This window comes from Staurois parvus, unplaced genomic scaffold (assembly GCF_062004578.1).
Source record: "Staurois parvus isolate SC_StPar_1 unplaced genomic scaffold, SC_StPar_1.0 ptg000209l, whole genome shotgun sequence".
Lineage (NCBI taxonomy): Eukaryota > Metazoa > Chordata > Amphibia > Anura > Ranidae > Staurois > Staurois parvus.
In genome coordinates, this window is record NW_028318005.1 from 6,736,378 (window position 1) to 6,880,556 (window position 144,179).

The 144,179-nt window shown below is 41.7% G+C and overlaps 3 protein-coding genes and 1 long non-coding RNA gene across 4 annotated transcripts; 3 read left to right on the forward strand and 1 right to left on the reverse strand.

Moving 5' to 3' along the window:
• Window positions 1–25,232: 25,232 nt before the first annotated feature.
• On the forward strand, window positions 25,233–31,031 carry LOC149461125 (uncharacterized). Its single transcript, XM_089678810.1, has 2 exons — window positions 25,233–26,011; window positions 30,678–31,031. Exons 1-2 carry the CDS (start codon window positions 25,256–25,258, stop codon window positions 30,975–30,977), a joined length of 1,056 nt encoding a protein of 351 aa, XP_089534936.1. The 5' UTR covers window positions 25,233–25,255; the 3' UTR covers window positions 30,978–31,031.
• A 13,547-nt stretch (window positions 31,032–44,578) lies between these two features.
• ISY1 (ISY1 spliceosome associated protein) lies at window positions 44,579–81,113 on the forward strand. The gene is made up of 11 exons (XM_089678723.1): window positions 44,579–44,689; window positions 49,597–49,619; window positions 50,807–50,858; window positions 53,008–53,073; window positions 53,978–54,020; window positions 59,561–59,673; window positions 60,112–60,229; window positions 62,907–63,029; window positions 64,328–64,440; window positions 70,323–70,409; window positions 80,902–81,113. Exons 1-11 carry the CDS (start codon window positions 44,579–44,581, stop codon window positions 81,007–81,009), a joined length of 957 nt encoding a protein of 318 aa, XP_089534849.1. The 3' UTR covers window positions 81,010–81,113.
• Window positions 81,114–100,525: 19,412 nt separating this feature from the next.
• Window positions 100,526–104,408, reverse strand: LOC149461127 (uncharacterized). Its single transcript, XR_016312939.1, has 2 exons — window positions 104,356–104,408; window positions 100,526–102,566 (listed from the first exon to the last, which is right to left on the reverse strand). It is a non-coding gene; the product is annotated as an uncharacterized LOC149461127 (long non-coding RNA).
• Window positions 104,409–104,426: 18 nt separating this feature from the next.
• Window positions 104,427–143,219, forward strand: LOC149461128 (haloacid dehalogenase-like hydrolase domain-containing 5). The gene is made up of 8 exons (XM_089678724.1): window positions 104,427–104,666; window positions 129,727–129,924; window positions 131,285–131,397; window positions 134,805–134,898; window positions 136,123–136,156; window positions 137,796–137,970; window positions 138,295–138,483; window positions 140,179–143,219. Exons 1-8 carry the CDS (start codon window positions 104,559–104,561, stop codon window positions 140,582–140,584), a joined length of 1,317 nt encoding a protein of 438 aa, XP_089534850.1. The 5' UTR covers window positions 104,427–104,558; the 3' UTR covers window positions 140,585–143,219.
• The last annotated feature ends 960 nt before the right edge of the window (window positions 143,220–144,179 follow it).

A 144,179-nucleotide genomic window follows, 5' to 3' on the forward strand; every position in this document is an offset into this window, starting at 1 on the left:
TTACAGAACCTATTAAATATTTACCTTCTTTCAGAGATTATGCAGATAGAAATTTTGAGATGCTGATATAAACTGTTTACTTTCACAGCCCCAGCCCTTCAACAAGCTTTTGCTGCCATTTCAGCATGTCAAACCGCAGCTTACCTGGACTGGGACAATGAACAATCAACATGACCCTATATTTCATGAATGTGCTGTTACAGATTAGCTACAGAAATTGCCTTCTACCTTTTTTTTTCGTGTGTGTGGATACCCTAGAATATGTCATGAGACAAATTTTGAGAATAGCTCTATTCATGTGAGCACGATTTTATGGCTTCACGCTTGGGACAGTTGGAGCTTCCTGTAAATGGTGTCTCACACATATGCCCTTTCAAGGACCATGTCTGTTTGGTGAGGCACTGGACCAGTTTATCTAAGAGGTGACCTGGAGGAAGATTTTACTTCCCCAACGGAAGACTCCAAAAGCTTTCTCAGTAAGCCCCTAGCTCCTCAAATAGAGCACCTGTTCGCCCTACCCATGTTTCTACTTCAAAGCCTAAGTTCAGCCAAAGGTCTGACCTGGAAAGCCCTCTTCACAATAAAGGTTTGTCCTCACTCCAATTTCCTTCAACTCATCCAAAGACTGCCCACAGACAGATTTGCAAAAGGCCCTGAACCACCATTCGCTCCAGGGGGGTTGTTGAGCCAGTACTTCAACAAGACATGTTCAAAGGTTTCTACTAAAACTTGTTCAAAGTGCCAAAGCCCAATGGGGAGAGTTGCCCTATTGTGAACCTAAAATCCCTCAACAGATTCCTTCAAATTTCAAATGGAATTTACAAGGTCAGTAATTGCCTCTTTAAGACAAGGTCTGCTGTGTGTATGACTAATAGAAGTGAAAGTTGGTTCTGATGAACCTTCCGTAAAGGAAGCACTTGCTGATGGTAAAATTCCTGGAAGTGTACAGAGGAGTACCTGATACAAAAGTTCATCTTGCTAGAAAGACTTTTTGAAACGTTTAATGGTTAAGAGCATATAGCCAACGTGTTATGGGGGGAAAAAGCCTTCTTTATGGCTTGCAGTTGCTGTTGATAAAATCACACCTGTATTAAAGTTTGATGAACACTAACCTCTGCTGACGGGGGTACTAAAGGCACGAGGGGAATACTTGGCATCAGTGAATATTCAAGATGTCTATCAGCATGTTCCTGTTTACCCCAACCCCTCTGTGCTTTGCTGTGGCAGCAAATCACTTTGTCGCTTTCCCATTTTGCCTATTATCTGCTCCCAGATTGTTCATATAGGTCTTAGCACCTCTGCTGGCCCCTACCCAGGGCATTCATGTCATGAACTATCTAGACTACATTCTTCTGGAGGACCTATATCCTAGTCAGATTTCAGAAAATCTTCACAAGACAATTTAACTGCACCAGGTCTTTCTTCTAGAATAGAAAATTCTTTGAAGAACTCATGTACAAGATCTGAAATCCCACAGTGAGATTCCTAATGAGAAGGGTGGCTTCCTTTGAGGCAGTGCCTTTTGCCCACTTTCATTCAAAAGCTCTTCAAGAAAACATTTTATCAATCAGTATGGCAAAAGCAGGCTCTTTTCCTTGCTCCTATCCAGCCAAGCAAGAATTTCCTTATCGTTGTGAATCGCCTCCCCATACCTAATAGTGGGGAAGTCCTTCCTCCCCAAAATAATGCAATATATCATTCAGTGCAGTTACATAAATTATACCTCCTAACAATGTGAGCGCTTGCCAGCTGCACACTATAAGCCGATATCACAACACCTTTAAGTAATTATGTGAACAAGAATTAGTGCAGTGCAATCAAATAAATGCAAATAAGAATCCATAAATCTATACACTGGTAAAAATCTCCGAAAAAAAGTCCCATACAGAAAAGAGAAAAGGCCATTGCCATAAAGCAGTGTAAAGTGTGCAAATTGAATCTTCAATCCATAAACTGATAAGTCCTCTGTGATCCCACCAACAGAGTGTACAAGCCGCTCACCTCACCACCATGGCCTCAGAACAAACAGGTCATAGTGCACCTTCCCCTTCATAGGTTAATCTTCTGGTGACCATCAGCCGATTCACAAAGATAACTTCAATCAAGGGGCAGATGTGTATACATGAAACAAAGAGCCACTAGTGTTCTCTGTATAGCAACTTTTACTGATGATAAAAAAATAGGATAAAACTTACAGTCTGGGACACTATATTACTGCTGGGATACAAGCTCAACATATATTGGCATCAGTCGCTAACAAAGATGGCTGCGGGATAACGTCACAAATGTGGTTCCTCCCTTGTACGTGTTACGTCCAGCATTAGAAGTTTATGCCACACATCATTCACTCTTCTAACCACCTGAAGACCAAGCCTTTTCTAATCACTTTTTGTTCACATGAAAAAAATCTGTGTTTTTTGCTAGGAAATTAATTTAAACCCCAAACATATATATATTTTTAAAGCAAACACCCTAGTGAATAAAATGGTGGGTACTGCAATTTTGTATGGCACATAGTACTCGCACAGCGATTTGTCAAACGCAATTTAAAAAAAAAAATACATTTTTTAACTTTTAATGCACAAAAGCACAACATATTGGCCAATTATTTGGTAAAATATAAAACATGATGGTATGCCGAGTAAATAGATATCAAACATGACATGCTTTAAAAGTGCTCATGCCCCATGCAATGGCGACAAACTGCATACAGTTTTAATATCCATAGGCAACGTTTTAAAAGCCTTTACAAGCTACCATTTTAGATTCACAGAGGAGGTCTAGTGTTAGAATTACTGCCCTTGATCTGACGTTCATGGCGATAACTCACATGCATGGTGCAACTGCTGCTTCCATACTGGCACAGGGTCAACGCTCATGAACACAGGTGCGCGCGTGCGTGGGGGGGAGGGGCGAGGGTTCTTTTTTTTTTTAGTTATTTTGATTTTTTAAATTATTTTTACACTGTCCCTTTAATGTTTTTTTGATCACTTTTAATGCTGTCACAGGGAATGCAAATATCCCCTATAACTTCAATGGGCATTGTCATATATTCTTTTTTGAGAAATCTGGGGTCTATCAGATTCTGGATATCTCCTCTGCCCTTACATTATCTAATTTCACCAAGATCAGTGTGATCAGATGCTTTCCCAATTTACAAATGGCACTGTTTATATCCTGCAAAACTGAAGTGATGAAATGCTCGTAGCTTCTGATTTATTAGGCTACAGAAATGATTGGCACCATTCTGGTCTCCAATCAGCTCTATGGTCAGCTGGCAGAAACAACGGGTGCATTCTCAGGTTCCCCCGATGGCACGGGACTGCCCGAAACGGCCGTGGAAGGCAGTGGGGGAGAGGGGGCATTGTCTCCCGCTGTTTGTAAAAGCAATCCTGCAGCTAATTAGCCACTAGGATTGCTTTTACATGAAAGCCGATCGCCAGCTGAAAAAAATGATACCAGGATGATGCCTGCAGCTGTAGGCATCATCCTGGTATCACCATTCAAAGTCCAGTGATGTATCAGTACGTCACTGGTCCTCTGGCATATATGCTATGTTCTATTTTTTTTTGTATGCAGCCTGTGGACTGAATGAAAAAGAGAGAAGAAATCTCTGCCAAAAAAAAAATGTGTGGTATGCCCACCATTAGAATATACCGCCCTGCAACCACCCACTTCTAATGGTGGGCACACATTAGGTCACACTTTGCCACATGCACCAGTTCCAAGATTGTACAAATGTCTAAATAGTGGCACGCTTGAATAAAAATTGTCCACGTATAAGTGGTGCCCCATATGGAAAAAGGATGACACCAAGTCCCAAACTGTTTTGCCACTGCTCCCCATGTAGTCTGGGCATCCGGGGGGCTCCACTTGACTATTCCCTCATAAATCTGAAACTTATAAGTATAGCCTGTTGTCCTCTCACAGGTCTTCTACGTCTTGACCCCATATCTGGCACGCATGCTGGGGAGAAATTGTTTGAATGCAAGGCGGCAAGAAAAATTAATGAGGGACTCATCAACGTAGATGTTTTGCTGGGGAGTATAGACACCTGCAAATTTTTGGTTAAGGTGATTTGTGAGGGGCTGAATTTTGTGTAGCCAATCAAATTCAGGGTCACCTCGAGGATGACAGAGTGTATTGTCGTTGAAATGCATAAAACACATTATACTCTCATATCTATGCCTGGCCATGGCAGCAGAGAACACGAGCATATGATGAATCGGGTCTGCGGACCAATACAACCGCAATTCATTTCTTTTAGTAATGCCCATGTTGAGGGTTAGGCCCAAAAAAAATGTAAATTCGGAAACCTTAATGAGTTTCCATGCAACTGGTCTGGCAAGGTTTGAATTTGGGTTGGCGGCAATACATTGTTGTGCATATAAATCGCTTTGATCCACAATCAATGCATACAGATCTTCTGTGAAAAACAGCTCCAAAAAATCAAGGGGAGGAGTTAAATTTGCTATTTCCACCTGAATTCCAGGTTGGGCAGTGAATGGGAGAAGTACCGGTTCTGCAGAATTTGTGGGATGCCAATCGGGATTTGCAAGCACTTCCAGAAGGATACTATGGGCTCTACGGGCCTGCGTGTGAATTCTTGGTGGTTGCAGGACAATACCTGTGCTCGCCAAGGCACCAGCTTGTACTGCACTTATGGGACTCGCCACGTCACCAAGTCATACCGCAGTGCTGGTATTATTATTATAATACAGGATTTATATAGCTCCAACAGTTTGCTACGCTCTTTACAATATAACGGCAGACAATACAGCAACAATACAGTTCAATACAAGAAGGTTAGGAGGGCCTGATCCTGGGAGCTTGGGCACGAGGAGAATACTAGACTTGGGTCTAGTACATCCTGAAACACCAGGATGTACTAGACCGTTGGTGCTCGCCAGTTCACCAAAAGGTAGCGCGGCACTAGTACTGGAACTCTGCTGCATATGAGAGTCATCAAAATTTACCGGCAAGCGCTAACAGAGATCAGGCCTGATTCACTGCGGTTTTATGTGCAATGTATCAAGTGACAGTGACCTATTGACACTGCACTTGCTGGAAGAGAAGGAGGGGGTAAGCGTAGGGGCTAAACATAGGTCCCAGGGCTAATCCCGCTAATGCTGTGTTTTTGGGGACGCTATACTAATGTGAACACTGGTCTAGTGCTGATCTGATTAAAGATATTGATCCGTTCAGACACTATACTAGCAATGGAGGTTTATTGTGTATGAGCGTCTTTCTGGCAATCGAGGGGTTAAATGTGATGACTGGTGCACTGACGGGCGATCTGACGCTATCTGGGAGGGGCATGAAAACCACGGAAGCGTGAATTACATATATATATGTGATTTTGCGCACCCGTGCCACCCTGTAGCAGTATTTCTGCTATAGGGCGGTCAGGAAGCAGTTACAGAAGCGGTTTGTGTTACAGCGCTGCGTTACTTTAACTGACAATTGCGCGGTCATGCAACACTGCACCCAAATTAAATTTACATCTTTTTTTCCCCACGAATTGGGCTTTCTTTTGGTGGTATTTGATCGCCTGTGCATTTTTTATTTTTTGCGCTATAGAAAAAAGACGATATTTTGGACTTTTTGCTATAAAACATGTCCAGTTAAAAAAATGTAAAAATCAAATTTCGTCATAAATTTATGCCAAAATGTATTCTGCTCCATGTCTTTGCTAAAAAAAAACAAAATACGTGTAAACTAATTGGTTTTTGTGAAAGTTATAGCGTTTACAAATAGCGGTATAGATACTGGAATTTGTTTTTTTTATACTAATAATAGCGGCGATCAGCGACTTATAGCAGCATTCAGCAACTTATGGTGGTGATCAGCGACTTATGGCGGGACTGCGGCGGACATTCTGACACTGGGGGGGGAACTGACTTGGGGTCACTGACATCCCCAGTGACACCATAACAGTGATCGGTGCAGCGGGTAGGGCGGTCATGCTCCTCGCGCGCCCCCTACCTCGGAATGCAGGATCACGTTTATATACGTGATCCTGCGCACAGGGGCCGCCTTGTAGCAGTATATTTACTGCGGGTGGTCCCCTAGTGGTTAAATGTAATAAAAAATTAAAATAAATATGTTTGTAAATAAGTGAATGCATCTCTCAACCATCTTTTACAAACAAAATAAACAATAAAAAACATACATAAAAACAAATCAATAACATTTTTAAAATGTAAAACTTCAAGAAAAAAGGGGGAAAATAAACAAAGGGTGCACTCTTTAATGATCACAGCAATAATTTGCATATGTTTACATTGTTTTCATGGTTGCAGCATTGCTATTTATTCAGCTTCACACTTCTAGCAGAAAAACCCTTCCCAACAGGCTAGACCTGCTATCTCAAGGTCCTCGATTAGATCCTGCTTCTCAGTCCTTGACTTTAATGGCATGACTGTTCAAACCCAGGTGTTAAAGGATAGAGGGATTTCTGAGTCTGATCTGTACCTTGCTGAAAGCAAGAAAAGCCAATTTTCAGAAAGATCTGTTATTGTACCTGGAAATATTATTTTGCTTGGTATGAATGCACTCAATTCGAGAGTCCCCTGTGCCTCAGATTAGATCCTGTAAACAGGTCTTTCTCAGAACTTGGCTCTAAGCACCCTTAAAAGGACAGGTATTGGCCTTGTTCATCTGTTTTCAAAGGCCTCTGGCTTCACATTCCAATGTTTAAAAATAGAAGGAGACTAATCTGGTTCCCTCTGCCTTGCAGAAACCGCCCTTTGTACCCATTAGGGTTATTCCCCTGGAGGTTCTTGCTGGCAGTGCCTTTTTGGTAGCTATCTCATGTCGGATGTGTTTCTGAATTGGTGGCTCTTTCCTGTAACGAGCCTTTCCTCATACTTCACAACGACAAGGTTGTCTTACGCCCTAGACCATCCTTTTTTCCTAAAGGCAGTTTCAGTAGTGTACCTCAATGAGGACATTATACTACAATTCTTGTGCTCCTAAGCATCCAAAGAACTTGTCTGTACTTTCCAAAGTGGGTGTGGTGTCTTTTAGCCTTGCATACATTTGGACTCTCAGTCGTCAGTTTCTGGATTTGGGAAATAGGCTTGAGAAGTGTTTCAAACACTTTGGGGAGGACCAGACATAAATCTTCTGGTGTCTGCTTTCAAATATGAACTGGACAATTTTCTCTTTAGAGACCAGAGACTCTCAGGCCTTCATAGTGGATGCTCTATTGACTCCATGGGATAAGTTTAACTTGATCCACACTTTTGCACCCCTCCAGCTTCTCCTTTGTCTGCTCCTCAGGATCCAGATGGAAGGAATTCTTCTGATTCTCATGGCACTTAACCAGCCCAGGGAGATGTGGTATTTGGATATACCCAGACTCCTGGCAGACTCTCTGGGCCCTTCCTGATTGTCTACACTTTCTGTCAAAAGGACTGGCTCACCATCCTGCTCCTCAGTCTTTGGCTTTAACGGCTTGGCTATTGAAGCCAAGATCCTGAGTGACAAGGAGCTTATCGTATTCAGTCATCCTTATCCTATTGAAGGCTAGGAAGTTCCCTACTCTGAAAGATTATTATCACACCTAGAATATCTATTTTGTGTGGTGTGAGGCAAGAAAGTTTAATCCTAGGTAGTACTCCCAGGGACTTATCTTCTCATTTCTGTAGTTTGGTCTAGACCAGCGTCTGGCGTTAGCTATTCAGTTTCAGAGGCCTTGGCTTTTCATTCCTTAGTTTATGTTTTTGTACAGGACACTACTCACCCCTCCTGTATCTTCTCTGGTTACTCCGTGGGACTTTAGCCTGGTTCTGCTAGCCTTTCAGAAACTGACCTTTAAACATCTTAGGCATAGTGCCTTATCTGACCTTACTCGCAAGGATTCCCTCCTCGTTGCTATCACCTCTGCATGGAAGGACTCTGAGTCAGTGGACTTGTCCCTTTCTAGTGTTACACAAAGGCAAAGTAGTCCTAAGTCTGAGAACCTCTTTCCTTCCTAAGGTGGCTTCCACCTCAACCAGGACATTTTTCCTTCTTTCCTTATGTCCTGATGTACATGCTTTGAGAGTCTACCTCCTCATTTACATCCTCTTTAAAGTAATTCCCTCTTTATGCTACCAGAGCGCTCCCTGCTTTTCGCTCCACCATTGCTGGGTGGATTATACATCAGGAGAAACTTTAAATTTTTTATCCCAGACTCATGTTTTCCAGTCCAGAATTTGTCCATTTCTCCTCTTTTCCAAGAGAGTCCTGAGTCTGATGGTAACCTCTTTTGAGGCAGTCTGATTTGCCCAGTTTCACTCCAGACACCTGCAATGCAATATTCTATTACATGGGACAAGTCAGTGCAGCCCCTGGCCAGATTAAGTCATTTGCCACATGGACCAGGTTGCTCCTAATATTGGGGCTTCAGAATCCAGCTCTAGAATCAGGGAAATCCTTCATTACTGTATTTCGAAAGATCCTCATTACAGATGCCAGCTTTGTGGGCTACAGAGGAGTCTTAGACACCATGTTGGTGCAGGAGACTTGTTCATTGTTTGACTATCATCTCCTGGTCAACATTCTGAAACGTCTGGCAATTTCGCTGTATCTGCAGCAACAGACCATCCTAGACGTCAAACAACACCATGATAGTGGCATGCGTCAATCATTAGGGAGGAAAAAGCAGTCTTACTGCAGCAAGAGAGGTAGAGCAGATCCTGTCCTGGGACAAAGGCTGCCATATTTCAGCCTTTGTCAGATGATTACATGCCAGGCATGGAAACTGGCAAGCAGACATGCTTAGCTGGCAGCATATGGACCCAGGAGAATGGTCCCTACATCTAGAGTTGTTCTAGGACCTTTGTCACAGGTGGGAGATGCTGGATATAAACCTCCAGGTTCAACAACAAACTGGACATAATTGCTTCAGGTACTATCCTCTAGTGAATACAGTAGATGATCTGGTGACTCTGGGATTAGCACACCCTGTTATATGCCTCCCCTGAAAATTCTCACTCATCTGCTTTACAGAATCAAAATGTAGGACATTTCTGTGATCCTCGCTCCAGATAGGCCAAGGTGAATGTGGTACTCCAACCTGGTAAGACTCCTGGACGTTGTTCTTTTGACTCTTCCAGATTGGTCTCAATTTTATCATTTTGCTTTAATGGTTGCTGGTTTTAATGGCATGGTTGTTTAAGCCCATGTTCTGAGAGACAGGGTCATCTTTGAATTCCTATGATGTTGAAGGTCAGCTTCCCACGTGGAAAGCATACTTCTCCGTGTCAGAGTATCGAGGCTTCCAACATAGGAGATTCTCTGTGGAATTAATCTTTGTACAGCTGGATCTGGACCAGTTTTTGGCTCTCAGCATCCAGGGTCAAGTTTCTGCAGTAGGTATCTTTGTTCAGAGACCACTGACCTCGCGTTTCTTAAGTAACACCTTTTTACAGGGTGTCTCCTATGTATCTTTCCTTGTTTGTTCCCCTGTGACTCCATCTGATCTGAATTTGGTTCTCTCTGCACTTGAGAATCCAATATTTGAACCCACTATGGACATGGACAAGGTGGTGTTGAGGACTAGGACTACTTTCTACCTAAGGCAGTTTCTGCCTTTCATCTTAACCAGGACACCATTCTTCAGTTCTTCCTGTCAGACTTCAGTTCACTCTAAGGGACGTTCTCTTCCTTGCCTTGCTATGGCTGTGGTGAGCGTCTCTCAGGAACTCCTTTATTAAAAAGACATTCTCTTTTTGCCATCTTAGATTTTCCCCATAATGGTGCACTGGCTTTTCCTATCACCAACTTTAGATGGCCCACTCAGACCATTATTCAAGCTTAAGGTATGTCTTGATTCACTACTAATTCTGTGAGCACCTCTTTGCATCAGTCTACTGTTTCCCAGATTTACAAGGCAGCCACCTGATCTTCTATTAACACAAGTTATACCAGATGGATATTCTGGCATGTTCATCTGATACTTGCTTATGGAGTAAAATTTGTCAGGCAGATGTTTGAGCTGAGTTTGCTTTGTTGCACACCTCTCATTTGGTCTGCTTTCGGATTTCCCAAATGCTTTCCTGTGTCCCTCAATGGATGAGAAAGAAAATAGGAGTTTTGTACATACCTTAACATATGTCCATTGAAGGACATAGGTACTGTTTTGCTTGACCTTGCTTATAGTGGGGAGGTTGTCTTTTTTTGTTTGCCAGTGTCTGATCCTTCTGCAGGCAGCAGTAAATGGCTTCCTGTGTTCTTTTACTGACGAAAAGGAAAGGATTTCATGGCAAGTACAATATTCTTATTTTTGTCCTAGGATGCCAATACTCATTTTCCCTTCTGTATCAGACAGCAGAAACAGGATAATACCATAGGAATCCTCTTCTATAGTCCTTATTATAGAGGGGCATGGTCCTTACAAATATTTGGGAACAATCTCATAAGAATGCAGCATAGCAAGCTGTCATCTGAAAAGTGGAAAGTTCAACAGGAATTCTTGTTTTAACTTATCATATATATATATATATATATATATATATATATATATATATATATATATATATATATATGCTTTGAATGGTATATTTAACAGTGCAAATAGTAAAAAAATAAAAGAAGTTAATTGTTAGGGTTTACATACACTTTAAAGTTAAACACATCTTTAGAAAAGTGGAGTTGTTGCCCAAAGGCATTTGTCAGTCTTCAAGTATTTGTCAATTGTCAAGTATTCCTTCGGAAAATTAAACAATACATCCTTCTTGTCCAAGTATAGAGTATGCTTAAGCTCCAAAACCAATAACAGCAAAATATTCATTATAATGCTTTAACTGATTTAAAAACTGAAGCAAAGGAATATTATGTAGTTTCTTTGGTCAATCAATCAAGAAATTCTTAAAGGCAAACCTAATGTATAATGATTTTAGGTCAATTTAATTTTGTTTTTAAACTTGTGTTCCTTTTTTCCCATAATGTATATACAATCATTATTTTACAAATAATTATTTAGTGCAAGTCGCAGGAAAATAAAAAAAAATGTCCCTGCAAAAGAAAATTGTTTATAGTTTCTCCGCATTCAATACTTTCAGGTAATTTGTATGCCTGCATTGTCAACTTTGTGCTGCAATTCCTTTATGAGCTAGCAGTCGGCAGAAGATCATGTGTCTGACATGCCCAGAAGTGTGTTGGATAAGGCAGTGTTAGGCAACCATAGATTTTCATCAAAGTGACAATTTGAGGCTGCATCTGCTTGTAGAAGGATTTATAAACATTCTTTTGCAGGGACTCTTTTATTTGAAAAAAAATCCTGGTGACAAAATCACTTTCACACAAGAAAAAGGATTCTCAGTCATTAGATCAGTGCTTAAAATCTCCCTCCTCAAGAAATCCTGGGAAGCCATGACATACTATGACACACTATATTGCCAAAAGTATTGGGACAACCCTCCAAATCATTAGATTCAGGTGTTCCAATCACCTCCATTGGCCACAGGTGTATAAAATCAAGCACCTAGGCATGCACACTGCTTCTACAAACATTTGTGAAAGAATGGGTCGCTCTAAGGAGGTCAGTGAATTCAAGTGTGGTACTGTGATAGGTTGTCACCTGTATAAGTCCATCCGTGAAATTTCCTTGCTACTAAATACTCCACGGTCAACCGTTATTGGTATTATAACAAAGTGGAAGCAACTGGGAACAACAGCAACTCAGCCACGAAGTGGTAAGACACGTAAAATGACAGAGCTGGGTCAGCGCACGCTGAAGCGCACAGTGCGCAGAAGTCGCTAACTGCAGAGTCAATAGCTACAGACCTCCAAACTTTGTGTGGCCTTCAGATTAGCACAATAACAGTGCATAGAGAGCTTCATGGAATGGGTTTCCATGGCCGAGCAGCTGCATCCAAGCCTTACATCACCAAGTGCAATGCAAAACGTCAGATGCAGAGGTGTAAAGTACGCTGCCACTGGACTGTAGAGCAGTGGTGACGTGTTCTATGGAGTTATGAATCACAGTTCTCTGGCAATATGGTGGACGTGTCTTGGTTTAGCAGTTGCCAGGAGAATGGTACTTGCCTGACTGCATTGTGCCAAGTGTAAAGTTTGGAGGATGAGGGATTATGCTGTGGGGTTGTCTTTCAGGGTTGGGCTTGGCCCCCTAGTTCCAGTGAAGGGAACTCTTAAGGCGTCAGAATACCAGGATATTTTGGACAATTTTCATGCTCCCAACTGTGTGGAAACAGTTTGGTGATGGCACATTCCTGTTCCAAAATGACTGCACACCAGTGCACAAATCAAGGTCCATAAAGACATGGATGAGCAAGTTTGGGATGGAGGAACTTGACTGGCCTTCACCTCAACCCAATAGAACACCTTTGGGATGAATTCGAGTGAAAACATCAATGCCTGACCTCACAAATGTGCTTCTGGAAGAATAGTCAAACATTCCCATAGACACCCTTCTAAACCTTGTGGACAGCCTTCCCAGAAGAGTTGAAGCTGTTATAGCTGCAAAGGGTGGGTTGATTCAATAGCCTAAAGTCGGCCATACATGGGTCGAATTCTTAAAGAATTTTCTTTAGAAAATCTTTTTTTCTAAGAACTTTTGTTTGAATTTTGCACCATTACTGGGTCACAGAAACAGAAGATTTTCGTGTGATCATCGAATTTGAGTGATCTGGCATGTTGGAAATATTTTTGAAAAACGAACGAATTTCGAATCAGTGATGGGAAAATCGTTCATGAAATATAAACAAAAAAGAAATGAGCTTGAGCTGTGACCTGGAAAGAAAATTATAGGCCATGAAAATTCTTTTCTGTAGCAACATGAGGTAAAATTGAAGGCTTGGTTGGTTGAATTTCAAAATCAATAGTGGCACCATCGGATTACAAAATGCGCAAAATTTCCGATTTTCTAAGGAAAATTCATTCAGAATTTGACCCATGTATGGCCTGCATAAGACTGGAATGACATTAAAGTTCATGTGCGTGTAAAGGCAGGTGTCCCAAATCTTTGGCAATATAGTGTATATCCAGGCCCAACCTAATTAGGCGCAAGTGTTGGCTCATTTCCTTTCTGGGAACCAGACAAACGCAAAAGCACAGTGACAACCAACACTATGTTTTGCAGAACCAGAGAATTACAGGTATCATGATAAAGAAGATGATGATAGGCACTCTGAATGAAACTCAAACAACCTTCCCCAAGATCTGGTCCCCTTGAATCAATTTCTTGGAGCGCTTTCCTCATATCTAATCTGTTATTTTGTGGCATCCCCCCAGATGGGTTTCCTCTTTCTACAACCTTTACTTCCACTCCAACCCTTCCCACTATGTCATTGTATTCTAACAGAGGGAGAGTCTACCCTGCCTCCCCACTGTCAGAATACACAGATCGGCCAATAGGCTGCAGCACTGATCGAACTGTAATTTTCAAGCAGTCCTGTTCATGGGAAGTCAATCGATTGATTGTTTTCTCATGAAGAGGAACACCCATATATGGATCGAAATTCTGCCAGTTCCTGCTGAATCAGCCAAATTTAGATCCACATAGGGCCAGCTTACCTCATTATTATTATTATTATACAGGATGTATATAGCGCCAACAGTTTGCTTAGCGCTTTACAATATAACCGGAGACAATACAGTAACAATACAGTTCAATACAAGAGGGATTTGAGGGCCCTGCTCCTCTGAGCTTACAATCTAGGATGGAGGGGCTAGTGGTACAAAAGGTAGTAACTGTGGGGGATGGACTGGTAGAAGGAGTAGAAGATTCCATTATTAACTGAGGGCAGGATAGGCTTCCCTGAAGAGAGAGGTTTTCAGAGGTTGCCTAAAAGTGAGCAGAGTAGGCGATAGTCTGATAAATTGGGGTAGAGAGTTCCAGAGGATGGGTGAAGCTCTGGAGAAGTCCTGGAGACGAGCATAGGAGGAGGAGACAAGGGATCTAGAGAGCAGGAGGTCATGCGAGGAGCGGAGAGTACGGTTTGGGTGATATTTGGAGACAAGATCGGTGATGTAATTTGGGGCAGAGTTATAAATGGCTTTATATGTTATTGTTAATGTTTTGAATTTTATCTGTTGGGCAATGGAAAGCCAGTGGAGGGATTGGCAGAGAGGGGTGGCAGATACAGAACGGTTAGTAAGGTGGATGAGTCTCATTACCAATCACAGAGTTTTTGATCTTTTCCTTTAATTTGTAAACCGTTATACTTTTGCTTTTACTGTGTACACCTACCTGGAAACCCATTTAATCAGCTTGTATTGTTGCAGTTCTTTAAAACGCTTTAGCTATTGTAAAAGAAAAAGGATTCTCAATGTATTATGCAGGCCATAGACGGGTCAAAAAATCGTCCGATATTCACTCCGTTAGTGGGGCCAGCCCGTCGGCCATTTTTCACGGATCTTCTCGTTTATTTTTATCAGTCATGCTGGAAAATCCACAAAAAATGGCCGTTTTTCGTGGACATTGGTGGCAGCATCGGCAAAGGCACCGACCGATTTTTCATTTATCGGCTGACAATTCGGCCGACAAACGGCCCATCTATGGCCTGCAGTAGGGAATGAGCACAGCAGAAGTAGACTGCCTAGAGCCACTGCTTTGACTGAAGTCTGAAGCTGATCCATTGAATCATCCACTTATGAATCATCCACTTATCTAATGTAAATTTCACCACTAGCTACAAAGTTCTATAAACAGTCTTTTTTTTTTTTCTAAGCACATGAACACCTCGCAAAATGTGACAATGAGCCTACAGCTTCACCTACTGTTTCAAAAAGAGTGCAAAATATCAGCATACAATACTTTATTACTTTATATTTATCTGACAAAAGCAATTTTTTTATACGTTCATACATTCTGTACAAAACCACGATACACTGCTGACATTTTCATTTGCTCCAGTATACTTCTGTCAGCCCTTCACTATCTGAGATACACAATACATCTTTAATATAAAAGCAGAATTTTACCAGATTTCTTTATTTAACCTAATTGTAACATCCAAAAGTGCTGGAAAGTGACAGTCCAACAAAACAACAGATGCTAGTGCCAACATCAAGCTTGTTGGTTCCAGCACCCTGACTGAATATGTCACATTCAGCATTTAACAACAAATGAGGATTACGGCTGAATAGAATCGACTCAGTGGTAAATGTAGTGTTAAAAAGGTTTGTGTTCACCTTCCAGTGCAGCAAAATTCACATCTAGTTTCTAAACAATTCTGTTTTAAAGGGACCCTGTGACTATAGATGTGGGTTTTGTTTACTGACTTTATTTTAAAATCTGAATTCTAGCTCAACAGCTAAAAACAAGTTCATATGCAATTGTAGGAACTGCTTTATCTGCCAAAGGATTTGTATTATGAGCCAGACAGTACTGCCAGGTGTGGGATGCCAGTGCCCAGGCACTAGTCAAGTCTACTAACTGGCAGTGAAAGAGAAGCAGCACACTGGTGAGTCATCACTCTGCTCTTCCCTCCTGTCAGTATGCTCACCGCCAGGGGCGGACTGACCAATCGAAACCTCGGGCACTGCCCGAGGGCCCAGGGTCAGTAAGGGGCCCCATGAAATGCCCCTGGTACCTTTTTATAGGCTTTTTTGGATGTGCTTTGAGTGTGAGCAGGGACACGGGGGCTACATGATCCCCTATTGCCCGGGGGCCCCATGAGTTGTCAGTCCCCCCTGCTCACTGCTGAAGACTCTGGCTCTCAGTGAGGGCTCTCTAAGTGTGAATTTGCTTTAAAATAACTTACGAGTCTTCAGGGCTTTCTGAGATTTCTGAAAAGGTGTCTGTTTAGGAAACCTGTAAGTCACCTCATCCGATTTTAAAGTGTCGAGCCAAAACCTTCTTTTCTAATTTTTGGTAGAGTGGTAGAGTGGGGAAGAATTAGAACTCCTATCGAGTTGGTACTGCCAATTGGGACTCCGTTAGATTTAATCTCACTTTCTGTCCTGCTGACAACAGTTTCCCTAGATAGGAAGCAGGGGGAAATCTGCAACAGGCACACAGACAGAAATAAAAATCTGGCAAAAGTTATAGCCTTCCTCCATTTGTACTATAGTAAAGCATTTTTATTCATGTCTGCATTGCTGTTGGAGAGTTATCATCATTTCCTGTCTGGTAAAACGTCCGCAGGACAAGAAGTGGGGGTAATGTTTTTTAAGGAAGCGCCAGATAAGAATAAAAACACAGCAGGCATTCTAACCCTTCTCCACGCTATCCAATATTTAAAAAATGTTTGCCTTGACATTTCACTTAACCACTTCCCATCCGGCACATGTACATAAACAGCCGGACGAGAGCAATGCAGGAGCGGGTGGCCGTTTATAAACGTCCTCCCACATTCCCTGCCTGTGCGCACTCCCTGGGAGAACACCGATCGCTGTACAGGACCTCTGTGTGAGCTCCCGATCATGTGATCACTGATTGGCCAATCAGTGATCACATGAATAGTAGTAAGCAAGTTGTCACTTGCTGACATCATTGCTTACTACTAGTGAAGTCTGTGAATGATCACAGAGGTCACATGCTACAAGGCTATTCACAACATCCTTTTACCATGTGACAAGCTGTGACCAATCACAGCTCTCACAGTATTTCGCAATTGCTGCAAGTATGCAGCCAGAGAGAAGGAGAAATGATTGCTTTTACAGCCTTTATGGGTGTAAAAGCAATCAGTGTAAAAAAAAAATCTTCATCACCCTCCACAAGTAGTACAGTGTCACTATGGTGACACTGTACTGCTAGGGTGGCAGTATGTTAAAAAAACAAAAAATAACAAATAATAGTATAAAAACAATTTAAATGTTTAATAAATTTTGAAAAATTTTCATTTTTGGTTATAAACTGATTTGGGTTTTTGTTTTTTTTTAATAAAAAGATAGCTGAATACATTTTGGCCAAGATATATGAAGAAAGATTATTTATTTGCAAAATTGTATAAGAAAAACACTTTTTTTTTGCAAAATGTTTGGATTTTTCATTTATATAGCAAAAAAATAAAAATCCCAGTAGTGAATAAATACCACCAAAATAAAGTTTTATCTGCCTCAAAAAAATGCTAAACAATTAATATTTGTACAGTGTTGCATGACCGCGCAATTGTCATTCATATAGGCATGTTTGGAAAAAAAACAAACATGCCTATACTTACCTACTGTGTGCAGTGGTTTGCACAGAGCAGCCTGGATCCTCTTCTTCTCAGGTCCCCCGCAGGCCCTCCTGGCCTCTCCCTCCTATCGGGTGCCCCCACAGCAAGCAGTTTCCTATGGGGGCACCCGCTGCTCCGTGTGTCCATTCACACATGGAGTTGCTGCTTGGCTCTGCCCCCTCTCTCTTCATTGGCTGACTGACTGTGATTGACAGCAACTTGAGCCAATGGCTCCCGCTTGCTGTCTCTGTCAATGAGGAGGCAGAGACCCAGGACAGCTAAGGCTGCCGTGCAAAGCACTGCATTGCGAGTATTGAAAAGGCTGGGGGCACTGCTGCGCATAGAATGCATGAAGGTAAAAAACCTTGAGCCTTTACAACCACTTGAAACTTACTATCACTTGCCATTTGCATGGAGCAAGCATGCTGCCATTGAAGTTAGAACTTTGACTTACACAGTCTCAACTCTCTTCCTGCACAGAATTTCCAGTTTGTGGGACAATAATCTACATACTGAGAATGTCTGTCACTGGGTCAGGCCAAATGAGCAGTTAACCTTTACATACATGGTAGCCACCACGTGTTTTAACAAAACATGCACCGTTCACAGCATTCGCTGTCTGCAAAATGTCTGCATTTAGCTGGCCATAAATGGATCTAAATGAAGCTGTTTCAGCAGGAACAGAAGGAATTTCAATCCATGTAAGGGCAGGATGGTTGCACACAAGCAGGGGCGGACTGACCATTCGTGCACTCGGGCACTGCTCGAGGGCCCGGGGTCAGTAGGGGGCCCCATGAGATGCCCCTAGCACCTTTCACAGGCTTTTTTGGGTGTGGTTTGGGTGTGGGTGAGGACACAGGGGCCCCATGATCCCTTATTGCCCGGGGGCCCCATGAGTTGTCAGTCCGCCCCTGCATAGAAGTTGATCTACTGATCGACTTCTGTCAAACCGCCATGTTGGGGTTTGCTGTTCAGTCAGTGCCACCAGCTATAATCGGCAGTGCTGATCAATGTATACTGACACAGGGGTAGTCTCCCCCTACTGTCAGAATACAGTAGCTCAGCGGGAAGGATTCCCCCCGTCCAGCTTGAATGCTTCAACCCACTGAGAGACAGAGTTCCTCAATTTCTTAAACAGTCAGAGAATCAGTTTAACGATTTTCAAATATTTTTTAGTGAAAAGAAAAATGGTGCAAGGAATATTTACAAAAAAGGTATAACAAAACGGACAGAAATAACAGTTGAAATAAAAGGTTTTAAATGTGAAAAAAATATTTAAAGTAAAATATTTAAAGAAAAAAAAAAAAAAGTCCCCTGCAAGGTAATGTCATAATGTGCTAGTGTGCATTGCATACCGTTCCTTCAGAGCGCATGCACCAGCTTAAAAAAAGAGAGAATATCTCCTAAATGTGCTCCTACAGGTAAGATTTATTATAAGCGTACCTGTAGGCAAAATTAAAAAAAAACTAGTTTACTACCACTTTCAGCAGTTTCCATCTGGTCTGTATAGTGCAGAGTTCAATCACTTGAAGAATAAATCCAGTCTGACTTTGCCAGAGTCACTGGCCCTCATAAATTACAAACACAAGGGTACATGGCGAGATTAGGTCATGTGACCATATTAGGTCAATGATGTCACGAGTATCCTTGATCCTTTCCATACATGTAGCTGTTAGGCGGGGCATCTCCCACCCACAGCTCATTGGCCCAGCAATGACAGCTAATGTGCAGGTTTGGCTTAGTTCTGATAGTATCATGAGAGCTGCAACCTGCTTGTGCAGTTATCTTTTCTTGTCCCCTGGCCAGGGTAGTGCAGAACTACTCAACCCACACAAAAGGGCTGAGGGGTGTCTTAGGCCCCTTTCAGACAGGGGGCAGACCCTCCAGTGGGTCCATTTGCTCATTGGGGGAGCTCTCCGCTGATCCCCACCGAGCAAGCGGATGACAGGTCTGTGTCCGCTCCGCTGCTGTACCTTCCTTCTGTTACAGGGCTAATGGGAGTAGTGAGACTGACAGTGATTTTAACCATTAGCCGCCCAGCCTATAGCCGTTTGACGGCCGCAAAAATGTATTAGCTTTCCGGGGTGTACTCCATTTGGCGTCCTCCCGCACATGCGCAGTTTGCGCAGTTGCAGAGTCGTGCAGCGGCGTGATTTGTCACCGGCCGTGTACCTCGGACACTGCCGATGACAGATCTGAGTATCGGCCCCCGTTGCCGGTACCATGTGACCTGCTGTGACCAATCACAGCAGGTCACATGACAGTTGTATACAATGGATGGCTTCATTCATGCCATCCATTGTATACTAGTGCCTAGCTGTGAATGAGCACAGCAGGTCACATGCACATGTCATGTGATTAGCTGTGGCCAAATCACAGCTAAGCACAAAAAAAAAAAAAAAAACCTGAATGAATCGATGTCATTCAGGTAAATGCTTGCTTATAGCAAAGTAATTCTTTGCTATAAGCAAATTGTGTAAAAAAAAAAATACTGATCACTTCCCCAAAGTAGTACAATGTTACTATGGTCATAGTAAAATATGAAAAAAAATCTTAAAAAAATAAAACAAATGTAATAAAAAACTAAAAATAATAAAAAAAAATATATATTTTTTTTCATACTGTCACCAGTCAGTGTCCCTGTTCACCGCCATGCCAGTTATATGATGACGCTGTACTGCACTGGTGACAGTATGTAAAAAAAAAATAGTGAAAATAATTTTTTTAATTTTTTCATTTTCAGAAAAATTATGACAAAAAAAATACAACTTCAAAAAACTCACCATTCCTCTTATGAAGTACGTCGGACTGTCTACTCTGCAAAAAGGGGTCATTTGGGGATATCTGTACTATTCTGACATTCTTGGACCTCAAGAAATTAGATTGGCTGTCAGTACTTCAGGATTGATCAATTTTCAGATCTATACCATAGTTTGTGAACTCTATAACTTTCCTACAAACTAAATAATACATCCTAATTTGGGTTATTTTTACCAAAGACATGTAGCAGAATACATCTTGGCCTAAATTTATGAAGAACAATTATTTATTTGTAAACTTTTATAACAGAAACAAAGAAAAACGTGTTTTTTTTTCAAAATCTTTGGTCTTTTTTTGTTAATTTAGCAAAAAATGAAAACCCCAGCGATGATTAAATACCACCAAAAGAAAGCTCTAGTTGTGTGAAGAAAATGATAAAATTTTAGTTTGGGTACAATGTTGTATGACCGCGCAATTGTCATTCAAAGTGTGAGAGCGCTGAAACGTGAAAAATGGCCTGGGCAGGAAGGTGTAAAATTGCCCGGTATTGAAATGGTTAACAAGCGAATGATTGCTGGGCGTAGGATCCTCTAAGCTTGCATACCATTAGTGGGGGGGAAGGGGCAGTTTGGAATCTTTGCCCTAGGCCAGGGGTAGGCAACCTGTGGCTCTCTAGCTGTTGGGGAACTACATTTCCCATGAGGCATTGCAAAGATTACAAAACTGACAGTTACAGCTATGACTTGCAGAGGCATGATGGAACTTGTAGTTCTGCAACAGCTGGAGAGCTGCAGGTTGCCTACCCCTGCCCTAGGCGCTTGATTACCTTGTCCCGGCACTAACTAAAAGACTAAAGATGTACATACATGGATCGAAATTTGACTGGTTCAGCAGGATTCAGACCTGCTGACATTATCAACATAGGTTTCCTTTTCATAAGAGAAATCTCAACTACTGGGGATTTCCACACAGTGGCTATAGCTATAATTGCTGCCACAAACATGTAGAAGAGTGATTATTGCGTATGTTTGGGGATACCATCCACCAATTTATTTAGAAAAGCTCTGAGCTCTCTCAGGGATATTAACCATAGTCACAGAAAATATCAAGGCATGTACCCAAATCAAACTTTTCTTAAAATGCAGAAGTGTAAAACCAGAAAATAACATAGATTGATCATTTCTACACTTTATTGATAGACCCCAAAAATGCCATAAAGCTAGGGAACTTTTTAGGCACAGGAAGCCACAAACCTTAACGCTTAATTCCAGGTATGGTTATAATATTGGTCCAAGCTGCTCCAATGTACTGTAACTGTGCAAAAACAGCAATACCTAAACCTCACCACTTACCCTACTGTTCCTTGACAATTAACCGCTTCCCCGCCACCCTATAGCAGAAGTACTGCTACAGGGCAGCACAGCTGCGCAAAATCACGTATCTATACGTGATTTGCATTTTTGGGCAGGGGGCACATACGTGCTGCCTTACCCACGCCTCCATTGGTGGCTACAGATGTCAATCACTGGGTCCCGGCCGGAGATTCCCCACTGGCACCCGGTGATCTCCCGAGTAACACTGACATGGGAGAGACCTGTGTGTAAACAACATAGGTCTCTCTCCTGCCAGCAAGAACATGCTGCTGTGTATTTCTCTGCACAGCAGAGAAATACACAGCAGCATGTTTCAATAGTAAAACACACACAGCACATTAAGTAAAACAGCACACAGTTAACCCTTTGATCGCCTAAGATGTTAACCCCCTTCCTGCCCAGTGTCATTAGTACAGTGTCAGTGCTTTTTATTAGCACTGATCACTGTATTAGTGTCATTGGGATGTCAGTGGCAGTTAGTCGGTTCCCCCCCAGTGTCAGAATGCCCACCGTAGGCCCGCAGTCCCACAGTTCCGCTATAAGTCGCCGCCATTACTAGAGCACATGGGGGGCAGCAGAAAAATGCTGAATAGGATGAGCGGAAGGGGCGCATGCATACAGAGAAACCAATCTCTCCATGTTCCTCCTGCAGCCGCTGAATGCACACTTCTCCTCCTCTCCACCCTGCAGGCATTCAGCAACTGCAGGAGGAACATGGAGATCGAATCCTCTATATGCAGTCCTCCTTCTATCCAGGTGCACAGAGCAGTTGCACAGGCAAACCTGTAGGTACACCCCTGAATATTAATTTCTCTGTGCACATGCGTTGGAGTTACATCATTGGCCAATCAAGATGTCTGAAGACCATGCACCCAGAAAAAGCCAGTGAGTAAAATGGTTTAAAGTGTAACTGAATACAAAAACGATTTTTTTAGTTTAAGATAAAGTTGGAGAAGCATTAGAACACCTGGCAGGGTATTATTTCTGTCTGTGCCCCATTGGGGAGATTCAGATTTTTCTGTTTGTCCTGTTTACCATTATTACTGAGAGTGAAGGAAAATCCAAAATATTTGGTTGTTACCAGAACAGGAATAGAGGGATTGGCTCTGAGGAAGAGGCACAGCCTCGAAACACATCAGTAAAACAGCCACCTAGAGGTCTACAGTCCCCCACCAGACATCCTTCAGGGTGATTGGACCACGCTGCATTTCTTGTGACATGCCCTTCATTTGATTTTATTCTTTTGAGTATTTTACTTTTTATCAAAAAATCTCATTTTAAAAGGTAATGCACTAGGCTCGTTCGCCCTCTTTTTGTTTCTTCATATAGAGGGATTCCCTCACTTTGAAGGGATTTCCTCTCACTTCAGCCCCTTTCACACAGACACTCCGACTGGGTCTGCCTGCCCATTCTTCAGGCGGACCCAATTGAAACCTCTATTTTCCTCTATGGAGTGGCAGGTGTAAATGGACATGTGTCCATTTACACCTGCCTACATCCGATCTTCCAAAAAGAGACCGTTGGGGATACGTTCCCCTTCTGTCCATCGGATCGGATGGCAGTCAAATGAAAATGGAATGGGAACAAAATGGAAATGGATGGTACTCTCTCCTGGCCCCCCCTTCCGTCCCGCGTCCCCGCTAACAGGTCCGCACCCTGTGAAAGGAAGTGAAGGAAAATTTCCCCAGTAGGAGACAGATGGCAAAAACCCTCCATCATTCTATCCAAAATGATAAAAATTGCCTATAATTCTACTTTAGCGTGACTTACTTCCAACATATTGAATTACTCTGCATCATACCATGATTGTGACATAAATGCATTTATTTTTTTCTCATTGTTATTGATTGTGTTTAGAGGTGAAAGAGTTAATGTTTTCTGGGTCGCTTCATGTGATGTCTCTGTTTTCAGAATGTAGAAAGTGTAAGGTGATCGGTGTTATGTGAGAGGCTCCCTCACATCACCATTGTGGAGCTACAAGAGAACAGATGGCCAGGAGGCCCTGACAGCACCTTCACTGCAGACATTGTACAGGACATTTCAAGTAAGTCTCTTTTTATTGTTAAATGATTGTGATATAGATACAAGTGAAAACTCACCGCCTTAATATGAACCATAATTTACATAGCTCAATGGATGCCATTGATATAGAGCTCAACCAAGTTTCTGATATACCTGCTGTCTCCCAATTACCGACATTCACTCACAAATAATTTTGGTAAAGGTCCAGTCCAGGAAAAGCTGCTGATGTTTCTATGTTTTCCTGCATAATTTAGTACAGAGTGAAGGGAGAGAGTTTTAGGCCACAATTACACTTGTGTGATCTAAAGCATTTTGGCCATTGCACAATAATGCACAACAGGAGGAATCCCATTATTTCCTATGATTCCATTCACACTTATGCTGGTGTGACCATGAGCTGTTTTTGCAAGTTTTGGTGAATCACAGTTAGGGCAGTCTACTAATTTCAATAGGCTGCCCTGCATGTAATAATAGCAAAAAAGTACAAAGACTTTTATTATTAAATGACACCACCCAAAAAAAAACATGTGCTTTGGTGTACACATTCTTACATGTGTTAGCAAGGTGCATTGGTGTGCCATTGTTAATGGTGCCTTTGGTGTATCTTTGGCTCCATAGACTTCAATGGGAATGCACAAAAAAAAAACTCTGAAAAAATAAGCATTTTTTTTGTTTCTGGCCTCCATCCCCTAATAACCGATACTTTATTTTGCTTCTGCTGGCCAAAACAAAACTGAATAATGCATACAAATACACTTGTAAAAACATTTCAATACAGGGAAAACACAAAAAAGTGCAAAAAATGCAGGTGTGAACAGAGGCTCACTTCTGCTGCAATCTTCACATACAATATATAAATTAATTAATGAATTTATTATTAAGAATGACAACCCATATTGCAATGCCCACAGTAGAGGCGGCACAGTGGCTTAGTGGTTAGCACTTCCGCCTGGCAGTACTAGGGTCGTTGGTTTGAATCCCAACCACAGCACTACCTGCCTGGAGTTTGCATGTTCTCCCCGTGCCTGTGTGGGTACTTCGGTTTCCTCCAACACTCCAAAGACATGCTGATAGGTTAATTGGATCCTGTGTAAATTGTCCCTAGTATGTGTATGTATGAATGTGAGTTAGAGACTTTAGATTGTACACCCCTTCAGGGTTAGGGACTGATGTGAATGTACAACATATATGTAAAGCGCTGCCTAAATTGACAGCGCTATATAAGTACCTGAAACAAATAAAATAATAGAGAACAGCTGGTAGAGCTGTAAAAAGTTCAAGTTACATAACTTACCACTAATGAAGTGCATCCATGTATGTGCTGCTAATAAATATGAGCAGAACTACCAGGTGCATCTCAATAAATTAGAATATCATTAAAAAGTTTATTTATTTCAGTAATTCAAGTCAAAAAGTGAAACTCATATATTATATAGATTCATTACACACACAGTTATATATTTCAAGCATTTCACTCTTTTAATTTTGATGACTATGGCTTACAGCTAGTGAAAACCCAAAATTCAGTATCTCACAAAATTAGAATATTGTGAAAAAGTTCAATATTGTAGACTCATGGTGTGTTGTGCTGGTCTGCTTGGGATTTGGAGGCTTCCTGATGTTACCTTCATTGTACACCCTGGTTGAATCCCTAGAAAATAATCTCTGATCTCTTGAACTTTCTTACTATCCCTTTATTTATTGGGGATTGGGGTGTAGCTGTACACATTCTTCTGTGGATATGGAGTTTATTTACAATTGATTTTTTATTTTTTCACTATTGCTTATTTTATACAATATTAACTTTATGTACTTTTTTGTCAAAGACACATATGGGATTCCGTTTTATGTAAAACAATTTGCCATTTGTGGTATATTTCATGTAGTAAGGATGTTTCACTAATTTAGTAGCGTTGCACTGTTTGGTTTTTCATACATTTTTATTCAGTTTTTTGTTTTCCAGGTTAGCAAATAAACTTTATCCAGATGGAAAGCTCTCTTGTGCCGTGGGATGGGAGCTCAGAGTGTCACGAGAATGAGGATGTGTTAATACATGGAAACAGCCCCCCACAACTCGTCATAGAAGATGATGAAGTAGTTACTGACCAGGAAGTTGAAAGTCAAGGTTTTCAGACTGAAGAAAGTCAAATTTTGGAAAGTTCACTTGAATTGAAGATGAGGGAGATGATGAATCTTGATACTACAGGGGAAGACTTTGTAATTTCTGAAAATATCTGTGTGAACACAGGAAGGATAGATGAGGAACAAAACAAACATTCCATTGAAGAACCCAAAATGTGTAATGAAAAGACTGCCACTTATTGGACTGGTGGTGGAGGAGAGCTTCAGTGTGAGGAAGAGCTTTCATCACATTTAAATGACACACAGTTAGATGTTGATCATACAATTTCACATCTCCCAGAAGAGATGAAACCATCACATAGTAATACCCGAATTTATCTCCCACTTAAGAAGACTCTGAAGAATCTCAGACTACTTGATCTGAAGCTGAAATACAACAGTCACCAACTTGCTCTGGATAAACCAGGATTGGAATGCAATAATGACTCGTCTTCTAGCTCTGATGAAAGTGATTCCAAGTTCCCAGAGTCTACAGTGGAAGAAACCAACAATGATGAAGAAGCCCATCATTTATTTCTGATTGACCTTCTTACTCAATGTCACCACAAGCTGGAGCAAATGGAAGCGCTGCGAGTTGGCTCCATTAAATTGAGTCACAGAGTAAGTGTTAGGAGTTTCTAAATCATCCCATACTCCACATCAGTCATGCAAGATTCATCAGCTAGCATCAGTTAAGGTAAAAGGAAAGGAACTTATTCAGTAGGGCAATATATGCTATATAGAGTTCTTTAATCCATTGCAGTCACTCAGAAATCTTTTACTACAGTGAACCGAAACCTGACTGATTGTTATGGATTGCAACATTTTCCATGTTATGTTTACTTTTTGTGCTGTTCTGTGAGTGTAGCACCGTCTGAGCATATAGCTGAATGGGTCCTACTGATCAAAATCCTCCTATTGAGAGTTCCCCAGCTTTTGAACTACAACCCAGATTGACTAAGCCAACCAGGGTGGGTAGTTAACCTCCATGTAAATGTTAATGGATATGTTTTATGCTTCCAATCCACATGACTAGAAGATGAAATGATGAATATATATATATATATATATATATATATATATATATAGCCAAAAGTATTGGGACACCCCTCGAAACCTCGAAATCATTGGATTCAGGTGTTCCAATCACCTCTATGGCCACGGGTGTATAAAATCAAGCACCTAGGCATGCAAACTGCTTCTACAATCATTTGTGAAAGAATGGATTGCTCTGAGGAGCTCATTGAATTTAAGCATGGTACCGTGATAGGTTGCCACCTGTGCAATAAGTCCATCTGTGAAATTTCTTTGCTACTAAATATTCCACGGTCAGCTGTTAGTGGATTTATAACAAAGTGGAAGCAACTGGGAACAACAGTTGTGGCCTTCAGATTAGCACAACAGTGCGTAGAGGGCATCATGGAATGGGTTTCTCGTCCGACATCAGTGCCTGACCTCACAAATGTGCTTCTGGAAGAATGGTCAAACATTTTCATAGACACACTCCTAAATCTTGTGGACAGCTTTCCTAGAAGAGTTGAAGCTGTTATAGCTTCAAAGGGTGGGTCAACTCAGTATTGAACCCTACGGACTAAGACTGGAATACTATTAAGACCCTGGACATACAGGGTACGACTTGGCATGCGATTTGCCATGCCATGTCATATGACTTGCAAATCGCATGGCAAGTTGCACCCTATCATCCACAATTACAGCAGTCATATCGGTGCGATTTTGAATTGGTTGGAACCGAACTGATTTCTAAAGTAGTGCATGCACAACTTTAGATGCGACATACATAGACCTCTGTGTCTTGATAGCCGCAGATGTTTTGCAAGTCGCACGATTTCATAGTTGGATCGGTATGTAAACATGTGCGTGTAAAGGCAGGTGTCCCAATACTTTTGGCAATATAATATATATATATATACATATACATACACACACACACACACACACACACACACACACATACTGCTCAAAATGATTAAAGGAACACTTTGAAAACACATCAGATCTCAGTGGGGAAAAAAACATGCTGGATATCTATACTGATATGAACTGGGTAGTGTGTTAGGAACGTAAGGATGCCCCATCATTTCATGGAAATAAAAATTATCAACCTACAGAGGACTGAATTCAAAGACACCCCAAAAATCAAAGTGAAAACATGATGCAGCAGGCTAGTCCATTTTTCTGAAATTTCATTGCAGCAACTCAAAATGGTTTGTATGGCTCTCATGTGCTTGTATGCATGCCTATCAATGTCGAGGCATGCTCCTAATGAGACAACAGGTGGTATCTGGATCAGGGCATCATTGAGCTTCTTTCAACGGTATAAATTCCTTCATTCTCCAGGAACTGCCTGCATACTCTCGGCACATGAGGCTGGGCATTGCCATGCCCCAGGAGGAACCCAGGACCCACTGCACCAGCATAGGGTCTGACAATGGGTCCAAGGATTTTATCCCCATACCTAATGGCAGTCAGGGTGCCATTGTCTAGCCTGTAGAGGTCTGTGTGTCCTTCCATGGATATGCCTCCCCAGACCATCACTGACCCCCCACCAAAATGGTCATGCTGAACAATGTTATAGGTAGCATAATGTTCTCCACGGCTTCTCTAGACCCTTTCACATCTGTCACATGTGCTCAGGGTGAACCTGCTCTCATTTGTGAAAAGCACAGGGCGCTCACGGCAGACCTGCCAATTCTGGCGTTCAATGGCAAATGCCAATCTAGCTCTATTGTGCCGGCAGTGAGCACAAGGCCCACTAGAGGACGTTGGGCCCTCAGGCCACCCTCATGAAGTCAGTTTCTGATTGTTTGGTCAGAGACATTCACACCAGTGGCCTACTGGAGGTCATTTTGTAGGGCTCTGGCAGTGCTCATCCTGTTCCTCCTTGCACAAAGAAGTAGATACCGGTTCTGCTGATGAGTTAAGAACCTTCTTTAGTCCTGTCCAGCTCTCCTAGAATAACTGCCAGTCTCCTGGTATCTCCTCCATGCTCTTGAGATTGTGCTGTGAGACACAGCAAACCTTCTGGCAATGGCACGTATTGATGTGCCATCCTGGAGGAGTTGGATTGCCTGTGCAACCTCTGTATAGTCCAGGTATCGCCTCATGTTACCAGTAGTGACACTGATCCTAGCCAAATGCAAAACTAGTGAAAAACAGTCAGAAAAGATGAGTAGAGAAAAAAATTACAGTGGCCTCCACCTTTAATCCATTCCTGTTTTGAGGATCATTTCACTGTTGCCCATCTAGTGCACCTGTTGTTAATTTCATTAACACCAAAGCAGCTGAAACTAATTAACAACCCCCTCTGCTACTTAACTAACCTAATTAATATACCAGGAGTTTAATTGACTTGATACTATACTCTGATTAAAAAGTGTTCCTTTAATTCTTTTTGAGGTGTGTATATATATATATATATATATATACACATACACACAGTCAGGTCCATAAATATTGGGACATCGACACAATTCTAACATTTTTGGCTCTATACACCACCACAATGGATTTGAAATGAAACGAACAAGATGTGCTTTAACTGCAGACTGTCAGCTTTAATTTGAGGGTATTTACATCCAAATCAGGTGAACGGTGTAGGAATTACAACAGTTTGCATATGTGCCTCCCACTTGTTAAGGGACCAAAAGTAATGGGACAGAATAATCATCATAAATCAAACTTTCACTTTTTAATACTTGGTTGCAAATCCTTTGCAGTCAATTACAGCCTGAAGTCTGGAACGCATAGACATCACCAGACGCTGGGTTTCATCCCTGGTGATGCTCTGCCAGGCCTCTACTGCAACGGTCTTCAGTTCCTGCTTGTTCTTGGGGCATTTTCCCTTCAGTTTTGTCTTCAGCAAATGAAATGCATGCTCAATCGGATTCAGGTCAGGGGATTGACTTGACCATTGCATAACATTCCACTTCTTTCCCTTAAAAAACTCTTTGGCTGCTTTTGCAGTATGCTATGGGTCATTGTCCATCTGCACTGTGAAGCGGCGTCCAATGGGTTCTGAAGCATTTGGCTGAATATGAGCAGATAATATTGCCCAAAACACTTCAGAATTCATCCTGCTGCTTTTGCCAGCAGTCACATCATCAACAAATACAAAGGAACCAGTTCCATTGGCAGCCATACATGCCCACGCCATGACACTACCACCACCATGCTTCACTGATGAGGTGGTATGCTTAGGATCATGAGCAGTTCCTTTCCTTCTCCATACTCTTCTCTTCCCATCACTCTGGTACAAGTTGATCTTGGTCTCATCTGTCCATAGAATGTTGTTCTAGAACTGTGAAGGCTTTTTTAGATGTCGGTTGGCAAACTCTAATCTGGCCTTCCTGTTTTTGAGGCTCACCAATAGTTTACATCTTGTGGTGAACCCTCTGTATTCACTCTGGTGAAGTCTTCTCTTGATTGTTGACTTTGACACACATACACCTACCAACTGGAGAGTGTTCTTGATCTGGCCAACTGTTGTGAAGGGTGTTTTCTTCACCAGGGAAAGGTTTCTTCGGTCATCCACCACAGTTGTTTTCTGTGGTCTTCCAGGTCTTTTGGTGTTGCTGAGCTCACCGGTGCGTTCCTTCTTTTAAAGAATGTTCCAAACAGTTGTTTTGGCTACGTCTAATGTTTTTGCTATCTCTCTGATGGGTTTGTTTTGTTTTTTCAGCCTAATGATGGTTTGCTTCACTGATAGTGACAGCTCTTTGGATCTCATCTTGAGAGTTGACAGCAACAGATTCCAAATGCAAATAGCACACTTGAAATGAACTCTGGACCTTTTATATGCTCATTGTAATTGGGATAATGAGGGAATAACACACACCTGGCCATGGAACAGCTGAGAAGCCAATTGTCCCATTACTTTTGGTCCCTTAACAAGTGGGAGGCACATATGCAAACTGTTGTAATTCCTACACCGTTCACCTGATTTGGATGTAAATATCCCCAAATTAAAGCTGACAGTCATTGCCGTTATAAGGTCAAAGACTTTTAAATATTACTAACTACCCATTATTCACCAGCTGTTTGCACGTGTTCCACATTTTGTCTTGCCCTCCCTTCTTTTTTCCTGCTGTTTGCTGGAAGGTCTGTTAGGGGTTTTTGTAGTAAAAATAATGTAAGCTCTTTTCAGGCTTTGCACACAGGGATTGGGGTCTTTAGCCTTTCCTCTGAATTCATATAGAACAGAGTAAACTAAAGGCAAGCACTATTGCATCCTAACAACTTATCACGTAATGTTATGTTTACCATTCAGCTTTGGGAAGCCGAGACAACTATTGAATACTTAAAGGAGGAAATAGCAACACTTCACAGGGAAAATGTGAAAAAAGAGGAGGACATATTTTTCCTAACAGAGGAACTCATTAAATCCAGAAGTATTTTACAGCAGAAGATGGAGAGAACAATAGATGAGAGAACGAACATATCCCATCCCAGAAGCCTGACTTTGAATAACCCACAGCATGAATTAAAGCCCATCTGCATAGAGAATGAATACCCAGAAGAAAATAGCCATGCAGACCCAAACACATCCAAGATCTGTGTCATCTTGTAAGAGTTTTATGAGTCTAAGGTATATATTATATTCTAACATTTTTTAAATAACCAATACTAGAGGTCAATAAAACAGTGTTTAAAATAAATGCAGGAGTTTAATAGTTTCTTTATGTAATAGCAATTGGCTGATATACCCACTGGCTTAATTTGCTTGTTAAGGGTATTTATTTCAAGCTCTTGCTACTTTCTTTTCTGTTCTCTAAGGGCTCGTTCACACTAGGCTGTTTTGCCAACGCTTGCCAAACGCCCCTATAGCGTTTGGCAAGCGTTGGTCCGGTGTTTGCGGAGCGTTATTAACGCTCGGCAAACGCTCCGCAAACGCCGCATGCGCGGTTTAGCGGCCGTTGCTAGGCGTTTGCCGAGTGTTAATAACGCCCCACAAACGCCTATAATGCAGTTTGAGTGGTGTTACCGCTCCGCAAACGCCCCGCAACCGCGTCGCAACCGCACCGCAAACGCCGGCCGGGCGTTTGCGGAGCGGCACCATAGACGAGAATAGGAGGCTTCAAAGCCTCCTGACTCGTCCAGAGGCGTCTGTTTTGCCGCGACGCAACGCGACGCGACGCAAACGCTCCCGTTAGAACAGCACCATGTGCTGTAATGTGCAGAATTGGCAGAGGCGTTTGGGAAGCGGTAAAAACGCTTCCCAAACGCCTCTCTGCCGCCTGCACACAAGGCTAGTGTGAACGTAGCCTAACACATGGTCTTTCCCAACCTCCTACAGTCCTTCTGGTATGAAGACCGATGGAGGAATTAGACTTCTTTGAAATAGTTAGAACTAGAAACAAAAGTGAAAATATCTTACTATTGCAATGTTTGAAGACTAGTAATGGAAGATTTAACTCCCATGGACCCAAGACCAAAAAAAAAAAATCAATTTTGATTCGACTGACCCTTTCAGTGCACTAGGTTTTATAGCTGACACCAGGTACCAGTTAAATATTAATAAGAATGTTTAAAGTATTTTTTCAGGACCATCAGAACAGGATGACCACCAAGAGACTTGTAGTTAATTGAGTTTGGGTTATGAAACTTAAACTGCTATTAAATACAAAAACAAAAATATAATACATTGCAACTTACAAATCTTTAAATAGGGTGGCTGCTTAGTTTTCTTTTTTAGTCTTTTTTAATTTATTTTCAGCTGTTGATCCTGCCAGTAACACACTTTCTGTCTTAAGGTGGCGTCACTCTTGATGGAGGAGCAACAGAGAACCCCTTGTCAATCTGGGGAAAGGGAAGTGTTAGAGGCAACAGTTAGATGGACTTGACTAACAAATTAAAGAAAAACTCCATCTGACCTTTTTTTAGCAGTTACAGCAATATTTTTTTTTCTTTTGGGATAACGGTAACTGAATAACAGCTGACTATTATCAGTGTTAAATACGTTGTAATTTATCTCCTCTAAGGACCACTTTTGCTAGACAGCTTGGTTTGTTAAAGGAAATTGAAAAATAGTAGACTTATTGGGCGGATCAACAGGTAAAATATTAAACTAATGCAGCCACCACATCCAAGAACTGATAAGCTGCAATATATTATATTTTTGTTTTTGGATGTAATACCTCTTTTAAAGGTGAACTTATATTGGGGAAAGCTAGCATTGCAGGGTTTATTTTAAGGAAAATTAACATCATCCTGTCATTTATCAGGGCTTAAAATTTCAAGTCCTGAGCTACTAGCCAGGCCAGTTACTCGCCACCAACAAACACACACAGAGACACCTGTACACACACACAGACATGTACATACACACACAGAAACATGTACACACACGCACATACAGACACATGTATACACACACAGGCACATACAGACACGCATTCACACAGATACATGTATATACACAGAAATACACACACACACAGACACATGTACATACACACAGACACATGTACATACATACACAGACACATGTACACAGAGACACATATACGCACATACACACAAACACACACACACGTACATGCAGACACACACAGACACATGTGCACACACACAGACACATGTACACACACACATACATGTACATACACGCAGACACATGTACAGATACACACATGTGCATACACACAGACACATGTACAATTGTACATGCATACACAGACACACACAAACACATGTACACACACCACCCCCCCGATAAAAAGTTGCAGTACTTCGTTGTTCACGTACAGATCCGGGTACTGCACTCTAGGGGGAGGCAGAGAGCACAGCACACACTCCTTGCTTTGCTTTCACTGCGCTCAGCTATTGAGCAGTCTGACGGCTCCCAGTGCCAATGACAGATCCGGCCTGAGCTCCGAGCCTGATCAGCAAGACGGCCCTGGGGGACACACTCGCCCCCAACATAATTTCCACTCGCCATTGGCGAGCGGAAATTTCAAGCCCTGATTTAGATGATAGATAAATGTACGAGCTTTTGGTGAGGAGCTTGCGGATGGCGTCACGACGCAACGAGAAGTCGGCGTTTATCATAATAGTGGTATCCATCACTCCAGGACTCTGCAGATCGTGGGGCACTCTGGTGACAATTTTAGGGCCCTTGGTTGTTATTGTGTCACGAGTTTTTTCTCATGACTTGGCATTATGCTGGAGCATATACCGCTGTCGTTGATTGTAGCTGACTTGGAAAGCACAGATTCCTTAGGATTGTGGAGATATTGATTGGATGCTTTTCATACTTGGTGTGGTCTGGCACCTGTCATATGTGAGTGCATATGTGGAAGTTTTTGTGATAAATAAAGCTTTTTAAATGGGTAAACACTATGTTCATTTTTTTGTTCATGAGGATTATTGTCGATGAAGGGTGTTCTTTGGAGTGAGCCAGTGGGATCCATTATTCATCAAGTTGATCTTTAGAGTACACTTTGGGACCAAAAGTGTGGTTAGAGCAAGCATAATATATGTGCGGTCGCACTGCTGGAGGTGAGCAGACATCTGGTGGAGGAATTGTGCACTCTTTCTGCGTTCGGAGCACCAGGTGTTAATAAGAGGAAGAATATTTTATTCAGAAGCAATTTCATTGGGACTTTAATATTATTATTATAACTTATAGTATTCATTATTTTATTTATGTTTTGATGTGTAGTGCCGCACAGTATTATTTTTTATTTATTAATCATTTTGGTAAATGACCTAATGAACGTGAGTTTTATAAAATGTTACCCAGTTCATATTTGCAAAGTAGATTGTTACCTTTGACTGCCACAGGGAAGAACATATACTGACCCATATTGGAATGGACCTCTGCAGTGCTGGTCCATAATCAATGCCAATATTTTTAAGAGATGTCACAGATCTCATTTCCTCCATCTAAAATCCAAATTGTATAGCTATAAAAGATGCAATCTAGCTGAACAGGTTTATTGTACTAAAGTAATAGGACCAACTAGTTTGATTCTTGTCTTGGGTCATTTATGCCATTTAGTGGCCCTACACACAACAGCAGAATGTGAATCCCTATACTGCAAGACTGCAAGAAAATCTGTTAAGAAACTATTAACATGTTCACAAAATTCTGTCTGGAAACCACAAGGAAGCATGGGAAGCATAGGGTTGACTCAGGGGCGGACTGACCATTTGGAAACTCGGGCACTGCCCGAGGGCCCGCGGTCAGTAGGGGGCCCCATGAGATGCCCTTGGTACCTTTTTCATAGGCTTTTTTGAGTTTGGGCAAGGACACAGGGGCCCCATGATCCCATATTGCCCGGGGGCCCCATGAGTTGTCAGTCCGCCCCTGGTTTGACTTTGATGTTTATATTCCATTTCTGCCATGAAGATAGGTGAAGATAGCTTTCAGAACGTGTTAGTTCAGTTTGACAAATTCGTTCTGAGTTTCTATTCAATCTGCAATGTTTATGCTACCATTCAGCAAGACAGAACTGGGCAGCCAACACTGTCAAGCATTTTAGTGCAGCAGGGGTAGCATTGTCAGCTCTTTATAGAAAGTTAGGAGCTCACTGGATTTCTAGCTGATCAACAGGTATTTTTCTATATTTACAGTTTTCTATACTTACAGTGCTATAACAAGACAAAACATGGGGAAATGTGCATGTGTTGCAGGGATGAACTGAGTTTAAAGTGGTCCTAAAGGCAAAACATTTTTCCGTTAATGTATTTCCTGCATTCCCAGTGAAAGTATGGTCCCTTACTTTCCTCTTTCCCTTATACTTAACGGAGTTCTATCTCAGTCCAGCACATTGCCTGTTTGCAGCAGAGCTGGTTTGTCTCTCTCTCCTCACAGTACAGAGAGGCAGCAGCAGACACCATTTGCTCCATGATGCTGTTAATCAAACCCTGTGAGCAGAACGTGGAGGGTGGCGCCAAGCTGTGCAGTGTGTGTCTATAGATCCACTCAGCCTGGCTTGGGAGCAAGCACACAAGTGTACCAGTATAGGCGGCGAGCCCGCAGGTAGTGCACTAGGAAGAGGAGGAACATGGAGCACCAGTGGGGGACCTCAGAAGAGGAGGTTTGGGGCCTATCTATGCAATATCATTGCATGGAGCAGATAAGTAGAACATGTTTAATTTAGAAAATAAAAGTAAAAAAAAAGCTTTGCAGAGTCACTAATTGCCACTGCTATTCCAACCATGTCTGACTTTGGTCAAGGTGTCAGTTTGCCTATGTTGTTATACATTTCATTATTGTGTGCTGACATTATTGTCTACTCTGTATTACTAGAAAATATTAATAAAGATTGATTACAAAAAAAAAAAGGCTTTGCACTTTATTTCAACATCATGTTTTTCACTGCATACCAATTAATTTTGATTTTTGGCCCGGCTGGGAAAGGTTTTGATAACCAAGGCAAACGTTTTTATAATAATACTTCATACCTCTCAACTTTAGTACCTGAGAATGAGGGACACTTCAGAGAGACAGAGACCTGTGGTGCGCACAGCTCACTGCAGCAAAAATTGGGTGAGGTTAAATTATTATGGCTGGGAGGGGACAATTTTCCTAAGTGGTACTACTTGAATTGCAAAAAACTGAGGTTCTTTGGACACCCCAGGGAGTGTAGTAATGCGGCATGTGCACCCCTGGGCATTGAACAGTGGGGGTGGTCAAACGTTTAACAGTAGGAGTGGCTTAAGAGACATGGTTAAACAAAACCTGGGCTTCCTTGTACCCATAAAGGTATGACATTTACAATATTGTGTATATAGTGCAAGAGCCTGTAAGGCAGGGGGCAAGGGTGTGTTTAAAGAAGCACAATACAACAATACTTAATACAAAAATGAGTTGCATGGTCAAGTTGCCAGAAAGAAGCCTTTACTGCACCAATTCCACAAAAAAAGCCTGGTTACAATGTGCCTGACAACACCATGACACACCAACACCATGATACATTGGTGCAGTAAAGGCTTCTTTCTGGCTACTCAACCAGCTCATTTTTGTTCAAGTATCATCATACTGTGCTCCTTGAAACAATCACACCATCTTTTTCCAGAGCAGCCTGTATTTCTCTGGAGGTTATCTATGAGTTTTCCTTTGTATCCCAAACAATTCTTCTGGCAGTTGTAGCTGCAGTCGTTCTTAGTCTACCAACCATGGTTTAGCATCAAGAGATCCCCGAATTTTCATATCTTAATGAATGCTTGGACAGTACTGACTGGAATATTCAAGGCTTTGAATATCTTTTTATATCCTTTTCCATAAGTTCCATTACCTTGTTACACAGATCTTTTGACAGTTATTTTCTGTCAGAATGGCTATGAATAAGGTTTTTTTTACCAAAACGCGTAAACTGCTGTAATGTGCACACTGAACCCTTTCTCAATAGACTACTTTTATTGGGAGAATGAGCTCTCCACCTTAGACTCTCATGCTGTTTAAAGTGCCAGGAAAACTCTTGAGCTTTGGAGCACATTTGGTTTACCTCCAGGGGGAATTAACCTAGGTGTACCTCTTCATTTGAGTTCTGCTTCCTGGCTCAGTAATTAGCCTGCTCAGTGCATTCACCTGAGATCTAACAAACTCATTGACAATATATACACAGACACTAATTGCAATTTACGAACCCACAGGTCTGGGAAATTAACCAGGGGTGGACTGACAACTCATGGGGCCCCCGGGCTATAGGGGATCATGGGGCCCCTGTGTCCTTGCCCAAACTCAAAAAAGCCTATGAAAAAAGTACCAGGGGCATCTCATGGGGCCCCCTACTGACCCCAGGCCCTCGGGCAGTGCCAGAGTTTCCATATGGTCAGTCTGCCCCTGAAATTAACATTGCAGTTTTAACCTGTGTGTGTCACTTTGTGTGTCTGACTGTACCAAGGCCAAACATTCCAGGGTATGTAAACTTGAGATCAGGGCCATTTGTGTGATTTCTGTCATCATTATGATGTAAAAAGCAACCATAAACTATGTGATAATAAATAACTTCATATGATCACTATTCTTAAATAAAAGACAGTTTTTTTGGCATGATCAGTCATATTTTCAATATAAATGCCAAGCATTCACAATTTCTGCCAGAGTATGCAAACTGTTAGCTCAATTGTAGGTTCCTAAAGCTACTGGGAGCTATTTTTACGTTTCAGTAAAGCAATACATACAGTGTTACAGACATATCATGTAGTAGACAGATATCAATCGATCAAATCAAAGTTTAATTCAATCAATGTTTTAGCATACAACAGCGATCAATCATTAGTTTATTTCAAACAGATATCCAGTGAAATATTTTGTGAAAAATATATTCACATATGCTTAAACCATGTGTTATGCAATCAAAAGTGTATTTAGCTAGTAGTCAGTAGGATTGATTGATCATCATTAAAAACTAACCTTTAAAGGTAGATATCACTTGAGGGATCGGTAAATATGCTGTTGTGTCTGATGGCTTGATTTTTTTGTTTTTGTTTAAAAACACCAAATTATTTAATTTACTGGACAATCCACTTGTAACATGTATTGGCACCACAACTTCCTGCATTGACAATTTTTACATCCTCCAATCACTCAGCCAGGTACCCCTGCTTGCATTACAGTATTATACATTTCCAGTTTACGCATACCTCCCAATTTTCTCTGATAATAAAGAGGGACACATTTTAGCACAAAATATGCAGGTAAAAGACACATTCATGCTACACCCTTAGTTTTTGAGGACCATGAAGAATTGAAATGCATTTAATAATCAATTACAGCTGAACTCCAGCAATGTTCTGTGTTGCATACTTACACTGGTCCATCTTAGCACAATGCAAGTGTGCGTATTCAATACATGATGGGCCACTGGGGAAGCTGAAAGTCAGTGTAGTAGTCAGCTCTACTACAATGATTAAAAAAAAAGATATACCTGTGCTAAAATCCCAATAGCTAGTACATGCATTTATCCATCAGGTGCTAAAGGGGTGTAACCACATATTAACACTAGAAATTCTGAAGGACCCCCTGCACATTGGTATATACCCTTTCCAGCAGACTCTGCAATAAATAGGGATATATTTGATTCACACACATTGCAATACATGTTTAAGCTGGCCAACTACATCAAAGTAATCCCTCTATGGCCAGTCCTACTCTGCTCTGCCTACGCAAATGTTACTGTGGACACAATGCCAATATAGGGGAAAAGACAAAGTGGGGGAGAGCTACCAGGTTTAGGTCTGGCTACTGACCTACAATACAACAAACAAGATATACCTGTGCTCAAATCTCAATAGCTAGCACATGCATTTATCCATCAGGTGCTGCAGGGCCCTTCAGAATTTCTAGTGTTAATATGTGGTTACACCCCTTTAGCACCTGATGGATAAATGCATGTACTAGCCATTGAAATTGTTCTTGTGTTCATTGAGAAATTGATTAAAATCTTACTTTTCAAACATGTTGTACTCATTTATGCTGATCACTGTATATACAGTTGCAAGAAAAAGTATGTGAACCCCTTGGGATTACGTGGAGTTTTGCAGGAATTGGGCATAAAATGTGCTCTGAACGTCATCTAAGTCACAACAATAGAAGAACACAGTCTGCTGAACATAATACTACACAAACATTAGATGTTGCCATGGTTTAATTGCACATAACATGTAAACATTCACAGTGCAGGGAGGAAAAAGTATGTGAACCTTTGGACTTAATAACTGGTTGACCCTCCTTTGGCAGCAATAACCTCAACCAAATGTTTCATGTAGTTGAGGATCAGACCTGCACAACGATCTGGAGTAATTTTGGACCACTCCTCTTCACAAAACTGTTTCAGTGTAGCAATATTCTTGGGATGTCTGGTGTGAATCGCTCTCTTAAGGTCATGCCACAGCATTTTAATCGGGTTGAGGTCAGGACTTTGACTGGGCCACTCCAGAAGGCGTATTCTGTGCTGTTGCAGCCATTGTTTTGTTGAATTACTTGTATGCTTTGGGTCATTGTCCTGTTGCATCACCCATCCTCTGCGGAGCTTCAGTTGGCGGACAGATGGTCATACGTTTTCCTGCAAAATGTCTTGATAAACTCTGGAATTCATTTTCCCATCAATGACAACAATCCGTCCAGGCCCTGAGGCAGCAAAGCAGCCCCAAACCATGGTGCTCCCTCCGCCATGTTTTACAGTGGGGATGAGGTTTTGATGTTGGTGTGCTGTGCCTTTTTTTTCTCCACACATAGTGTTGTGTGTTCTTCCCAAACAACTCAATCTTGGTTTCATCTGTCCACAGTATATTTTGCCAGTAGTGCTGTGGAACATCCAGGTGCTCTTTTGCAAACTTCAAACGTGCTGCAATATTCTTTTTGGACGGCAATGGCTTCCTCCGTGGTGTCCTCCCATGTACTCCATTCTTTTTTAATGTTTTCCTTATTGTAGATGTGTCAACAAAAATGTTAGCATGTGCCAGAGATTTCTGTAGGTCTTCAGCTGACACTCTGGGATTCTTCTTTACCTCATGCAGCATTCTGCGCTGTGTTCTTGCAGTCATTTTTACAGGACGACCACGCCTAGGGAGAGTAGCAACAGTGCTAAACTTTCTCCATTTGTAGACAGTCTGTCTTACCGTGGACACATGAACATCAAGGTTTTGGAGATACTTTTGTAACCCTTTCCAGCTTCATGCAAGTCAACAATTCTTGATCGTAGGTCTTCTGAGAGCTCTTTTCTGCGAGGCATGGTTCACATCAGACAGTGCTTCTTGAAATCAGTAAACCCAAAACAGGTGTGTGTTTTTTAAGGGCAGGACAGCTGTCAGCAACACATCCAATATCATCACACTGATTGGAGTCAAGGTTGGCTCACTCCTGGCTCCAATTAGCTCTGGGAGAAGTCATTAAGCTAGGGCCTCACATACTTTTTCCTCCCTGCACTGTGAATGTTTACATGTTATGTGCAATTAAACCATGGCAACATCTAATGTTTGTGTAGTATTATGTTCAGCAGACTGTGTTCTTCTATTGTTGTGACTTAGATGACGTTCAGAGCACATTTTATGCCCAATTCATGCAAAACTCCACGTAATCCCAAGGGGTTTACATACTTTTTCTTGCAACTGTATATATATACAGTGGGGCAAAAAAGTATTTAGTCAGCCACCAATTGTGCAAGTTCTCACACTTAAAAAGATGAGAGAGGCCTGTAATTGGCATCATAGGTAGACCTCAACTATGAGAGACAAAATGAGAAAAAAAAATTCAGACAATCACATTGGCTGATTTGGAAAGAATTTATTTGCAAATTATGGTGGAAAATAAGTATTTGGTCAATATGAAAAGTTCATCTCAATACTTTGTTATGTATCCTTTGTTGGCAATGACAGAGGTCAAACGTTTCCTGTAAGTCTTCACAAGGTTGGCACACACTGTTGCTGGTATGTTGGCCCATTCCTCCATGCAGATCTCCTCTAGAGCAGTGATGTTTTGGGGCTGTCGCTGGGCAACACAGACTTTCAACTCCCTCCAAAGGTTTTCTATGGGGTTGAGATCTGGAGACTGGCTAGGCCACTCCAGGACCTTGAAATGCTTCTTACGAAGCCACTTCTTCGTTGCCCAGGCGGTATGTTTGGGATCCTTGTCATGTTGGAAGACCCAGCCATGTTTCATCTTCAATGCCCTTGCTGATGGAAGGTGGTTTGCACTCAAAATCTCACGATACATGGCCCCATTCATTCTGTCCTGTACATGGATCAGTCGTCCTGGTCCCTTTGCGGAGAAACAGCCCCAAAGCATGATGTTGCCATCCCCATGCTTCACAGTAGGTATGGTGTTCTTTGGATGCAACTCAGCATTCTCTCTCCTCCAAACACGACGAGTTGTGTTTCTACCAAACAGTTTTATTTTGGTTTCATCTGACCATATGACATTCTCCCAATCCTCTTCTGGATCATCCAAATGCTCTCTAGCAAACTTCAGACGGGCCCAGACATGTACTGGCTTAAGCAGGGGGACACGTCTGGCACTGCAGGATCTGAGTCCCTGGGGCGTAGTATGTTACTGATGGTAGCCTTTGTTACGTTGGTCCCAGTTCTCTGCAGGTCATTCACTAGGTCCCCCCGTGTGGTCCTGGGATTTTTGCTCACCGTTCTTGTGATCATTTTGACCCCACGGGGTGAGATCTTGCGTGGAGCCCCAGATCGAGGGAGATTATCAGTGGTCTTGTATGTCTTCCATTTTCTAATTATTGCTCCCACAGTTGATTTGTTCACACCAAGCTGCTTGCCTATTGCAGATTCAGTCTTCCCAGCCTGATGCAGGTCTACAATTTTGTTTCTGGTGTCCTTCAACAGCTCTTTGGTCTTCACCATAGTGGAGTTTGGAGTGTGACTGTTTGAGGTTGTGGACAGGTGTCTTTTATACTGATAACAAGTTCAAACAGGTGCCATTGATACAGGTAATGAGTACAGGACAGAGGAGCCTCTTAAAGAAGAAGGTACAGGTCTGTGAGAGCCAGAAATCTTGCTTGTTTGTAGGTGACCAAATACTTATTTTCCACCATAATTTGCAAATAAATTCTTTCCAAATCAGCCAATGTGATTGTCTGGATTTTTTTTCTCATTTTGTCTCTCATAGTTGAGGTCTACCTATGATGCCAATTACAGGCCTCTCTCATCTTTTTAAGTGTGAGAACTTGCACAATTGGTGGCTGACTAAATACTTTTTTGCCCCACTGTATATATATATATATATATATATATATAATAGAGATGCTAATACTGAGTATTTTCACAAGTACTCGTACTCATGCATTGCTCCAATACCCGAAACCGATACAAAATGAATGGGCACACATCGCACTGCAAAGAATAGCATGCGGTTTGAACAGAAATTAGCACATTCACACGTTTGGCCTATACCACCAACCTTTTCCTTCCTTTACATTGGACATATGACTATGAACAATGATTTTAATTCCTTTCAAGTGGATAATAAAATCCTTTTTTTTTTTTTTTTATTTTGGATAACATTGTCATCATCCTTGCTAATTTTAATACTTTACTGGTCACTATTAATTTGGCCCTATACCAATAGTGCTCAGCATTAGCTACTGTCCAAATTGCATGCAGTTTCCCCTCCTGTAAGAACCCAGGCTTGTCATAGCCTGAGTTTACACAGGAGCAGTGAGGGAAACCTCCTTGCACCGATCCAGTGCTGTCACACAATGAAAAGCCACTTCACAGGTTTGGGGATTTGAAATCCCCATGGCTTTCTCTCCTCTCCTTGCAGTGGGCAGGGAGGTTTTCCGCTCTGCTCCTGTGTAAACTCAGGTTATGACAAGCCTAGGTTCACACAGGAGCAGAGAGGAAATCGCATGTGATTTGGAGAGGAATTGCACCGCATTCCTGTTCAAATCACATGCTATTCTTTGCAGTGCGATTTGTGCACATTCATTTTGTATGACCAAAAATCGCACTGCAAATTACTGGTGCTTGGTTTCGGCAAGTACTTGACTGAAAGTATCGATACTTGCCGATAAAAGAAGGGTATTGTTGCATCCCTAATGTTCATTATATTGCCAAAAGTTTTGGGACACCCCTCCAAATTATTGGATTCAAGTGTTCCAATCACCTCCATGGCCACAAGTGTAAAAAATCAAGCACCCAGGCATGCAGACGTCTTCTACAAACATTTGTGAAAGAATGGGTCGCTCTCAGGAGCTCAGTGAGTTCAATCATGGTACCGTGATAGGTTGCCACCTGCGCAATAAGTCCATCCGTCAAATTCCTGCTACTAAATATTCCACAGTCAACTGTTATTGGTATTATAACAAAGTGGAAGCAACTGGGAACAACAGCCACTCAGCCACAAAGTGGTAGGCCACGTAAAATGACAGAGCGGGATCAGCACATGCTGAAGCGCACTGTGCGTAGAGGTTGCCAACTGTCTGCAGAGTCAATAGCTAAAGACCTCCAAACTTCATGTGGCCTTCAGATTAGCACAAAAACAGTGCATAGAGAGCTTCATGGAATGGGTTTCCATATCCGAGCAGCTGCTTCCAAGCCTTACATCACCAAGTGCAATGCAAAGCGTCGGATGTAGTGGTGTAAAGCACGCCGCCACTGGACTCTAGAGCAGTGGAGATGTGTTCTCTGGAGTGATGAATCACGCTTCTCTGTCTGGTAATCTGATGGACATGTCTGGCTTTAGCAGTTGCCAGTAGAATGGTACTTGCCTGACCGCATTGTGCCAAGTGCAGTGGTGTAAAGCACGCCGCCACTGGACTCTAGAGCAGTGGAGACGTGTTCTCTGAAGTGATGAATCACACTTCTCTGTCTGGCATTCCGATGAACTTGTCTGGCTTTAGCAGCTGCCAGTAGAACGGTACTTGCCTGACCGCATTGTGCCAAGTGTAAAGTTTGGTGGAGGGGGGATTATGGTGTGGGGTTGTTTTTCAGGGGTTGGGCTTGGCCCCTTAGTTCCAGTGAAGGGACTCTTAAGGCGTCAGCATACCAAGACATTTTGGACAATTTCATGGTCTCAACTTTGTGGGAACAGTTTGGGGATGGCCCCTTCCTGTTCCAACATGACTACACACCAGTGCACAGAACAAGGTCCATAAAGACATGGATGAGCGAGTTTGGGATGGAGGAACTTGACTGGCGTGCACAACCCCATAGAACACCTTTGGAATGAATTAGAGCGGAGACTGCAAGCCAAGCCTTCTCATCTGACATCAGTACCTGACCTCACAAATGCATTTCTGGAAGAATGGTCAAACATTCCCATAGACACTCCTAAACATTGTGGACAGCCTTCCCAGAAGAGTTGAAGCTGTTATAGCTGCAAAGAGCGGGCCACCTCAATACTGAACCCTACGGACTAAGACTGGGATGCCATTAAAGTTCATGTGTGTGTAAACGCAGGCGTCCTAATACTATAGGCAATATAGTGTATAGATATTATTATATTAGGTTATGTGAGGTTGTCATGTGTGTCAAACAACAACATACGTCGCCCTTCAATGTGCTCCTGGCTGCAAAGGCCAGGTATAGGTTGGGGCAGTTGCTATTTGTCTGTCAAGTGTGCAGCTCATTAGCTTCTTCATTTTAAAAAAATAAAAATGAAAGAAGGGAAGGAGAGCAGTCGAAAGTGACATGCAGCCAGAGCAACTTTTCCTTTACTGCACTACCTGTGTCTGATCAGCAGGTGGCGCACAGAGAACTTGAATGATCTTCTCCGTCAGGCTCCTTTTATTGAGGTCATTTCCGGTGCGCCGGCTGGTGGTGCGGGGTCCGTGCTGTAGTTGGTGGCTGGGAAGTGACACATTGCCGGAGATGGTGAGATACAAACACATAGATCACTTTATATTGAGTGTGGGGTGTCAGTGAACAGAGCCACTCATACAATGCTTTATCCTCGCTGCAGGCTGATGACATGCGAGCTGCTCTGAGAGTCTCACCTTACTACACTGGAGACTGGCTACATCTCATTACTAGTAGTGGCTGCATGTCCTACGTTGTCACTCCTCTTCTGTCCCTCAGCTTTAAAACAGAATTAAACCCAAAAGCAAACCTTTTTTTATATTGTGACTTGTATTAGATTTCTTTTTTAGGCTTGCTTCCTTTCTCTTTTCACCTGGTGATCCAGCCACTAAGTCTGTTGTTTTTCAAAAGAACAAGCTCTCCTGCACAATGTATCAGTTTGCATGGATGAGACAGACTATTTACTACTGACAGAGCAGATTAAAATGATCAGCTTTTATTTATTCATACAAAACATTTATTCCAAAAGGAGAAAAAAAAAACGCTGTTAGGCTGCTTTCGCACTGAAGAGTTTTTAAAGCGTTTTTTTTAAAAAAAAAAAAAAGCAAAGCACCTAAAAAGCTCAAGAAAAATGCTTCCTTATGTATGGTTATGTATGCTTTCACGCTGGGGCGTTGTGCTTCCATTGTGGTCTGAAAACCCCTACTTGCAGCATGTTTGTTCAGCTAAAAAAAAAAAAACACCTCTTCCCATTGAAATAAATGGAAAACGCCTCTAAAAAGCATTTTTGGTGCAGTTTTTAAGTCTCTTGTCCTTAAAAAAATGCTCAGAAAGTGCGGCAAAAACGCATATGCATTTTTGCAGTGTTTTTGTGGTGGATCAGTGTGAGAGTAGCCTAACTGATTATAAAGCGAGGCAGCACAGTGGCTAAATGGTTAGCATTTCCACTTGGCAGCACTCGGGTCGTTGGTTTGAATCCCAACCACGGCACGTTCTCCCTGTGCCTGCGTGGGTTTCCTCCGGGTACTCCGCTTTCTTCCCACACTCCAAAGACATGCTGAGAGGTGAATTAGCTCCTGTCTAATTGGCCCTGGTATGTATGTATATGTATGAATGTGAGTTGGGGACTTTAGATCGTACGCCCCTTGAGGGTTAGGGACTGATGTGAATGTATAATATATATGTAAAGCGCTGTGTAAATTGACAGCACTATAGAAGTACCTGAAATAAATAAAATAAAAAATAAAGTGTGAGCTGGGGTTTGGCTTTTAGTTTGTTAGTGTATTTAAATCTGCTAATACAGCCAACACTCCCCTCCCTCCAGTCTGACAATGCTGTCTGCTGTGTCCCCCTGTGCTCCTTCATCCAGAGTGGGGTCAGTCTAATACAGGAGGTGTGTTACTGGCCAGATCACCAGGTGAAAACAGAGGAAAGAGCCAAAGAAAATGATTGCGGCCACCACATCTGATTGGTCAACTGCAATATAATACATTTTTGGGTTTATTACTGCTTTAAAACTAAACTCCAGGAAATCTGACAAATCTTCCTTGCACTCTCACTGCGAGGGTTAACTACTTATTTAGTCTAGGGGACACTAAAAGCAATGTTACGTACCTAATCCTCTGCTCCCCTGGTAGTCAGTGCATCTCCATGCTCAGGCAGTGGGGTCATCACCTTGGGTTCTGCATTGGTCTTGATGCTGTCAGGGAACCTTACACCTCTGGAGCATATGGGGGGGGGGGGGGGACTTTGCATGGATTGGTGGAGCAGAGGATCAGGTAAGTAAATCTACTTTCCTATGCCCCCTAGACCTAAGTGAGCAGTTAAAGAATAAGTATAGCCAAAGCTATTGTGGCTCCTGCTGCTGTCAGTCATATGATGTGAGGAGGAAGTGGGGCAGGGCTAAGCCCCGCTGTGTGAGTCTATGGAGCGCGACTCCATAGACACACAGCTCGGGAGTGAGCAAACACCATGTGCCTCCATAGAAAACAGTTTGCTATGGGTACATGCTGAGAAGAGGAGGAGCCAAGATTACTGGCAGGGGACATGAAGAGGAGGGTCAGGGACACTCTGTGCTGTACCATTGCACAGAGCAAGCGAATATAACATGTTTGTTATTTTAATAATTAAAAAATTAGCCTTTAGTTACACTTTAATAGGTGTTCTAATTTATCTCCACTATCCAAAACTAAAAAAAAAACGTTTTGCCTTTAGTTATACTTTGATACTTCGTTTATCATTGGGTGCTGAATTGGGATCTCACAGATTGTTGGATTCCTTGTACCCCTTTTTCTGCTGTGGTTCCATCCACTGGCAAGATGACACAGCAAGTAGGGGTTGGGTGGATGGAACCACATGGAGTGCAGGCAGCTGACACATCTGTGAAAATCCAGTGCTGCACTGAAATGAAAAATCTGGTGCCGAAACTGAAAATTCCAAATGCACTTGCAGGGATGCTGAATTCTCATTGCCCGACGCCCGGGACATGTTGTTTTTTTTTCCTCCTTTAGCCCTGCTGCGGGCAAGCAGTGGGCTCACCTGTCGAGTGAAGCAGTCAGCGGCAGCGCTGCCAGCGATTGCTTCATCCACTATGTGATGAAAAAAAAAAAAAAGTGAAAACTTTTTTTTTAATTTTTTTTTAATTGTAAAAAATGAAAGTTACACCCTAGCACATACCATCCCCCCCAAAAAAAAATATTGAGGCCCCCACATATACGCATATACAAACGTAAAAGCACACACTGGGGCGCATATGCATGAAACTGTCGATTGCGATACTAATGTCACATATCGCCGCGCACGCCAGGATGAGAACGATAATTCTTGCACCAGACCTCCTCCGTACACTATACTGGTGACCTATAAGGAGCTTTAAAAGTGTCAACCTATAGAAAATAAAGGGTACCGAAGTTCGTCGCCATTTCACGAGCGCGCACAAATTAAAGGTTTGACAAGTTGGATATCTATTCATTCGCTGCATTCTCATCGGTTATATTTTACAAAAAAATAGGGTAATTTATTGCTTTCTTGTGCCCTAAAATTTTTCCTTGTATTTTTTACTAAACTTTTGCTGTATAATCATGCGCCATAAAACATTGGAGCTTCCACTGTTTTATTCTCTAGTGTGTCGGCTTTCAGAAAATATATAATGTTTGGGAGTTTTATGTAATCTTCAGGCTTAAAATGATTTTTTAAACCTGTGCAAAAAACGCAAAAAAATGGCTCTGGCAGTGAAAGGGATAAAGTATAATCCCTGACCCCCTCCCCTTTCCTGATGAGCAGCCAATCGGTGCTCATTATACTGCAAGGTCTCTCTGCTCCCTGCTAGTCCCCGGTTGCGGTGCTGGAGACAGGCAGGGAGAGGAGGAGATAGACAGCGCAATGTTAAAAATATTACATGTTTAAGTTGCAATAAAGCCTCTTTTGTTTTTAAAAGCCCCAGACATTCCTAATATCACATCCGATTTAAATATGGTTTTGGTTAAAAAATATTTTTTTTGTCAGGACAAGTAGATTGTCATGAGGAACAAGTAGATTGGGGCCCCAATTTAGTCCCTGGACAAGTCACCCGATTTAGTCCCTGGAAGTCACTAGGCGGTGTTTTTCCTTTGAAGTGAATTGAGACTTGACTTTGCAGTCTATACAATGCAATTTTGCGTTAAAGTCACTAGAGGGTATTTTTGCATGAAAGTCTGAGATGCAACTTTGCATTGGCACCATTATTGGCACCTTTTTTCCTATCCACAAAATGCCGATAACACTATTTTCAGACACCGTTATAATCCTTAGCTGCAGCCAGGCTAGAGGAAAACCAGTGCTGCAGCCAGGCTAGAGGAAATCCAGTGCTGCAGCCAGGCTGGAGGAAATCCAGTGCTGCAGCCAGGCTGGAGGAAAACCAGTGCTGCAGCCAGGCTGGAGGAAAACCAGTGCTGCAGCCAGGCTGGAGGAAAACCAGTGCTGCAGCCAGGCTGGAGGAAAACCAGTGCTGCAGCCAGGCTGGAGGAAAACCAGTGCTGCAGCCAGGCTGGAGGAAAACCAGTGCTGCAGCCAGGCTGGAGGAAAACCAGTGCTGCAGCCAGGCTGGAGGAAAACCAGTGCTGCAGCCAGGCTGGAGGAAAACCAGTGCTGCAGCCAGGCTGGAGGAAAACCAGTGCTGCAGCCAGGCTGGAGGAAAACCAGTGCTGCAGCCAGGCTGGAGGAAATCCAGTGCTGCAGCCAGGCTAGAGGAAAACCAGTGCTGCTGCCAGGCTAGAGGAAATCCAGTGCTGCTGCCAGGCTAGAGGAAATCCAGTGCTGCAGCCAGGCTAGAGGAAATCCAGGGCTGCAGCCAGGCTAGAGGAAATCCAGGGCTGCAGCCAGGCTAGAGGAAATCCAGGGCTGCAGCCAGGCTAGAGGAAATCCAGGGCTGCAGCCAGGCTAGAGGAAATCCAGGGCTGCAGCCAGGCTAGAGGAAATCCAGGGCTGCAGCCAGGCTAGAGGAAATCCAGGGCTGCAGCCAGGCTAGAGGACATCCAGGGCTGCAGCCAGGCTAGAGGACATCCAGGGCTGCAGCCAGGCTAGAGGACATCCAGGGCTGCAGCCAGGCTAGAGGACATCCAGGGCTGCAGCCAGGCTAGAGGAAATCCAGGGCTGCAGCCAGGCTAGAGGAAATCCAGGGCTGCAGCCAGGCTTGAGGAAATCCAGTGCTGCAACCCCCATCAGGCTTTTCAGCAGTTGACCCCTGTGCATGCTTTAGTTCTATCCTCTGACCCCTAGATCATTACAGGACATAACACAGACGTAGGTGTCTGAGAAGCTCACAGTGTGTAGTAAGCAATTTCAGTGCAGGAGAGGATCCCAAACAACTGCACAATAGCTTTACCAGTCAGATCCTTCATGAGTGGTCATATACTGCATGCACCAGAACTTGATGTAACCAAATTTACAGTCATAAGAATTACATTTTGTAACATAAAATTATCTTCTGTTTCCTCTTTTAACAGGCTCGCAATGCGGAGAAGGCTATGTAAGTTTTGATCGACTGCTAATATACATGTATTTTTTTTTTAAAGTGCAGATTATTTTGAGCATGTCAGTCAGTAATCTTAGCCTGCATTCATGCTTCAGCGATTTGTAGCTCGAAGCTCCAAAAACGCTTGAGTGTTTTTAGAGCTTCGAACGTCAAGCTACAAATCGCTCAAGTTTGAATGCAGCCTTAGGGTTTATTCATACCAGCCAGATAACTGCAGTACCAATTATGATGCAATGCACTGTTCACTTTTTTTTTTTTTTAATTATTGAAATGTCACATAGTGACATTTTATTAGGTTCTGTTAACCACTGCATGGTGCAAGGTATTGGATTGCCTCATGCTGCACAGGGAAAAAAAAGTACTGACCACCATACTTTTTTTTTTCAGTGCACAAAGCACGCCACTGCAATGTTGTGGTGTGTACCGGGCACATAGGAGACAAGGCATTTCTCCTTGAATTGCAGTGGGACTACACTGGAGTAGCCGCCCAATGCATTACCATCACACCTGGTGTGAATGGGCCCTTAGGGCAAGTGAACTGGGACATACAGTATTGTGTTCAGATCAGTAATATATAAAGGTGTGAGTGCAGCCATGTTGTATGCTGTGGGCTGATTCACACACTTCCTATTTTATCCATAGCAGTTAGCTTTGTAAACCAACACTATAAACATGACACATGTAAACGTCTGTGCTAAAGTTACTTGCAAACATAAATGAACCCTGCGTTGCACTGTTGCCTATTGAATTCAGGGCCAGTATGCAAATATCAGCAATGTGTAGGCAGCAGTGCAATGCAGGTAGGATATGACCCTGGCTACCTTTTTATGTATTTGCTAGCTCTCAGCTGAATGTCTGCTTCATTCGCCATTCATTTGTCCGCCTTTCCTGTGAGGGTGGAATTACAGTATAACAGAATTCCTGTGCTTTCTCTTTATAGATTGTCCATTTTGTCTTGTTTTATCACACTTACCCCACCCATAGCCATGAACTCAACCATAGCTACTGCAGTCTTCAGCTGGCTACAAATATTACAGTGTGTACAATCCCCTATAGACATGCCAAGGACTGTATAAAATGTAAGGGCTTACCTGTTCGGGAATAAGTTGCACAAATTGGTCAGGTTGTCTTTCTACATTGTTGGTAAGTCTAAGGGACATATATATTTTTTTTTCTTTCAGGACAGCTTTGGCGAGATTTCGCCAGGCTCAACTTGAAGAAGGCAAAGTCAAGGTAAGATGTTTATGGAAGGGTTTTGAGCTGAGTTTGTTGGTGGTGAGAGTGTTTAGTTCTCCCTGGAACCATCTATATTTTTTTATATCTACCATCTTGCAGAAAATAGATTTAGGCACTTTTTTTATCTTTATTTTTACCTGGTAATTCAGCCAGTAACACACTTCCTGTTTTAGGGGGGTCTCCACTCTGGATGGAGGAGCAACAGAGACACCTTCTTTGGACAGCAGCATTGTTAATCTGGAGAGAGGGTATTAATAGATGCGCTGTTAAATTTAGATTGACTAGACTAACAAATTAAAGCTAAACTCCAGCTTACATTTTTTAAAGCCGAACTAGACCCTCATAAAAAGCAAAACTGGAGGTAATTAAGGCCAATTGTGAGTTGGGGTACAGAGACTGGTAGCTGTGTAGCAGGTGATATGCTTGACGCTGCTGCCTCCTCCGCTCCCCACCTCTTATTAGTTATTAAAGCGGAGCTAAACCCTCCATTCCTTTACAGCCAAGGAAGCTGCCATCTTATCCTCTGTTTGATCTGCAGTTGTCATAGTGCTGCACGTGATCAGGCATGACACTGGATTTGCTGGATTGACCGTATGATTGAGAGCACAAAGAACTGTGGAAGTTCTCATTCACAGCAAGCCTTGAATGTAATAGTTTTGGAAAACCGGTAAATCATTGGGTTTAGTTCCACTTACGGAAGATAAAGCAAAATTTTGCCACCTTTGCTGGACAGCTTAGTCTGTTAAAGGAAGTCGAGAAATAACAAACGTACTGGCCGAATCAACAGGTGAAATAAAATGGAAACAAGTGTAGCCACCACAGCTCAAAATTGAAAAGTTATTTCTATTACATTTTTGCTTGCGACTTTAATACTTTAACTAGTTTACACCAGATTGCTTTCACAGGCCCCCAGTTGTGCACCCCCTTTGCTTCAGTGAAGGTCAGGTGAGACAGAGGTCTAAAAGACCCCTGACGTCTCATTAAATAGAACCTGTCACAACATTATATCACATAGAGGACTGTTGGTCCCCTATGGTATTAATAATAAAGTACTTAAAGAGACATTTGGGAATTTTTTTTTTTTTTTATTATACTTACGTAGGTGGATGCAGCTTCGAACCAATGCTGCATCTGTCCCCTGTCGATTCTAAGGGTGAGAACTGAGTGATCAGAACCACTGATCGCTCAGTTCTCCCTGCCAATCTGAGCAGAGAGCCGGGACCGTCAGTCCCCTTCTGTCTGCTCTGCACCCTCCCCCGCGCTCACTAGAGCACTGGGCTGTGGGCGCAGAAAGTCTGGCACAGGCTCTCAGCAGCTCGCTGAGCCAGGTGCCAGCCCAGGCTCCTGGGTGGATCCAGACCATAAGGTTGGGATCTTTCCCCAGCCTGGACCGGCTGAGTGACAACAGCAGACTTCAACATGTTCTTTGCTGATAACTGGTCACAGGAGTGCAGATTAAACTGCACTCCTGCGATCCACAGGTGAAGTACAGTCAAACAAGCTTTGGCTGTACTTCTCCTTTAAAAAAGACCCTCCAAAAAATTTGAGCCCGCCCCACCCCTATGTACACTCACACACGCAGGTACATATGTAAATGTCCAGGGTGCCTACATATGAAAACGTCACTTGCTCTACACTTGTTGCATATCACCGCTCACATGAGAGTGAGATTAGTTCTAGGCCCGTTATTCACGGTTTGCTCTAATGATGACCTGTAGGGGCTTTTAAAGGAGAAGTATGGCCAAAGCTCTTTTGACCCTGCTTCTATAGGTCACAGGTGCACTTCTTTCTGCACTCTTCTGACCTGTTTTCAGCCGGTCCAGGTTCAGGAAAGATCCTGAATTAACTTTAGTGTGTGTTTTACTGAAAATTTGAGCTTGAGAAACTACTGTGCTGATATTGTGTGACATAAAAAATTGGAAAGAATAAAATTTTACTCTACAGTGTCTCTGGTTTCAGAAAATATTGTTTTGGGAATTCTAACTAATTTTCAGGCCTAAAATTATTTTTTTTTTTAAACGTGTGAAAAAAACACAACTATGGCAGTGGCAGGCTCACTCAAAAAAGCAATATAGGTTTCCCATCTGTGATTTGATGATCCCTAAATAACTTTCTTGTTACCTGACTTTTGCTCTATTTTCCTCAGGAACGAAGGCCATTTCTTGCTTCTGAATGTAATGAACTGCCAAAAGCGGAGAAATGGAGAAGACAGGTAACATTTAAAATGAATAGAGTTTTTATTTAACACAGGTACTTGTTGTATATAGCGCCATCAATTTGTGCAGTGCTTTACATATTTTCTATGCATTCACATCAGTACTGCCCTCAGGGAGCTTACAATCTAAAGTCCCTAACTCACATTTTATACTAGGGCCAATTTAGACAGGAACTAATTAACCTACGTGCATGTCTTTGGAGTGTGGGAGGAAACAAGTGTACTTGGAGGAAACCCACACAGGCACAGGGAGAACATACATTTTTAGTGTTTTGTTGTTTTTTTTAAATATACACACGATCAGCCTTAACATTATAACCACCAACCATTACCCATTGAGGCATGGACTCCACTGGACCTCTCAAGGTATGCTGTAGTATCTGGCACCAAGCCATCATTATCTGATCCTTTAAGATCTACCGATCAACTTCTGTACAGCCAGCCTGTCTGGTTTTTCCCAATCGATCAGTTCCATCGGCTATTGCCGACAACACTGATCATTGTATTCTGACAACAGAAAAGGCTGCCCGAACATGATAGCACAGCGGGAGGATTCCCCCATCCACATAGAGTGTGTGAATGGGGGAATTGGATCATTTTTTTTTTTTTTTCATTCAACCCACTGGTTGAATGAAAAAAAAAAAGATGAATGTATGGACTTTAGAATTGTGCATTGTTGGACTTCAGGCAAGGCTTGAGAAACTGCTTCTTTTTTATAGAGGTTTTTTAAAGAGGTTAGCTAAGTTTTTGGGTTTTTTTGTTTTTGTTTTTTTATGCTATTATATGTATAATTTTGTTTTGCATTTCTGGCCATTTAGGCTGACATGAATTATGGACATCTATAATGATTTTTATGAAAGTTGTCTTGAAACTATAAAAATGTTTATCTTTTTGGCAACAGATTATTGGTGAAATCTCAAAGAAAGTAGCACAAATTCAAAATGGTAAGTTTGATTTTGTTAAAACCACAACTAAAGTAACTGTAAAATAACCTTGCAGGAATAAAGCCAAAATCAAGTAAAGTAACAGCTGTTGCTAAACTGATTTATATTCCCTGGTGAAATAATATTCCTTGTTTGCCCACAGAAGTTTTGTGACTGTAATTATCAAGGTGAAGTTATGACTTTTCAGTAGAATTTTGGTAATGTTTGGCCTTTTGAAAGCTGTTTTTTGCCGTCTGTGTACTTTGCATGTAGAACGGTCTAACCCATTCTGATTTTTAAAAGAAAAAATTAAACTGCAAAACCAGACTGCTTCCCTCTTATACGTAAGAAAAAAAACTATACTTACCCTTTTCCTTGCAGTCTTTAGGCTGGTGCAGTAATGTCATGGTGCCTTGCTCCTCCTTATTGCTGGTGGGCTGTCCTTCCACCCTAATTTTGTGGCCCTTATGTAATTACATTTGAGCCTGGGTTCATAAGAATTGGGTAAAATGATGCAGACCATCTTCTATCCCAGAAGAAACTGTCAGAAATGGATGGTAATAAGATTTGGGGAACAGCACTGGAGTGTCAAGATGGTGAGTAGTGTTTTGTCACATTTTTTAATATGGGAGGTTGCTATCATTTTAAAAATATGTATGCTGGAGTTTTGCTTTTAAGAAAAATGTGATGTTAAAAAATTTTAATTATTTCAACTTAAAAGGGTTAGCTTCTAGTTTTTTCGGTACAAGGTAATTAGTAGATAAAACAGCTCAGTGATCAAAAGGTTATGTCTCAGACACCAGCAATAACTTAGGCTGGCCATACATGAGTCTTTTTTAGCTCAACCAAAGGAAAGTGATTTAATTCAGCAGATCACGGGTGCAATGTCACGCCCCTGCAGACTCAGTGTAGTTCTCTGCCCATATTTCTGATTGTGGCACGGAGTTACTGATTGACAGGAAGATCAGTGAACTACAAAGATTCTCACCAGCAGCCGCAAAGGGGACGCCTGCCTTTACATGCATATGAACTTTAATGGCATCCCAGTCTTAGTCCGCAGGGTTCAATATTGAGGTGGCCCACTCTTTGCAGCTATAACAGCATCAACTCTCACGGGAAGGCTGTCCACAAGGTTTAGGAGTGTGTCTATGGGAAGGTTTGACCATTCTTCCAGAAGCACATTTGTGAGGTCAGGCACTGATGTCGGATGAGAAGGCCTGGCTCACAGTCTCTGCTCTGATTCATCCCAAAGGTGTTCTATCAGGTTGGGGTCAGGCAGGCCACAAGTTCCTCCACCCCAAACCTGCTCATCGATGTCTTTATGGACCTTGTTTTGTGTACTGGTGCGCAGTCATGTTGGAACAGGAAGGGGCCATCCCCAAACTGATCCCACAAAGTTGGGAGCATGAAATTGTCCAAAATGTCTTGGTATGCTGACACCTTAAGTGTTCCTTTGACTGGAGCTAAGGGGCCAAGCCCAACCCCTGAAAAACAACCCCACACCATAATCCCCTCTCCACCAAACATTACACTTGGCACAATGCAGTCAGGCAAGTACCGTTCTCCTGGCAACTGTCAGACAGAGAATCGTGATTTGTCACTCCAGAGAACATGTCTCCACTGCTCTAGAGTCCAGTGGCAGTGTGCTTTACACCAAGGCTTGGATGCAGCTGCTCGGCCATGGAAACCCATTCCATGAAGCTCTATATGCACTGTTGTTGTGCTAATCTGAAGGCCACGCAAAGTTGATTTTTTTATATGTTCAAAAAAATCTGAAGAATATATTTAAAAAAAATATATTTTTAAATATATATATTTTTTTAAATATATTATTCAGATGTTTTTTAACATATAAAAAAGTAATTTTAACATATATGTTTACATATATTTGTAAATGCATTCCAAAAATGTAGATTTGTATTTTTAAAGACATACAGTTTATTTTGTAATAAAAACGCATTTCAACATGCAGTGTGTGTATGTGTGTATATTATTATACAGTATATATATTTTGAATATGGCCAAAATTGTAGCATTTCAAATTCGTGAGTATATTTGGGGAGAATATTTTTAAAATATATTTCAAATATATTTTTCCTCCATATGGGATAAACGCTATATAATGGTGTGAACTGTAATTTTGATCCTTAATTAGTGGGGCATTAATAGTGTTTGATAGCACCACCAGCATCTATTGTGTTACGGACTGATGTGTTGTGGTGTGGTGGTGGTTTTCGTCTACAAGATGGCGTCTGTTGAGGTACTGAGCGTGTGCGTGTGTGTGTGTGGGGGGGGGGGGGGGCATTTTAATGGCCATCTCTTTATATAGAGGTGAAACAAATGATAGGTGCCATTTTGCCACCATGTGCAGCTAAGCACAACTTCCAGCCACTATGTGACCTATTTTAATTCTTTATCTCCTGATGAAGCTCTGTTTTCTGAAGTGAAATGCACATGGTATTCACTCCTCTCCCCTCTTTTTTTTGCAGAGGGTTGTACTGTGTTTTACAGTGCATCATTTGCATTCCTCAAGACAGTGAGGTATTTTTGAGTGGATATGGTGACGTATGGGGCTTATCCATGAGGGGCTGACATTTAAGCCCGTGGATGAGTGTACCGTATTACATATCTGTAGCAAGATAGATTATACAATCTAATTAGTTTTGTCCGTGGGGTAACTACATTTCCTCAACAGAGATTATATATTCAAGCTGGTATGCTTATAATCAAACTACAGTGCCTCTTTGTATGCCATCACTTCATCTAAAACTGTATGGTATTTGATTTGGTCTGGTCTTATTAACCATTTGGATGTAAGGTAAATAATTGCAATGGTATCCAGTCATATTGTTGTGTGCAGTTCATTCCACTCCAATTGGCATTAATTACAGCTGAGCATTCATTTTTTGTATATTGCAATAAAGGTTATATATTTTAGATTCATTAATTGGCTAGATGGTGCGTAGGAAAACGTACCCTCGTCCAGTATAGATATATTACATAAGGGGCCTGGAACTTGTTTAACAGAACCTATGTTAACTGACCCCCACAGCTGGCTCAACTTCCATATACTATTCTCTGGTGACATGGATGATTGCAGGAGGAACTACTGAGCATTGTGGGGGACACAGAAAATCAACACTTTTTGAAGTGATAGTTTCAGAAGTAACCTCACGAGGTTACTCAGTAGAGTAGATTTTGGCAGTGCAAGCAGGAGGTAAGGTATTTTAAAAAAGTATTCAATATTTTTCTATACAAAAACAGTTCTATTTTGTGATTGGTGACAAAATTACTTTAAAGGTAGACACCAGGTATGTAATTAAAATACGTATTGCAATTTGACCTGCCAGAAAGCACACCTGCCTCACTACACAGCCATGCTGTTTGCTGCCAGCAACCTATAATACACCATCTGGCCAAGGACCTACCCAAGCCTGGGATAGATTGTGAAGAAGCAATAGCACATCTATGAGGATTTTACCTTCTTTAAATATGTTTACTGTGTAAGACTGGCCAAATGTTACAATCTAATTTCTTTAAGGCTTACCATACATGTTACAATCTGACCATACAGTTTTTTTTATATCAACTTTATATTTACCAAAACTGTATAACATGAGGATCTGCCCAAACTATTCAGTCAATTTGTATCTAATCAAGTATGCATTTGCACTACATGCTTATAGTAAGATCTAAAAGAGATTGTATAGTCAGATTGCAACCTGGATGGTGATCCTAAAATTTTGCATCAACTCTGTTATTTTATAAATTATATGGATTGTTTAGGCAGTCCCACACAATATGGATTTCATGGTGAATTTTAATGTCTTTTACAGTTCTTCTTTGCAAGGAATTACAGGCTGATATTAAAGTGTCACTAAACCCACATCATAAAAAAACTATCAAATGCTGCATTACATGCTGCTCATACTCACTCAGTCACTATGAGATTCATTTTTTGTATTCTGCAAAAAACCCAGTTGATCCTGCTGCTCTCTATCTCCACCTTCTGTTCATGTCCCCAATTCAGCTAGGGATTTTGCAGCTGTAGAAGTAACTCTGCACATGCTCAGTTTTCAGTGAGTTTAGCCGATCAACCCGTGCAGGCCAATGGATGAGCGCTGGCACCCGTTGATCATCGAGGAGACTGATAGAACACAGCTCTGCTTATGTAAACGAGGCAGACCTGTGTTCTGTCAGCAGCGATCTACTAGATTTTATTCAGGGAATGAAATCTAGCAGATTGCCTATTAAAAACAGCACACACAGTACACAAAAACACTGACTTAGGGACACAATTAACCCTTTGCTTTCCTTAGATGTTTAACCTCTTCCCTGTCAGTGTCATTAATACAGTGACAGTGTATATTTTTAGCACTGATCACTGTATTAGTGTCACTGGTTCCCACAAAGTGTCAGTGTCAGACTGTCTGCCGCAATATCGCAGTCGCCAGTAGCCGCTATTACTAGTATAAAATTAGATTTTTTTTTACATTTTTATTGGATATGCTTTATAGCAGAAAGTAAAAAAAATATTTTTTTTAAATGTTGGTGTTTTTTCGTTTATAGCGCAAAAAATAAAAAACCCAGCGGTGATCAAATAACTTCAAAAGAAAGTTCTATTTGCGGGGGAAAAAAATGACATAAACTTCATTTATATACAGAGTTGAATGACTGCGCAATTGTCAGTTAAAGTAACGCAGCACTGTATCTCAAAAAATCGCCTGGTCATGAAGGGGGGGGGGGGGGTTAAATCTTCTGGAGGTCAAGTGGTTAAAATTGATATTTTATTGATAAAATTTATTTTTCATTCTGTATTCCAAAGGCTGTTTTTTTATTTTGAACATGTGACCAGCAGCAGAGGACTAGATGCTCCTCCTGCCATTGTTTCCCTGCAGACAGACTGGGAAAGATCTAGGAGATGTAACAGCTGTATATAGATTAGGAAAAAGGTACTTAGATTTTAATTTTTTTTTTTTATTAAAATAATTACAATGCGATCATCCATATACAGAAATAGAAGGGACAATGTAAATGAAACCGTGTGTTTTAGTATCCCTTTAAAATAGATTGGTGGCACCTGAGGAAGGACAAAATTATGCCTAAAACATTTTGAAGTATACATTTGAACCCGTGAATGTGTGATAAATGGGATAATTTTGTTTCTAGCCTCTGAACATCCGACGAGTGCCTGCATTCAGTTGTATCTATTGGATGTGTGTATGTGTGTATATATGTATGTGTGTGTGTGTGTGTGTGTGTATATATATATATATTGTGCTATTGCTGGCTATCTTTTTTTATTTTCTAGTTTTGGTGGAGGAGGACCATTAGGGTGGTGCAAGTGCATGCTGGAAGAAAACGCCATATTTCCTAAACAATTATGTAACTATAATCCGAGGGCTAGTGTTTTGCTGTTGTCAACTCCTAAGGTTCTAATCATTGTTCTTTTTGCAAAAGTTGGAGAATTATGCCCCAGTTCAGATTTACTGTATTTAATATTGCTGTCTTTGGTCTGATTGGTCCTATTGTCTCACTGTTAAATTTGTCTTTATTTTCAGCTGGCCTTGGGGAGTTTAGGATTCGAGATTTAAATGATGAAATAAATAAGTTAATCCGAGAGAAGGGACATTGGGAGGTCCGCATTAAAGAACTGGGGGGTCCTGATTATGCAGTAAGTTAAGTCTTGTTTGATCTATGGCGTATTCTGTAGCATTAATGTACTTTATTTCTTGGGCATGGCATGACCTTCTGTTGCTCAATGGGTTCTTTAAAGTGAATGTCTTTTTTACATGCAGACTTATCCAGTCCCTTCTTCAACATCTTATATACTACTTTTAAAAAGTTGCCAGATATTTTTGTTAAGCTCTAACTGAGCCCAATGCCTAATGTATGTTGCTTCTGTGTTTTGAACACCTTTTATATGCTGCTGGGGAAGTAGCATTCAGTTTTAAGGTCGATGATAACAATAATAGTCTTGAAAACTTTTTTTATAAATTATCTTGTACCTTGTGGTTTAATTAGCCTAACAATGTCTACATTTCATTACTTTTGAGTGCTCTTTACTTATGTGCTAAAAAAATTGAAAACTGCCCCCTCCATGTGATTTCAGCGTATAGGTCCCAAAATGTTGGACCATGAAGGGAAAGAGGTCCCAGGAAATCGAGGTTACAAGTATTTTGGAGCAGCCAAAGATTTGCCAGGCGTGCGTGAGCTGTTTGAAAAAGAGCGTAAGTATTTTCTGACTTATGGGTTTCACCTCTTTGTTTGATGACAATATTTTTGCATGCAGAAAGCAGATAAATCATACTATGTCATTATAAACCTTGAATCAAATGACTTCCATGGTGTTGTGCTTTAAACCCTAAGGAGTGGTGCCATGTTTTAAACCCTAACTCCATGAAAAAAAAAAATCCAGCTTTACAGTAGGACTCTCACTGCACTGCAGGGGTAATTGCACGTTATGTATGGATTGCAGAACAGGCTTTATAACTTACCTGCTTTTTCACTCCACCTGGCTCCAGTGCTGTCCTCTTTTGCCTGAAGCTCCTGTCAATGGGTGGAGCCTCAGAATTATGCACAATACAGGAACATTAACCCTGTATTGTGTGTTTAGGAGGCTGGACTGCGACCGAAGCTGGGTTCAGACTACAGAGCAGGTGTAAGGAGCCTGCTGGAGTAAGGCATGTGTCTTTTCCTTAATCCTCTGCACCTAGATTAAAGCTGGGTATAGATGGATCAAAATTCGGTCCATTGACTTCAGTACAGTCACTTGGTTTGTCTACTCCTACTGTCAGAATACAAAGCTCTATGGGAAGGCTTCCCCCCCCTCAACTGACGGTGACCAGCTCTCTGCTTACTGAAGACTTAGAACCGAGTAATCAGCAGGCTGTAATCGCTCAGTTCTCAGTCTTAGAAGCAGCAGGGGATAGATGACGCATTGGATTGAGGCATTGCATTCACTTAGGTGAGTATACTTTTTTTTTTTTTTTCTTTTTTAAGAACCTCATACTTCTTTTATTAAATGCAGCAGAACATCCTTTTGACCTTTTATAATGTAGAACACCAGATTGCTACATTATCATACTTTTTTTCTACATTAGGCAGTGCTCTATTTATTCATACTATCGCTAGCCTACAACACAGTGCTATTTGTTTATTCTTAGGCAGCATTAACCTACATGGAATTGAATTATTGTAATATAATTTTTTTTAATATGGTTAAAAACAATCAGTTTACAAACAGATCCTGAGAATTGTGTAATGAAATTAAGTGGGAGAGATCGCATTTGAGCAAACAGTCCATTCAGCAGAATGTCATCACATGACTCATAATTTAGCACACGCTCAAACACATAAATCTTTTTCTGTATAATAGGAAATGTTACGTTTTTTCTAATTGCATTTTGTTCAGCGCTGAACCTAATTATGACATGCTGATTCTTGTGATTCTATTGAATTGTTTTATTTGCAGTAATTACTACCAGTTCCACTAAATTTCCAGGGCTGATAGTAGGTGGGTAAATTGTTTCTTTAAGTACATAAGACAAGAAGACATCTGCTTGTTCTCAAAACCCCTTAGGCTCCATGTACATTGCAGCTGATAAACTCGTTCAGGATCATTTCTGCATTTTTTTCAGCAGCCCCTGAACTCTTCCTAATGTTTTCCTATGTGTCCATGTACACTATGTGGTTTACAGGCAGTTGAGTTTACAGTTGTTTTTTTTTAACACACCAAACTTGCGTTCAGGAGTAGATTTTATCAACATTTCAAACGCTTATAAACGCGTGTAAACACGGCTAACCGTGTTTATAAGCGTTTGCGTTTGGAAAATGTTTTTAACTCTTCCATTTCCAGATGCTGTCCAGAGCCTTTTTTCATCATGAAAAGTGCATGCAAAGCGTTTTCCCGGTACTCAAATGGACCTGGTACACCATACTTTGAGGTTTTGCATGAAAGAAAATGTTAGACACTGCTGCAATAATTTCTGCACAGAAATGAGTTGCAACACATCCAAACACCACAAAAAAAAAAAAAAAAAACACAGCTAATCTCAACAAATACTGCTCTCTATGCTTCTGCTCTCTCTATTTCTCTCAAAATGTCTGAAATAGTTAATTTTTTACTGTTTTTCAGTGCATTCTGGGCATTTTGGAAGGTCTCCTGAGGTTATCTTTAAAAACGCTTATAAACGCGGCTAAACAGACATTTTTTTAACTTACGTTTTCCAGCAGTCAGTTTCCATCGTTTAGAAGTGTCCCCTGTACATGGAGCCTTATGCAGGCCATAGACGGGTCATTTATCGGCCAAATATTCATCCGAATAAAAGAAATGGCTGATATTCACACCATTAGTGGGGCAATACCGTCGACATTTTTTTCACGGATCTTCTCATTTCTTTTTATCAGTCATGCTGGAAAATCCACGAAAAACGGACGTTTTTCGTAAGCATTGGTGGCAGCATCCATTTGCAGCAACGACCGATTTTTCGTTTATCGGCCGACAATTTGGCCGATAAACGGCCCGTCTATGGCCAGCCTTAGACCTATCCCTTATCACTTTGCTGATATGCCTGTGTGTTGAAATGGTTCTTCTTTCTTATGAAAAGATTGGGTCTAATGCCTGCAATGTGCAAAAGTCCCTTGTGCTGCGGGAAACACTTTATTTGTTCCGGTAGTACTTGTTGTAACTCTCTTACAGTAGCTTTAAAATACCTAATCCTATTTTTTTGCTGAGCCTAAAAACCAATCAGAATCCAGAAATGTGTCCAGAAATGCCATTTTGTGTGATGTTAATGCTGTTCTAAATAATATAAATAAGGAACGTCTTCAAAAAGTCCTAAACAGGTATTTGTCTCATTTCTTGAAGTACGTTATTTTCTGAAATGATCAATATTTTTATTGTAGCTGCTCCCCCACCTCGGAAAACCCGTGCTGAACTGATGAAAGATATTGACGCTGAGTATTATGGATACCGGGATGAAGATGATGGTGTGCTGGTACCTTTGGAACAAGAAGAAGAAAAAAGAGGTATTATCCCATTATTAACACCTATGTATCTGTGTAATTTTTTGGGTTCCCTGTCACGATAGGTGAGCATCAAATCATCTTGGTAATATGTAATATTAGAAAAAAAAAAAAGTTCCCTCGATGTACAAATACATCAGTTTTGCATTGGTGCAGGTAATCTGAATCATATACTGGCTTGTGTTATATAAGGCTCCATGCATACTGGACAGAAACACCACTTTTATGGGTGTTTATTTTTTTCAGCCTGTAAATGCATATGTCCACGCCATCAATAGGTGTTTATAGGTATTTTAGAAGAGGAGCTTTTACAGGCTGAAAAAAAAAACCCATTACCAGTGCGCCCAAGAGAAAAGCATTTTGGGCAAATAAAAGGTGAATAAACGCTAGACGTGTTTAGGTGCATTATTGCATTTTAAGGACCAGAATAAATTACTATTCTGGCCGATAGAATACTTGAATGATAAACGTATGCCAACACGCATAAACACTTGTGCAAAATGCAGCTTTTGATGCATTTTTTTAAGCAGCTTTTCTCCTGCAAGGAGGAAGGGTGTTTAAAGGAGCTGAGCAAGCGTTCAGTGTGCATGGGGACTAATACAGACTTTGTGTGGTGAGGTATCATTGAAATATTTCTTAGTTCCACCTTACTGCTGCAGCCATTACAAAATAATGGTGTTCTGTTTTCTTTTCCACATTATCCACACCATCTACAAATTTTTGGGGGACTGCAGTTAAGAGAATGGGTGCTTTGGTGGGGATCAGAGTTAAAACTACCCCTGGAAATCTTTTTTTTTTTTTTCTGGGATATGTAAGAAACTAGCTGTTATATCATCCCGCCATAAATCCTGTACATATAAAAGGTGATCTTGGTAGGTATGAGGGCAGTCTATGAACTTCACCTGGCTGCTTTAGTGCAGTCTGTGAGTTGGATGGGTTAAACTGAGGTCTACTCAAACCCCTGGTTCCTTCTCTGATTCCTCGCTGGCAGTGTGAATGAGTGCTCACTCCTCGTCTGACCACACTCACCATTACTCACACAACATCCCTGTGACTTTCCTTCGATCATCCAGCTTTTCTCCACCCTAATATTACCAAAGGGGGGACCACATCGCTGATGTCATTATTGCACTCTGTACTTCGACTATTCGACTGAAGAACTAGCAATATTTTATAGCTGTTGGGGGAGATATAACGTCAACCAAATTAGTTGTAAATTTTAAGAAACCTGATGTGATCTTTGTAGTAAATGATATTTGTATATTAAATGTTATTTTGCTTATAAACATCTTTCTTATCAGCCATTGCAGAGGCCATAGAAAAATGGAAAGCAGAGAAGGAAGCACGCCTTGAATCTGGTGATAAAAATGAAGAGGAGGAGGAAGTCAATATTTATGCAGTGACAGCTGATGAGGTGAACGCCTTCTTGGTTCAGTAATATCTTTTTTTTTTTTTTTTATATATCTTAACAGATGATGGTAGGTTTGGGGCACATGACTCTTAATGCTGCCACAGTGCCATTCTTGTGAAAATTGATTGTGGAAAATGTTGTAATACTGGAATCTTAAACAAGTTTTTAGACCCCACTCATACTGAAAGTTGTCCCCTTTTCAGTAGTATCTCTTTATAACTTCAACTATGAATGTGATATAGCGTTCTGACAGCATGAAATTCAGCTTCCACAGTGTATTTTTTTAGATGCACTATCTTTATAGAAGAGGGTATCTAAGGACAGCTATCAATTAAATTAAAAAGGGAGAGGAAGCCGGAAAGTTGTGGAAGTAATAAAACTATACAGCACATGACTGAGAGCATGTTGCTAATTTTCTGATAGTTATTGTATTCTTTTATGATTTGACAGCTAAAAGGGTTGGACCACAACTGAAATGTCAGTTCTTGGTATATGCTGCTGGATTGAAATGCAAACTGAATTAATCCCTGAGGGTCTCCAGTGACAAGGCATGCTATGTCTGCACACCTGTTGGGGGCCAGTATAAAAGGGTTTTATGTCACCTATTGGATCCTTTGTTTATTTTAGGTTTTGTAAAATTGAGTAGGATGAGAGGCACCTTACTGAAGCTGAGAATTGAAATTGCAAGGTAGAGGAAACATGGCAGTGATCTACAGATGGAAAATATCATCATTGGTGTATCTAAAACATAGACAAGCTCAAAGGATGGTGCAGATTTACACTTGTGCATGAAAAGTTAGGTTTGGGTGAACTAAACCTTTAAGTGAACCTGTTTCAAATCAGAACAATTCAAGCTAAGCATATGCTGAAAATGGCATAATCAGAGGATACCATCAGTAAAACTTGCATGTCAAAAAGATCTGCAGGAATGGGATATAGGTAGAATAAGTTAGGTTAAAGTGTATGTTACCCCAATATTTCATATTCCTGATACTGTATGTGTCTGTTGTACCATGCACTTGTTTTAAAAAGTATCCAATTATCTTTTCAATGCTTCCTTTGTGTGAAATACCAGTGATCCTGCCAGTCCCCCTGCTTTCCTATTTCAAACTGACCATGCTAGGCATGAGAGCACATCTGTCCCAGTGTAGTAGTTTTTTTTTTAATTTGCATCCTAATTGGGAGAACAGCCAGCCTGAAATCCAATGATCCTGGTTTGTGCTGACATGCCCCTCTACACAGGTAATCGCTAGGAAGATCACTGTACTACTGTTTCTCGCCTACTGCTGTCTCCACTCCACCCCACCCCACCTCCCTAACCCACTTATGCAGCTGAGAACAGAAGTTATGTGATCACTTATAAAAACAGGAAAAAAGGTATACTTAATTTTTTTTTTTTTTTAATTTAATATACCGTATACAGTTGTTGTGCCTTGCATTTGTATTTTACACTGAATGGGTTGTTCTACAAGATAAAGGTTCACATATACTTTAAAAGTAATGATTCACACTGCCCTCTCCCACTTGTCAAGTCACTCTAAGTCTTTTAATACGTGGCCTCACTGATTAAAGCTGGCCATAGACCGTTTATTTTCATTTAGTCAGCAGGATGAAGGGAACTGATTTTTGATCCATGTGTGGCCAGTGCAGTTGAACAGAAGTCGATCTACAGATTGCTTTTCTTTTGCTTCAGTGCTGATCTGTGTATTGAGAGAGTGGGAGTCTTGCAACTGTTAGAATACATTAGCACAGCAAGGGAGGGTTCTCCCATCCACCTCGATTGTATGGATGGAGGTTTCTGCTCAGTTCGTTTGTTCAGCCTGCTGGCTGAACGAAAAAAACTGAACAGTGTATCACCAGCTTAACCACTTGCCCTCCAGAGAATTTACCCCCCCCCCCCCCCCCCCCGACCAGGCCATTTTTTACGATACGGCTCTGCGTTACTTTAACTGACAATTGCGCGGTCATGCAACACTGTACATAAATTAAATTTCTGTCTTTTTTCCCACAAATAGAGCTTTCTTTTGGTGGTATTTGATCGCCTCTATGTTTTTATTTTTTGCGCTATAAACAAAAAAAGACCGACCAAATTTTGAAATTTTTTTTTAACTTTTTGCTATCAAACATATCCATTGAAAAAGTTTTAAAAAATTTAATTTCTTCTTAAATTTAGGCCAGAATGTATTCTGCTACATGTCTTTGCTATAGCATCTACAAATGGTGGCATATATATACTGGAATTTTTTTTTTTTTTTATACTAGTAATGGCGGCGATCAGCGACTTATAACGGGGCTGCAGCGGGCATTCTGACACTGGGCGGGAACTGACTAACTGCCACTAACATCCCCAGTGACACTAATACAGTGATCAGTTCTAATAAAAAGCGCCAGCACTGTTCTAATGACACTGGGCAGGAAGGGGTTAACATCTGGGTCGATCAAAGGGTTTAACTGTGTGCTGTGTGTGTTTTACATTGTGTGCTGTTTTACTTGGGAGACATGCTGCTTTGTATCTCTCTGCTGTGCAGAGAGATACAAAGCAGCATGTCCTTGCTGACAGGAGAGAGATCTGTATTGTTTACACACAGATCTCAGCCCTGCTGACAATCACCGAGTCATGGCTGGGAATCGCCGGCCAGGACCCGGTGATTGACATCCCCAGCAGCAAATAGCGGTGCATGCCTCTCCCTACCCAGAAATGCAAATCACGTGTATATATACATGATGTTGCGCAGCCGTGCCACCCTGTAGCAGTATATCTGCTATAGGGCAGAGGTAAAGTGGTAAAGTAAGGTTTCTATCATATTATAAATGGAGGAGTCTCTGCTGATGGCTATTGTATTCATCCAGCTAAGACACCTGAGGCTGCTTGAATACAGAAGAGTGACTACCTCTGATAGAATTCTATGCTGTCAGAAACAGGATTGCAGGGGGTTTCAGGTATGGTATGAGGAAGTGGAAATCTGCCCATCTATGACCAACCTCATAAGGGTTTTTTTCTCTTTGTGCTTGGAGTGTGTACACTGTATTTTGCAATGCTTAATCTAATCAGAACTTTACTTATCTGCACATGAGTTGCAAGTGGGCAGCTTTGGCTTTTCGCTAAAGCATTGTCATTTGAAAGAACGGGTGGTCCACGTGTTGTGAGCATGATAAAAGGTCAGTTGACAAGGAAAGCTTATGATACAAATCATGTGACCTGGACAGAGCAAAATGTAATAAGACCGACATATTGATCATGAAAATGCTGCATGCTTTTGTTGCTCAATATTTGTTGATATCTGTTAGTAGTTAAGCAATGTTTGTGTCTTTTATGTCTAGTTGTGTGTTTCTCTGTCCAGAAACACATATTTTTATTTGAGATATGTACTAATGTCTCTGTGATTATTAAAATGTGTGTATATGTAATGTGTCCTTTAAAGTGTAAGTTCCCCTTCAGCAAGATTTTCCAAAAATCCTTGTATGTAATTCCATAGCCTCAGAATTATACCAGTGCTCTTCCTGTTTTAAATGGTGCACGTCCTTCCATTACAGATGCAGCTTTTGGGGGGCTTTTTCAAAGAAACGCTGGCCTCTCATCCCCCCCTCCACCCTGCCATTTGCAGGACCCGATTAACATAATATTTTACCCTCTAGTCGCTGAGCCATACAGACTGTGATTCTGCACAGTGCACTGTCCATGTTCCAGCTGAGCTCAATAGCAGCCGTTCCAGAATGTTCAGATTGCGCATTGTGTGCGCTCTCCTTCTCTAGCTGAGCTCAGAGAGCACACTGTGCATGAGTGCAGTTTGAATGGCTCAGCTAAGCTCAGCTGGAGCGAGGAGAGCTTACTTTGCAGGTGTGCAGTTTGGACAGCTAGGAACATCTTCTAGGGGGCGCATTATTGTAATGTTAAAGAATCTGTAAACCCAACATTTCATCATCATTATTATTAATATTATTATTATTATACAACATTTATATAGCGCCAACAGTTTGCGCAGCGCTTTACAAAATGAAGGTAGACAGTTACAATACAATTTGGTACAAGAGGAAACAGAGGGCCCTCCTTCTTAGAAAACCAATAAAGTGCTAATAGTGCTTGTGAGCTACCATGGTGAAATTCAATTGTGCTAAATTAAATCAACTAAAGCAAATGAATACACATCCGGTTCGCTGACACTCAGCACCAACTCATGAAATAGTGCTTGTAACTCAGTATAAAATATTAAAAAATAGTGTCGCGCTCCCGTGAAAAATAATTTAAATATTGAAATATTACCCCTATATAGCTATATCTTTAAATGTGATATAAAAATATACTGGTGTACATGATGAATCAAAAATATCAGATGCTGATCAAATAATATATCAACAAAGTGAACTAGCAAATGAAAATTAACATAACAGTGTGTGTGTATATGTATGTGTGTGTGTATGTATGTATGTATGTATGTATGTATATATATATATGTGTATATATATATATATATATATATATATATGACACTATTGACACTTCTTATGTGGAGCACTGTAGGGGATTTTAAGGAGAAATTAGACCCCTGGAGGTGAGAAGGAGGAATCCATCCATCCATAACCCACACAGGGATCGGTGCAGCGAAGAGACACCAGGTGGAAATATAAGAACATTACACTACATCATCCGTAAAGAATTTTGGCACACAAGCATTTCATCTGTCCATATAGGACAAAAAGCTACTTTAGCCTAAAATATCTATTAGGCTAAAAAGGTGAGCGCATAGGAAAATTATTACGGATCCATTTATTGGAGCAACCCCCTTTTTTGAACATATATGTAAAGAGGACTTTATATATATATATATATATATATATATATATATATATATATATGATCTCTAGATATATTTTTGGACACTGTTATGTTAATTTTCATTTGCTAGTTCACTTTGTTTATGACATATTATTTGATCAGCATCTGATATTTTTGATTCATCACGTACACCAGGATATTTTTATATCCTCCTCATTGGAGCTTACAATCTAGGAGATTTCATATTCCTCATTTTGATTTGAAACTGAATGGGTTGTTTTACAAGATGAGGGTTTACAACCCTTTTTAGCTCGTCCTGTTAACAGCAGAGGGGATAAGGGGCCAGCGTTTTTTTGGAGAGGCCTTCATATTAACTGCAACTGCAATGGGAGGACATGCACCATTTAAAACAGGTGGAGCACTTGTTGAAGGTATTCGGTCATTTGAATAATGACCTATCTATTGGTAGCAAATCAAAATCACCTGAACATGCAGAATATGAATGTGGTCAGCTTCATGTAAGTAATGATTAACTTTTCTATGTGTATATTACCTTGGGGCAGCTGCAATATTTACTGAAAAGATCATGCTCTAAATGTGCATTGGGATCCCTATTTATCCTTGTTTTTACTTTTTTGTGTAAAAATAAGGAAGAGGAGACAGGTCCTAATCTTGTGGAAAACAATTGGGTGGACATTTTTGGCTGAACGCTAAAAATCGCTAGTTCCATTGGGAACAGCTGACTTGTATGTTGGCATCCACAGATTTGAGGATTGTTGGACAAGTTCTAGTCTTGCATTTATAGTACCTCTTGCTGTATCCATTCTAAAAAATAATCCACCATATATCTCATCCATTCAGAATAATAGTACAGAGATGTTTGGACTTATTTAGCGTGGTAGTTAAAATTTGACTAACCCAGACAAATGTATTACAAATTACTGTATGGTGTACTGATCTTACTTGGTTAGCAGGACAATTCCTCTTTATGTAATGTAGAATTAAAATATGTAATTTTGTAGAGACAAGATGGCATGGTGCCTATGGATCACATGTTTGAAATGCTTATGTACTGTTCACCAAGTTGATCATTGTATTATGTTTTCCTAAGCCTGGAGACGACAGTGACTCTGACAAAGAAATGGATGAAGGACAGCAGAAGTTTATTGCTCATGTACCAGTACCATCTCAGAAAGAGGTAAGCTGTTTTGAAACAATACCTGTTTCCATTTTGCAGGTACTGAGTATATCACACCCAAATCATTAGATATGTTATGGATGAGCATAATAATGCATTGATTGCTAATGCATCTTAAAAGTCTCCAGTAATGAGATTCCTAGTTATAGATCCTGTTCTATACACACAAGCATACAGTATAACGGCTGTAGGAGGAGTGTCAGTGCCCTATATTGTAACATGAAGTATCAAACCAAGATAGCTCTCTAGCCATTGACCGCACTGACAGTGAGAACACCTTGCCCGCCGTTGTGGCCATTGTCATTTTTCTATGCTTTTTAGATACATGCTTCGTCTGTGAGTATGTTTTTATGATTTAATTCCTACAGTAAACCTTGGATAATGCACTAGGTGTGTGCGCCACCTGTTTTCTCTCTACCAAGATAGCTCTCTACCTGCCTTTGCTGACCATCATCTGAAACCGCTAGTTGCCAGGGTATTATGGTGATCCTTTATCGTCAATGTTTTTTGAGTAATTGACCCAAAGGAAACATGAAAAGTCTTCTCGCTGCATACATGTTCTAGCTTTTGACATGGAAATTTACTGAAGCAAGAACAGCCAGACCGCTATAATTTTGAGAGAACAATAAGGGCCCTAATTTTTTGGTTCCAAAGGGTATATGCTGGTGGGCTTATTCACCCCACAAGTACTTAGTGATTCTAAAGGCTGAAGGTTTTTTTACCTTGATGCATTCTATGCATCAAGGTAAAAAAACCATCAGTGTGCAGCTCTGCAGCCCCCTTTTAATACTTACCTGAACACGAGAGCAGCAGCTCTCCCGGGACTTTTTCTCTTCATTGGCTGAGACACAGCAGTGGGGGCCATTGGTTCCCACTGCTGTCAGTCACAATCAGTGAAGAGGGAGTGGAGGGTGGGACTGAGCAATGCTTTGTGTGTCCTATAGATGCACAGAGGAAGCTCCGGAGCAAGCACGCATGAGTGCCCTCAGAACAATTAACTTGTTCTGGGAGCACTTGGAAAGGGGGAGGAGCCAGAACAACCGACAGGGAACCTGAGAAGAGGAGGATCGGAGCTGCTCTGTGCAAAATTATTGCATAGAGCAGGTAAGTATGATGTATTATTTAAAAAAAAAACAATCCTTCAGAACCACTTCAACAGAAGGCTAATATTAAATTAAAAGGAGAACTTATTATTTTAAGATATCAAAAAATTATAAAAACATGCTCCACCTTCTAATGGAAATTACCATAGATGTAAGGTGTTGGGTCATGTTCTGCCCATCAGATATTATGTTCTCCTCTTGCAGCTCTTATACATATACTTGCTTATATGTTCACCTGAGTTGGGCAAAAGTAGGATATCTTCTAAAAGTTCCCACATAACCAATAACCTTTACCCTTTTAGCGGTGGGGCTTCCCAAGAATCCTATACAATCTCTCTGGTCTGCAGTTGTGCTGCAATCACATATACAGTGTTAGGCTATGGACTAGTACCTTTAAACATTTTAACAGAATGTCTGAAATCTCTGGTCATTTTTCATATTGCATCTGTATCCCCCTCATCTAAATGTGGCTTCAGAGATGTTCTTATTCTGTCCAAACTAAGGATTAAGTTCTCTAACCTTTGCTTCCTTTTTACAGAGCTTTGGCTCTGTAGGAAACCTACCAGTGATGTTTCACAATGTCTATAGAGCGTTTCAGTAATTTGGTAAATTTGATTTAATTATTTATTTTTACCAATGATGACCAGACACTGAAGGTGAAGTCTGCATGCCCCACTGTCCTTTATTGGCAGCAACACAGTGAAAGCTGCAGTAACACTTGTGCTTTTTTAACCAGTTTCCGCCCAGCCTATGGCCAGATGATGGCCGGGTGAACACTTCGTCCCTCTGAGAAGACGCCATATGCCCGCAGGGCCGCGCTGTGGTGAGATCTGTCACAGGCCGTGTACATCAGACACAACCGATGACAGATCTGTATATGATGATTACACTGTACTGCACTGGTGACAGTATGTAAAAAAAAAAATGAGAAAACATTTTTTTTCATTTCTTAATTTTCCGACAAAAAATTACAACTTAAAAAAAACTCGTCACTCTTATGAAATACTTCGGACTGTCTACTTTGCAAAAAGGGGGTCATTTGGGGGAATATCTGTATTGTTCTGACATTTTTGGGCCTCAAGAAATTAGATTGGCCGTCAGTACTTCAGGATTGATCAATTTTCAGATATATATCATAGTTTGTGAACTCTCCTACAGACTAAATAAATACTGATTTGGGTTATTTTCACCAAAGAAATGTAGCAGAATACATCTTGGCCTAAATTTATGAATTACAATTATTTATTTGCAAACTTTTATAACAGAAGCAAAGAAAAATTAGTTTTTTTTTTCTTCAAAATTTCCGGTCTTTTTTTGTTAATTTAGCAAAAAATAAAAACCCCAGCGGTGATTAAATACCACCAAAAGAAAGCTCTACTTGTGTGAACAAAGTGATAAAAATTTAGTTTGGGTACAGTGTTGCATGACTGCGCAATTGTCATTCAAAGTGTGAGAGCGCTGAAACCTGAAACTTCCTGGGCAGGAAGAGGGTAAAAGTGTCTGGCATTGAAGTGGTTAAACATATACCGAATAATTGCATCTGTTTGAATGCCTACAATTCCTAAGAAAAACAGTGCTGTGGGTTCCCTGTTGCTGCTGGTCATGTGACTAGTGCCAGGTCAGTGATTGTTTAGCCTTTGCTTAAGTGGTTTGAGGTATTGGCCATTCAACAGCTCTACCCAAATACTGATCTTGAACTTTGGGTGAGACTGTAACAAATGCTGAGGCTGCCACGGTTGGAGGGAACCCAGAACATCATTGTCAGCTGGAACATGTGCTGCATGTGCTCTGTGAGCATACTTGTCATACTTACAATTTCATCTGTAAAACATGGTGGAGGCAGTGTGATGGCATGGGCATGTATGACTTCCATTGGCACTGGGTCATTGGTGTTTTATTGATGATGTGACAGAAGCAGCTGGAATAATTCTATAATGTTTAGAGATACTGTCAGCCCAGATTCAGCCAAATGCAGCAAAGTTGATTGGACGGTTCTTCACAGTACAGATGGACAATGATCCAAAACACACTGCGAAAGCAACCCAGGAGCTTTTGAAGGAAAAAAAGTGGAATATTCTGCAATGGCCGAGTCAATCACCTGATCTCAGAAATTTTTAGGGCCAGAAGAAGCCCTGGGTGCAGAAATCTACCAAGTCAGATTCAAAGATTCCTTCTGAGGGGCGCCCCCACTTGTGTGGGTGGGGGGAAGACTTTTAGATTTTTTGGAGGTCTGGAAGGAGCTGATCCTGGACAAGTGGGTCACTTCTACAGTTGCTCAAGGGTATAGACTGGAGTTCAGGGGAATTCCTCCTCCCTGTTTCCTAAAGTCCAATATATCCACGAATCCATCGAAAAGGAAATCTTTATTTCAGGCATTCAACCGACTTATGTCCCAAGGCATGATTGAGGAGGTTCCAGCGGACTAAATATTTCAGGGATTTTATTCAAACCTGTTCATGGTTCCAAAACCATGGGGGCCTTTTCTAGACCTAAAGGGGCTGAACCGGTTTCTAAAGGTTCGTTCATTTCAGATGGAGTCATTCTGGTCAGTAGTTGCAGCGTTACAAGAAGGAGACTTTCTAGCATCCATAGACATCAAGGACTCATACCTGCATGTGCTGATATTTCTCGCTCATCAAACGTTTCTGCGGTTTGCGAAAGAAACTCGACATTTTCAGTTTGTGGCACTACCTTTTGGGCTAGCCATGGCCCCTCGAGTGTTTACAAAGATTTTGACTCTAGTTCTGGGGCTGCTCAGAACTCTGGGAGTATCGGCTTTGGGCTATCTGGACAATCTACTGATCAGTTGTTAGTCTGGTCCAAGCATGAGAAAAAATGTGGCCTTTGTTCATATTCTGGAACGCCTGAGCAGGGGGCTTAACTTCCAGACGTCTGCAGCGGTGCCAGTACAAAGTCAGGAGTATTTGGGATTGGTCCTAGACACAATTGAGGCAAAGGTGTTTCTGCCTCTAGGAAAGGGCCACGTCCTGAGAGATCAGGTTCGGAGTTTGAGGAACAGGAAGTATCCTTCCATACGTCTCTGTATGAGGTTAATGGGGAAGACCATATTCGAGGCAGTGCCCTATGCACAGTTCCACTCAAGACCTTTACAGAGGAATATTCTGTCAGTGTGGAGCAAAAAGATTCCAGCACTGGATTGCTGCATGTCTCTGTCCCCATGGGTGCAGCAAAGCTTGAATTGGTGGTTGAAATCTCAGAATTTGGAAAGGGGAAGATCTTTCCCACCAGTGCTTTTGGAAGCTGATAACCACCGATGCCAGCCTCTTAGTTTGGAGGGCTGTTCTAGAGGGGACCACAGTCCAAGGGACTTGGTCGCTGCAGAAAAAGATCCTTCCCATCAATATCCATAAGAAAATGATTCAGTGTATCTCATCAATATTCTGGAGCTTTGGGCGGTGCGGCTTGCCGTGAGACATTGGACGACCAGACTTCATGGTTGGTCAGTCAGGGTTCAGTCCGACAATGCCACTGAAGTGGCATACATCAACCACCAAGGTGGTACCAAGAGCCGGAGGGCTCAGGAGGTAAATCACATTCTGGCTTGGGCTGAAGGGCATGTTCCAGTTCTGTCAGCAGTATTCATTCCAGGGATAGAGAATTGGCAGGCGGACTACTTCAGTCGTCAGCAGTTGTTTCCGGGAAAATGGGCCCTGCTTCCCGAGGTGTTCTCGGCAATCTGCCAGCATTGGGAGTGCCTAAACATGGATCTATTGGTGTCAAGGTTCAACGACAAGTTAGACAAGTTCGTGTCCAGGATGCGGGACCCTCTCACAATAGGGGTGGATGCCTTGGTAATACCGTGGGACCAGTTTTCCCTAATCTATGTCTTTCCCCCGATTCAGCTACTGTTGCGTCTCATACGCAGGATTCGAGACAAGGTGATTCTGATGATACTAGTGGCACCAGCCTGGTCCAGGAGGTCTTGGTACGTGGACATTGTGAGGCTAGCAGTGTGTCAGGATACGGGTGTTCTGCGGCATCGCGTCGGGTGGCGCATGCGCAGAACACCAACACTTACTACCAGGCGGGCGGTAGGACCTGGGCGCGCATGGCGGCGGCGGGGTTCGCGCATGCGCACTCGGGATCGCGGACGTGCGCCTGGCACCAATGACAGCGTGAGGCGGGCTATTTAAACGGAGGAACAGGTATGTCAAGTTGCCGTTTGGTCTATGTATCCTGTTCCTGATCCTGTGTTGCTGTATACTCCGTTGCCGACCTCTGCCTGTTCCTGATCTTCTCCTGCTTAACCCCTGGCTTGCCTGACTATTCTCTCGTCTGACCCCTGGTACTGTATTTGCTCGCACCCTGCTGAACCTGGCTTGTGACCTGACTATTCTTAGCTCGCTCCTATTGTACCTCGCTGCCCGCATAATACCGACCCGGCCTGTCGGACCACGCATACCGTACCCGAGCATCCATCCATCCGGCTCGGATCAGACCTGTGTACCAGTCTGCCTCTTCCAATTAGATTCCGTCCCTGATCTCCCCTGTCAGTACTCTCTACCACCGCAGGACGCACTCGGGGGTCGTGACCTGGTTCCAGTCTGCATCAAGTCCATCCCCACCATCAGGGGCTCGGTGAACCGCAGACTCCGCGCCCTGAGGACGTCCGTGCGGTGGGCTGCTAGAGACTCTGCCAGGCGGATTATAACACAGTGGACGATTCAGACCTGCTGTCTCAGGGTCCTATATTGCACCCAGCTCTGTCTCTAAATTTGACGGCATGGCTATTGAGACCCAAATCTTAAAAGATAGGGGAGTGTCAGGCTTGGTTATCCACACAGTGTTGAACTGTAGGAAGCTGGTTTCTAGGAACATTTATTATAGAACTTGGAAGGCATACATTTCCTGGTGTGAAGTCTAAAAATGGCATCCACGGAAATATTTGACTGGGAGACTTTACTTTTATCCAATTAGGAGTAGAGAAGAGGTTGGCTGTTGGTACTATTAAAGTCAGGTTTCAGCTTTGGCCGTTTTTTTTCCCCAAAGACCCATTGCTTCTCACTCTTTGGTTTGTCTTTTTTTACGGGGAGTGATGCATACTGTTCCTCCTGTCAGACAGCCCCTATGTCCTTGGGACTTGAACTTCGTCTTGACAGAAAACCACCATTTGAGCCTTTCATGGAAATTCCATTAGTTCTGCTAACTCGGAAAATTCTGTTTTTGGTGGCAATCACCTCTGCAAGAAGGGTGTCAGTGTTGGCAGCTCGGTCTTGTAGAGAAAAATTTTTGGTTTTGCATCAGGATAAGGTGGTGTGGCTCCCTCATCCATCCTTTTTTGCCAAAGGTGGTTTCTAGTTTCCATTAAATCAAGACATTGTACTTCCCTCCTTCCCTCCTTATTCCTAGGCCTCAGTCAGCAAGAGAAAGATCTTTACATGCTCTGGATGTGGTTCAGGCAATAATGGTCCTTTTGAGAATGACGGCGCAGATTAGGCTGATTCCTTGTTTATTTTGCCAGAAGGATCCAGGTGGCATCCAAATAAATTATTTCTAAGTGAATTCACCAGTTAATCATTTAAACCTATCGTTTGAAGAGCAAGGTCCCACCCTTTCTGGTGAGAGCACACTCTACCAGGAGTGCGGGGGCAACTTGGGCTACCCGCCACCAAGCGTCAGTTGCTCAGGTTTGCAAGGCTGCTACATGGTCTTCAGTTTATACATTCACAAGGTATTGCAAACAGCTGAGTAGCTCCTTTTGGGATTGATGGCGGTGGCTATTGTGATGTCACCCACCCCTCAAGGTTTTATTGCTTTGGGACGTCCCACATTCTTATAGCCTGCTCTGTGTCCCGTGATGTACTATAAAGGAAATTGGATTTTGTCTGCATACTTACCTTTTAAAATCCATTTCTTGGAGTACATCACGGGACACAGAGGTCCCTCCCCTCTTTTCTATATTTTCATTGCTTGCTACAAAAAAAAAAGTACTTCTTGTGTGTGTAGGAGGGGTTATATGGGGGAGGAGTTCCTGTTTGATTGTTTGGCCAGTGTCCATTCACTTATAGGTGGCATATAACCCACAGTCAGTCATTATAGCCTGTACTCCAAAAAATTATATTTTACAGGTAAGTGTGTAGAAAAAAATCCAATTTTTACTGCAAGTCTGCCTGACAGGGTTACGTTATTAAATGCAAATCACAACCATCTTTTGACTTAATTTGCTGCTTTCAAATGCCCTCATATGACCTTTTTTAGAGAGCGTCTATCATTGAACTTGGAGGACGGAGAGACTAATGCTGACATGCCCTATAGAGTCAAGTGAAATGTGAATTAATGATAGGTTCTCTTTAAATAACTACATTTTTAGGAGTAGAATCATTCCTCAAGTTTCACAAAGAGAAAGCTCTACTACCATAGATCATAAATACTCAAGTTTAAGTTTACTTTAACTAGCTTTATTACAAAAGACAATACATAGATAAATATTGGTTGTGATTGAACTTGGTATATTGGCCAATGTCAACACAGCTTATCTAATTTTAAAATTAACTAGACTTGGCTGACCTCTAATAATTCCCTGTTGGGATTTAACCACGATTTTAACCTTTGTAGAAAATGGGCAGAGATAGCCGGGACAAGGTACAGATTTATGCCGGCCTATTTAGAAAAGCTTTTTATTCACAAAAGCACCATTTTTTATAATTACATTTAAAGCAGAAACATTTTTATTTTTGACGCAGTGACATAAAGTACATTTCAGTATAATCCTTTATTTGGGGAAACCAAGGTCTGAGCAATTCTTATACAACTTTGAACAGAGTTGTCCATAGTACTAATAGAAGTGTGTAGCAGTGAGGCCAGTTGTCACATCTGTCTTCCTACAATAACACTATTAATTTTAAAGAGATGTAATAAGGCCGTAGTTGATTTAATCCACTCACTTTTACCCAGATAACTGGTTCATTTAATAAACTACCCTGTGCTGCCTATACCTACACTCTTTTTACTCAGTTGCCACCTATTTGCCTACTGGAGCAAAAACAAAAGTGTAAGCTCAAAGTCTTTTGGATTGGAACTTGTCCCTTGCACCCCCACATGACATCTCTTGACCCTCTCTTGGCTGCTAAGGAGTCCAGCGATGCACCGTGGGAGAAAAGGGAGTGGGTCACTTGCTTCCCAATACTTGGAAGTACCACTTATTTCAGTCTCTGCATTGGCAAAGTACACGTTTTTATGTGGCCATATATCATGATAAAATCAAGTGAAGTCATTGATTGAAGAATAATTTGTAATGATTTAGTCATATAGGGATTAACAGTTGAGCAATGAGCACTTGTGAATGTTGCAAGTGATCGTTATTGCATGCAGCAAGCTTCCAACATGTTGGAAAACCTGTGCACAAAGGATTGCTGATCAGTCTCTTTTTTTATGGAGAAAGGGGTTAAAAACGGTTTTCTACATGTACAGATGACTGCATCCCTGACTACAGGTAGCTGCTGGATGTGCATGGATACGTGTGACAGCTTTTCACAACCACCTGCGATTCCTACCACAAGAATTCTTTGTTCAGACCTTATAGGACGTGTGAATGAGGCCTAAGTCTTAAAATGAATCTATGATCAAAATGTAAAATCATCTATTAATTCTCCACATTGTAGTTCATCTATTTCTATCCTACTCCTATTAGTCTGAAGGAACACAATGGAAATGTATTATGTGAAATGTGAAGATCCCCAAACATATTTCCTTATATTCTGCGACACGTATTCACTATGCCCTGTGAATATTCATGGCCTGTGACAAACACACACATCATAGAAATATATACATCAAAGGAATGAGCAGAAGAGAAGCTACAAGGCATGCAGGGAATACAGGAAGTTGTGGAAAGAGATGGCCAGCAGACAACCATAATAAAGTAGATTCTTTAACCACCTCCCGCCTGCCATATAGTAATATGACGGACGCAAGGTGGCTTTCTTGTTCTGGGAGGACATCATATGACGTCCTCCCATTCTAACCGCACATGAGTGGCTCCCGCAGCGAGGCGATCGGCTCTGCGCTGTGTCCCTCGGACACAGCGGATCACCGATCCACGGAAAGAGCCGAAGATGTTGGCTCGGTCATGTGACCAGCTGTGTCCAATCACAGCTGATCACATGTAAACAGGGAAATGCCGGTTATCGGCATTTCTCTCCCCGCGAGCTGTCATGCTGACAGCTCGTGAGGAGAGACGGTAATTGGCATTCCTCGGAGGGGACATGTACACAGATCATCAGGGCACTGATGATCAGTGTGCCCTGATGATCTGTGTAGCCCCAGCAGCGCCACCTGTCAGTGTCCATCAGTGCCAGCTCTCAGTGCTCATCCACGCCACCTGCCAGTGCCCATCAGTGCCACATTTCAGTGCCACATCAATGCCACATAGTGCCCATCTGAGCTGCCTTTCAGTGTCACCTATCAGTGCCACCTATCAGTGCCAGTCAGTGCCGCCTATCAGTGTGCATCAGTGCCGCCTATCGGTGGCCATATATGAGTGCTGCCTTTCAGTGCCCATCAGTGATGCCTGTCAATGCCCATCAGTGCCACCTATCAGTGTCCATCAGTGCAGCCTATCAGTGCCCATCACTGCAGCCTCATTAGCGCACATCAGTGAAGGAGAAAAATCACTTATTTACAAAATTTTATAACACAAACTAAGAAAAAAATCTCTATCTGTCACAAAAAAATGATAAAAATTTCATATGGGTACAGTGTTGCATGACCGCGCAATTGTCATTCAAAGTGCAACAGCGCTGAAAGCTGGAAATTGGCCTGGGCAGGAAGGGGGTATAAGTGCCCTGTAGGCTAGTGGTTAAGTAAGATTATATTGGATTATCAAAAATAACTATTGTTTGTATTGCTATTACAATGCTGATGTTCTAAAATTAAAGTGTGTGCAGTAACTATAAATCTTGTTTAAGGCCCCTTTCACACTAGTGGTCCAATCACGTCCACCTGTCCATTTTTTTGGCAGACCTGATCGGACCTTTTATTCTCCTCTATGGAGCTGCGGATGTAAATGGATTTGGGTGTGTTTACACCTGCCTACATCTAATCCAACATAAACAAACTGAAGGGGATCCGTTCCCCTCCGTCTGGGCAGATTGGATCAGAGGGCATTTGGGTGTAAACGAACAGCTAGTTCATTTACATCTGACCGCCCATAGAGCAGAGTTGGCTTTGTCCATGCTCAGCGGGTGATCAGCGAACAGATTCCACACCAATCAAAACTGATGCACCCCATATGAAAGTGGCTTAAATTGTATTTTTAAATGTTATTAACAGTTGTGGTTTGTGAGTGTAAATTATTGTAACAATCCGTACTTGGTCCTTTAAATTTATATTAAGTCTTTCACATTGATCCCCCTTTTGGTTCTTTACAGATTGAGGAAGCTCTGATCCGACGAAAGAAAATGGAACTCCTGCAAAAGTATGCCAGCGAAGCCCTAATGGCACAGAGTGAAGATGCCAAGCGACTTTTAGGCATATAATATTGTAAATACTAAAAGCAACTCTTCAGATCCTTGTATATTTCCCATGTTTTGTTACTTTTTGTACAGATGCTCGAGAGAAAAAATATAGACTGATTTTTGTACGATCTGGTATGGTGGTCTGGTTTTTAGACCTTGAGTTGGACGTGGGTATTACAATCAGGTTCTTTTTGGCTCACATTTTACACTTTATTGGGCAGATCATAGTAACAGACAGTACATACCGTGCCTTGAAAAAGTATTCATACCCCTTGAAATGTTCCACATTTTGTCATGTTACAACCAAAAACGTAAATATATTTTATTGAGATTTTATGTGATAGGCCAACACAAAGTGGCACATAATTGTCAAGTGGAAGGAAAATTATAAATGGTTTTCAAAATTTTTTACAAATATCTGAAAAGTGTGGCATGCATTTGTATTCAGCCCCCTTTAATATGATACCCCTAACTAAAATCTAGTGAAACCAATTCACTTCAGAAGTCACCTAATTAGTAAATAGAGCCCATCTGTATGTAATTTAATCTCAGTATAAATACAGCTGTTCTGTGAAGCCCTCAGAGTTTTGTTAGACAACATTAGTGAACAAACAGCATCATGAAGGCCAAGGAACACACCAGACAGGTCAGGGATAAAGTTGTGGAGAAGTTTAAAGCAGGATTAGGTTATAAAAAAATTTCTCAAGTGTTGAACATCTCACGGAGCACTGTTCAAGCCATCATCTGAAAATGGAAAGAGTATGGCACAACTGCAAACCTACCAAGACATGGCTGCCCACCTAAACTGTCAAGCTGGGGAAGGAGAGCATTAATCAGAGAAGCAGCCAAGAGGCCCATGGTAACTCTGGAGGAGCTGCAGAGATCCACAGCTCAGGTGGGAGAATCTGTCCACAGGACAACTATTAGTCAGGCTTTCCACAAATCTGGCTTTTATGGAAGAGTGGCAAGAAGAAAGCCATTGTTGAAAGCCATAAGAAGTTCCTTTAGCAGTTTGCGAGAAGCCATGTGGGGGACACAGCAAACATATGGAAGTAGGTGCTCTGGTCAGATGATACCAAAATTGAACTTTTTAGCCTAAAAGTAAAACACTATGTGTGGCAGAAAACTAACACTGCATATCACCCTGAACACACCATCCCCACTGTGAAACATAGTGGTGGTAGCATCATGTTGTGGGGATGCTTTTCTTCAGCAGGGACAGGGAAGCTGGTCAGAGTTGATGGGAAGATGGATGGAGCCAAATACAGGGCAATCTTAGAAGAAAATCTGTTAGAGTCTGCAAAAGACTTGAGACTGGGGCTGAGGTTCACCTTCCAGCAGGACAACGACCCTAAACATACAGCCAGAGCTACAAAGGAATGGTTTAGATCAAAGCATATTTATATGTTAGAATGGCCCAGTCAAAGTCCAGACCTAAATCCAATCGAGAATCTGTGGCAAGACTTGAAAATTGCTGTTCACAGACGCTCTCCATCTAATCTGACAGAGCTTGAGCTATTTTGCATAGAAGAATGAGCAAAAATGTCACTCTGTAGAAGCTGGAAGAGACATATCCAAAAAGACTTGCAGCTGTAATTGCGGTGAATGTTGGTTCTACGAAGTATTGACTCGGGGGCTGAATACACATGCACGCCACACTTTTTAGATTTTTGTTTGTAAACCATTTTGAAAACTATAATTTTTCCTTCCACTCATGTGCCACTTTGTGTTGGTCTATCACATAAAATGCCAATATAATACATTTACTTTTTTGGTTGTAACCTGACAAAATGTGGAAAATTTCAAGGGATATGAGTACTTTTTCAAGGCACTGTAAGGGATTTAAAATATTTTATTGAGAACAATCTCCGGCTTATCTACACAGTTCATGTCATTCATTTGTCCATCTCTGTGTTACAGTATGTTGTTTACTCTTTGGTCTAAATGCCAAGAGTTGTTTAAATTTCTGCTTTGGTTGTTTGAACAGCAAACTCCATTTTGTTCTTCTAATGAAGAGTATTAGATGAGCGTTGTTTTTCTTCTCAAAATGGATATCGGAATACAGGCCTATGAAAATATTATTTAGGCCCTGACTGGCAATTGCCTAGTACCAGCATGGCTGGTATATGTGAAAGGATCCACAGCTCCGTGTCACCCCAATGGTGGTTTGGTATCTGCTTCTCTTTTCTCTTCTCCTCTCCGAAAGCAGCAGTTGGAGAAGCTCTACCTTGAGGTGATTGTAACCACTTGCAAAAAGAACAATTGAGTAATGTTCTTGATACTTTTTTAATTTGCAATAACATACAAATTTTCAGGTTGTGCCCTCTACTTCAAGGTTCAAGCAGTAGTGTATTAGTACTGCTTGGACCTTGAAGAAGAGGGCACACCCTGAAAGTTTGCCATGAAAATTAGAATCTCCACCAAAACTTTTATTAGCTGAGGAAGGGTCTGAACCTCTGTCAGATTTTTGTTGATTTCACTGCTGAGGAAGGATCCCTAGTGCCTAAAATGTTACTGGGACTGGAAAAACTCACCAAGTGTGATACGACTACAAAATCATTACACAGGATTTTCCCTTCAGCAGTCCAAAACAAAAAAAAAAACAATTACTGGAGTTTAGGCATCTGTCTTACCTACCTGCTGTAGTGGTTCACATATTGAGACGCCACCGCCCCTCCTTCCCACCTCAGGCAACCAGAGAAAGACTTATATTCCTTGGAAAAAAATACCAAAAGGCATTATGTGAATGGTGCAGTGTGAAGTGTGTGACCCCTGTGGTCAGTGTGCAATGGGGCAGTCGCTTGTAAACAACCTGAGCAGGACCCAGAACATTGTGTATATTGCTGTAGTAGCACCAACTACTACAGTGATTTCTGGCTTCCCCAGTGGCTCATTGGGTATAAAATATGCACATTTATATTTAATGGTGCACCAAAATGAAAATTGTGGACTGAAACTGAAAGTTCAGGATTCACTTAAAAAAATAAACTGAAATGGACAGTTTTTACAAAAAAATTTTTTTTAATATATAATTGTATTATATTGGACTTTTTAATTATTATCATGAATTTAAATTACTTTGGATTTTAAAAATACAATCCAGTAACGTAAAATAACTTTCATTGAAAGTAACACACAAAAATTGGACAGAAAATAAATTGAAAAAGCGCCCCCTATTGACTTCAATGCAAAAAAAAATTTCTATTCAAGTGTGTGTGTGTGCGTGCGTGCGTGCGTGCGTGCGCGTACACATATAATTAATTAAAAAAACTTGAATAGAGATGTTTTTGCATAGAAGTCAATAGGGGGCGCTTTTGCATTAAAGTCAATGAGACGCAATTTTGCATTGCAGTCCATTATCATTATCGGCACCTTTTTTTTTTTTTTTTTTTCTTTTCTTTTTCAATCTGCAAAATGCAGATAACCCTGTTTTCACCCGATAATTTTCGGTGGTCAATATATCGGTGCATCACTACTTACATTGTGCCAAGCTGGTCCAATGTAAGTAGGCAATGAAGATCATAACTCAGATCCAGTTTGATATATTTCTTAGTTATTTTTCACTATAGATCTGTAAGCTGTAGCAAATTTTTACAGCTTACATTTATAGTTTTTGTTATTTTTTTTTGTAACAAATGAATTCAATATATACAGTGCAATAACACATGAACACATTTTTAGTCTTTTATGCAAACCGCAAATCAGATTTAGCAGACACAGCTGGTTGATTTGATTTCCAGTATATACAAATAGCAATGATAGATCCCTGTAGCACATTGTATTAGGGTGTTGGCAGTCTGCCTTTCAGGCTCCTGAACAGTGGAATCATTAGCATATCTGTATGATAAAAGGGAAATGCAAAACCATGCTGTGATAGAACCCACTGTGGCTACAGCAGTATCAGAATGAACTTTTCTTCATCTGCTAGAAAAAGGAGGATGTAAAATTTAAGATGATTTGAGCAGTGGGGGGCCTTGTCGGCACCACCCAGCTCAACAAACTTCAATTGAAAACCAAAGGAGCTGGGTGTATAGTTATCAGCTGAACAGTAATTTCATTCTATCAGATGTAGTCATTGTCTGGGTATTTAAAGCAGAAGTAAACCCATCGATTTAATGGTTTATCAAAAGAGGCTTGTACACACTAGCAGTTGGGGGAATGGTAATACCCTGTGATTGAGCTTTGCTTTTACTGCCTGCAATTGCTACCCCCTTTAGCTGCAGAGGCAGGGGGTGTACACATGCTACAGTGCATTGCTTTACTACCGCGGCAGGAATTATACCTCTGTTGCTAAGCCCACCGAACGTGATCCATTCAAGTGAACGGAGCTGCTCTGTAGGTGTCCCACTACTTTGGGGTTGAAGGGGCTAAAACAGATGATGAGGAGCCAATACAATGCCTCTTTGGCAGGTTTACTTCAAATAATTAACACTCTCTCAGTTCCCTGTTCATGGTGTATCTCAAAAGAAGCTGTCCACACCGAAATATAAGATGGTGACCTTGCTGACTCTTTTTTGCAGGTACAAGTTCCAGGGCTGTCCTCCCCATTCATGGATAAGTACTTAGGGTTACTCCATATATGATTGCCTATTCGCATGTTTTTGGTCAGTAACTCAATATGCAGAGTATCAAGGATGAGAATGAGATCCTGGGAGCTTGTACCTTGAAAGATGTCAAAGATGTCTTGATGGGCTGCTTTTAAATAGATTAAATAAAATGTTTTGGCTTTAAATACAATTTAATTTCTCTCTTTCAGGAATTCCTAACATAGGATCAGAGTATATCTCCATTTACATGAATAGACAGGGGTAGATAGTGCCCCACATTCCAACTCGGCTGAAGGCCACCTCTGGACGCAGGGGCATTCTGTACTGTGGCAACATACAAACTGACCAGTTATCTTCAGGCCAGTTTGTGTGTGGCTAGGAACTTCACAAAAACACACAATGGATGCATCCAGGGTTGTTCAGAAGCTCTATTTGCATGTAACGGACTGTTTGGATGAGCAGCACTGCTCATTGATTTGTGTAGTGAAGTACAAATCTGACAACCCCCGCTGTGCCTGTGTCCACTTTACTGTGTTCACAAATGTCTGTCACAGTTCAGCCTTCCCCTGCAACCTCTCATCTTGTGAGTTGCTACAAAGTGTTAAGACTCATACACACACTGGATTAGGCCGTACACCTCCTAGATCAGCGTATTTCTGTGGCAGGTATATTCAGGTGTTTCCAATTAATCACGGACAGGAAGTCTGTAGAAATCAATGGCACACTGACACTGTCCACAGCTGTTTGCATTTAATTGCGCAGAGAGTGATTATCTGTGATTAGGGACAATTGTGTGCCCCTGGAAGCAAGCTTTTCTTGTCCAGGAGTGCACATCCATCAATAACTGTGTATGATTACATGTGAACATCCACAGACAGTGGCAGTCTACCATTGATTTGTACAGGTTTCAAGTCCATGGTTGGCTGGAAACACCTGACCATACCCGCTGCAGAAATATGCTAAACTGGCTAGTGTTTGACCCTGATCGCCGAGTCAATGAGAGTGTTGCAGTTTGATTACTGAGGGAAAGGAAACTGAGGAAATACTTTCCCCTGCCTGCAGCCAAGTGATGGCATCTCAATCTGGGCAAAGTTGCATACCGGGAGCTAAATTACTGTTTTTTAATGTTCAAAGATACGTTCTTTCTTTCTGCTGTTGCTGTATATTGTGACATCAGAAATGTATTCATGCAGACAGGTAAGTTTGCTGAAAGGTCCACATCAATGTTGTATAAATGGTATAAAATCACAAAGTAAAATCTATTTAAATAAAAATGTAAAAATGAGAAGCATTAAATCATACTGCATATTAAAATGTGGACAGAAAACACACTTTCATTTTTCTGAAATGTTTATGCATTCCACCTTCGGGTTTGCACAGCACTCAGTGTTCGTGATGTATAAGCATGATCTAAGGCCAGCCATTCTCATCTAGGGTTTCTGCAGACGTTGATGAGGCTTCCATGATGATGATTTGATGGTGCATGAATAGTTCCAGGATCAACATCAAAGCCAGCAGTAGGACACCTGGGATTTTTTTAGTTGTAAGCAGGGGCGGACTGACAACTCATGGGGCCCCTGGGCAATGGGGCTCATGGGGCCCCTGTGTCCTCACCCACACCCAAAAGAGCCTATGAAAAAGCCAATGAAAGGTACCAGGGGCATCTCATGGGGCCCCTTACTGACCCCGGGCCCTCGCGCAGTGCCCAAGTGCTCGAATGGTCAGTCCACCCCTGGTTGTAAGAGAGTATCCTTCCTGCTGATCACCATTGTAAGGGGCATTTTCCCATTGACCTTCCATGAACTAGTTTTAGTATGGGTTCCCTGAGACCTGAGCAATTTTTTAGGAGATCTTCTGGGGTAAAGGGTTGAGAAAGGCTGATCTAGACTGAAAATGTTCACATTCTTTAAGGGCCTCTTTACATTTGTCCATTTTCATGCAGTGAGGGCCGGTTTACATTTGGAATCGCACAGGAACACGCTACATGCTCCTGTGCAGTTCACATACAGTTCAGTATAGTGTGATTATTATTATACAGTATTTATAAAGCGCCAATAGTTCGCTCAGCGCTGTACATTACAAAGAGGGACAGAACATGTAACAGAACAATACCAATACAATGCAAAACATGAGGGGATTGAGGGCCCTGCTCCTTGGACCTTACAATCTAGGAAGGAGGGGATAGTGGTACAGGAGGAGATAGCTGTGGGGGATGGAGTGGTAGGAAGAGTGGAGGAGGTCGGCAAGTTAGCAGGGGGTGGGGTAGGCTTCCCTGAAGAGATGGGTTTTCAGGGTGCGCCTAAAGGAGAGGAGAGTAGGTGATAATCTGATGGGTTGGGGCAGGGAGTTCCAGAGGATGGATGACACCCTGGAGAAGTCCTGGAGGCGGGCATGGGAGGAGGAGACCTGGGAACTAGAGAGAAGGAGGTCTTGTGAGGAGCGGAGTGTGCGTGCTGGGCGGTACTTGGATATTAGGTCAGTGATGTAGTTAGGGGCAGTGTGGTGGACGGCTTTGTACGTCAGTGTTAGGATTTTGAATTTGATCCGTTGTGCAATCGAAAGCCAGTGGAGGGATTGGCAGAGGGGGGTTGCGGAGATGGAGCGGTTGGAAAGGTGAATGAGTCTGGCAGCCGTATTCAGGATCGACTGAAGCGGGGATAGCCAGCAGCGAGGCAGGCCAGTGAGGAGGGAGTTGCAGTAGTTGAGTCGTGATATGATGAGAGAGTGGATGAGCTGTTTAATGGTTTCTGGGGTTAGGAACGTGCGGATTTTGGCGATGTTGCGGAGGTGGAGTCTGCACGAGTTTGTTAAAGATTGGACTTGGGGCTGGAAGGATAGGTTGGAGTCCAGAATGACACCCAGTACTCTGGCCTGTGGGGCGGGTTTGATTGTGGCGTTGTTGGATGTGACGGAAAAGTCAATGGGGGTGGTGTCCGGGCTGGGGGGAAAGACAAGAAACTCGGTTTTCGAGAGGTTCAGTTTGTGATTTGAGACCATTCATTTTGAATAGCCTCAAATCACGCCACACCAAAAGTAGTGCATGCATTACTTTTGGAAAACGGATCACATCTGGTACAGACAAACATACTGCATTTGGGATTTATGTTTGAGGTGTCTGTAACTTAACATTCACACCCGCTGCAGATCACAACTGAAGTGCAATTTGAGAAACACGCACAGAACATGGGTTGACCCCCCGCACTGTGTTCTGGTGTGAACAGGCCCTAAAACACTAAAACACAAACTTACTGCATTAAAAGGCATATAAAAAAAAATCCTTACTTTTTCCTATATATCTTAATTTTTTGTGTGGAGTTTAGTGTGTTTTTAATAGTTTCAAATGGCTTGTCTTATACCAGCAGAATCGGTACTTGAACTAATTCAATAGCAATATGAATATGGGCAGATTTCAAGTTTGAGCCATTTGGGACCCACCATGATTTCTAGTTTATAAGTAAGGTAAGTAACTGTTGTGCAACACATTTTATGGCTGATGTGTTAATTAAATTATCATTGAATATTCATAGTTTTTGGTACAGTTGGACCTCTTTTACCTAGAAAAAGCAGATCTGTAATAGTGTAAGGCTGCATGTACACGGGACACTTCTAAACGATGGAAACTGACTGCTGGAAAACGTAGGTTAAAAAATGTCTGTTGAGCCGCGTTTGCATACCGCTTTTATTCGCGTTTATTCACGTTTGTGTTTTGAAGCGTTTTTTAAAGATAACCTCAGGAGACCTTCCAAAATGCCCAGAATGCACTGAAAAACAGTAAAAAAATTAACAATTTCAGACATTTTGAAAGAAATAGAGCAGAAGCAGAGAGAGCAGTATTTGTTGAGATTAGCTGTCTTTTTTTTTTTTTGTGGTGTTTGGATGTGTTCCAGCTCATTTTTGTGCAGAAATTATTGCAGCAGTGTCTAACATATTTTCTTTCATGCGAAACCTCAAAAGTATAGCGTGCTCGGTCCATTTGAGTACCGGGAAAATGCTTTGTATGCATTTTTCATGATGAAAAAAGGCTCTGGACAGCATCTGGAAATGGGTTAAAAAAAATTTCCAAACGCTTATAAACAAAGTTAGCTGCCTTTACACACGTTTACAAGCGTTTGAAACGCTGATAAAATCTACTCCTGAACGCAAGTTTGTTGCGTTCAAAAAAACGACTGTAAAATCAACTGCCTGTAAACAACATAGTGTACATGGACACATAGGAAAACATTAGGGAGAGTTCAGGGGCTGCTGAAAAAAAACCGCAGAAAAGCTCCTAAACGTGAGTTTATCAGCTGCAGTGTACATGGAGCCTAATGCTCACAGACTGCACAGGTAAGATGACAATTCATGTTAATGCTCATATGAACGATAGGTCATATATAGAGTTAAATGCAGGCTGTTGATTTACACTTCCACATTGTAGCAGCTGCACAGAGCAGAAAGGTGCAACAATAAAATGTTTCTAATATGCCCATTGCCTATAGCTAATTGAGACAAAAAAATGTTACATCACACACATAATTGCATTTCTTCCACTTTATTAGACATGAAGGTACCTCCTGCATATAAATGAATCTGATCAGGAGTGAAAAATCTGTTTGCCCAGCAATGTTAAAAAATATGTCAACCCAGCATTTCATATTCCTGATACGTGCCTGTTTGTACCATGTACTTGTATGAAAAAGCATCCTGTTCTGTTTGTATTGCTTTCTTTGTGTAAAATCGCTGGTGTTGATGCCAGTCCCCCTGCTTTTCTATTCAAAAACTGACCACACAAGGCATGAGACCACAGTGTGGTCAGTTCTTTAGCTTTGCTGAGAACTGTGCAGCTCTCCAATGCTTAGATGTGTGCTGACACACCGTCCCTGCACAGCCATTCACTGGAAAAATCCCCCACCTCTCCAAACTGCATTGGCAGCTGAGAACAGAGAGTATTTGATCACAAATGGGGGGGGGGGGGGGACGACAAGGTAATTATACTTTTTATATATGTATACACAAATGGTTTGCCTTTCATTTCTTTTTTAAATTAAATTGGATGTTTTATAAGGTGAAGGTTTACATATACTTTAATATAAAGTCCCCAGTCCCCATGACAACTGCTTTCCTCCATAGAAAGGTTTTGGATGGGGTCCACATGTTTCTTTTCAAAAGTTTTATTGGGTACAGAGATGATGAAGGCATAGTAAAACAACATATGGTAAATTACAGACACAAACAAAAGTCACCACTGATCTTGTGTGAGGGTCCACATTACGAGCTGAGCACAGAAATATTCATAAATTACATGCCTTATTTTCATATATGTAAGTTTCTGGGTAGTTGGTAGCAGGTTGGTGACATAGGTCAGATCTGGAATAGCAGCTACTGTGTATCTCTCCGTAATTAATCCTGTATCACTCTTCATCTTTCTGTATTTCATATTGTATGTATCTGTGACACTTGAAAACATGATGTGTGTGTGTATTGTATGTATGTGTGTATATATATTTATATATATAAAATATCCCTTTTTATCTGCATTTTTTTTTTTTTTTTAGGTGGGCATCACAGTTGTCTGCATCTATGTTATGCTTTTCCTTTGTGTTATCACCCATTGTACTGGATGCCTCTGGCTGATTGTTTTCTTGAAATACTGGATTTACTGGTGTATGACCATCTTGAAGGCGAATGCTGCCTAAAGCTGGCCATACACTAGTATAAATATTAGTACGGAAATTTTCATCAGCACATGTGATTCCCTGACAAATGTAATTTGAAAGTTTTTAAAAAAACTTTTGTTTTTAACATTTGGTTTTGGAATGCATGGACTTTTCTAAATAAAAGCCACATTCACTAGTAGAAATCCAAGAAAAAGATATGCATACTCCTTTGAATGTTCTCCTCATTGCAGTCCAAAACGAGCATCAGTTTGACTCCATTTACAATTAGAAAATCGAATGAATGTTCCAAAAATATAAATTGTGAATGAAATTTTACTAGTGTATGTTCAACTTAAGCAGAAACAATTTGGCCTTACTGAAGCTGGGAGTGCCTTTAACTGGAAAATTAGATTATCTTTTAAATTGGGTAATCGGAGTAAATTGTTTTGCACTGCTTTTAAAATGGGTGGTGGAGTTGGCAGTTTTATCATGAGGAAGCAGAGGCACGAAAGCCCTTGTTAGCTCATGGCAGAATTTTTTTTTTTGTTTGTTTGTTCCTGTGTATCATACACGGGGTGTCCTACTTTGTGGCTTCAAAACTTTCAGAGTATATATGCAGATGAGAACTTTTGACAATCTTGATCTGTGTATATGTTCAATGACACAAAGGATTAAACACAGCCAGGCAACTAGCATTATGAGTGATTGGCAGTGGCAGTTCTGTACTGAATCTGCTGTCATGGTCTAACTAAAAAAAAAAAAGTGCCCCGATTTTATTGCTGGGGCAATCTTCATGCAGTCACCAGCTGCTTTCATTTATAGATGATTGAAAAAATGCTGCTGTTGTAGCTGCAGCGTTTCCTGTTAATGAGGCTGGTCATCCAAGCTGCTAAGCTATTTGCTGTGACCAGTCTCCTCAATGCCTCCCTACTGCATGCAACATGATGAAGACTTCTCTTCCTGCAGAATCTGCTTGCCTCTGAATCTCTTCAGGTTCAGTTAAAAATGGGAAAGGTCTACATTCTTTTCCATTTTTCTGGACCTAAACCTGATGGATTAGAGGTAGCCTGATGCAAACAGACACAAGTCCTTTTTCATCTGATCGCCCATAGATCAGCCTGGGTCTTGAAAGCTCTGGTTTTAAAATGCAGAAAAAACTGAATGGTCAGACCCTGCTGAACCAGCTGAATTTTGATCTGTGTATGGACAGCCTTAAAGCGGAGTTCCAGCTGAAAAAAAAATAAAATAAAAGTCAGTAGCTACAAAAACTGTAGCTGTTGACTTTTAAAATACAGACACCTGTTTCAGGGTCCATTGGTGTCCTCACCATGGCTGGTTTCACTGGCTGTCTTCTCTCCCTGGAGCTGGTATCTTCAGTGTGGGCACCCGGCTGTGACAGCTTGCAGCTACACAGCCGGGTACCCACTGCGCATGTGTGAGAAGTGCTGCTCTTTGTGAATGTCCCCGTAGTCGTCTGGGACCTGTCACGTGTCCCAGAAGACTACTGGAAGGAAGGGGGGTGCGGGACAACTTCTGCTTCTGATCGCCTTAGGTGATCAGTGGAAGTGGGAATGAGTACCTGTCCAATTCGGGTACCCACTCCCCAAAGGTGCCAATCCTAATAGGGAGCGGGGGACATAGACTTAAAGCGGAACTTCCCCTTTTGGGTGGAGCTCTGCTTTAAAGTTATGCTCAGGCGTGCTTTTGTGCAGAAGTTTTTTCTTTTAAATAGCTGTTTATAGATGTTTAACATAATCTGCATCTCAAATTTAGATTTGCACAGGACAAATGAATGAGTTTGGTCAACTTTTTTAGCTGAACCAGACGAATTTTAATCCATGTTTGGTCTTAGCAATTGTGGCTTTTATGGGAACACCTATTTTGTAAATTTCTGTTACCTTTTCAACTCAGTAACCTTTGCAACCAATGCTGGTGCCATTTAAATAATAATGTGGGCTCAGTTGGACTTGATTTGTGTGTGTATATAAATAAAAAGGAACCTATCAGGAAGATTATCTGTTCCAGCCTGAGGCTGCCATTGCTCAATGTACCAAAGCACAGCTGGCCTGTGCAAGCTCACACGCAGTGGCATCTCAGAAGTGGCACTGGGTTCAGAAGTTGGCAACAGCAGCCGCCAACTTTGGATGGGAACATTAGCTGTGCCAGCTACCTGCCATTCTGACATGTTCCTTGGGATGCTATAGTGCATACACACTTGTGCCAAGTATGATATATGAATGTAGGGCTAAACTATCTGAACAACTTTACAGCAAAGTTCCAGCTGGAAAAAAAAAAACCTAGCTGCTGACTTTTAAAATAGTCACTTACCTGTCCCTCGGTCTAACGGTGTCCTCACCACAGTTGGTTTCACTGGCCGTCTTCTCTCCCTGGCATCGGCATCTTTAGTGTGAGCATCCGGCTGTGACAGCTTGCGGTTTCACAGCTGGGTGCCCACTGCGCATGCACGAGAAGTGCTGCGCTTTGTGAATAGTACCGTAATCTTCTGGGACCTGTCACATGTCAGGGAGGGAGGATAACTTCCACTTCCGATCGCCTAGGAGATTGCAGCAGAAGTGTTAGCAGGTACCTCTCAAATTCGGGTACCAAGGTGCCAATCCTTAATGGGGAGTGGGGGACAAAGCATTAAAACGGAACTTCCCCTTTTGAGTGGAACTCTGCTTTATGTTCACCTTTGGAACCTGTTACATGCTTCACCGCATTGGGGGTTGAACATGTAACATGTTCCAGCTCCTGCCTTCTCTCCCCTCTCCCTGTGACAGCTGACAGGGATCCTCTCAGTGCGCCGGCTGTCATCATTTACATTTTAACATAATTTAACAGTGCGACCATGTGGCGTTCCTCCAACACAGCTGCATCATTCATTCACAGTGTTCTGTGAATGAATAAACTACAAGTACTGTCAGCCACGGCTGCCAATGGCTTGTAGTTCTCATTGAACTGTGAGGGCACTGGTGATCACTTTAGGTAGTTCATTGATTCTTGCTGCAATCCAGTAACTGTCTGCTTGGCACAGGCATGAGAGTCTGCAGGAACCTGGCATTGCACCCACAATCTGCTGATCACAGGTGCAATGCTTTGCAGGCTCCAGTGTAGTAAAAAGAAAATAAATGCACTATTTTTTTTAGCAGCAAAAAGATGTGCATTTATTTTTATTTTTTTTATTTTTAATAAAATGTGAACCTATCCCTTTAATCTCTTGCTGCTGAGCAAAACAAATCTGTTGTCAATAACCTCAGATGCATATCTTGAAATCAATATTATGAAAAGAGCTAACAAGTGGTTAATTGATCTTTAGGAAAACATAAAAAGGATAAGTTCACCTTTGGGGGCTGTTCCCAATGCTGCAGCCCCCGTCTGCTGGACCCCCCGTGACAGAAGTACAGGGAGAAGTTCCCCCTGCTAGCTGTCAGATTTAAAAACAGTGCGGCTGTGCGGGGCTCCGCCCACATGGCCGCGTCCTTTCTTTACAGAGTTCTATGAACGAACGAACTACAAGTCCCAACAGCCTTGGTGGCTGTTGGCTTGTCGTTCTCAATGAACTACCACGGTGCTGTGGTGCTGTCAGAATATCTGCTTGCCTGTACTTCTCTTTTTACTTGACCTTTGTAGTTAGGCTGCTGATACACACAGGCGAAAATTATCAACCCACCAACATCGCATTTAAGTGAATGGGGCCATGATGTTACAGCGTGCTATTCTCATGGTTGTGCTATGGTGGTGCAGGATTTTAGGGGTTAAAACAGGCAGTAATGAGAGGACCACACCTCACAGCTAGTCCAATTAAGCAGAATGCTCCCTTCTTCAGAGGGCTGAGGCCAGAAGGAGTTATGCAAATATAAAAATGCCTTTGATGGGTGGGGGTCAGTATAGAGGAGGGGGAGATTTTAGGCAGACTACCCTAGGTAATGTCAGTATGTGATGCTGAGTCTCCATGACTGAAAGAGCTGAAACTCAATGAATGAAAGGGGTTGGCCAAAAACAGCCAGCTTGTGGAGGAAAGAGCTAGATGATGCAGGATGTCCCCCAGCCAGAAAGTGAGGTAGGCTGTATCCGAATTGCTGTAGTTTCAGAATGATGCTCATAGTCTGCAGTGAAATCAGAGTACACCTTTTGGGCTCATGCACACGGGTGTATAAACTTATGCATCAATAGGCTGCCAGATGTTAGCAGAAAAAAAATGCCTCTAATCCCTTGTTTCCTCAATTGCATTTAGGTGCGTTCTCATGCGTATGGCGTTTAGAAGCATAAACTCATTCTATTGGCTAGAATATTCATGTATTCAAGCCATTAGATTACATTTGTGTTCATAAGCATGCATTCATTTTGCAAAGTGCTGCGCAAACTGTTGGCGCTATATACATCCTGTACAATAATAATAATATAGGCACGTTCACATGTAAATGCTCATAAGCTTCTCTCCAAACACAGCTTTGGATAATTTTTTCTTTTTTCTGCCTTTTGAGGGCCGGGTCACACTATACATTCCTGTGCAAGTCGCATGCAATCTGAGTGCAGTGCGATTACAGCCTATTCATCGATGTTCACACCTATGCAGGTTGCGTTTGAGCCATTCTGCATTGCGTTTTTGCAGCGTTTTTTATGCGTTTTTTTTTTTTTTTTTAGTTTTCTTGTTGCTAGGCAGATTTAAAATGCAAAATGCAGCACAAACACGGCAGAAATGCAATACATGCTTTTCTGCAGCGTTTCCATTGAAGTCTATAGAACCAAAAATGCTATTTTTTGCGTTCAAAAAAGTCTCTGACCCTTTCCAAAAACCGCACCAGGTGAAAACGCGCAGATGTGAACAAGTCCCATAGGAAATCGTGTTAAATGGACTGTACTGCATTTTTGTAAAATGCTGCAGAAAATGCTTAGGTGTGAATGCTAGGGTAAATTTGAATGAGCTGCAATTGTGTCGGACTGCACCAAAAAAAACGCACAGCAACCAGATTGTATGCTACTACTGTATTATGTGATCCGGTGCTGGCAGACGCACTGCTTTTGTGACCTGCGTTTGGGGTGTCATTAAGGTAAAACTGACACCTGCTGCAGATCACAAGTGCAGTGTGTTTTTGAATGCGGTGCAGGAAATGCTCACGGAGTGCGGGATTCCCATTCCCACACTGCATTCTGGTTGTCAACTGGCCTTAAACACTGCTCTTAAAATACTGATCGAAATGCCCAATGTGCATGGCCACATAGGCTAACACTGGACTGAATTGAAAGGCATAAAAAAGCCAGATGCCTGTAAAAGCTGCATATTTTTTTTTCTTTTCTGACGGGCTCCTGGCCAGCAGAACACAATGATTACTTCTAGTGGCTATAACCTCTGGCAGTAATTGCATATACAAAAGAAAAAAAAATCTGACAGTCTAGTTGTACCCAAGTTGATTGATGGATCAACTTGCATACAATCAGCCTGCCCATACATGGATTGAAATACGTCCGGTCCCTGCTGAACCAGCTGAATTTTGAACCATGTATGGCTGACTTACATAGTTGCATAGTTAGTCTGGCTGAAAAAAGACAAAAGTCCATCCAGTTCAACCATTAAAAAAAAAAAAAAAAAAAAGTTATAATCCTATACCCACAGTTGATCCAGAGGAAGGCAAAAAAACCCAGCAAAGCATGATCCAATGTGCTCCTGCAGGGAAAAAAAAAATTCCTTCCTGATCCCCCGAGACTAATGCAAGCCATAGACGGGTCGAAAATCAGCCGTTTTTTTTTAAAAAAAACGAAAAATCGGTCATTCAATCGGCCGACGTTAGCACCAACGGTAAAAAAAAAATCGGCCGATTTTTGTCCTGTCTACGGCCGGCATTTTTACTTCTGTCCCTTGCAGAGACCTCCGCTATTATATCTTACATGAAAAAGTCTTGCGGTTGCAACAATGTATCCATTTCGAATACAGATGTTTTTATTTGGATACAAATAGATACATTGTTGCAACCGCAATACTTTTCATATAAAATATAGCGAACTGGAATTCTTTTTCTTCTTTTCTTCTTTTTCTTCTTCTTGCAGGTCACGGCTCATGCGCAGATTTTTTATCGGTAGAACGATCGGCCGATTTGCCCATCATTGCCGGAGAAATCGACCGATCGTCAAAATTGGTCACAAATTTTCCAACTTTACCGATAAAAAAATTGTGCCAAAACCCCAAAAAAAAGCCGACATTTAACCCACTAACGGTGCGAAAATCAGGTAATTTTTTCTTCGGACGATAATTCGGCCGATGTTCAACCCATCTATGGCCTGCATTAACCGTTCCCTTGCTATATTTTAGGCTCAATGCACACTAGTTTTTTTTTTTTTTTTCTTCAAGCTCCTAGAAGCTGTTATCAGCATTTTTATGCTAATGGTGTTCTATTTTAGTCTATTAGCGTTTTTTAAGCTTCAGCATTTAGGAGCAGAAAAAAATGTTGGGGGGTAGCATTTTTTCAACAGAAATAAAAATGCTAAACTCTAAAACAGCTTTCTTTTTTCCCCTACATGTACTGTAAAAGCGCTAATAAATTACTAAGGCTCCTAAATGCTACTACAAGCCGGCACAAAAGCGATATTATCAGCGTTTTTCAACAAACATTTTTTGAGCTTTTAAAAAAACACTATTGTGCATGGAGCCTTAAAGTGGAATCTAAACCAGACGTGTGAAAATGAAAAGCCAGCAACTTCGAATACTGCTGAGGTGACATCATCCAGGTCCAGGGAGGATTGAGGAAGTAGGAGCGAGTATTGTCAATAAGATACTCACCCCACAGAAGAAAAGAGGCTGGGGGAAGGGAGAGAATGAGTGACCATTGGTTTTGTGTGAAGGTCGGCTTTAAGTTGCTTTCACACTGCTCAGTTTTTCTTCCATTTTTGCCTTGCCAAAAATGAAAAATCCATGGCCAATAAATCCTATGGAGCACTTCACACCAGTTGCGTTATTAAAAGTCCTGCTTGCTGCATTTTTGGTGCATGTTTGGTGTGGTAAGAAAAAAAACTCACCAAAACCACACCTCCCTATTGAAATAAATAGAAAATGCAGCAAAAATGCACCCGCAGTCGCGTTTTTGGAGTCTCATGTCCTTTTTTTAAAGGTGCAAAACACCCCTGAAAACATGGCAAAAATGCATATGCGTTTTTACCCTAGGTTCACACGTATGTGGATTTCAGTGCGTTTTCCAATTTGCAGAAACGCACTAAAATTCATTTAACAAAATTTCCTATAGATCTAGTTCACATCTGTGCATTTAAAAACTGGTGCAGATTTTTCAAAGGGTCAGGGACTTTTTTTTCCCACCGCAGATTACATTTTGTGTGTAATAGACTTCAATGGAATTGCTTTAAAAATGCATGCAAAATGCTTGTACATGCGTTTTTGGTGTGCTTCTTGCATGGCAACAGACACCTTCCCCTAACAGCAATAAACACATTCCAATAAAATACAAAATGCATAAAAAAAAGAGTATTAAAAAATGTGTGAAATAATTAAAAACGCAGTGGGAAAATGCATCAACCGCAACCTGCGTAAGAGTGAACCTAGCCTTACTACATTTTTGCAACGAAGCAGCCTTGCCACTACAAAGAAACAGGTGGGGTTTAAAATGACCAATGAAAATGATCCTTACTGTCTGTAATGGATTATTTTTCTGCTTCCCCCTCCTATTAAACAGAAATAAATATATATATATTTATTAGTGTGTGTGTATATGTGTGTGTGTGTGTGTATATATATATATATATATATATATATATATATATATATGTGTGTGTGTATATATTGTATTACAGGTACTTATATAGTGGTATGTGTGTATGTGTGTGTGTGTGTGTATATATATATATATATATATATATATATATATATAAAAACCAGTTAATTTTACAACCCAAATGCAAGAAAGAGGTTTGTGTATATTGTATATATAATAAATTCTATACACACATTCTCACACAGAGTATATATTATTATTATACAGGATTTATATAGAGCCAACTATTTGCGCAGCGCTTTACAAAATGAAGGTAGACATTACAGTTACAATACAATTTGGTACAAGAAGAAACCGGGCCCTGCATATTATTATTATTATACAGTATTTATATAGCGCCAAAGGGTATGCTCAGCGCTGTACAGTAGCAAGGGGGACAGAACATGAGACAAGAGAGTAACAAAACAGTACATGAGGGGTTAGAGGGCCCTGCTCTTTCGAGCTTACAATCTAGGAGGGAGGGGAAGGTGATACAGGAGGAAATGGCTGTGGGGGATGGAGTGGTGGGAGGAGTGGAGGAGGTTGTTAGGTGAGGTTGGGGTAGGCTTCCCTGAAGAGGGTTTTCAGGGTGCGCCTGAAGGTGAGGAGGGTGGGTGACAGTCTGATGGATTGGGGTAGGGAGTTCCAGAGGATGAGGGAAAGTCCTAGAGAAGTCCTGCAATTGGGCGTGGGAGGAGGAGACCAGGGAGCTAGAGAGTAGGAGGTCCTGTGAGGAGCGGAGGGCACGGGTAGGGTAGTATTTGGGTATCAGGTCAGTTATGTAGTTTGGGGCAGCGTTGTGAATGGCTTTGTAGGTCAGGGTTAGCAGTTTGAATTTGATGCGTTGGGCAATCGGGAGCCAGTGAAGGGATTGGCAGAGGGGGGAGGCAGATGTGGAGCGGTTGGTGAGGTGGATGAGTCTAGCTGCGGAGTTTAGGATAGACTGGAGTGGGGATAGCGTTCGTTTGGGTAGGCCAGTGAGAAGGGAATTGCAATAGTCCAGGCGTGAGATGATGAGGGAGTGTACGAGTTGTTTGGTGGTGTCTGGGGTGAGGAATGTGCGTATCTTGGAGATGTTGCGGAGGTGGAGCCTGCAAGATCTAGATAGCAGTTGGATGTGGGGTAGGAAGGAGAGGTGGGTGTCCAGGGTGACACCCAGGACTTTGGCGTGTGGGGTGGGAGAGATGGTGGCGTTGTTAGTAGTGCATCGGTGCATATGTTACAATATAACTATGGAATGGATATGTCTCCTGTGCGGACAGGTTATTTGGTCCCTGAGATTGCCATCTGCAGTCTGCTCACCGACATGCTTTTAGCTACTGTGTATCAGAAAATCTATCTGGAACTAAATGACCAGTATTGGTAAATCCTGCTTTTATTTATGTATGTACATGCCAATGTTTTGTGACTTCTTCACGGATCTTTGTTTTCCTGTGATAATATATATGAATTTGACTGTAAATATTTTTTTAATAGAGCTTCCTTTCTTCCTATGTCACTGGTTCACATCTATAGTCCTGCCCAAAAATATTGGCACCCCGGCATTTATGTCAGATAATGCACCGCTTCACCCAGAAAATTGTTGTAATTACAAATGTTTCGGCATTCTCATGTTTATTTATTTTGCTTGTAGTATTATGACACATAAAGTGGAGAAACAAAAAGCCAAATCTGACACATTCCACGCAAAACCCCAAAAATGGACTGGATAAAATTATTGGCTCCCTCAATTTAATATTTGGTAGCACATCCCTTGGAAAAAATAACTGAAATCAATGACTTCCTGTAACCATCAGTGAGTTTCTTACACATCTCTACTGGAATTTTGGATCACACTTCTTTCACCAACTGCTCCAGGTCTCTCAGATTGGAAGGGTTCCTTTTCCCAACTGCTGTTTTGAGATCTCTCCACAGGTGCTCTATGGGATTGAGATCTGGACTCATTGCTGGTCAGTTCAGTACTCACCAGCACTTTGTAACCATTTCTGGGTGCTTCTTGATATGTGCTTTGGGTCATTGTCCTCCTGTAAGACCCGTGACCTCTGATGGAGGCCTAACCTTCTCACACTGGACCTTACATTGCACCCCAAAATTCTTTGGTAGTCTTCAGGTTTCATAATACCAAGTACACGGTCAAGACATCCAGTGCCTGAAGCAGCAAAGCAACCCCAAAACATCGGTGACCCCCCAACATGTGTGACTGTAGGGACTGGATTCTTGTCTTTAACCACTTGCCTACTGGGCACTTCTACCCCCTTCCTGCCCAGGACAATTTTCAGCTTTTAGGGTTGTCACACTTTAAATCACTATTGCGCGGTCATGCAACACTGTTCCCAAATGACATTTTTATCATTTTTTTCCACACAAATAGAGCTTTCGTTTGGTGGTATTTAATCACCACTGGGTGGATTATTTTTTGTGCTATTAACAAAGAACAAAAAATGTGAAAAATAAGTTTTTCTTTGATTCTAATAATACATTTTGCAAACAGGTAATTTTTCTGATGTGCATTGATGAGGCTGCACTGATAGGCAGCACTGATAGGATGGATTGATGAGGTGGCACTGGTGATGGTGCACCAATATGCAGCAATGATGGACACTGATAGGATGCACTGATGAGGTGGCACTGGTGATGGTGCACCGATATGCAGCAATGGTGGACACTGATAGGATGCACTGATGAGGCGGCACTGGTGATGGTGCACCGATATGCAGCAATGATGGACACTGATAGGATGCACTGATGAGGCGGCACTGGTGATGGTGCACCGATATGCAGCAATGATGGACACTGATAGGATGCACTGATGAGGCGGTACTGATGATGATGCACTGATATGCAGCAATGATGGGCACTGAATGGCAGCACTGATGGATGGCACTGCTGGGCACTGGTGGGAGGCACTGTTGGGTGGCACTGCAGTGCCCTGATGATCAGTGCCGATCTCCTCTGTGACAACATGAGGAAAGTGCTGCCAGTAACCGGAAACTGTATTTACTCTGTGATCTGTTTTGTCATTGGACACAGCTGATCACGTGGTAAAAGGACGCTGTGACTGGCCTTTTACCTCATCACATGATCAACTGTGTCCGTAGGACATCGCTGGGGGGCACGTTCTGGGGGGACGTCATACGATGCCCTCCCAGAACTGGGTGACCGCTCTGTAGCCATCATTCGGCTATAGCGCGGTTACCAAGTGGTTAAAGGCCGCGTTGCTTTTTCTGAACACAGTAGAATGATGGGCTTTACCAAACAGCTGCAATTTTGTTTCGTCTCTGCACAGCACATTCTCCCAAAGGGATTTTGGTTTCTTCAGGTAAATTTTGTCAAACTCCAATCTGGCTTTTTTATGTTTGTGTCAGCAGTGGGGTCCTCCTGGGTCTCCTACCATAGCGTCACTTTCCATTCAGATGGTGACTTGTAGTGCGAGCCGACACAATTGGACCTGTGCCTGAAGGTCAGCTTGGATTTGTCTGGAAATGATCGGGATTCTTTATCCACCATTCAAGCAATCCTTCCTTGTAATCTTTGCTCCATTTTTCTCTTTGGTCCACATCCAGGGAGATTAGCTACAGTGCCTTGAGCTGTAAACTTCTTGACAATGTTGCGCACAGTGGACACAGGAACGTTAAGATCTGTTAATCGATACAGGTTTGTTTAATGACCAATTACAGGAGCACCACAAACTTGGAATGCAATTATTTCTTACAATTTTGAGAAGATGCCAATAATTTTGTCCAGTCCATTTTTGGAGTTTTGTGTAGAACGTGTCAGATTTGGCTTTTTGTTTCTTTCTTTCTCTGGATGGCGGATGGGATCCTGTCATTCATCCACCCCTCCCCCATCCACAGAACATGTCACATTCTGTGGACACAATGCAAGGAACTCTGTCATTAGAGGAGAGGACAGGAAGGGTGCCTAACATGATGTTCTGTAATGTCAGATCCAGGCCTACATCATACAATCAGATTGTATACAGATCCAGGCCCACGTCATACAATACGATTGTATACAGATCCAGGCCCACGTCATACAATACGATTGTATACAGATCCAGGCACACATACAATCAGACTGTATACAGATCCAGGCCCACATCATACAATCAGACTGTATACAGATCCAGGCCTACGTCATACAATCAGATTGTATACAGATAAAGACACACATCATACAATCAGATTGTATACAGATCCAGGCACACACGTTATACAATCAGACTGTATACAGATCCAGGCACCATACAATCAGACTGTATACAGATCCAGGCCCACGTCATACAATCAGACTGTATACAGATCCAGGCCCACGTCATACAATCAGACTGTATACAGATCCAGGCCCACGTCATACAATCAGACTGTATACAGATCCAGGCACCATACAATCAGACTGTATACAGATCCAGGCCCACGTCATACAATCAGACTGTATACAGATCCAGGCCCACGTCATACAATCAGACTGTATACAGATCCAGGCCCACGTCATACAATCAGACTGTATACAGATCCAGGCCCACGTCATACAATCAGACTGTATACAGATCCAGGCCCACGTCATACAATCAGACTGTATACAGATCCAGGCACCATACAATCAGACTGTATACAGATCCAGGCCCACGTCATACAATCAGACTGTATACAGATCCAGGCCTACGTCATACAATCAGATTGTATACAGATAAAGGCACACATCATACAATCAGATTGTATACAGATCCAGGCACACACGTTATACAATCAGACTGTATACAGATCCAGGCACCATACAGTCAGATTGTATATACCGTAGATCCAGGCACACATTAATCAGAATCAGATTATATACAGATCCAGGCACAGACACCATACAATCAGAACGTATACAGTCCAGGCACCATACAATCAGATTGTTTACAGATCCAGGCACACAACATACAATCAGATTGAATACAGACCCAGGCACACATCATACAATCAGATTGTATACAGACACAGGCACACATCACACAATCAGGTTGTATACAGACCTAGGCACATACCATACAATCAAACTGTATACAGTCCAGGCACCATACAATCAGATTGTATACAGATGTGATCCCACTATGCGATACAATCTGCCACCACTGTGTATGTAATGAGTACATTGTCCGTGGTCTCTGTGTGATCGGACTGTATTATTCTGATGCTGTCTGTACAGTGAGGTGTGGATGGTGTGGTCGGTCGGTGGGTATGTGGGGGGATGTAGGATCGGACACATGGAGATGATGAATGGCGGTGTTGTCTGTATAGTGAGGTGTGGTCGGTCGGCGGTTGGGATGTAGGATCGGACACATGGAGAGGATGAATGGCGGAGACATGGGCTGTGATGAGATGATCGGCGGTGATATGAATGACACGTGTGTGGAGGGGGAGGGGTGACACTGGGATCCTGTACCGGGATATACTGGTCAGACTGCTGTTATTGTCTTCACCGGAAGCCCCTAGTCTGGGGGCTGGGAGAGGGCGGGACCTGGTTATCGCCGCTGATTGGCTGTGTGCCCAGCTGCCGGTCTGTGAGTGGCCGGATCTCTCCGCACAGCTGGGATATATCTCGGGAGCCGAGTGCCGACCCGGGGAAAGGAGATACGGAGGAGAAGGATGAGGGGGCTGGGGCCGCTGTGTCGGGGTCTCCGGTTCTCGGGGACACGAAGGACGGTGAGGAGAGATCCCCGGGGCGGGATGTGTGCGACCTCCGAGGAGAGCCAGGTAATCCCCCCCTTGGGTCTGAGTGTGGGGGAGGGGGGTAGGAATCACAGGGGCCCCTGGTAAGGGCAGGCCTCCAATAATGACCGGTCCTATCATGTATGGGAGGATTGGTTTCTTCAATCATTTACTTCACCCGGAACTGAAGGCAGAACTTTTTTTTTTCTCATTGTGGACAGACTTAGGCTGGCCATACACTACAATTGTCTGTCCAATTTCCTTTGGATTTACCTTCAACTATGTAGCGGGAGGGCAAGCCTCATTGGATACAGCTGAAGGTGTTTGGGTATAACTTCGTATTATGTGTTTTGGGAAATCTAAAGCAAAAATCTCAAGAAAATTGTCTAGTGTATGGCCAGCCTCAAGGTGACCATACACATATAGATCTTCGTTTGATTTTCCAATTGGTGGGGTCAGATCAATGTTTGTTTTTGACAGCAGTGATGTGGAAATTCAAAGGGGCAGGAAGGAAAACCTCTCGATCAAACGAATGTTCGGCTAGTGTATGTGGTTATTGTTTAGAAATATTCATTTCAAAAATTGAATGCTAAAAGCAAAAGACCATTTTCGAATGACATTCGTATGACTTTTCTTATGAATATTCTTGGTCGAAAATCTACATGTGTGTGGCCAGCTTAAGGTGGGTTGGACCCCCCCCCCCCCATCAGGTTTATATCGCCATCTGTGTCCCATTGTGAGATTTCCCATCACTTCCTGTCCCTCAGACACAACCGGAAGTGAGAGGAAGTCCCTTCAAAGTCAAGGAATCCAAAAGCTTGACAACCCAAACTTTGGAATTTCAGTGATGACTGTAAATAGGTTGAATCTCCCTAATGGGGACACAGACAGCAATACAAACCTGACGGGGGTTCTCCTTCCTCTCCACTCCATCCACAACAGAAAGATTTGTCTTTAGCTTTACTTTGAAGCGGAATGACCATGAGAGTAGATTGTGTGTTGGATCTGTAGAACAAAAACAGCCGCTCTTTGTACATCTGATTAGGAGGGACTGGTCTCCATAATCACCCCTACAGATCGGGAGGGAGATCTCCTCCGCCGGTCCCCGTGTGGGCGCTCCGCACCCGGAGGGAGATCTCCTCCGCCGGTCCCCGTGTGGGCGCTCCGCACCCGGAGGGAGATCTCCTCCGCCGGTCCCCGTGTGGGTGTTCTGTACCCAGAGGAGTCCTCAAGCGCCCCCCCCCCCCAATCACAACACACTGGATTTGTAGCTGTTTAGTGAGCAGCATTACTCTTTCCTTTTGGGATAGCGGCTCGTATGTCAGGACATGACTGTATGTGTGGAGATAGGGGCTTAGGTGTCGGGACGTGAATTTTATATATAACCCCCATCGCCTCGTATAAATTCATGTCCTGATTTATGTCAACATTTGTTAAGCAGAGGCCCTGGAGAATAAAATGTTGGTTGTTGCAAATTTTCATGTAGTGCCGTATTTGCGCAGATGTCTTTCAGGCCAGGGGCGGACTGACAACTCATGGGGCCCCCGGGCAATAGGGGATCATGGGGCCCCTGTGTCCTTGCCCAAACTCAGAAAAGCCTATGAAAAAGGTACCAGGGGCATCTCATGGGGCCCCCCTACTGACCCCGGGCCCTCGGGCAGTGCCCGAGTTTCTAAATGGTCAGTCTGCCCATTTCAGGCACAAACTTTCAGAACAAAAAAACCTCATGAATTTTAGTGGACGTAAACACAATATAATATTCCACTAAAGTATAAAATGTTACACAGAATAAATACACCAAAACATCATGCTTTAATATTGCACACAGCTGTGGAATGACGACAAACTGCAGTACATTCAGTTATCCTTAGGCGACGGTTTAAAAGCCTTTCCAGGTTATCAGTTACAGAGGAGGTCTGGTGCTCGGATTATTGCAGTTACAGAGGAGGTCTGGTGCTCGGATTATTGCAGTTACAGAGGAGGTCTGGTGCTCGGATTATTGCAGTTACAGAGGAGGTCTGGTGCTCGGATTATTGCAGTTACAGAGGAGGTCTGGTGCTCGGATTATTGCTCTCACGCTGACATTTGTGGCGATACCCCACGTGTGTCGCAAACGCTGTTTTCATGTGCATGTTGGCATTTCTGTGTGGACACGAGGGGACGGGTGCGTTACTTTTTTTTTTTTTTTTTTTTATTATTTTATTCAAACTTGTTCTTTTACACGATACCTCTTCTTCTTCCTCCTTCTTCCTTTTTTTTTTTTCTTTTTTTTATCAACTTTGCTTTCACAAGGGATGAACCACATCCCTTGTGATATCATGGGCCATGACAGGTAATCTTTATGGAAAGATCCGTTTGATTGGATGCTTTACAAGTCAGTAACAGCTTGTAAATAAACACCGAAACCGGGAGTGACAAAATCCTCATTGCTTCAGGTTTCTGATGTCATGGAGGGGGATGAATGTTACTCTTTCTAGTGCACCTGATGCAGATGGTTGCATCGGCCCCAGGCTTTCCAGTGATAAAGGAAGGGCGGGGTGACCCCCTCCACTGCCCATAAAAGTCATTGAGTGGCTGTGTATTCGCTCAGGTCGCTTTTACAGGAGAGAATCGCCTGCTGAAAAGAATGATACTGGGATCATGATTGTAGCTGCAGCCGTGTTTCCGGTAAAAGCACCTCAATACGAGGCGTGTATGTGATGGTTCCTGATAAATGGATGCTAACCACAAGCGTGCCGTCGTATACGTTTTTATTTTATTTTTTTTTGTGACTGTCGGGTGGGGGAGACACTTGCTTTTATGGAAATACAACTGTGTGCAGCATTGCAGGATATGTCCGTCTGTACTGCTGGCTGGACTGGATGCACTCCATCCTTCATTCTGCAGACCTAGTTTGCAGGGAGAGCTCTATAAATAGGATGCTTGGTCTGAAAAATTCCCATCCTCTGCTACGAGCAGGGGTCTGGTAATGGCTGCTGACAGCAGAGAGCAGTTATATGGTATGCTAGGGGTCACTGACTAAGGCAGGCTGATGGCAATGTGATTTTTCTTTCTTGCAACCACGAGTTGCAGGAAAGAAAATCGCTTGATTCACCCATCAGCGCAATCGGTGTTGAAGGATAAATGCCTCCCGCACTGCTCTTGTGTTGCCCAGGAGCTTTCCTAGCAGGCAGAATACAATGATGTATGCTAGCGGCCAGGGGCGGACTGACAACTCATGGGGCCCCTGTGTCCTTGCCCAAACTCAAAAAAGCCTATGAAAAAGGCACCAGGGGCATCTCATGGGGGCCCCTACTGACCCCTGGCCCTCCGGCAGTGCCCGAGTTTCCAAATGGTCAGTCCGCCCCTGCTAGCGGCTATAGCTGTGGGCAGTAATCACATGTTCAAAATCCAACAGGCTGGTTGTACCCAAGTCGATCAATGGATCGACTTTGGTGCAGTCAGCCTGCCCATAGATGGTCCTGCTGAACCGGCTGAGATTAGATCCACCTATGGCTGGCTTAAAGGTATCCATAGACATTAGGATCAATGTATGATCTACAGTATGGCAGCTCCCTGCAGGCGCTACAGATGATGGCAGTTGGACATATTAGAAAACCTTGTCTGACTGAGGACCCCCCGCTCCTTCCAATAAAGCAGCTATGAAGGTGACTGAAGTGCACCTCCCCCACACTGCACCATTGAACTAATCCACCAAATTTCCACATGTATGGGGAGGGTTGCACTGTTTGCATCAATGCCCCAGGGCAATCCAATTTTTAATTCGGTGGGGTCAATTTGATTTATGTATTTTGATTGCAATGATGAGAAAATTGGAAGGCGCAGGACTGAAAATGTTTCTTGGACAGATCTCTACAGTGAATGTGATTTTTTTTTTTTTTTTTTTTTTTTTTCCCCATTCAGGAAGTCCATTCACTCCAAAATCAAATGTTAAAAGCAAATGACCCAGAAACTTTGAATGGATGTCACTAGCAGTTGGGGGGGGTTGTAAAAGTCCTCCTGCACACTGGGTGTTTTTTTTTTTTTTTTAAACCGCCAGCTTCTTACATCTGTAGCAGAGCGATGTCCTGCTGCACAATAAACGCCACTGTTGCATTTCTTCTCTTTGATGTGGGCTGTGTCTGCACAGTAAGACCTTTATAGATATGTATGGGGTTGTACTGTCATCAGCTGTGGCTTCCTGGTACAGCCCCCAAAATGTTTTTTATTCATTCATAATATATTGTAAACTAAAAAAAAAAAATCTTTCCTGCCTGCAGCGCTTATGTTCCAGAATTGTGGTGGTGGACTATTTGGCTCATACGGGCAGATTGTTGAGATGGAGGCCCCTGTGCGGTTTGGCACCATGGGTTCATTGGTATGCCACTGATAGGCAGTCCTCTGCTCATTGTCTGTGGTCAGGAGGAAGCAGCAGATAGGTTTGTTGTTTTAGCAAGTTCTAAGTAAATAACTGTACAATCCGCATGTTGTAACAACGCACCGCAAATATTATTAAGATAAGAATGTAAAGTCTGCTGGTTAATGATCAGCCTCATGCTGCATTTTGGCAGTTGATTGCTCTCCCATCATTGATCAGGGGAAGGTATCTATGCTATATGGGGTTATAATAGAATTCAGCCCTCTTCCCTAGGTTCACACTTGAATGTGTTTTGCAGAAACTCAGTACAGTCCATTTAACATGATTTCCTATGGGACATGGTCATATCTCCACATTTTCACCTGATGCACTTTTTGGAAAGGGTCAGGGACTTTTTTGAACGCCAAAAGTTCCTTTTTGGTTCTGTAGACTTCAATGGAAATGCTTCAGAAAAGCATGTAGTTCCTTTTTTTTCTGCTGCGTTTTTGCATTTTAAATCTGCCTAGCAACAAGAAAAATAAAAAAAAAAAGAAAATAAAACGCAGGTGCAAAAATGAAACTCAATGCTCAAACGCAACCTGCATAGGTGTGAACCTAGCCTTTGTTAGGCTTTATTGAGATTGGTATTATTTAATACTGTACAGATCATAAGGTAATGTTTACCTGTGCTGCACAGGGGCACTAGTAACATTTTTTGTTTTGGGCAGATTAGATTGTAGGAAAGGTTAATTAAAACATTTGATCCTTTTTTTTTTTTATTTTTTTTAAATCTTTTATTTGGTCAAACTGTCTTTCCCGTTACAAAAAAACAGCAAAATATAATTTACATCCAAAATTCAAACATTCACATACGTTTTGCAATCCAACCTCCCCACTAACCCCATCTCGCCCAAACCCCCTTACAATTTACACCGGGTTCATATAGCTCTTCCCTTCTCTTTCCAACTTTCCATTCTATACCTGTGCTCTTTCACCTCAATCCTTCTTTCACTATTCTTTCTGTCCTTCTAACCTTTCTTTTTGCTTCTCTTATTCCTGCTACCATCTTACAAAGCATTCCTTTTATTCTGCCTCAAGTCAGATCCCTGGGCCTCCCACTGCTTCCATAATTTTTTCAGATGCCTTGAAATCGGACCATCTTCCCTATTCCTTTCTAAATGTACCCATATTACCTTCATCTATATGGTATACCTCCTCCATCTTATTTATATATTCAGCCTTGTCTAACCAGTCCCTCATTATTGGAGGCTCCTGTACCTGCCAAATCTTAGGAATAAGCCCCTTAGCTGCACTAATTAGATGGTATAATAAACTGTTTCTATACTGCTTCACTGTTTCTTCTGTCCTATAAAACACACCCACAGATCCTTCTGTATAGTTCTTCCCAATATCTCTTGTATAAACGGAATTACATCTTGCCAAAACCCCTGTATTTTTGGACATTCCCACCAAATATTTGCCATTGTTCCCTTGGATCCACATTTCCCCTCCAACATAATAGTGAAACTTCTACCCCCCCCCCCCCCCCAATTAGATATAGTTACTGGCTGAAAAAAGACAAAAGTCCATCCAGTTCAACCATAGAAAAAAAAGTTATAATCCTATACGCACAGTAAGGGGCGGACTGACCATTTGGAAACTCGGACACTGCCCGGGGTCAGTAGGGGGCCCCATGAGATGCCCCTGGTACCTTTTTCATAGGCTTTTTTGAGTTTGGGCAAGGACACAGGGGCCCCATGATCCCCTATTGCCCGGGGGCCCCATCAGTTGTCAGTCCGCCCCTGCGCACAGTTGATCCAGAGGAAGGCAAAAAAAACCCCAGTAAAGCATGAACCAATTTGCTCCTGCAGGGGAAAAAAAGTCCTTCCTAATCCCCCGAGAGGCAATCGGATATTCGCTGGATCAACTTTACCTATAAATGTTAGTAACCAGTTATATTCTGTGTATCCAAGAAAGAATCCAGGACTTTTTTAAAGCAATCCACTGAGCTGGCCAGAACCAACTCTTGAGGGAGTCTCTCTTGACAAGAATCTTATATATCCCAAAAGTAATGTTTTGGCACAAATCTAGAATCTAGAACCCAACATCTTTTCAAACAGGAGCATGTCCTCCACCATCCTCAGTTGTTCAGACAACTTCGCAACAAAGTGTCTTCATTTATAATATCTCAATTTTTATTTTTTTTTACTCTTTAAGTCTTAAAAGTGCCCAACTTCCCTTCAACTACTATATCCCCCAAATGTGAATCTACATCTTTAACCCATTTCCCCGAAATGTTGTCCTTCCCCTGGCGGGAAACACTCCGTACCCACCAGGGGAATCAACAGTGAATTGTACTTCCAATCCATTTGGTTGTGCATTCTTCCCCATACTCTTAATACCTCCAGTGCAAATGTACTACTAGTCTCATCTATACTGCGATACATTCTTGGTATCCAAATAATCCTCTCTAATCGTGTATTACGTAATATACTTCCTATTTTAATCCAACACTTCCCCTGTGAATATACAGTCATGGCCGAAATTGTTGGCACCCTTGATATTTCTCCAGGAAATCATGTATTTCTCACGAAACGTATTGCATTAACACATGTTTTGCTATACACATGTTTATTCCCTTTGTGTGTATTGGGACAAAACAAAAAAAGGGAGGAAAGAAAGCAAATTCGACATAATGTCACACAAACCTCCAAAAATGGGCTGGACAAAAGTATTGGCACCCTTTCACAACTGCGGATAAATAAGAATGTTACAAGCATGTGATGCTCCTGTAAACTCACCTGGGGCAAGTAACAGGTGTGGGCAATATAGAAATCACACCTGAAAGCAGATAAAAAGGAGAGACGTTCACTTAACCTTTGCATTGTGTGTCTGTCTGTGCCACACTAAGCATGGACAACAGAAAGAGGAGACGAGAACTGTCTGAGGACCTGAGAACCAAAATTGTGGCAAAATATCAACAATCTCAAGGTTACAAGTCCATCTCCAGAGAACTAGATTTGCCTTTGTCCACAGTGCGCAACATTATCAAGAAGTTTGCAACCCATGGCACTGTAGCTAATCTCCCTGGTCGTGGACGGATGAGGAAAATTGATGAAAGATTGCAACGCAGAATAGTCCGGATGGTGGATAAGCAGCCCCAAACATGTTCCAAAGACATTCAAGCTGTCCTGCAGGCTCAGGGAGCATCAGTGTCAGCGCGAACTATCCGTCGACATTTAAATGAAATGAAACGCTATGGCAGGAGACCCAGGAGGACCCCACTGCTGACACAGAGACATAAAAAAGCAAGACTACAGTTTGCCAAAATGTACTTGAGTAAGCCAAAAGCCTTCTGGGAAAACGTCTTGTGGACAGATGAGACCAAGATAGAGCTTTTCGGTAAAGCACATCATTCTACTGTTTACCGAAAACGGAATGAGGCCTACAAAGAACAAAACACAGTACCTACGGTAAAATATGGTGGAGGTTCAATGATGTTTTGGGGTTGTTTTGCTGCCTCTGGCACTGGGTGCCTTGACTGTGTGCAAGGCATCATGAAATCTGAGGATTACCAAAGGATTTTGGGTCGCACTGTAGGGCCCAGTGTCAGAAAGCTGGGTTTGCGTCCAAGATCCTGGGTCTTCCAGCAGGACAATGACCCCAAACATACGTCAAAAAGCACTCAGAAATGGATGGCAAAGAAGCGCTGGAGAGTTCTGAAGTGGCCAGCAATGAGCCCAGATCTAAATCCCATTGAACACCTGTGGAGAGATCTTAAAATTGCTGTTGGGAAAAGGTGTCCTTCCAATAAGAGAGACCTGGAGCTGTTTGCAAAGGAAGAGTGGTCCAAAATTCCGGGTGAGAGGTGTCAGAAGCTTATTGATGGTTATAGGAAGCGACTGATTTCAGTTATGTTTTCCAAAGGGTGTGCAACCAAATATTAAGTTAAGGGTGCCAATACTTTTGTCCAGCCCATTTTTGGGGTTTTGTGTGACATTATGTCATATTTGCTTTTCTGCCTCTGTTTTATATTTGTTCCAATACATACAAAGGGAATAAACATGTGTATAGCAAAACATGTGTTAATGCAATACCTTTTTTGTGTGAAATACTTGATTTTCAGGAAAAATATCAAGGGTGCCAACAATTTCGGCCATGACTGTATGTCCAATCTACAATTTGTGACAATATCACTGCAGAGTAACACATTTAATCTAAGAAAATACAGTGCAATTACTGGATACGTCAAAAGAAAGGGGGGGAAAAACTGCTTTTTCTTCTGTTGAGAAAAACCATTCTTGCATGTATTAGTGTTAACAGAGCGTGTATTAAAGCCCATCTGACATTGCTAATAATAGATGGTACGGTGGAGAATGTTACTTACAATCTGCAGACCGTCCAATATGAACATCTCATCCCGCAGTGGCTGATTGCAGCAAACACTGTAACACATGGAGGGAAAAAAAAGCCTCATTTAGGAATCGTTTGCATAAGCATTGCCCTCTGAAGAGCAGTCCACTATGGATTGCATTTCAGAGGGCGTTTGATAGGTGGTGAGGAGGTGATATGTCTCCTTCTTATTGCTTGTTTTAACCCCTAAAATCTCACACCACAAATCTGGAACCCTGTGCATTCAGTTGAATGGTTTGTATTCTGGGCATTTGTCCCATGGTACATACTGTCCTAAACATTAGTGCCGCTTGGTGTTCTGTCCAATTATAGCCTCGCAGCATGCCATCAGTGGGGCTGGATGATGCATCTGTGCCTTCTGCCTGCACCTAACACCAGTCTCATTCACTGGGGCTGAACTCTATGTACACGGGACCTTGAACACACATTGACTTGTGTACTGTTCTCAGCTTTGCCTTTTTTTTTTTTTTTTTTTTTTTTTTATTTAAATCGACCATGCCTTACATTAATGGTGGCAGGAAGGAAAACATTTAACATGTTGGTGACGAAAAAAGAAATCGAAATGGTGGCAGTACATAACGTCATAAAAACAGAAAAGACATTTCCTATAAATTTGCAGTGCATTAAAAACACACAAGTATGAACGTACCCTTAAAGTAATTACGGGGTCATTTGAAGACACCAGGGAACATGTTTCCTCTGTGTACATCAGTAGAAAAGAATCCGGTGAGTAGGTTGCCAGGTCAAATTTACTATCCATGTATGCAGGAACGTAAATCTTTTCCCATCTATTTATAAAATGTTCTATTTATATATAGGCTGGATTGGGACCTCTGCTGTCATTATTTTAGCCTGAAGCAAAGTCCCAGAGATTGCTTGGAAGGGTGACTCTTTGCGTGATGAATTTGACCTTGGGGTCACGGTCTTGTTTACTTGCTGCCAAAAACATTTCTGTTTATAGAATGAAATGGTTACCAGGTGGAAATATTGCCAGAAGACATATTGGGGTTTATTTACTAAAGCTGGAGAGTCCAAAATCAGACTCCCTTCTGCATAGAGACCAATCAGCTTCCAGGTTTCATTGCCAAAGCTTCATTGAACAAGCTGAGGTTAGAAGCTGATTGGTTTCTATGCAGAAGGGAGTCTGATTTTGGACTTCCAGCTTTAGTAAATAAACCCCATTAACTCTGGTCATTCTATTATTATTAATGATAATATTTATCTTGCAAAATAAGTACCTGCCTATTTAGGGCCAATTACACCAGTGCGTTGATCTGCGTTTATAGTGCATCTGATCAACGGAAGGACATCTGAAACACAATTTTCCCATGTGTCCTATTCGCACCATAACGCTGCCCATGTATGTCAACGGACATCAAAATGTATATCTACAGATGTCAGTTCGCATTAACACGCAACTAAAATGGTTGGGAATGTACATGCATTTTCTATACATTTTAGCACAAGTCAGTGTGGATTGGCCTTTTAACAAAAGTTACCTTGTGCGTTTACTTGAAGATTTTAGACGTTTGTGTAGATGGCAATTTATGAAGTAATTGTAATACAGGTAAACACTGTTTGGGAACTGGAGCTCCATAAAACTAAAGTGGGTGAGCTGTGGGAAAAGCTTCATTTGAATTGTATCAATGCACTGTAAAAGGTAGTAAATAGTAAGCGAGCGCTATCCAAGGTTCAGATAAGCTGCTAGAACACCAAAAAAGCAACCAAGAACAGACCTTCCAATCAATAAATATCAATAAATAAAGGTGCAGCGCTAGATATGTATAAAATTAGACACAATGGAATAAAAACATAAAACATAGAGTGTATGGTAGCAATATAATCAAATGCAAAATAGTGCAATATTGTCAATCACACTGGTGAAATGAAGTGGATAAATGTCCCAAATAGCTGAAAAATTGCCCACGTGGGGATCCAGTAGATCCTAATAGAGTGCGTGGGAATGAGGGTCCAGTGTGTCACACAGTGGATATAATATAAAGAATGCGCACTCACCAGAAGTGCGTCAAACATGCGCATATGAGATTTTCCTGTCTCATCAGGTATTTGTCATCTACTGCCAGAACGGGGTCAGGGTCATACACCATCCAATCTCCTCTAAGATAGGTACTTCAAAAGCCTTATCGCATGTCAGTCAAGGGTCCCTTTAAGCAGGTTCTGCAAGTGGGGACTCAGAAAATTACGCCCCAGGCCATAGGAGGTCTGTACAGACATGAAGCTGTGTGTGATCCGACTTGGATTTTCCACTCCTAAGGTGTTCTGATGTTCTGATATCCTTCGTCTTTAAAAGTGAAGCACTGGCTCCCAGTCCCACAATGATCCAGTCCAGGATGCGCAGCTCCTTCAATCCGGCCGCTCCCTCACTCGACGTCCGCGCTGCCGCTCGGCAGATATTGATATTTATTGATATTGAATTGTATCAATGATTTCTCTGACTTTGTTTTAAGCCATGCATAGATGACGCAATTTATTTTCCTGTAACCATGGGTTGCAGGAAAGAAAATCGCTTGATTTGCCCATCAACACATTGTTGAAGGGGGAATCCTACCTGCGGAGCCGTTGTGTTCTCCCCGTTGGGGCGTTGGGAGCCATCCCTACCGGGGGGGCAAAGTGATTATTGCTAGCTGCTATAGGCGCTGGCAATAATCGCATGTAAATATCCGACATGGTGGTTGTAGCCAAGTCAATTCATGAATCAACTTTGGTACAATCGGCCTTCCCATAGATGGTTCGAATCTCTGCCAATCCTTGCTGATCCGATTTGAGATTTGACGATCTATGGCCGGCTTTAAACTTGGGCTAGCAAATGGTATTGGTACTTTAATGTTGATGCTTGCCGTAGTAGGACGCAGCTCTTCAATGTGCAGGCTAGTGCATTGTTGGAGGTGATGGGGAGCTGAGTGATGCGTGTTTCAGACTTCAAAATGGTCATCAGTGGAGGAACCGTAAAATGCACGCCATCACATTTAATGTGCATAAAAATGAATGCAAATACGCCTTGCTGTATATGCATTTTGATGTGTGGTGTGAAAGGACTGTAGGCTATGTGCTCTCTATCCAGAATGGTAAAACAGCATTTTTTCTGTGTAGGATAGTGCAGTGTGTGCTCCAGCCGCGAGCAGTGCGGATCTATGTAGGTGACTGAAATGAACGAATGACCAAATACGTAAATCTGTTTGTGTGAGATGATTACCTCTGAGTGTAATGAAGGTAGGACATGTTGGGAGTGAATTAGTGAACAAAACAATATATTGGCTGTCGTGTTCTCTTACAAGCTGCCAAATATTCATACACATAAATGGCAGAGTGTACCTGCCTGACGGGAACCAGTTATAATCTGGATTCTTGTGGATCTCAGCGGGCTGCAGCTGGCTGATCTGACCATGTAGTTCATTATATTTGTTGAGCCAATCTTAAAGTATACATTCACCTTTTTAATAAATTAACATTTTTGTAGAAAGAAAAGTGCATTTTTTTTTTTTTTTTAAATTTTAATTTTTTTTTTCCAGCTGGAGCCTGGAAAGCATTGCACCTGTGATCAGTGGATCAGGAGTGCAATGGTCAGGCTTCTGCATACAAGCCCTGCAGCTTTCAGCCAGTACCTTCATATGGGCTGTTGGTTACAAAGCTGCAGGGCTTGTGAATGAACTACAAAGGCGGTCATCAGCGACCCCCCGAGTTACAAGCCATCAGCACGGTGGCTGATGGAAGTTGCAGTTTATGCATTCACAGGAAACTGACTGACATGGGCAGAGTCCTGCATGGCCACAGTGTTTTTGAATTGACAGGTGCCACGAGAGGATCCCCTGCCTGTTGTCACACTAGAGCGGTGATCAACCTAATACAGGTGGAACATGTAAAAGTTCAAAAACTTGCCTTGTACGGCCTCTTTCACACAGGCATTCCGCATGTCTGTTATTCATCTGTCCATTTATGGATGAAAAACGGACACCCATGTATTTCTATGGACTAGCGGATGTAAACTGATGGTCATCCATTAATGTCTGTATCTGTTAACATCTGTTTTTTTTTCGAACGGAAGAAACCCCTATTTTTCTTCCGTTTTAAACATGGAAAGGATGTAAGTGGACAAAAAGCTGATGAGAGAAAAAAACGGATGGAAAACTGATCTGTTTTTTTTTTTTTCTTCTTTGAAAAAACATGACTGAACTGATGAAAAGAATGGAACACCCGTGTGAAAGGACCCTAAATCTGTTGTTTTGGCAATTGTTCTGCAGGTTTGCTGATGGCTCTGTATTTAGAGAACAATTTTGCATTAAAATTCTTTAGTTAACATGAACAGTAAATCTTTGGGGAAAATTACTTTCAGACCCCTTTTCACGGAGGCATTCCGTCTGTTTTCGCAAATGAAAAGCTGACAATATATTCCAGTAGGCGGGTAGATGTATACTGATGATTAATAGGATAGGTTTGCATCCTTTTCTGCTTTTACCAGTTTCCATCAGTACACCTCACCTATGCTGCAAAATGTTTGTTAATAAGAGTTGTGTAAATACCTGTGTTCCCCAGCTTGGGTGTAGTCACATAATCCAGAAACAGCTCCTCTGTGTCTGCAAGAAGCGCTGCAGGGGATGTAAAGAGTACTGATAATGGAGGGCGCAGTGGAAGCTTTCAGGTGACCTCACGGAATTCAGCCCCGTTGCTGAGCACTCTGAGACAGGGGAGCCACTACTTCCGGATCATGTAACCAAACCAAAGCTGATTTAAAAAAAAAAAAAAAAAAAAAAATATATATATATATATTAAAGGAACACTTTAATCAGAGTATAGCATAAAGTCAGTTGAACTCCTAGGCAGTTTAGTAGAGGGGGTTGTTAGTTTCATTAAAACCAAAGCAGCTAAAAACTGATTAACAGGTGCACTAGATGGGCAACAGTGAGACTGCCCCCAAAACAAAAATGGTTTTACAGGTGGAGGCCACTGAAATTTTTTTTCCCTTACTTGTCTCTTCTGACTGTTTTTCACTAGTTCTGTATTTGGCTATGGTCTATGTCACTACTGGTAGCATGAGGCGATACCAGGACCTTACATGCAGGCCAATCAATACGTGCCATTTCCAGGAGGTTTGCTGTGTCTCACAGCACAGTCTCAAGAGCATGGAGGAGATTCCAGGAGACAGACTGTTACTCTAGGAGAGCTGGACAGGGCCGTAGAAGGTCCTTAACCCATCAGCAGGACCGGTATCTGCTCCTTTGTGGATGGAGGAACAGGATGAGCACTGCTAGAGCCCTACAAAATGACCTCCAGCAGGCCACTGGTGTGAATATCTTTGATCAAACAGACAGACTTCATGAGGGTGGTCTGAGGGCCCAACGTCCTCTAGTGGGCCCTGTGCTCACTGCCCGACACCTTTAGAGCTTGACTGGCATTTGCCAATGAACACCAGAATTGGCACCCTGATTGCCATTAGGTATCAGGATGAAATAATTGGACCCATTGTCAGACCCTACGCTGGTGCAGTGGATCCTGGGTTCCTCTTGGTGCACGGCAATGCCCAGCCTCCTGTGGCGAGAGTATGCAGGCAGTTCCTGGAGGATGAAGGAATTGATACCATTGAATGGGCCCCCATGCTTATCTAACCTAAATCAAATAGAACACCTCTGGGATATTATGTTTCGGTCCATTAGATGTCGCCAGGTTGCACCTCAGACTGTCCAGAAGCTCAGTGATGTCCTGGTCCAAATCTGGGAGGAAATACCCCAGGACACCATCTCTTGTCACATTAGGAGCATGCCCCGACGTTGTCAGGCATGCATACAAGCACATGGGGGCCATACAAACTACTGAGTACCATTTCCAGTTGCTGCAATGAAATTTCAGCAAAATAGCCTAGCCTGCTGCATCATTTTTTCACTTTGGTTTTTGGGGTGTCTTTGAATTCAGTCCTCTGTAGGTTGATCATTTTTCATTTCCATCAAACGATGGGGCATCCTTACATTCCTAACACATGACCCAATCCATATCAGTATACAGTTGCAAGAAAAAGTATGTGAACCCCTTGGGATTACGTGGAGTTTTGCATGAATTGGGCATAAAATGTGCTCTGAACGTCATCTAAGTCACAACAATAGAAGAACACAGTCTGCTGAACATAATACTACACAAACATTAGATGTTGCCATGGTTTAATTGCACATAACATGTAAACATTCACAGTGCAGGGAGGAAAACAATGGCTGCAACAGCACAGAATACGCCTTCTGGAGTGGCCCAGTCAGAGTCCTGACCTCAACCTGATTGAAATGCTGTGGCATGACCTTAAGAGAGCGATTCACACCAGACATCCCAAGAATATTGCTACACTGAAACAGTTTTGTGAGGAGGAGTGGTCCAAAATTACTCCAGATCGTTGTGCAGGTCTGATCTGCAACTACAGGAAACATTTGGTTGAGGTTATTGCTGCCAAAGGAGGGTCAACCAGTTATTAAGTCCAAAGGTTCACATACCTTTTCCTCCCTGCACTGTGAGTGTTTACATGTTATGTGCAATTAAACCATGGCAACATCTAATGTTTGTGTAGTATTATGTTCAGCAGACTGTGTTCTTCTATTGTTGTGACTTAGATGACGTTCAGAGCACATTTAATGCCCAATTCATGCAAAACTCCACATAATCCCAAGGGGTTCACATACTTTTTCTTGCAACTGTAGATATCCAGCATGATGATATTCCCCATTGAGATCGGATGTGTTTTCAAAGTGTTACTTTAAATTTTTTTTTTTTTTAGCAGTGTAGTTTGTAGCATAGGTAGAAGAAAGGGGAGGCTACATTTCCAAGTGGACTTCTATTCACCTACACGGCCATTTAAAAAAAAAATGTTTTAAAAAAAAAAAAAAGGGGCAATCTTATGTAGACTGATTTTGTTTTGTATCCATATTCTGTACCTTTTTCGGGATGGTGTGTTATGGAGCATGTTATATGTTGAGACCTTTTACAGACCTATGGTGGTTCATTTTTATAAAATGTACCTGTTTTTATTATTTTTTTCTGTGCATTCATGTACTTGGCTGCTAATAAACTAAAATCCGCATATGAAAACTGAAAATAATGTAAAGCTTTTTTTTTTGTATTTTGTGTGGGTTTTTTTTTTGTCCTGCACACAGCTGACTTCCTGTTGGTAATCTCATTGACAGACTGCACACTCCCTCTATCCCCACCTAGAAATACTCTGGTGTCAAACAATAGTTTGAGTAAAGCTAAACATACAATGGTAAAGAGAGTTAATAATCTTTTGCTACTTGTAGTTTTGGAGCTTTCCTGGTAATTAAATGTTAACAGCTTACTGCGTATTTGATAGGGATTTTTTTTTTTTTACGGGAGGCAGCCTTTCTTTTAATGCCACATAAAGGATTAGCTACTTAAAACATAAATTGGATCATGTAAATTATACATTGTTGGTGTCTTTTTAGACCTCAGCAAAAAAATGTTTATCAGGTGTTAAATGTGGGATTCCTAATTCAAAGACATTTTGGGGTTTATTTACTAAAGCTGGAGAGTGCAAAATCAGACTCACTTCTGCATAGAAACCAATCAGCTTCTAACCGCAGCTTTGGCAATGAAACCTGGAAGCTGATTGGTTTCTATGCAGAAGGGAGTCTGATTTTGGACTCTCCAGCTTTAGTAAATAAACCCCTTTGGGTTTGGAAGATTGGGAACTGGTGAAATCGATTACTGCCACTTCCTCCCAGTTATCAGATGGGGCAAATTACTGATACCATTGTCCTACTTCTAACTCCCCTCCTAAGCTGGCTATACACAGGCAGTTCTTTTGTTTACCCAGTAAGCTGAATGGAAAACCAAGATTCCTCCATCCACACGAAGTAACATATGTGAAATGCTGGTGTATGGATTTTGGACAGGTTAGAACTCTTCCCTAACTGCTTTTTGTTTTCCTTGAAAAAGTCCAGGGGTGGACTGTCTCCATGTCTCTCCCTCACCGTGCTCCAATTCAGTGGCAGTCATGTAATTAGAGTATTCTGTTTAAAGATGAACCTGGAACCCAATACTTTGTGGATTTGGTTGTTCATACGCACCCAGTCATATATTAGTGTCTGTAGTCGACCAAACAAACCTATCACTCACAGGAAGCCATGAGACTGGAGGTAATAAATATGCTTGCTTTCTTCTTGAATTCCCTCACTCTGACCTGTACATTTCACCTGACCTGGGATGTGGCACACTGGGGCATCTCCTCCATTTGCTGTTTGAAAGAAAGGAACAGTTGGTGGTTTATGGGGACCAGTCTGTGTATTGACCTAGTGACCTACTAAATAGTAAAGTAACAATGATTGCCTCCCTTGAGGATGCCCCTTTTCAAAGCAAGTCTTCTCCCGTACAACCACCGTCCGTGATAGATTCACTTTTATTTGCAGTCCTTTTGGGCTGCATGAAGCTGGCATCCTGCTCATTAATCTCACTGGGGATGGTTTGAAAGTGGTGCTGTAAAGCCCCTGTCACATGAACATTCCCATCTGGTCTGCCTTTTTTTTTTTTTTTTTTTTTTTTTTTTGGCAGATCCGCTAAAAACTATTTGATGGGGATCCATTCCCCTTCCATCCAGTGGAACGGATGGCATTCGGGTGTAAACAGACAGGTGGACCGTTTACATCCGACCACCCATAGAGGAGAGCGGCTGTGTCCATATCTGCTCTGCATAAACGGAGCATACACAGACCTGTCATCTGCAGGGGATCAGTAGATCGATCACACCGATCACAGGCGGAGTCCGCCCCAGAGGTAACCATGTTTCTTTCCCAATGACTGAAAGGTGAAACCTCAAGTATTGTTGATGTGGGCAGTTTCATTAGTCCCAGAGAAGAACGCTGCAGTGTTTAAAAAAAAAAAAAAAAAAAAAAAAATCTCAAGTCAAGTTCCACATAAAAGTGAACCAGAATGCACAGAAAACTACATAAAATCATGTCATTCCATTAAGAAACCCCCCTTGTATTATATTTATTCTGCCTCTATTCTCTGCTTTTTGTGTATGTTGCTGCTTTTTTCGTCAGGTACCGTGTAGGGTGCTCAGGCTGCTGGGATGATGTTATCTAGCACGTCTTTACATCCCACCACGCTGGGTGGAGCAGAGCTTTGCATATCAGGAATACGCTGGTTCCCCTACCTCATGTAAAGAAACTAAATCCAGGAAGAGGAAGTCTCCTGATAATGATGGCACCAACCTAGAGATTGGTGTGGGGGAACAACTCCCAGATAGATAAGGCTCTTTAATCCTTGCAAATTTGTGGCAAGGCAAAACCCTTTTTGTTTTTGTGTGTCCCATTAGGGAGATTTTCCTTCACATTTTGTTTCCGAAGACATGACCGGAAGTAAGAGGAAATCGCTCCATAGTGATAGGGACACCTTCTCATGGATGAAAAATTTCTGTTCAGATCCTCTTCCAGTAACCACTAACATTTTGGGTTTCCTATCTCTGTGTCCCAGAGATGGTGGTCCCCAGGACAAATGGGGTGAATTTCCCTATTGGGGGGCATATACAGCAATAAAATGACAGATTCTACCCTTAATGATACTGTTCTCTTAAACATTTCTGGTTTAATCCCATTCCTTCCAGGCTAAAATGGCTAACAATGGAAGCAATAGATTGCATTCCGCTCAAGTCAAGCATATTAAAATGTCATTCCATCGAGACATAAGTCTTTCACACAGTTTGTTTGTGTAACGCTGCCCAGCGTACTACAGACATCTTTTTCTTAGTTTACGCATCATATAAGTACACCAGAGGCAGCAAGCAAATATTTAAGATCTGTTTTTGGTATGGTGACTTGCAGTTGAACTATCTTGAGCCTGGGTTCACATATGTGCAGTAAATCACATGTGATTCGCACAGGAACCGCACCACATTCCTGTGCAAATCACATGCGAGTTCTGTGAGGAGCGATTGGAGCCATCCATAAGTTTTGTATGGCTGTAATCGCACCGCACCCGCAACAAAAACGTGCAGGACCCTTTTTTTTTTTTTTTTTTGTTTTTTTTTTTTTTGGCCCGCACTAGAATCTGATCACATGGGTATTCACACCTATGCGATCAGATTCTGCACATTGCACCGCGTTCGGGGTGTTGTTAACATACACACTCTCAGCGGTCCGCATGAACAGGGTGTGATTCTGATGCAGTGCGGAATTCGCACTGAAAACTTTGCAAATTCCGCTCCGCATCAGTGTGAACCAGGGCTGAGCATTATCCATACTTTTTTATTTTTTTTTTATTTTATTTTAGCAGTCTGACTGTCCCCCTTTAGCATGAAGTTCATCATGCTTGCTAAAACATTTTGGAGCGCAAGACTAGAAGTGCACAAGCAATTTTAGCAGTACAGTAGCTTTACAGTAATGGCTAGAAGTGAATTGCTAATGATTTTCATCCGTTTCAAAGCAGATTGCACAAATGTGTCGTAAACTACACAAATAGGATGTACAGGGATTAATCACACATGATTGCAGCAGGGCACTGTACATGGTTTCCTGAAGATATCACAACACTCTGCTTCAATACTCCTGTGGTGCCCTCTTCCCCCAATGCTTGCTTCTTCCCAAAAACTGCTTGCAAGGATGCAAATGTCTTGATGAATATTAGTCTGAAGGAGTAGGTGTTCTAGGCAGAGTTTATCTGCATGCAGACTGCTTACATGTAATGCAAAGTCTTTGTGATAGAACTACAAACCAATGATTAGGAGGAAAGGTCTGGATCTGCCATTCTCCACTAGGGTTCCTCCAGAGGTTGCTAGGGGTTCATTGAGCTGTGGCTGATTGCCCTCCCATCTGATGTGTTCCTAGTTTCTCGGAAAAGGTCGCTCGGCAGTGCCAGCGGGAAGACACCAGCATTCTGTAAGGGTGGCACCTTGACCACCAATGTAAAGGGCATTTTCCCACTGACCCCTGACAAATTGCTTTCAACAGGGTTCCTTGAGAAATTGTTTCAAGAGTTCATCTGTAGTAAAACGATTGAGAGGCTGCTCTAAATGAGGCAGAACATCCTCCAGCCAGGAAATGAGCTCTGACTTGCTGCAGCATCTAATGCACACTGTGAGAAGCTCACAGTGTGCAGTGAAATTAACTTATAACTATTTTCACCACAGAAAAGGAGCCTTTACAACTGTGCAACACTGGAGGTAGGGCTGGAATTCAGTTTTAAAGAGGTATCTTTGGTAGAAGCTATGCACCCACGCCTTACATGGGAAATGTCTGACAGCCTTTCCTTTCAAGGAACCACATTTCCAGCATTTTTTCCTCAACAGGGTGCTGCTTGCACATGGCTGTGGTGCTTATCCAACCCCTTCCTTTTTAACTTGTACAGCTACTGTAGCCCCTATTGATTTTTCATTCCTTGGGCAAATGCTACTTCCTACCATCGTCCAAGGTTCCACACCACTCTGTGCAAAAAGTTTTCAGTTTGATAAATGTAGGTGGTAAAATGGAGATCTGTTCATTACGATCACTGGGCAGCAAAAAAGGCACTTTGGCCATAACAAGGGGGATCTATCTACAGACCACTAGTGCTTGTGTCCCATTGTATTGACTGATCACTCATGGCACCACAAAAGGCCAAGACATTGCCATCTTTTTGCAGATGGAATGGACCATTAGGCATCATAACTGGTGGAGATTCAGAAGGCTGTATTACCAGCAGAGAAAAAAAAAATCACACCTTTTTAAACTAGATGTTCTACTGGGGAAGGCAGCAATTAAAGTAGATGTAAACTCATAATTGCCTATTTTATTTTTTTATATCATTTTTTTTCTGCTATCCAGTGATTCTGGTTTGCAGCCACTTCCTTTTTATTGTACTAGTGATAGTTGCCTGGAATGCCTCGGGTGGGTTTCCTGATGCTGACATTGGTGAACCATCCCAGTGTAATGTGTGCGAAATTGGCCATTTATATTCCCGCATTGCTAGCCTATGTGACTGGGTGACTGTAGAAGCACAGTGTTTTCACAACAGGAAAGCCTGAACAAGCTTAAGGACCTTCATAGCAAAATCGCTAAGCATGATCACCCATACTTCCCCCAACATCCACATTTTGACCATCCCCTCTGCCCAACTTTACTGTAGAGCAGGAAGGGAAAAGTAAAGGCTATGTGCCAGTTAGCCCAAAAGATGATCTTCAGTTTTGTATAGAACTGGGAAGGAAGGACAAAACCTGTTTGTGTACTTCTTCATGTTCTGTCCCGTAGACATGGCAGAGATGGATACCCTCTAAAGTGAAGACAACCTCTTGGTTGTCATTTACAAAAGGTGTTTCACTGAGAGACCCCTCTATTCTTCAGTGACAACTCAAATATTTCTAATTTTCCCTCAATTTTAATCCCAATGATAATGATCCCCAGGACAGATCTCCCCAGTGGGGCCAAGTTTGTTAAACTTTACATCTGGCTGTAGTTGTACTTTGAGTAATCTTTATCTCCTTGCATGTAGTGATCGTGTAAAGAGTTCATTAGGCTGTCATGTTTTGCAACATGACTGAAGATAAATGTACCGGAAAGCTACATGTTCTGGGCTCATACATGTTTAGGCATTGCCATAACACACAATTGTGAATGGGCCCTTGGAGTTGTTTACCTCTCCTCCTCCTTCCCCCCCCCCCCCCAGAGGACTGCCAGTTCTTGACAAAACATATCATTAGTTGTGTCCTTTTTGGAAGGCATTGCAATTAGCAGAATATATAGGTTAGTCCTTGGCTTGTCATGATCTTCTCCTGTTATCTAATGAAATATTGGGTGTATTGAAGTTTTTCACTTTGCATAATAGTTTTGCACCCTCTTAACCTGGAGTCTTATATAATACAGCTCATTGAAATGCACACTACTGTAATGGGGTACTTGGACTAAAGCTGTCCAACCTGCATTTTGGCTGAGTCCTCTTGAATGAAATTTGAGTCCTGAGTGGCACTGTTGGCATCACCAAGCTTGAGAAAAATCGGCGAAGTAGAGATGCCTCCATTTTCATGCTGTTTCACATGGATGGGGGGGAATCAAATGGTTTCTCTTCAGCCAGTGGATAAAAACCCATTTGAGAAGGTTCCCTTCGCTTACTGTCCTGTAGACATGGCAGAGATGGATTTCCTCCAAAGTGAAGACCATCCTCTTGATTGTCACTACAAAAGGTATCTCACTGATGAACCCCTCTAATCTTGTTCAGGCACTACTCAAAACTTTTTCCAATTTTGGTCCCGGTGTGGGGAGCCATCACTGCCGGGAGAACACAGTGATTATTGGTAGCGGCTATAGCCTCTGGCCATAATCGCATTAAAAATCCAACATGCTGATTCAAATCATGACTGGTCCCTGTTCAACTAGCCGGGATTTGAACCATCTATGGCCGGGTTAAATGAATAGAGAATGTTAGCGTTAAAAAATGGATTGTACGCTTTAACTTGGTGGATAAGGTGAAGCAGTTTTCACTTCAATCATCCAATCATGTGTAAGCAAAAATAATTTCCCTCGCACATGATTGGACTTCTTAATGTGAACAGAGCTTGACCTTATCTGGTTACGAGTGCATGCCCCATCACAAGGTGTAGCAATGCATACTATTTTTGTGTGTTGAGGCACACTGAGTTAGTCAGCTCATTCATATTTTATTTTATTTTTTTTTTCAGGGCACCTGCATGCAGAAAACTGTAGTATGTGCTGTATTTCTTTTTCTGCAACATGCATGTTTGTAAGGTCCCGTAATTTGATAAATGCACAATAATAACGTACAATTGCTTTAGTAAATTAATCTCCATTAGGTAGTAGATAGTTGTTGGTAAGCTTTATCCAAAAAATAAAAATTTTTGTGACCTGAGGAGCTACACGTAAAAGAGAACATTGGTCAATCGGCTGACATTTCCCACCCATCCATTAGTCATTTCTGTTGAAGGTTACTTATTTATAGTCATCTTGACTCTGCAGCCTTGTTGTTACCCAAAACTTTGGTTGTGTTGGACAGAGGAAGTCTAATTTTTAGGAAAGTGGGAGTCTTGAAAGAAACTGATCATAGCTGACGATTTAAAGGGGGGGTAAAAATTAATTTTGAAATTTGCTGCATGGAAGTTGAAGCTGGTGGTTTGAAGGACAGGAGACTAAATGTAGATTGACCTGCTTTGAGATCTTTAATACTGGGCCTGAAGATAAAACGACTGGATCTTAATCAAACTTGGTTTGACATTGTTTTCTGACCGCTGATGTCTCTTTGACAGAAGCCAATCAAACTACCTCTGTCAAACAGGAATGGCCACAGACTAATAGAAATTTGTCCATTCTCTGCTGAATTGTCGAAGAGAAAAGCCGGCTATACACTGGTAAAAATTCAGAGGGTGGCTAGCAAATATTTAGGCTGGGTTTTGCAGTGCATTTTCAGTTTTGCAGAAATGCTCTACAGTCCATTTAATGTGGTTTCCTATGGGTCATGTTCACATCTGTGCATTTTCAACTGTTGTGTTTTTTATGGAAAGGGTCTGACTTTTTTGTCCACAAAAGGTTGCCTTTTTGGTTCCATAGACTTCAATAGAAACTCATCAAAAGCACCTTAAAAAAATATGTATATGCATTTTTTGGTGCATTTTCCGGCACGACAACAGACTTTCCTCTAGCAACATTAACGAATCCAAAAAATGCAGTATAAACATGTCAACCTCAGCCTGCATGAACCTTGCCTTTTAATGCGGCAGTAAACTACGAAAATAAAATTCTAAAAAAAATCTTCTCTGCAAACGAAGTGCATAATGTGCACATTATGAATGACTTGCCTGAAAACAAAGCTCTCCAGTGTAGCACTGTCCCTGCTCCCCAAGGCTTCCATCTTCACCTGATCTTCCTCCTGGGTTCACGAGTTGTGGCCATCTGATTGGCCGGGCCACGAACTCGTCACTCCTGCGTATGTGCGAAGGGAGTTTCGGCTGCAGCACTGCTTTCTCAGTGGATAGCGCGTCATCCACTGAGCGCAGTGTGCATGCGCCGTTGACATCACTGGTGCTTCTCGAGTAAATGTCTCCTAAACTGTGCACATTTAGGAGAGATTTACCGTACCTACAGGTAAGCCTTATTAAAGGCTTACCTGTAGTTCAAATATGAAAAAGCGAGTTTACTTACACTTTAAAGTGTTTACTAAACCCACAACAGTAAAATCAGTCTCTCTACGCAGTAAAGCATGCTTGTTATACTCACTGTGGAACCTAAGGGGTTAATCCTCTGCATTGTGTAAAAATGCTGTTTTTATCCTGACTACTCTGATCCTCCCCTTCTTCCAGTGTTCCCCCTCTTGTCTCCTGATGAGACATGTGTGGAGTCGCTCTGCACTTTTTTTTTTTTTTTATCTTGGGAGGGTGCATGTGATCAGCACAGGGCCAATCGGTACTGTCCAGACAGAGGTCAGGGGTCCTGTATCCTCCTACAACAGAATAAAAACTCCTACAAGCTTTAACCAGTGCTTTGCTGGACACTGATAGTCACAAGACTGCTCAAACTGCTGATGAGAAAAGGTATTTATCAGATATGGTGAATGCAGGGTCCTGGGTTTAATAACACTGTATATTTCCTTATGTTGGAGTACATTTAAACCAGGTTCACACATATGCAGTGCGGGAAATGCACCGAAATGCAATTGCACTGTGCTTTTGAGATCGGCTCCGCATGGAGCAGTGCGGCTCCAAAAAAAAGGTGCCTGCACGTGTTTATGCTATGTGGTGTGATTTGAGCTCATTCAAAATGAATGGCTCCAATTGCACTGCACGGAATTGCATGTGAATTGCACAGGAATGCGGTGGGGTTCCTATACAATTAACATGCAAGCTTTAGTGTGAACCCAGGCTTGGTCTTCAAAGTTTCAGATACAGCAATGCTCAAGGACTGATGCTGCATGAGTGGCTAACTGAATGTACACAAACACAGATTTATTGATCTGCAGAATACAAGAACTGAGAAGCCGGTTTTCGTTCGCTCTTCAATCCTTTCTTTCGTGTACTAAAAGCTGCTTGCAACACTGATTAGATCTTGAGGATTTGTATGAGGAGTTTTTTTATGGTGGGGGAGGTTTTGCTTTGAGAGCTGCTGCAGCTTTAAGTCCATGAATATCAATGTCTGACTTGTGATTTTAGGTTTACTAAATCATTCATGTCAAGAGACCCTCTAAGACGAAATAATAAAATATGGTTCTGGCAGTAAACTTGCAGATTCTCGTACTTTCACAAAGTCTTCTATATTCCAAAAAGGATCACTTATTCTATAGGGTGGGGTCATCTATACTTTGTTTACGTGTATAAATATTCAGCTATAACATTGGATTGTCCATTTAGATTAATCCATAAAACTTTTTTTCTTCCAGCCGACGTTTGGGCTTCTGTTTGACATTGATGGAGTGCTTGTCAGAGGGAAAACCCCGATCCCTGCCGCAAGGAAAGCCTTCCAGAAATTGGTGGATAACAACGGCCAGTTCTTGATGCCAGTCGTCTTTGTCACAAATGCTGGAAACTGCCTTCGTCAGACTAAAGCTGACCAGCTATCCAATATACTTGGAGTGCCAGTGAGTATTTTTACCCCCCCCCCCCCCTTTGCTGACAAATGGGAGGTAGGGAGTGCTTGTTGCAATTAATTTATCCTATTTAAAGGAAGTTGTTGCTTAGAGAACCTAGAGGCTGCCATTGTTTTTTTGAAAATGCTAGTTGCTGAGCTGTCATGCTAATGTATTTGCTCTGGCTTGGCTGTTAGATGTAATACCGACGTCACTCTGACTTTATTTGCTGTATATTTGGCTTCAAAACCTAAAAAATTTTTTTTTTTTTCTCGGAAGGAATACAGCAATGGAAACCTCTAGGGACTTCTCCATATTATCAGTAGACATATAAGGGGTAGAGCTTGTCTGCAAGTGGGATTCTTTAATTGGTAATGGGACACAATATTCTACTTCTAAATGCTGTAAGGCAATGGATTCCTGCTGCTGTACTGAGCGCCAATCATTTTAAAGGATCAGTTTACCTTTTGGAACATGTTGCATGTTCCACTCGTATATATGGGGAAAATTTAACATATTCTAGCAGCTGCAGCCTCTCAATAACCTTCCACCCCCCCAAAGTGACAGCAAGCAGGCGCTCTTCTCCCCATGCACGCTGTTGCCGCTTGAAAATAATGCAGGCATGCAGAGATCCACCTACATGGCCAAGTCCTTCAGTTACCTGTGAATGCATGAATCACAACTACTGTCAGCCATTGTGGCTGACTGCTTGTAGTTCTGAATGTGAGGTCGCTGTTGAGCATCCTTGTAGTTCATGCACAAGCCCTGCAGCTTGTAAACCATCATCCCGTATGAAACTATGGGCTGAAAGCTGCATGGCTTGTCTGCAGGAGTCTGGCATGCCACCCCTGATCATGAATGCAATGCTTTCCAGGCTCCTTACGGAAAAAATAAATGCACAATTTTGTTTTTTCCCCCTGCAAAAATGTGCATTTTTTTCCCAAAGGGTGAACTGATCCTTTAAATAGCACCCAATGCACTAAAGTAATGAACCTGAGCCACAGAAGGGCCACAAAGCTTGACTGTGTCTTGCACTCCCAAAGATCAGGTACAGTTTTGGTCGTAATTAGGTGTGTTGGTAGTCCATTAATAATGGATGAGGCTTCCTGCTGCCTTAACACGTGGCATGTTGGCTTGCGTTAATCTATGTGCATTACACACAGATCTAAACCCTGCCTTAAACTTTCATCATTTTAAACTAGGCTATTTAAACATCCTTTCTCAGTGATCAGGACTTTCCATAGGTTTGTAAGCTTGTATGTTATCAGAAGGGGGACTCTTGTTTCTTTGAGACTGAGATCTGTATACAGTGAATAAATGTATCCCGATGTTCTGATAACATTTCTTCTATTTTTACTTTCTATTCTACCAGATTTCACAGGACCAGGTGATGATGTCACACAGTCCATTGCGTATCTTCAGACAATATCACGATAAGTGCATCTTGGTATCTGGACAAGGCCCAGTTCTAGATATAGCAAAATAGTATCCTTTTCTATTACATTGCTTCCTACCATTTTCTGCTGATCATTCTCATCTTTTATAAAAACGAATGAACATAAGGTTGTTGAGCTTGCCCATACCTCTGCAGATAGGCTCAAGTGGACTTTTTTGTTTTTCTTGGCGACTCTGCAAGAGATGTTTGAGTGGAAGGCCCCCAAATTGTTTGGGAGGAAATTAGAACAGTAGAGCATCAACATTCTGCTGATATTTGTTTGGAGTATATTTGATCTTTTAAAGATTAAATCTGTGAATGGATTTTACTGCATACTTACATTGATCAAGCTTGAACCAACGTACGTTTGCACATGCCATATCCGTGAGACCACTGTGGATGTGTAAATTCACTGTGTAGTTGCTGTTACTACATTGATTGCTGCTGTCTTCCAGTTCTAGTGGTGAGTGGCTGCCATGCTAACCACAGACGCCCTCTCGCTCAGCACCAACCCCATTCAGAGAACACCTCATTTTTCACAATAAATGCAAAACGTTCTCTGATTTGGATGAGCTGTAGTGGCAGTGTGGCGACTACGACATATGCGTACTTACACTGGTCCAGTCTGAATAATACGTGACTTTGCAATAAAATTCATATCCAAAGCTCAGATTTGGGTATATAGAAAACCTCATAGTCCCTCTATATTAGCAACAGGGCTCATTTAATTGAGGTAAAAAAAAAATGGGTGACTGATGCTGTAAACATATGGGGCATCCTAGGCCAGCATATCTAAGGAATAATTCCATTATGTATGCAAATATTAAAAAAATAAAACAAAAAAAGGTAACGCTATCAAATTAAATGTACAAATTAAATGGTGATAAAATTAAACCGTGAAAAAATATATTTTATGGGACCAAAAAAAGTCTTTAAGGATTTTCTCTGTCCATCACCACAAAAACAGATTTGTGCAAATCCACCACCAACAGAAATGAATAAACTCACCAGAGCAAATTGCCAGTTAAATTATAAACCAGCAATTGCACTTTTGCTCTGGGAGCAATACTTTGCAGGCAGACTCAGCGGTGACCAGCTTTTCAAATTATTCCTCTCTCAGCTTGTTGATGTAGTATTCTACAGGTCGGGGAGAACCAGATATCCAGACAATTATTTATCCTCTTTGGGAGCAATGCTCTGCAGATCTATAACTCAGCAGCGAAAACTTCCAAACCGAATTCCAAGAACTTCGTGCACAGGCTCGGAAAAGAGAGAAAAAAACAAGCAAACGATCGTGTGATACCGTACGACACGTTTATTCGTAAAAACTCATCATCCACTCACATGGAACAGTGTCATAGCCGACATTAGCAACAAACACATTTCGTTAAAATCACAGAAAGCCGAACACGCCAGCCTCTTACAGAATGTAGTGATGTTAGTCTGAAGCGCCACCCTACGGGTTTTGTCATCGACGTCTTCATGGAGTGTCTCCATGCGGTAAGTGCGGTAACTTGGATCAATCTTGTTATACTGACTGCTTTGGCTGATATCGGATTGCTGTAAATTATTGTACATTAATTCTTAGGACCAAAAGTACAATTGGTGATAGTTTGTTCTTTGGAGTACCTTGTAAATCAAGACCAATGTTACATTCTGTAGTTATATAGCCAATCCATGACCCTTTTTATATCCGGTATCCTGTATGTTGTGCACCATTACATCATTCCTTGTCATTTCATCTCTGTTTATAGTACACTGAGCTTGTAAATACAGCTATAGTACTGTCTCGGTCGCACATTAAAGGGTTCCAGAGAAAGTTCAAGATTTTCAACTTGGTAAATAATTGAACAAATCAATGACAAGTAAACCCTGTTAACGCACAATATGCTGGTACATGCCAAAGGCAGTAAACTTGTTTTCGTGTTATGAAAGGAAGTGCCAGGCCTAGTAAATCTTTAAATTCAGTTGAGTATTTTGGTTAAAAAAAAAATAGCACTAAAATTTTTTTCGTGTGGGTTTTTTTTTTTTTTTTTTTTTTTTTTTGATTGTTTGGAAACCTCTCACATGGGTTACCTGGTCTGGTTTGCCTCCTAAATCTTCGTATTGACCACTTGCAATAATAAGAGGTCTCAAGCAGCAACTGTGGAGTTTTGAAGGGGGCAATGCATGTAGTTGCTGTTTGCATGGCAGGACGTATCTGGTTTTTCTGGGGTCCTGAGAAATTGGATGCCATCTGCAGGCACCTAAAGAGATTGCCAGTATAATATACAGTAAGATAGATATAGGTGTGTGTGTCAGATAATTTTGCCAGTTATGTCCACACTTTCACTTTGTAGTAGACTTAAATGTTCACAAAATGTTTTGTAGGGATAAAAAAAAAAAATTCTCAAGGGTTTTTTTTTTTTGTGGCAGATCTTGGACACAAATTAAATGATATGCACATAATGTACATCATTGTCCTGCACATGTATATTGCGCTTTTGCCTTAGCCCTGGTTTACACAGGTGTCTTGTCATGCAACTTGACAGTTTAAAGTCACATGACAAGTTGCACCCCACTTGCGGCAAATGAACCATTCAAAGTGGCAGTGACTTTGAAAAAGGTTCCTGCGCTCCTCCCCCCCCATTGCGACTTGCATTGACATCTTGTTTTAATCAAGTCGCAATGAAATCGCACTTTAAAGTCACAAGTGATTGTCTGCTTTGAAATCACGCAAAAGTAGCACGACTTCAAAGCTGCACTGGTGTGAACCTGGGCTTAATCTGATGTCCCACTTTTAAATGTAGGTATGTTTCACTTTTGACATGATTTGTATATTTGCAGTATAGTTGTCTTGAAGCTTACATATCGGAAACTATTATCGGAGGAGAATGTTTACAGCACATCTGTCACTCAGGACAATTTACCAAATGACTTGTTACCGCAGATAGTATGCACCACACACTAGCTCTGTGGGGTCTTTTTTCCAAAAACGTTAATGCAAGGCACCCCATTTTGAAACTTTTTGCTTTTTACCAGAGAAAAACCCACATCCCACAGTGCAATGGGGGACTCCACTCAATTTTTGGCCTTCGCAACCTATTACCTTATGGGATAGGGGTGGTCCTCAGCATTGACTCTTGTTAAATTTACAAAGAATGATTATAGTTTCAGGCTCCTCTTGGGCACCCTGCTTAATTAGAGGAGGCAGCACGAATGATGTCTGGTATCTGCAGTGATGGTACATTTTAATCGTGTGTGTTTGATGTGGGTCAACTGAAAAATGTATCACTAATTATTATAACTGCAGTCAGTATGGCACAGTTTTGTTTTTTTCCCCTTTCTTGGGGGGGGGGGGGGAAATGGGCAGTATTACATTCCACAGTCAAGTTTTACATTCAGAAGTACAAACCAAAGTATAAGTGTACCTTTTTATATTGGCACATGTGACTTTTTTCCTTGACTAAGAAATCAGTTTAGGATTTTCGAATCCTATTACCGTCGACTCTGTGTGCGAGTCCTATCCATTCCTCGATATGGTGGACCACAGGCGAAGACCTAAAATTTCAGTGAGTATTTTTTTTTTTTTTATTATTATTTTATGTAGTTTGACAAGTTGTAAAATAATACAGGTTCAGCCTTTCAGAAATTTCAGCAGTTTTCAGATATGGGAAAGCTAGAAGTGGATTGTTTCCCATTTGCTTCCTTGCTCACTTGCTGTCTACCTTCACTGCATTGTTATCAATTACATTGCTCTGAGCTATCACTGATGATTACAGATCACCCCCACCTATGTTATGAAGAAGAGGGTGATGTTTGTTGTCCTGTGCTAGGGTGATATCACTGCTCCTTCATAGATATAGTACAGTGATTGAGCTCATCAAATATGCAGTAAACTGCTTACAAAGGCATTTTCCCAATGTAAAAAAAATCTTTCTTTGTTCTGAAAGCACATTGAATACTGGATAAGTACTATTGATAGCTTTGATAAACAAGTTTAAATGGGAGTCTTTGCTCGATTTGTGCACCATGACCTATGTATTTGTTCATATTCAATGTCGTGTTCTGTCCTGTGTCACTGTGACACACTGATAGCACCAGCCGGAGGGACAGAGCTACAAACCGCTCTACTATCCAAACCAGTGGCCTTTACTTTTCGCACTTGTATTTAAAAAGTTAGTGATAATAGTGTCCTTGCTTGATAACTTGCACAGATGGCTGACTTTTTGGGCTAGCAACAGTCAAGATTTGCCCAGATTGCAACACATAAGTTTTATTGGGTCACAATGTTCCAATTCTCCATAGCACTTAGTGGGTTAGTCCGCCAATAGAACAAAGAATCATGGGTATTAATCTTTAAATTTGAAGTAGAAGCTAAAGGCAGATCTAAATGCTTGCTAAACTTTCCTGTCTGCAAGCCAAGATTGTTTTGTGCTTCCACTTGTGTATAGCCTGTGAGCTGTTATGGTAACATTTGGTGGATTGACTCATGGCAAACTCCTTCCTCCACCACCACTACGAATTGCTATAAAAAAATCCTTTAGGAGAGGCAGGGCTGGGATCTTGAAAAAATCCTGTGAGAATTAATTGCAACATGTTGCAAGAGTGCCTTTTCATGGTTTATAGAGTACCCAGTTATCCTATGAGGCACGGTGACCTGACCGTGCCTCCTGGAAGAATCAAAAGCTAGGGCAGAGGTGACATTTTTTATTTTTTTTCTTGTGTGTTTGTTTTTCTGAATGATTAAAGTCATTTGTAAAGCCCATTTGTTTTTGTGTTCCTTTTTTTTACAGCCGTCAACTGCTGTGGATCTGCCAAAAATAGATGGTAAATAATATTCTGCTTATGTCTGCTACAGCAAAAAGCATGTTTGTGTGTGTGTGTGTGTGTGTATTTTTTTTTTTTTTCTTTGTTTACTCCATGTCAAAAACATTTACACAGCACAATATTTTGTGGATGGGATTGCAGGAAATATTTTTGCATTATTATTCACGCTTGGTTCGGCCCGGTGTGCATGTTTGTGTGTACAGCTGGGAAAGGGTGACAGCAGAAAGACCTCAATGGCTTCTTTTTGAAGGAAGGGAATTATTCAAAAAGTCAGGCACTTCTTTATAAATATGTCCCAGGGATAATGATTGGTGTAACATCAAGCAGTGCTTTGTGGTTTTGTTTGTTTTTTTTTTTTTTTTTTGTATTGTTTTTTTTTGGGGGGGGGTTGTGTGTTTTTTTTTTTTTTTTTTTTGTTGTTTTTTTGTGTTTTTGTTTTTTTGTTTTTTGTTTTGGTCTGTTTTGTTAAATGAGGCTATGTATCGTCACTAAGAAGATCCCAACACATTTAGGCGCAGTTATTTCTTCTTTCCTTCTTCCACAGTTCATTTCATGTTCTTCACTCAGTACACCTCCTGTTCTCAGCTAGAATATTGTTTTAGGCCTCAGACATGTGGATGCTTGGCAGCTTATGTGTGCAGAGTCCTAAAATCTCTCGCATTTGGAAAGAAGTGGCATACATGCATGCACAAGTAAATGCTGATGCAGCAGCCGTTGGTATTTACCTGAGCACAGCTGCATACAGCTATTTGCTTGTACTGGTGTCTCTACATGGCACATACAGCCCACTGGGGTGCCAGAACGGGCAGAGAATTTTGCAGCTTGGCACACAGGAGCTGCGAATGAGTCTATGAATGAGCATTCACACCATGGTGCAAAGATGTCAGTTTTTCTGCACATATTCTCATAGCTGCGTCTATGCGAATGAGGCCTTTTATGTTTAAGGCCTTGTTCACACTATACATGCAGAAAAACTGACAGGCAGATTTCACTTGCAGAGGCATCCATTTTCATGTATGCCTAAATGAATTTTATACACGGCAGATTTCACTTGCAGAGGCATCCATTTTCATGTATGCCTAAATGAATTTTATACACGTTTGAAGATTCCTGCACAGAAAACCAATCTGCATGCGATACTAGTGGTGTGGTGTGAACAGGGCACATTGAGAACAATTGATTTGTTGTGCCCTTGCAGAATACGTGCAGAAAAACTGACATCTTTGCACCATGGTGTGAATGCCCTTAAGGTTGAAATACCAATCAGAAGGGTTTTCATGCTTTCAGTTGACTTTAAAGTTGGAATTTAAGTCCACTTGGTGATCTAAAGTTTACATTGATAGTTGTTAGATGAGTTGTCAGATGACAACGTAGCTGGCACCATTATTTGACACATAACTGTATAGAAAAACTGGGCAGCCTGTTCATATATGCTGTGAATGTTATGAATGAACAATTTTAAACTCCAAAGCTTAATACATGCCTGTAAATGTCTAATTCTGAAACACTGGGGCTATCAAATGTGACCATACAGAAAAGCTATCTGGTAGGTTTATATGGGAGAAGAGGGCCAATAGCCTGAAAGTAGTAATATTATTGAGCCAGGTGCTATAAGCTGCTTTTTGTGTTTGTTTTACAGCTGTGATTCTGTTTGGGGAACCTATACGATGGGAAACCAATCTCCAGATAATTATTGATGTATTGCTGACAGGGGGTTATCCTGCAAGCCCCCATCGACTCACCAGCTACCCTCATATTCCATTGCTGGCATGTAATATGGATTTGATGTGGATGGCGGAGGCGCGCTCACCAAGGTAGGAACAACTTGGACCATGTTAAGTATGCAAATTACATATCCAACCGATCCAGACTAGTATAACCATACAACATATGGTGAGAAGGGTATAAATTGTTTGGAGGGCTTATCAATCCATTCCCCCCCCCCCCGCCATAACTCAGAGCATGTGTTTTATAAAGAAACTGCTCCCTCTAGTGTCACATTAGGGTACATCAACCTGCAGCTGTTCACTGATGCTTTTTGTTGTATTCAACGTTTTCTTAATATGCTGTCAATCAGAGCATCCAAATGGCCAGATTATTTATGGATTCTTCTTTTTTTTTTTTTTGTCTGTTTTCAGGTTTGGTCATGGAATATTTATGGTTTGTCTTGAAAGCATCTATAAGAAGATTACAGGGAAGGAGCTGAAGTATGCGGCTTTAATGGGCAAGCCTAGTGAAGTGACTTACCACTATGCAGAATACCTCATCCGGACCAAAGCAGCAGAGATGCAGTGGAATAAGCCCGTCCAGACACTCTATGCTGTTGGGTAATGATGTTTTATCTGTAGCTATTGTAGGTGCAGTAATGGCTTGGGAATATGTACACAAAATGTCTATGAACAGGTTTGTGTTATTTAATAGGTGGTTATGTTAATATGAACCTTTTCATCCAGTGCATTTTATCGAAGGGTTCATTCACATGCGCATATAACATCGCTGTGGAAAAATTAATAAATATATATATATATATATATATATATGCAAAAATTGTCCTGTTCTATTTTTCTATTTTTCAGTGGTATACATATGTCCTGAGACAGATTTTTGGATTTTGTTCAGATCATATTTACGGACCTGTGTGAATGTCTCCATTGAAAACAATATAGCTGCATTCAGACCCGTAAAATAAAAGCAGCCCTTCTCCCACATTAAATTGTGTGCATTCTGAAATGCAAAAGCATCTACCAGCCATAAGTGTGCTGTAGGAGAATGCTAGCCATGGTAATTGGCAAACCGAAAATAGGCCTTTAAAGAAAAGTTGTGCTCTGAGAAATAAGATGGCCATTGATAACCACCTCCTATAAAAATCTAGTTGCCTGACTTTAAAGGAGAAGTTCACCTTTCGTAACAGGTTACACCCATATTTAGGATGTAAGATGTTACAGTTGGACTGGCCCCTGCACCCCTCAATCCCTGTTATGAAGGCTAGAGGGGGATCTTCTTATTCACAGTATTATGTGAATGGGAAAACTACAAGTCCCGGCAGCCTTTGGGGCTGTCGGCTTGTCATTTTTAGTGAACTACCACAGTTCTCCACAGCACCGTGGTAGTTCATTGAGTCTTCCTGTCAGTAAGTATCTGCTTGCCTGTACGGGATGTACGAGCAAGCAGATATACTGACAGGTCAGGGGAATACCTGCATGGCATCAGTGATCTGCCGATTGATGGTGCAGTGCTTTAGAGGCTCCAGAAACAAAAAAAGCACAATTTTTTAGCAGCAAAAAAAAGTGCAGTTATTATCCTTTTTTTGTTAAAGGGTGACCTTATCCATTTAATACCGAAGTCACTGACCTGGAACAAGCAGCACAACAAGTAAAGTCAGAGAAAATTGGAAGTCCTGATCTGCAATCTCGTTCTGGGTCAGCGCTTTGGAAATGTGAATTGAATAGCATGATAGCCAGGGAACTAGCATTTCTTTGATGGTGTAAGGAAGATGAACAAATTCAGGAATTCTGTTAAGACAAAGGGGGAAAAAAAAAAAAAAAAAAACATTCAAGATTCTTACTTATACTTAGTGTAGTGTTGAGTGGTGTCTTTGCCCCTGTAGGGCAGATTTTTCATTATTTCATGTAGCAATTACACTACAGTAAGTGAGCGAGAACACAGACCATATGCAGTTCATTTTAAAAAACTGGAGAGTGCAAAATCTGTTGCAGCTCTGCATAGAAACCAATCGGCTTCTAACGCCAGCTTATTCAATTAAGCTTTGGCAAAAAAAAAACGGAAGCTGTTTGGGGTTGATTTACCAAAACCAATGTGGCAAAGGCTGCAACTTTTTCCCATCCAGTCTTAAACAAAAAAAGAAAAAACTGTCTGTGTTTTAAGCAAGCATGACACTAACCATGCAGGTTCAGTGTATTTTGGTAAAGTATAGTAGCTAACTAAAGTACATCTGTGAAATTGCAGTCAGAGTATGTTTTTGGTTAATTTATACATATTTATTTTGTTTTCCTATTTTACAGGGACAACCTAATGACTGATATCTATGGTGCTAATCACTACAACCGCTACCTCCAGGAGAGAAATAATAGAAAAGACTCAAAGACACTACTTCAGGCCGGCTCTAGAGCCCGAGTCGCAACAGTTTCTCAGGATGTAGAGGCAACATGGGAAAGTGAGCTGTCCTGTCCCAGTGCCACACGCTGTAAGTCTGTTCTGGTTTGCACTGGGATCTACAATCCTCACGCTGAAGTGCCTGCTGACCCCACACAGTCAGTTACTGAAACGGTATTTCATGGTCACCGGGATTTCCGGATCGACCCAGCCTTGGTAGAACCTGGCCATGTTGTTCCTGATGTTAATGCTGCAGTTGACTTGATCTTCCAACTAGAAAATTTTTTGCCAGCAAGTGATAACAGGATATGCTAGAGATTTTTATATATTATATGTAAACACTATCAGGATATTCTCATCTAACCTCAAACACCTTTTTGATGTTTATTAGTTTTTACTGCACTTTACCGTTTGCCCTATCTCCTTCTTTCTTTTTTGTTCTATGATTTTTGTTATTTTAAGGCCTTTTAAATGTGTGCTTTTAACATTGTTTGTTTGTTTTTAAATATTCTGTCGTATATTTATATTTCATTTGAAAAACTAGCTGTGACTGAGGATCCAAACTTTTTTCTATTAATGGTTTCGCAAACGGTTGCCAAACCAAACTAGCTTCCCTCCCATTTTTCCTTGTGGAGTTTGAATTTTTCCATATTTTGTTATATATATTTTTTAGTTGGATTTGTGACTGTTATTTTACGCAAAAACTGCTCACCTGTTGCCTATTAAACAATCTGTAGCCATCTTTGTACAATCAAAGATGGTGTTTAAATGACCTCTCATTATAACAAGACATTGTTCCCCAATCCCTTGATACTCATTTGTTTTTGGTGTCGGCTATCATTTAGCCTTCACTATGAGTCGGTGCATGAAACAATAATGCAGGACAGGAGCTCAGATGCCACTGGCTGCCTACTTGTTACAGGTCAAGTGACTCCGTTGGTGAATTCTAGATGACTGCCAATTTTAAAAACCGTCAGCAGTGGCAGCTCCTTTTTATATATATTTTTTTTTTTCTCTTCTTCCTTCCAGAATTGAACATTATAAATAGTAGCAGAAAGCATATAATATTTATCCTGTTTGACGTAAGGACTGCTGCAGCACACGGTGGTGATGTGACCATGCTTAAGCATTTTGTCATGCGATCTCTGCTTGAAAGGGAGGATTGGCCAGTCTGGTGGTCTTCAGCAGAAGTCACATGATCAGAAGGCTTTAGTTATGTGAACACCTGCCATGGGCTCCTTGCACTGTGGTTCTGCAGCCAAGCTTGGTATTTGTGTGGCTTTTGCTACTGTTTTTGTAAATTAGAGGTACATGACAATTTAAGAGATGGTGCTGAGAGATTAAATCACTTGCTGGAATTTGGTAGTATCTTTATCCTTTGCACATGATTGGAATATTGTGGTCATGGGGAATTGATTGCTACTACATGCTAACTTGTGCAGCTTAGGGAGCTGGCTGTTCTAAAAAGTCACTTGTAGTAGCAAATAACTAAAAAAAGTAGAAGTACTGAACATCTTCTATGTAGCATTAGCCTAACGAAGTGACTGCCAGTTATGGTTTAAACTCAGTAGGAAAAGACATTGTCACCTTCCCCATTCTGGGAACAGTGAAAGGGTCTCGGCAAAAGACCCCCAATTCCCTTATGTTTGCCCTACCTACACTTCCTTGATTCTCCTTCCTCTTCTGCAGCTGACACTGAAATGACCTGAGCCAATAAAAAACAGGCATTGTTGTCATGTGACAGTGCTCAGGTAAAGTGATTGGCTATTAAATCAAGCATTGTTAATGGGGAGGTGACATCTGCCTGCATTACCAGCTGTGAAGGAGGGATGAGTAGCAGGACAGTACTGGTAAGCTGAATATAATGGATTTGGTGGGGAGGAGAACCTTTGTAAGGACACTCTAACTTTGGTTGCAGTAAGAGCGTAGTGTGGGTTCTTTTCCCCTGCCTGTGTAGCGAGCAAAGGAGGCAGGTGTCTTAATTTATAAAAATGTCCACTTTAAAAAGTTAATGCAAGCCTAAGGCAGGCCATAGATGGGTCGTTTATCGGACGAATTTTCGTCTGCACAAAAAATTGGCCGATATTCACGCCGTTAGTGGGGCCAGCCCATCGGCCGTTTTTCGTGGATCTTCACATTTATTTTTATCGGTCATGCTGGAAAATCCACGAAAAATGGCCGTTTTTTGTGGACATTGGTGGCAGCATCGGCAACGGGGGCGACCGATGTTTTGTTTATTGGCCAAAAATTCAACCGATGGTTTATCGGCCGATAAACGGCCCGTCTATGGCCTGCATAAGTGTGTTTTTTGTGTTTTTTTATTTATGGCAACCACATTGTTATGATCAGCTTTGTAGATAGGTTTCAGAAGTGGTTAATTTGTCTATCACACAAATACTGTTTTTCACAGGTGACTTCTGTAATGAACATCAGGCTAATATCAGTAATGGTGGTGCTTCTATACCAGCATAGGAAGGGAGGCCACAGCCAGTGTATTCATATTTGTTTACCCTCTTTGGGGGGAAAACTCCAATTTTTTTGCCGGGGGCCCTGCCTTTATATACTACCACCATACACATGAAGAGGGCCCAGAATGTACGGTTCGGTTTAAGTTCTGGGTTATTAACTGTAATCCAGGGCAAAAATAATGCAACTATGTTTCAGTGCAATATTGAGAAAAATACATATCTTTTTATAATTCTTCAGAACATTTCCACTATTTTTCAAGGGGCATTTTAAACTATTGCAGCCAGTTACTTTTTCTACTGTTTTATTCTACGTGGGCATCATCTGCCCAGATTGTGACTTGAAATGTTTTATTGTAACTGTGTCATGTGTATATAATGTCTGCCATTTGGTGTACACATTATGGAGCTCATATTGCTCTTTATTTATGTCTGTTACAAATTATTTCTTCCTTACAGTTTTAGTAAATGTTACTTACAGCACAGTTATTGGTGAGTTTGTTTTATTTTAAACATCAGTCCGATTATGAGAACATGCAAGACTGCTTTTATTAAAATATATACAAAATGAACACACACACACACACCTCAACAATAGCCAGCAAATACCAGAGGGGGACACGCCGCTCCCATTCAGCATACCTAGGGGCTTCCCTTCCTACCAGTGTCCAACTGCCACCAATGCATCATCACATCTTCAGGCTGTGTACTGTCATGGATCACCATACTTGCGATCCCCAGCATGGATCACCATCCTGACAGGGATCACAAAGATGGTGATCCATGGTGCCTTACTTCACCGCTAGAGTTAATCCACTTGTTTCTTACTATCTTTGGGAGTACATGAACAGAATTTTATTCAATACATTTTAACGGTAGTAATGCACTAGCCATTTGCGTCTTTTTGTGTTTTTTTATAGTGCATTGTTATATTGTTTACACAATTTTTAATACGATTTTGGGGGTAGAGTGCTGGGTGCAAAAACGCAGGATTGGCGTTGCCTGTGCATTCAGCACTCTGGCTGTAGGAATTGTATTATTTCCAGGTTACTGATACCATGACAATGCGTAAACCGTATCATATCCTTGCTAGAGCATGCAAACACTGCCAGATCCACGAGTGTGCACCAAGTGCTCTTGGAGTTGCCTGAATACTTCTGGGATATATAATGTTCAACGCCAGAAGTCTGCAAATAACACAATATCACCTGGGTGAGAAATATGGAAGTGGAGAAACTTCAGGGGAAGTTGTAAAAAATTCAACTTTTTAAAGGCGAGTATGAAAAATAAAATTGGGGAATTAGAAAACATTTCCAATCACATGGCTACCATGACAGTGGTCACAATCATAACCTCCTTTCTGGCTCTGTCCTCAAAGTCCTCTTGTAAAGATTACAAAAAATAAAAATTGTTCCATTTATTTTGAATAAAGTACAAACAAAGAA

What these genes read in the sequence shown, in the direction of transcription:
- LOC149461125 (XM_089678810.1), top strand. Translation starts at nt 25,256, where the DNA reads ATGGAAAGCTCTCTTGTGCCGTGGGATGGGAGCTCAGAGTGTCACGAG. An exon ending in CCATTAAATTGAGTCACAGA is followed by an intron (nt 26,012 to 30,677) that starts GTAAGTGTTAGG and finishes TTTACCATTCAG; the next exon opens with CTTTGGGAAGCCGAGACAAC.
- ISY1 (XM_089678723.1), top strand. Translation starts at nt 44,579, where the DNA reads ATGATCTTCTCCGTCAGGCTCCTTTTATTGAGGTCATTTCCGGTGCGC. An exon ending in CGCAATGCGGAGAAGGCTAT is followed by an intron (nt 49,620 to 50,806) that starts GTAAGTTTTGAT and finishes TTTTTCTTTCAG; the next exon opens with GACAGCTTTGGCGAGATTTC. An exon ending in TGGGGGGTCCTGATTATGCA is followed by an intron (nt 59,674 to 60,111) that starts GTAAGTTAAGTC and finishes ATGTGATTTCAG; the next exon opens with CGTATAGGTCCCAAAATGTT.
- LOC149461128 (XM_089678724.1), top strand. Translation starts at nt 104,559, where the DNA reads ATGAGGGGGCTGGGGCCGCTGTGTCGGGGTCTCCGGTTCTCGGGGACA. An exon ending in GGATCTGCCAAAAATAGATG is followed by an intron (nt 136,157 to 137,795) that starts GTAAATAATATT and finishes TTTGTTTTACAG; the next exon opens with CTGTGATTCTGTTTGGGGAA. An exon ending in GCGGAGGCGCGCTCACCAAG is followed by an intron (nt 137,971 to 138,294) that starts GTAGGAACAACT and finishes GTCTGTTTTCAG; the next exon opens with GTTTGGTCATGGAATATTTA.